This window comes from Hyperolius riggenbachi, chromosome 3, assembly GCF_040937935.1.
Source record: "Hyperolius riggenbachi isolate aHypRig1 chromosome 3, aHypRig1.pri, whole genome shotgun sequence".
NCBI classification, from domain to species: domain Eukaryota; kingdom Metazoa; phylum Chordata; class Amphibia; order Anura; family Hyperoliidae; genus Hyperolius; species Hyperolius riggenbachi.
In genome coordinates this window covers 21,242,150-21,386,328 of record NC_090648.1, presented here as the reverse complement: position 1 = coordinate 21,386,328, position 144,179 = coordinate 21,242,150, and the positions used below count along the sequence as shown (strand labels likewise).

The following is a 144,179-nucleotide window of genomic DNA, read 5'->3' as shown; positions in this document are numbered from 1 at the left end:
AAACCTTGCAGTTAACAGTTTTTGGTTACTTACTAGCTGGTGTTTTTTTCTGAAAGAAGAACAATCAACACAGCAACATCATGCTGACTCCAAGATATAGTATGGATCAAACAAATAGCAATGCACAGAGACAGAGCACTGATGTCTTTCACTTCCTTAGCAGCTCTCTGAGTCACCAAAAATGTGCTGTGCTTTTCTTCTGTTGGATACATTGCTCAGGGCATACGGCCCTTGATGTACGTACCCATATGTGCCATATGTGTGCTGTTTCAGGGAGAGAGGGAGCTGCAATTTTAGTTGCATGGTAGTCTCTTCTTCCATTGTCTTTCTTCTATAGTAACACAATATTTACACTCTCATCATAAAGCTGGTCCATGATTATTTTATAAAATAAAGTTCTATTTAAGGGGGCAATGGGAAGCCTCCTCGTGGTGCCCCTGGATAGTGCTATATAGCATGAACTAATTCCCGCAGGGCAATTGTTTTGCGGTTTTTGGTTTTTGACCCTGCATATTTAGGCATGCAAAAGCAAATGCTTATTTGCATGAGCAATGTCTCGTGATTAGCCAATAGGCCAAATTAGCAAAGCCAGATTTGTCAGGTTCACTTGGTTGATGCACACATGTTCTTTCTCTGTTGTAATTAAAGTTCTATTTAATGTACCAGTGGCACTATTTACCTTATTTTATTGTTTAGAAAAGAGCCACTCTCCTTCTTCCCTCTCTCATCTGCCTCATTACCCATCTGGCATTTTTATGTTGGTTTCCCTGTACACAGGGCTGTTTGTTCCTAAAAGCTAAATAGATGACTCATTTTGATATTTTCCTAAAAAAACAAATCACCATAGAAGTTGGAAAAAAAGGGCAATTATGGGGGCCAGAGATGTAAATGACCAGCAAATTAGGTTCTGTTTACCTAACATGATGGCAGGTGTGAAGCATGCCTGTGTGCTCATGTGCACAAGTGTGTGCATATAGTATGTGTGTCTGTAAGGCCTGGTGCACACCGAGCGGTTTTTGAAGCGTTCTGCAAACCGTTCCGCCTGTGAAAACGCTTGGCTAATGTATCTCAATGGGATGGTGCACACCAGAGGGTTGAGGTTTTTAGCAAACCATAAACGTGGGTCCTGCAGCATTTTTGCGGTTTGCAGAAGCGTTTCTGCCTCAATGTAAAGTATAGGAAAAGCTCAAACCACTCTGGAAAACGCTAAATCAGAGCGGTTTTCCGGGAGTTTTTGTTACAGAAGCTGTTCAGTAACAGCTTTTACTGTAACAATATTTGTAATCTGCTACACAAAAACACTCCAAAAAATGCTAGGCATGTTTAGAAAACGTCTCTAAACATGCCTAGAATCGCTCTGAAATCTGCTCCAAAAACCTCCAGCATTTTGCAGATCTGCTAGCGGTTTTGGTGTGCACTGGGCCTGAGTGTGTGTAAAAAGAATCATTTTGCCCAGTGGTGCTCATCCGGATTCCGGATATCCTGGTAACCCGGATATCTGACCATCTTTACGCTACACGGATCGGATTCCGGATCCTGGATTTCTTTACGAATCCGGTTAGCTATCTGCGGATATTTGGCCACATGACCCGGATATCCGCGGATATCCGGGATATCCGGATCCGAAATACTGTAACTAAGGAGATGACGTCCTGGAGCCAATCAGAGGGCTCCCAGCAAAAGCCCTAGCAACCAATTACAGAAGGGAACCCTGGCCAGCCCCACCTGACCTCATTGAGCCAATCAGAGGCCTCCCAGCCTAAGCCCTGGCACCCAATCACAGAAAGGAACACTGGCCAGCCCCCCTGTATAATAAAAAAGGCTGCCATGATGAGACATATCGTCCTGCCTTGCTGAAGGCACACTGAGAGACATGCTCCAGTGCTGCTGCAACTGCAAGGGCTGTACACAGTATAAACCTAAAGCTGTTCAGTGATTAACCCCTTCACTATCACTACACTATTGTAAATCGTTAATTAGCTTGATTGATTTCATTGTCTGACAGTCAGAGTGTGTGCTGTGCTCCTGCTGGGCTGGCCTACCAAGGGCTGTGTACACAGTAATAAGCTGTTCAGTGATTAACGCCTTCACTATCACTACACTATTGTTAAAACATTAATTAGCTTGATGTCATTGTCTGACAGTCTGCTGCAGGCAGCTGCTATGTGTCTGTGTGTGTGCCAGGCCAGCTGCTGCCTGCTGGCCAGCTATTAGCCTTAGGTATAGGTTAGGTTAGGGATTAGGCAATAGGATTACTGTGTTATTGTCAGTGCTAGTAGTTGTTAGAGTACTAGTAGTACTGTGTTAGCTTTCTACAGAAGTGCTGTGCCAGTGTGCACTAGTGTCATCTCTTCTCCTGTCTGACTGTCATGTGGCACTTGGCATGTGTCACGTGGCACTAGGTACGTGTCACGTGGCACTTGCTACGTGTCACATGGCACTTGCTACGTGTCACGTGGTAAGTGCCACGTGGCACGTGCCAAGTGCCACGTGACAAGTGCCAAGTGCCAAGGTCAAAGTGCCAAGTGCAAAGTGCCACGTGCCACTGCCAAATGCAACCTCTGGCATGCTCCTAGCACACGTTACACCTGCTGCTGCATTGCCCTGCTCCGCTGCCTCTGCAGCTCCCACCGCCAGGGTGCCACAGGCCTCTGATACCACCTGTATTTAACCCAAAACACAATTGCTGCGTAATTTTTGGGATGTGTCTGGGCTGAAAACTGCCATGACCTAGTTGTGCGGTTGGACTTTGGACACAATGTGGGCTGCACTACCGCTGTCTGGAACCTAGGCCTGATGTTGACAGCCATTTTTTTTTGGGGGGGGGGGGGATTTTAAGATCCCACATCATCAATTAGTGTTCCCCTTTGAAAATGAATGATGCTACATACCTCATATACCCTAAAAACGTTTTTAAAGCAATTTAAAGGGCACTTCCGGTTTTCTATCGGGATGTCTGAATCCGGCCAGATAGCCCAGATAATGCGTTCGGATATCCGCATGAACATGGATACTTAAGCGTTCGGATGCAGATAGCGGATCCGGATGCGGATATCTGGGTATCCGGATCCGGATCAATTCGAATTTTAAAAAGGGGTACCCGAGCACCCCTGTTTGTGCCTAATGTGAATAAACTAAAAAAAAAAGCAGTCAAGCATTTTTAAATTTGAACGGAATCCATTGAAAGTACAGTATCACTGAACAAGTCCTTAAAATCAAAGAAATAGGAACATATATACAGTATATATATATATATATATATATATATATATATATATATATATATATATATATATATATATATGTATATGTGTATATATATATATATATATATATATATATATATATATATATATATACACCGTATATACTCGCATATAAGCCGACCCACATATAAGCCGACCCCCAACTTTTCCATGAAAAGCCAGGGAAAAATGATTGACCCCCATATAAGCTGGGGGTAGGAAATGCTGGCCGCGTGATCCCCCCAGTGTGTCCCAGTATAGCTAGTATAGTGCCCAGTTTAGCCAGTATAGTGCCCAGTATAGGTAGGTAGTGCCCCAGTATAGCTAGTATAGTGCCCAGTATAGCTAGTATAGTGCCCCAGTATAGCTAGTATAGTGCCCAGTTTAGCTAGTAAAGTGCCCAGTTTAGCTAGTATAGTTCCCAGTATAGCTAGTATAGTGCCCCAGTATAGGTAGGTAGTGCCCCAGTATAGGTAGGTAGTGCCCCAGTATAGCTAGTAAAGTGCCCAGTTTAGCTAGTATAGTGCCCAGTTTATCTAGTATAGTGCCCAGTTTAGGTAGGTAGTGCCCCAGTATAGCTAGTATAGTACCCAGTGTAGGTAGGTAGTGGCCAGTATAGTGCCCTGCTCGCCCCCCTCCCACCGCCGCTGCTGCTGCTATTACCTGCAGCGGCTTCCTCTTCCCCGGCGCTTCCTCTTCCCCGCTCTGCGCTCTCATGCCCGTATGAAGAGATCACAGCAGCGCGCCAGGCGCTGCTGCTGTGACGATGCAGGGGCAGGAAAGAGCACGGCTCCCTGTAGCGGCGATCTGTATCACCGTTACCAGGGGAACTGCTCTTTCCTGCCCCTGCATCGTCACAGCAGCAGCGCCGGGCGCGCTGCTGTGATCTCTTCATACGGGCATGAGAGCGCAGAGCGGGGAAGAGGAAGCGCCGGGGAAGAGGAAGCCGCTGCAGGTAATAGCAGCGGCGGCGGGAGGGGGTAGCGGGGGCCGCGGACCACGGACCACCAGGGAAGACTCGCATACAAGCCGACCCCCCAACTTTTGACCCCCTTTTTGGGGGTCAAAAATTCGGCTTGTATGCGAGTGTATACGGTATGTATATATATATATTCCTGCACATTACTTATTTTCTTTAAATTAATTCAAACTAAATATATACTGAAACTTTTTATTAGTATATGATACTTTTATCAAAAACAAAACTAAAAAAAAAAAAAAAAAGGAAGAGAAAAAAAAACACCTTTGCTAATTTTGTAACTTTGATTTTTTTTTCTTTTTAGGTTTTGGTGAGTTGTCAAGGTTGATAAGTTATCAAAATGACCTACAAAACAGAGAGGTGGAATTAAAACATATTTTAAACATTTTTAAGTTAAAATAAATATTTGGATAATTATCTAGCCAGTGTTTTCTTAGAACAACCACAATCACATGCAGACACACTTATACAAAAAAAACCAACATATTTCAGCATATACCACTATCGTTTAACAACCCATTTGTAAATAAGTGAATCTTCAATATACAAAGGTGAATAAGCACAAAGGTGGTATTCAATTTCTTACTTTTGCAAACATGATTTTGGTATCAAACCTGTACTGTCAGGCTGTGAGCTAATTCGTATGGACACTGTTAGACTCATGTTTCTTTAAAATGTGTTTACATATGTGTAAAAAAAATATTGATACATATTTTTTATTTTTAAAATACATTACCAAGAACAAAATGTCACATTTGATATGCTTTATTTTAATCTGAAATACAATTTTGTTGTAGAATAGGAAAACACCATTTATTTTATTGCTGGAAAAAAAAATAAGATACTTACACTACATATTACTGATCCAGGCTGAATGTCGATTTGTGGTTAAAATTGCACTGAATATATGTTAGGCTTTCTTGTCAATAAACTAAAAGTAAACTGTCATAAAATAAATGTAAATACATTGTTTAAAAAAAACATATAAATATTGATATATTGTTAGGGATTTTTTAGTAACACTATACTTATAATAATGAAAACAAGTAGACAGTGGACACACCATAGTATAAGTTACAAAGACAGAGAATGCATCAAGCATGTGATAAAACATTATAGTCACAGTGCTGACATAGAGCAATGCTTTGGCATCAGCTGAGCTTTATACGCTAGTGCTTTTTTTTAATATGATTTTAAAGTGGATCAATAATTCTGTAGAGAATAAAGGAAATCCCTTTGTGTGTCTAAAGAACATTATGAATTAAAAATAATGAATGTCATCTTGTGATATATTTGGTGATATCATAAGTTAAAGGGATACTGTAGGGAGGTCGGGGGAAAATGAGTTGAACTTACCCGGAGCTTCTAATGGTCCCCCGCAGACATCCTGTGCCTGCGCAGCCAGCCGCTCACCGATGCTCCGGCCCGCCTCCGGTTCACTTCTGGAATTTCAGACTTTAACCACTTTACCCCCGCGCGTACGTATTTCTCCGCCCCTTTTTCCATCCTTTAACAACCAGGGACGGAGAAATACGTACTTTCCGCGTTCCCGACGCTGCCCGCGCTCCCGCTCGTAAACACGCCGCCCGCCGCTAGTAAACACGCCGCCGCCCGCTCGCCCAGAGATCAATGAACGGGAAAATCCATTCCCGTTCGTTGATCTAAGCCCCGCAATGATCCGCTGCTCTCCTATGGGCAGCACGATCATTGTGAGAAAAAACTCACGTGTCCAGCCTCCTTATTCTTCCTCCAAGCTTCCGGAAGGAAGCTTGGAGGTCGCATTAAAACAAAAAGTTACTGTGGCTATCTTGTGGCCAAATAGTAAACTACACCCTACACATTTTTCACATACAAATAAATGACTTTTACACATAAAATTAACTCATTACCTCCCACACTCCCCAATATTTTTTTTTTTGTAATTAAAAAAAAATTAAAAAATTTACAATTAAAAAAAATACATAAATAGTTACCTTAGGGACTGAACTTTTTAAATATTTATGTCAAGAGGGTATAACACTGTTACTTTATAAACTATGGGCTTGTAATTAGGGATGGACGCAAACATGAAAAAAATGCACCTTTATTTCCAAATAAAATATTGGCGCCAAACATTGTGATAGGGACATAATTTAAATGGTTTTATAACCAGGACAAAAGGGCAAATACATTTCATGGGTTTTAATTACAGTAGCATGCATTATTTAAAAACTATAATGGCCGAAAACTGAAAAATAATTATTTTTTTCCCCACATTTTTCCTATTTTCCCATTAAAACACATTTAGAAAAAAATAATTCTTGGCATAATGTCCCACCTAAAGAAAGCCTAATTGGTGGCGGAAAAAACAAGATATAGTTCATTTCATTGCGATAAGTAATGATTAAGTTATAGGGGAATGAATGGAAGGAGCGCTGAAAGGTGAAAATTGCTCTGGTGCTCAGGGGGTAAAACCCCTCAGTGGTGAAGTGGTTAAAGTCTGAAAACCACTGCGCCTGCATTGCCGTGTCCTTGCTTCCCCTGATGTCACCAGGAGCGCACGGCGCAGGCACAGACCATACGCTCCTGGTGCCATCAGCAGGATCGAGGACACGGCAACGAAGGCGCAGTGGTTTTCAGACTTTAAAGTCTGAAATTCCAGAAGTGAACCGGAGGCGGGGCCGGAGCATAGGTGAGTGGCTGCGCGGGCACAGGGTGTCTGCGGGGGACCATTAGAAGCCCCGGGTAACTTTAACTCATTTTCCCCCAACCCCCCTACAGTATCCCTTTAACCAGCCCACTGAACTATTAAGATAGGCTGTTATTTGATTCATTACTCTCACATGGATCGTATCAGATCAATTTGTGAGGGTTGCTATGAGGTCTTTGTATTAGTTATTGCATGAACACTGTTGCAAGCAGAATCCATAACATTAGTTATAATAATAATAATAATAATAATAATAATAATAATAATAATAATAATAATAATGATAATAATAATAATTATTATTATTATTATTATTATTATTATTATTATTATTATTATTTGTAAGGAAGCGGGGAAGAGACGCCGCCATGAGCCAGCGGTCGGCGGCTCTTCCCGCATACAGTGGCCGCACACACGGGGAGGCAGCCGCCTCCTCCCAGCGTGAGGCGGCTGTCCCCGTGGAGAGGCAAGCGGAACGCGGAGAAGCCGCCGCGTTAGACGCGGCGGCTGGTGCACGCTTCCCCGCTGCGGAGATGCCGCAGAGCTGGGCTGGGACTCGTAGTCCCTCAGTATTCAGAGTGACGCGCGCGCGCGCACTCAAGGGAGATTTATGACAGGTTGAGGGGAGTCAGCTGACCAGGCTGGTCAGCTGACCCGGATTCTGCACCTCATTGGCCCATCACTGAGGGAGGTGCTGGGGGAACATTTGAGTATATATACTGCCGGCTGTTCACTTCTCTGGTGTCTGGCGTTGCGTTCACATACGTGGGAGCACCCAGATCCGTTAGTCAGATCCGTTAGTGTGCCGGGACCAGCTGGAGCTGTAATCCTACACTAAGCTAGATTCTGTTGATAGCTTAAAGTACTAGTTTGATTGTGATTATCTGTTATGACCTTTGCCTGCCTCGACTATCCTTCTGAACTCTGACCTTGTACCTCGTTATATCTGATACTCCGTTGCTGAACCCTGCCTGTACCTAGACTCCGCCTCTGCCTCCTGATTTTGTACCCCGATATTTCTGATACCTGTTGCCGAACCCTGCCTGTACCTAGACTCCGCCTCTGCCTACTGTATCTGTACTTTATCTGTCCGTGTGTTTACGACCTGGCTTGTCCGACCTTGAGAACCGACCTCACGATTGGAGGCGATTCCTCGTCCAGTTAGTGACACTTACGTCTGAGTGTCACTTTTGGACTTTCCTTCCCACAGTCAGCCTGACTCCTCCCGTCTTGGAGAGCCCAGGCCTGTGGAAGGAATCTGTGCAGTTCTCCTTGCTGCACTGAGGCTTGTCCTCTGTATTACTGTTGCACCAATCACATCACTCTACTCAGGTGACCAGAGGTTAGCTACTATATTGGATTATCGGTGATACTGCAGATCACATATAATCCGGTATACGTCTGCATTTCCTGTGATACTGCAGATCACCGGTAATCAGACCTCTCTGTGCTTCACCGAGCGTTACAGAACGCCAGACCACAAAACAGATGGAATCACGCGCTGATCCTCTGACTGTGCTTGCCACTTCGGTGGATAACATTCATCAAGCACTGGGCCAGCACAAAGCCTTAATCGATGCCTTATCAGGCTCTGTGAAAACCCTTCAGACGTCAGTGGATTCAGTACGTTCCCCTCCTAGTGATGACATACGCATGCCTGTGCCTGATAAGTTTTCCGGCCACAAGTCTGACTTCCGGAATTTCAGGAGTAGAGTGTTGTCGTATTTTGAATTGAGACCCCGATCCTCGGGGACTGAGACCCAACGGGTCATCTTTATTAAAACCTTGTTGACTGGGGACTCCCAGTCCTGGGCATATAACCTGCGTCCTACCGATACCGCTCTGACCTCGGTAGACGAGTTCTTTAAGGCCATGGCCATAATCTACGATGACCCTGACCTTGCTGCGACCTCAGAGCGGAAGCTCAAACTTTTGCGGCAAGGCAGAGGTTCGGTCGAGGATTATGCGGCGGAGTTCCGCAGGTGGTCAGTCACTTCTAGGTTTGACAACTTTGCCTTAATGGATTACTTCTTGTCTGGGTTGTCGGAGGAGGTCTCTGACTTAATGTTAACCGTGCCTGAGCCCAAGACGGTTGATGAGGCCATATCATCGGCCATTCGAGTGGATCGCAGGTTGCGCCACCAGAGGCAGGCTAGGGGCAGTCACCGTGTCAGGGTGACATCGTACGCGGCACCATCCGCTACACCCCTAGTGACACCGTCTATCACACCCTCCCCGGCCTTGCCGCCGCCCGAACCAATGCAGATTGGGCGGTCAAGGCTGACCCAGGTGGAACGAAGGCGGCGAATGACAGAACAGCTGTGCCTGTATTGTGCAGCAGCAGGGCATAGAGTGTGAAACTGCCCTAACAAGTCGGGAAACGAGTTTGCCTAGGAGTAGTGGGGGGTGACACCCTGGGCACGCAAATTGCACCCCTTAAAGAGAAGAAATTACTTCTCCCTTGTACGGTTACATGGGAGAATAAATCTGTATCCACTGAAGCCTTTATTGACTCTGGCTCAGCGGCCAATTTTATGAACTTCGAATTTGCTCAGGAGTTGGGCCTCCCACTCACTCCTGTGAGACCCCCCATTCAGGTTACGGCAGTGGACGATTCCCATCTGCAACGGAATCGTCCCCTGTCACAGACTCCGATGGTGAGACTTACCATAGGGGTTCTGCATGGGGAAGAATTACAATTTTTTGTGCTGCACATGTCAACCTCCACTGTTATCTTAGGCATACCGTGGTTGCAAGTCCATTCACCACACATCGACTGGGCCACGGGTCAGTTAACCTCCTGGTCTCCCCATTGTTTTCATCAGTGTTTGGGGAAGCTAACATTGGGGCAAACCAGAATTCAGGTGGAGGGGGTACCAGACCAGTATGCTGAATATTCGGATGTTTTCTGCCCTAAAGCTGCCGATAAATTGCCTCCACATCGCCCTTTCGACTGTCCCATTGATCTCCGTTCTGGTTGTGTACCCCCCCGGGGTCGTTTGTACAATTTGTCGGGGCCCGAAAAATTGGCGATGCAGGAGTACATTAGGGAGAATCTGGCCAAAGGCCTTATTCGGCCGACCCTGCTGGGGCAGGCTTCTTCTTTGTAAAAAAGAAAGACGGAGGTCTGCGGCCTTGCATTGACTACCGCGGTCTCAACAAGATTACGGTAAAGAATCGCTATCCGCTACCCTTGATAGACGATCTTTTTACACAAATCACTGGCGCCCAGATCTTTTCTAAACTGGATTTGCGGGGTGCGTACAACCTGGTACGCATAAGAAAGGGCGATGAATGGAAGACGGCCTTTAATACACCAGACGGGCATTACGAGTACCTGGTAATGCCCTTCGGGTTATGTAATGCCCCGGCCGTCTTCCAGGAACTCATCAACGAGGTCTTCAGAGAGGTGTTGGGAAGATTTGTTCTAGTTTATCTAGACGATATCCTTATCTTCTCCAACAGTCTCTCTGAACATAGAACCCATGTGAGGTTCGTTTTGAACAGACTAAGGCAGAATCTATTGTATGCAAAATTAGAAAAATGTATCTTCGAGGTAACGTCTGTCGCTTTCCTGGGATACATAATCTCTACTACAGGCCTGTCCATGGATCCGGCCAAGGTCTCCGCTGTGTTAGAATGGCCTCAGCCGGTAGGCTTGAAATCGCTTCAGCGGTTTCTTGGCTTTGCCAACTATTATAGGAGGTTCATAAAGGGGTACTCTTCGGTGGTGTCTCCACTTACCAGCCTCACTAAGAAGGGTGCAGATACTACTCACTGGTCTCCCGAGGCGTTACAGGCTTTTGCCACCCTGAAGGGCTTATTTTGTTCTGCACCCATCCTCAGACATGTGGATTCGTCTTTGCCTTTTATTGTTGAGGTGGATGCCTCAGAAGTTGGGGTGGGGGCTGTGCTGTCTCAACAATCTGGCTTGCAGGGTAGAATGCACCCGTGTGCCTACTTCTCCTGTAGATTCTCCCCTGCGTAAAAAAACTACGATATTGGCAACAGAGAGCTCTTAGCCATTAAGTTAGCCTTCGAGGAATGGCGACACTGGTTAGAGGGAGCGGAGCATACGGTCACGGTTTACACTGACCATAAAAATCTAGAATACATCGTGGGAGCTAAGAGGTTGAGCCCTCGCCAGGCTCGTTGGTCATTATTTTTTTCTCGATTCTCTTTCATTATTACGTATACACTGGGTAGCAAGAACACTAAGGCGGATGCCTTGTCCAGGTGCTTTGAGTCAGAGACAGCACAGTCCTCCATTCCAGAGACTATTATTCCCCAGAGGTTGGTACTGGCCGCAACAGAGACTTGGGAGGATTGGAAGGGAACTTTAATTCCCTTCCAACAAGACATTCCAGAAGGAAAGCCCGCAGGGGTGCTGTTCATTCCACTACCGTTCCGTCTCCAGGTTCTAGAGATGTTCCATACGCATAAAAATGCTGGGCATCCTGGAGCATCTAGAACTCAGGATCTGGTAGCTAGATGTGCTTGGTGGCCTTCCTTGGCAGCTGATTGCAAGGAATTCGTGAGGGAATGTGCGGTTTGTGCCAAGAGTAAACCCTCCCGGCTGGCACCTGTGGGTACCTTGCAGCCTTTACCCACCCCGAGTGAGCCATGGACTCATTTGTCCATGGATTTTGTAGGTGAACTTCCCAAGTCAGAAGGCATGTCGGTCATTTGGGTGGTAGTCGACCGCTTCAGTAAAATGGCCCATTTCGTGCCCTTGAAAGGACTCCCCTCGGCCCAGGAATTGGCTGACCTGTTTATCACACATGTGTTCCGGCTGCATGGTATTCCGGAAAACATAGTGTCGGATCGGAAAGTCCAGTTCATTTCTAAATTCTGGAGGGCATTCTGCCAACAGATGGGCATGAAGCTGTCATTTTCATCGGGCTACCACCCACAGACCAATGGGCAAACGGAGAGAATCAATCAGTCTTTGGAGCAATTCTTGAGGTGCTATGTTGCGGAGACACAGAACGACTGGGTCAAATTTCTGCCTTTCGCGGAGTTCGCACAAAACAATTTAAAAAGCTCCTCCACCGGATTCTCTCCGTTCCAGGTGGTGTCTGGAAGATTGCCCAAGTTCTCACCATTGCCTGTGGTCTCCTCTCCGTTTCCAGCTTTGGAAGCCTGGCAGAGATCTTTCAAAGATATTTGGCGCACAGTGGGAGATAATTTACGAAAAGCTTTTGTTAATCAAAAGGGTCAAGCTGATAAGAGACGTTCAGTAGAGTGGCACTTCAAACCTGGAGACTTGGTTTGGGTGTCTACACGTCATTTGGCTCTGAAACAACCCTCTGACAAACTTGGTCCCAGGTTCGTGGGCCCATTCCCTGTGACTAGAAAGATCAACGATGTCACATATACCATTGATCTTCCCACCAGCATGCGGGGAGTGAGGTCTTTCCATGTATCACTTCTCAAACCCGCAGTCCAGCTGGGTCCCACTCCTCCTCCTCCTGTCTTAATCAATGCCCAACCCGAGTATGAGATCGAGAAAATCATAGATTCACGTACTGTACAGAACTCAGTGCAGTATCTCGTACATTGGAAGGGGTACGGCATTGAGGAGAGGCAATGGGTACCGGGGAACCGCATGCATGCAGATGAGTTAGTAAGGGAATTTCATTCGGCACATCCAGAAAAGCCTGGAGGGAGTTGTCCGGAGTCCACTCCTCGGGGGGGGGGGGGGGGGGGTACTGTAAGGAAGCGGGGAAGAGCCGCCGCCATGAGCCAGCGGTCGGCGGCTCTTCCCGCATACAGTGGCCGCACACACGGGGAGGCAGCCGCCTCCTCCCAGCGTGAGGCGGCTGTCCCCGTGGAGAGGCAAGCGGAACGCGGAGAAGCCGCCGCGTTAGACGCGGCGGCTGGTGCACGCTTCCCCGCTGCGGAGATGCCGCAGAGCGGGGCTGGGACTCGTAGTCCCTCAGTATTCAGAGTGACGCGCGCGCGCGCACTCAAGGGAGATTTATGACAGGTTGAGGGGAGTCAGCTGACCAGGCTGGTCAGCTGACCCGGATTCTGCACCTCATTTGCCCATCACTGAGGGAGGTGCTGGGGGAACATTTGAGTATATATACTGCCGGCTGTTCACTTCTCTGGTGTCTGGCGTTGCGTTCACATACGTGGGAGCACCCAGATCCGTTAGTCAGATCCGTTAGTGTGCCGGGACCAGCTGGAGCTGTAATCCTACACTAAGCTAGATTCTGTTGATAGCTTAAAGTACTAGTTTGATTGTGATTATCTGTTATGACCTTTGCCTGCCTCGACTATCCTTCTGAACTCTGACCTTGTACCTCGTTATATCTGATACTCCGTTGCTGAACCCTGCCTGTACCTAGACTCCGCCTCTGCCTCCTGATTTTGTACCCCGATATTTCTGATACCTGTTGCCGAACCCTGCCTGTACCTAGACTCTGCCTCTGCCTACTGTATCTGTACTTTATCTGTCCGTGTGTTTACGACCTGGCTTGTCCGACCTTGAGAACCGACCTCACGATTGGAGGCGATTCCTCGTCCAGTTAGTGACACTTACGTCTGAGTGTCACTTTTGGACTTTCCTTCCCACAGTCAGCCTGACTCCTCCCGTCTTGGAGAGCCCAGGCCTGTGGAAGGAATCTGTGCAGTTCTCCTTGCTGCACTGAGGCTTGTCCTCTGTATTACTGTTGCACCAATCACATCACTCTACTCAGGTGACCAGAGGTTAGCTACTATATTGGATTATCGGTGATACTGCAGATCACATATAATCCGGTATACGTCTGCATTTCCTGTGATACTGCAGATCACCGGTAATCAGACCTCTCTGTGCTTCACCGAGCGTTACATTATTATTATTTGCATCCAAGACACTTTGACTTCATACAAAACCAGTGTCACTGTGGAGCTTATATGTTGCTACTGTACTAACTTTTCAGCAACCTCTGCAATTTTTATGATGAAGTAGCGGACAATTTTAAAATATTCAGTTCAAGTTTTTGGCATCCTTGGAGATCTGCTGGGTCCTTTTATAAATCAGGCCCTATTTCTTGATTCTGTTAGGTATAGTGCAAGACTTTTTTAGGGTTTTCACTATATAGGCTGACTGTAATCATTGAGTGGAATTCCTTCCTTTCTACCTCAATAGCTAGGGAATGGTCATATTTTTTCCTTTATTGAGATATCATTATCCACTGGCGCCATTTCGTTATCCAGCAGTGCCCTTTTTTTTCCTGGTGTCCTTTTTTTTCATGCACACCATACTTAATTATGATTTGGACCTTAATTTGTTTTTTTGCAATCCATTTGTAATTTTGTTTAGAAGAAGAAGTCAAAAAATATAATTTTTCAAAAAGACTAATTTTTGAGATAATCAATTTTAAAAATGCAAAGTAAAAACGGTTTTTGAATTGTCATTTTTCTTTGCATTTTTAAAATTGATTTTCTCAAAAACTATTAGGTGTTTTTGAAAAATAGCATGTGTGAGGGCGGTGCTATTAGCCACTAAAGTCAGCACAAAAAGTTACATGAAAATTATGCAAAATTGTAATTGCAAATTGCTGTAATGGCTGTAATTTGAGAAATTTTGTGTGCTGCAAAAGTAACCACTTAGCAGCAAGCCGCCACATTAAAATGTCCTGCTGGAACCTGTTAATGATGTTTTAACATGTCTATTGCCCCTGCGGCCACCGTGCATGTGCTTCTGCCTGCCACTCGTACCCTCCAGGACATGGAGATCCACAATTGGGGATCCACAATTGTAAAGCCTTGAATAAATGAACATGACCCCGATCAGGGGCCATGTCCATCCATAATGGCAGGACAAAGTAGGAGCATAAGTTAGTGAAAAAAAAAGTGAACATTTCCTGGAATTTAGGATAGTGTTTCTAGCACTATCTAGTGGTGAAAATTTCAATTATACACACACACATTAAAAACAGGATTACGCTGTTGTTCCAACCAGGAAGATGGCAAGCCAGGGGTGGACGCACTACCTTGAGTTTCACGGCCAGGGTTCATTCCTCTCTGATACTCTGAGGTATAATAAAGATTGATTTTATCTGGATCACGGTGCCTGCCTGAAGTTCTGTACAGATTGGTATCTGTGATCCGCACGCAGTGTGCAAGTGGTTATCCGGTGAGTGGACTCACGAGGGGGGACTGTTGCCCTGTGTCTGTCCGGTGGTGGCACGTCCCTGTGGAGTGCAACACGCGGTGCTTTTTGTGTTTTGAACATACAATATTGTGCACTATGTGCACCACTTTATTTATCTTTTAGGGTGCTATCCATATTACTGGGAGTGAGTTGGACTACTGAAAGCACAGTTACTCTGTTTGATTTATGCACATGTGAAGAGTAAGGTGACTCTTTTTTCTAACCTGATTTATAATTTGCTAGTGTCTGTGGAGCGCAGTATTTTTTCCTCTTCTGGCGTATTAATAAATATATGATAAAAATTAATACAATTAATCCCTTTCAAAGCCCCCCTCCCCAAAACACTTGTTAAAAAAGGTAAACAAAAATACATAAATAGTTGCCTTGGGGAATCAGCTTTTTGATATTTATTTTTTGAGGGTATATTACTGTTATTTTATGACATAAGGGCTTGTAATTATGGACCATACTAAAAAAAATTAAAAAAAATAAACTATATCTCCAAATAATATATTGTCACCATACATTGTGATAGGGACATCATTAAAATGGTTTAATAACCAGGACAAATGGGCAAATAAATACAATGTGTGGGTTTATCCACAGAAGAACAATTTATTTTAAAACTCTAATGGTCGAAAACTGAGAATGAATGATTTGTTTCCATTTTGTTCTTACTTTTCCCGTTAAATTAGATTTAGAATAAAATACTTCTTAGCAAAATGTACTACCCACAGAAAGCCTAATTGGTGGCAAAAAGACAAGGTATCGATCATTGGGCTGTGATAAGTAGTAATAAAGTTATAAAAGGGAGGAGCGCTGATAGGGGGAAACTGCTCTGCTCCATTAGGGTAAAAACCCCATGTGTGTGTCCTGCATCTGACCACTGTGAATCCAGACTCGCAAACCTTCATGTGTTTCTTCTATTTTTTTGTGTGCTTGTTTGTATCATGATTACATAATTGTGTCCAGCCAGTCATAGACTTCCAGGTTAATCACATGATCAAAGTGATAAAATGCTTCTCCAGGTTTCTTCAAGACAATACCTTATGTAGGAAAAACAAATCTCAATTAAATGACTTAAAGTGGCTTTGAACCCACATTTATTTTTGTAACAAAGTCATTCAGTCTACAACTGTGTTAGCATTAGAGATGTCCCGAACGGTTCGCCGGTTAACGGTTCCAGGTCATCTTGGGGTGGTTCACCTTCGCCGGCGAAGACGAACTTTCCCGGAAGTTTGATTCGCCCCATAATGCTCTATGAGGGTCAACTTTGACCCTCTGCATCACAGTCAGCAGGCACATTATAGCCATTAAGGCTACACTAAGCCCTGGAGCCCCAACCCCCCTTATATAAGGCAGCCTCGCTGGCCATTACACTCACTCATGTGCCTGCAAATAGACAGACTAGGGCGAGCTGCTGCAGACTTTTTCTCCTAGGTACAGATTAGTCAGGCTCTTGGCTTGCTAGCTTGCTCCTGGCTGAATCTTATTGCTTTTATAGCACCCCTCATTCAACAGATTTTTTTTTCTGTGTGTCAAACTGACACTTGTGTTGCATAGACAGCATTGCTAATTCATACTGTGTGTGTGCCACTGCCAGCAGCCCAGCAGCAGCACATTCAGTGACTACCTGTGTGTGTGACAGGGAGCTGCACATTGTACTACCCAGTACTGCATATACCTACTACTACATGTTGTGTTTAGTTAACCCACCTCATCACTGCATATGTGTTATAGTAGAGAACAGAGGCGCCAAAAGGATAAAAACAATATTTAAAAGTTTTTAAAACATTGCTTAGGAGGCAGTGGTGGACTTACCTCCCACAGGCAGACACAACAAACTGTGTATTCACAAAAGGGATATTTATTGGTATACTCCAAAAAAGATCGCAACGCGTTTCGCAGGTCAAGCCCGCTTCATCAGGCAATTACAGGAAGGAGCACACAACTGGGGGTAAGAGGCAACACATTTGTACAAATCCTAAACATACCGCATATAACTAAACAAATTTTTATGTAAGGGAATTCAATAGTGTGATTTAAGTGTCATAACATTACCAGGAAGGAGTGGCTAATTGTTGTATTTTGGAGGTGGAAGAGAAAGAAAAAAAGGAGGAAGGAAAGAAAGTAAAAAGGAAGAAAGGGGAAATGAGGGGGGGGGGGGGGCCTCGAAGGCCGGGGGGGGGGGGGGTTTAAAACAGGGGGGGGGGGCAAAGGGGGAGGGGAAAAAGGGGAAAGTTTTTGGGAGGATGGGTGGGGGGGGGGGGGGGGGGGGTTTGGGGAAGAAAACCCCTGACAGAAAAGTGATGATAATTTTACGTATTAAGTATAAATATGAAATCGTAATTTTAATATTAATAACAATAATAATAAGTATAATGATAATAATAACTATAGTGATAATGATAAACCGTTGATCTCAAGCTTGCGGCGAGATATTTTCTTAGCAAGCTTGCGATCAACGGTTTATCATTATCACTATATTTATTATTATCATTATACTTATTATTATTTTTATGGTTTGTGAGTATTCAATTCATACTCTTTCTAATTATCCAATTACCTTGACATACCACACCATATTGGGCTCTCGGTTCTTCTCTTTTTCATCACTGCATATACCTACCTTTGTGTTGAGTGAACCCACCACACTGCATCTACCTAGTTGTTGTCTTGAGTGAACCCACCTCACTGCATCTAACTACCTTTAGTGTTCAGTGAACCCACCTCACTGCAACTAACTACCTTTTGTGCTGAGTGAACCCACCTCACTGCATCTAACTACCTTTTGTGTTGCGTGAACCCACCTCACTGCATCTAACTACCTTTAGTAATCAGTGAACCCACCTCACTGCATCTACCTTTTGTGTTCAGTGAACCCACCTCACTGCATCTAACTAACTTTTATGTTGAGTGAACCCACCTCACTGCATCTAACTACCTTTAGTGTTCAGTGAACCCACCTCACTGCATTTAGCTACCTTTAGTGTTCAGTGAACCCACCTCACTGCATCTAACTACCTTTGTGTTCAATGAACTCACCTCACTGCATATACCTAGCTGTTGTGTTGAATGAACCCACCTCACTGCATCTAACTACCTTTGTGTTGAGTGAACCCACCCCACTGCATCTAACTACCTTTAGTGTTCAGTGAACCCACCTCACTGCGTATACCTAGCTGTTGTGTTGAGTGCACCCACCTCACTGCATCTAACTTCCTTTGTGTTCAGTGAACCCACCTCACTGCATCTAACTACCTTTAGTGTTCAGTGTACCCACCTCACTTCATCTAACTACCTTTAGTGTTCAGTGAACCCACCTCACTGCATCTAACTACCTTTAGTGTTCAGTGAACCCACCTCACTGCATCTAACTACCTTTAGTGTTCAGTGAACCCACCTCACTGCATCTAACTACCTTTAGTGTTCAGTGAACCCACCTTACTGCATATACCTAGCTGTTGTGTTAAGTGAACCCACCTCACTGCATCTAACTACCTTTGTGTTGAGTGAACCCACCTTACTGCATATAACTACCTATTGTGTTGAGTGAACCCACCTAACTGCATCTAACTACCTTTAGTGTTCAGTGAACCCACCTCACTGCATATAACTACCTTTAATGTTCAGTGAACCCACCTCACTGCATCTAACTACCTTTAGTGTTCAGTGAACCCACCTCACTGCATATACCTAGCTGTTGTGTTGAGTGAACCCACCTTACTGCATCTAACTACCTTTGTGTTGAGTGAACCCACCTCACTGCATCTAACTATCTTTAGTGTTCAGTGAACCTACCTCATGGCATATACCTAGCTGTTGTGTTGGGTGAACCCACCTCACTGCTAGAGTTGGGCCGAACCTCCGATTTTAGGTTCGCGAACCTGGTTCGCGAACTTCCGCGGAAGGTTCGGTTCGCGTTAAAGTTCGCGAACCGCAATAGACTTCAATGGGGATGCGAACTTTGAAAAAAAATATAATTATGCTGGCCACAAAAGTGATGGAAAAGATGTTTCAAGGGGTCTAACACCTGGAGGGGGGCATGGCGGAGTGGGATACATGCCAAAAGTCCCGGGGAAAAATCTGGATTTGACGCAAAGCAGCGTTTTAAGGGCAGAAATCACATTGAATGCTAAATGACAGGCCTAAAGTGCTTTCAAACATCTTGCATGTGTATACATCAATCAGGTAGTGTAATTAAGGTACTGCTTCACACTGACACACCAAACTCACCGTGTAACGCACCGCAAACAGCTGTTTGTGTAGTGACGGCCGTGCTGGACTGGTGCGCACCATGGCGAGAGTGCAGGTTTTGGTGGCTTTACAGCCCATATGGTCGCCTGGCTGATGTAGCTGAATGACAGAACAGTGACTGTCCAGCTGATCAAATTTGGTCTGACCACAATGAGGCAACGACCTTATTATCGTGGGTGTGCCCCCCGAGACACTCATCTAGGCGCCGGTCATTGCTTCATTGTGATACGCAAGCCCCTTCACCACGGCAAGGTAATGATCACGAAGGGGAATGGGCGCATGTACATGCCTTTTCTTTTGTTGTTGCAGCTGCCCGCAGTGCAGCCAGAAAAATTAGGCAGTCATGTTCACGCACCAGAAAAATTATTACAGCGGCCGCTGCTAGCAGCGGCCTAAAAAATTCAGCAATCCGCCTGGAGTCCCAGACCCTGTTGGTGGTGGCGGAGAAGGTAGTCAAGCTTCCTGCAGGCAGACATGCTGTGTGGAGGGACTGGGAGCGACTTAGTCTTCTTGGGGCAGGCCAGGCAGCCAGTCACACGGCGTGCAGGCAGAGATGCTGTGAGTGCGGGGACTGACTTAGTCTTGGGGCGGGCAGCAGCCCTCCGGGATCCATGCCTCATTCATTTTGATAAAGGTGAGGTACTTAACACTTTTGTGACTTAGGCGACTTCTCTTCTCTGTGACAATGCCTCCAGCTGCGCTGAAGGTCCTTTCTGACAGGACGCTTGCGGCAGGACAGGAGAGAAGTTGGATGGCAAATTGGGACAGCTCTGGCCACAGGTCAAGCCTGCGCACCCAGTAGTTCAAGGGTTCCTCATCGCTGTTCACAGCAGTGTCTAGATCCACACTTAAGGCCAGGTAGTCAGCTACCTGCCGTTCCAGGCATTAGTGGAGGGTGGATCCGGAAGGGCTACGGCGAGGCGTTGGACTAAAGAACGTCCGCATGTCCGACATCACCATGAGATCGCTGGAGCGTCCTGTCTTTGACTGCGTGGACACGGGAGGAGGATTAGTGGCAGTGGTACCTTGCTGGCATTGTGCCGTCACATCACCCTTAAAGGCATTGTAAAGCATAGTTGACAGCTGGTTCTGCATGTGCTGCATCATTTCCACCTTCCGGTGAGTTGGTAACAGGTCCGCCACTTTGTGCCTGTACCGAGGGTCTAGTAGTGTGGCCACCCAGTACAGCTCATTCCCCTTGAGGTTTTTTATACGGGGGTCCCTCAACAGGCAGGACAGCATAAAAGACGACATCTGCACAAAGTCGGATCCAGTACCCTCCATCTCCTCTTGCTCTTCCTCAGTGACGTCAGGTAAGTCAACCTCCTCCCCCCAGCCGCGAACAATACCACGGGAAGGTTGAGCAGCACAAGCCCCTTGCGATGCCTGTTGAGGTTGTTCTCCTGCCGCTGTCCCCTCCTCCTCCTCCTCCTCCCCCAAAGAAACACCTTGCTCATCATCCTCTGAGTCTGACTCGTCTTCTGCACACGACTTCTCTTCTTCCTCCTCCTCCCCCCTCTGTGCTGCCGCAGGTGTTGAGGAAACAGCTGGGTCTGATGAAAATTGGTCCCATGCCTGTTCCTGCCGTAACGGTTCCTGGTCACGCTCATTCACAGCTTCATCCGCCACTCTACGCACAGCACGCTCCAAGAAGTAAGCGTAGGGAATTAAGTCGCTGATGGTGCCCTCACTGCGGCTCACCAGGTTGGTCACCTCCTCAAACGGCCGCATGAGCCTGCATGCATTTTCCATCAGTGTCCAGTTGTCGGGCCAGAACATCCCCATCTTCCCAGACTGTTTCATTCTACTGTAGTTGTAGAGGTAGTGGGTCACGGCTTTCTTCTGTTCTAGCAGGCGGGAGAACATGAGCAGGGTCGAGTTCCAGCGAGTCGGGCTATCGCAAATGAGGCGTCTCACCGGCATGTTGTTTTTGCGCTGAATTTCCGCAAAGCGTGCCATGGCTGTGTAAGACCGCCTCAAATGCCCACAGAACTTCCTGGCCTGCTTCAGGACATTCGCTAAGCCAGGGTACTTTGCCACAAATCTTTGAACCACTAGATTCATGACATGTGCCATGCAGGGTATGTGTGTCAGCTTCCCCATATGCAAAGCGGCAAGCAGATTACTGCCGTTGTCGCACACCACGTTGCCTATCTCCAGGTGGTGCGGGGTCAGCCACTCATCCACCTGTTTCTTAAGAGCAGCCAGGAGAGCTGCTCCAGTGTGACTCTCCGCTTTGAGACAAGCCATGTCTAAGATGGCGTGACACCGTCGTACCTGGCATGCAGCATAGGCCCTGCGGAGCTGGGGCTGTGTAGCTGGAGAGGAGAACTGCCACTCAGCCAAGAAGGAGGAGGACAGCGAAGAGCATGTAGCAGGAGGAGAGGAGGTGGCAGGAGGCCTGCCTGCAAGCCGTGGAGGTGTCACAATTTGGTCCGCCGCTTTCTGCTTGCCATCGTTCACCACCAGGTTCACCCAATGGGCTGTGTAGGTAATGTAGCGGCCCTGCCCGTGCTTGGCAGACCAGGCATCCGTGGTCAGGTGTACCCTTGACCCAACGCTCTTCGCAAGAGATGACACCACTTGCCTCTCAACTTCACGGTGCAGTTGGGGCATGGCCTTTCTCGAAAAATAAGTGCGGCCTGGCATCCTCCACTGCGGTGTTCCGATGGCCACAAATTTACGGAAGGCCTCAGAGTCCACCAGCCGGTATGGTAACAGCTGCCGAGCTAACAGTTCCGCCACGCCAGCTGTCAGACGCCGGGCACGGGGGTGACTGGCCGAAATTGGCTTCTTCCGCTCAAACATTTCCTTCACGGACACCTGACTGCTGCTGTGGGCAGAGGAGCAGGAACCGCTCAAGGGCAGAGGCGGAGTGGAGGAGGGTGCCTGTGAAGGTGGAAGGGAGAAAGCGGCAGAAGCAGATAATGCACCTGATGGAGGAGGAAGAGGAGAAGGAGGGTGGCTTTGCTTTTGTGTGCTGCTGCTGCTTTTACTCAGGTGGCCATCCCATTGCTGTTTGTGCCTTTTCTCCAGGTGCCTTCGTAAGGCACTTGTCCCTACGTGAGTGTTGGCCTTTCCACGGCTCAATTTTTGTTGGCAGAGCGAACAGATGGCTTTGGTCCGATCTGAGGCACACACATTAAAAAATTTCTACACCGCTGAGCCACCCTGGGATGTGGGCACTATGGGGACCTCAGCAGCTGATGCTGAAGGGCAAGTTGGCTGGCTGTACATAGGTGGCGATACATGGTGCCGGACTCTGCCACCAGCTGTCTCTGACGAAGAGCTACCCCAGCTTCTTTCAGCAACTTCTCTCCTCCTACTACTCTCTGACTCCCCCTCTGAACTGTCCCCCTCTTCATCTCCTCTATTGGGAACATACAGAGGATCCCTATTACCGTCATCATCGTAGTCATCCTGCCCAGCTTCGCTTGCCTCAGACAAATCCAAACTTGCACCATCAGTAGGTCCTTCATCCTCCTGACACGTTACATCCATAGTGTTGCCGCGTAACTCAGACATATGAGCTGGTGAAAATTCATCTGGCTGTAACAACAATGGCTGTGCATCAGTGATTTCACCACTAAATAATTCTTGCGAAGTGTCAAATGCAGCGGAAGTGGTGCTAGTAGTAGCGCTGGTGGCTGAGCAAGATGAGGTGTTCTGTGTCGCTAAATACTCAACCACGTCCTGCCAATCTTGGGAGGTGATGGGACGTGCCTTCTTCCGAGCACTGTACTGTGGGCCAGGTCCACACGAAATTACATTTACACGACCTCGCGCAGACCTGCTGGGTGGCCTTCCTCTGGCTCTGGCACTACCTCTTCCTCTACCTGTTTTGTCCATATCGGGTATGCACGGAGTGGTATATCACACTGCATGCACTCACGTAGGTAGGTGGGTTCACTTAACTGCACAGGTATGCGCACTGATGCGGTGGGTTCACTGAACAGAACAGGTATACAGTGGCGGGTTCACAGAACAGGTATGCAGTGGCAGGTTCACTGAACACAACAGGTATGCAGTGGCGGGTTCACTAAACAGAACAGGTATACAGTGGCGGGTCCACTGAACAGAACAGGTATGCAGTGGCGGGTTCACTAAACAGAACAGGTATACAGTGGCGGGTTCACTAAACAGAACAGGTATACAGTGGCGGGTTCACAGAACAGGTATGCAGTGGCAGGTTCACTGAACACAACAGGTATGCAGTGGCGGGTTCACTGAACACAACAGGTATGCAGTAGCGGGTTCACTGAACAGGTATACAGTGGCGGGTCCACTGAACAGAACAGGTATGCAGTGGCGGGTTCACTGAACAGGTATACAGTGGCGGGTCCACTGAACAGAACAGGTATGCAGTGGCGGGTTCACTGAACAGGTATACAGTGGCGGGTCCACTGAACAGAACAGGTATGCAGTGGCGGGTTCACTGAACAGGTATACAGTGGCGGGTCCACTGAACAGAACAGGTATGCAGTGGCGGGTTTACTGAACAGGTATGCAGTGGTGGGTTCACAGAACAGGTATGCAGTGGTGGGTTCACAGCACAGGTATGCAGTGGTGGGTTCAATGAACAGGTATACAGTGGCGGGTCCACTGAACAGAACAGGATTGCAGTGGCAGGTTCACTGAACAGGTATGCAGTGGTGGGTTCACAGCACAGGTATGCAGTGGTGGGTTCACAGAACAGGTATGCAGTGGTGGGTTCACAGCACAGGTATGCAGTGGTGGGTTCAATGAACAGGTATACAGTGGCGGGTCCACTGAACAGAACAGGTATGCAGTGGCAGGTTCACTGAACAGGTATGCAGTGGTGGGTTCACAGAACAGGTATGCAGTGGTGGGTTCACAGCACAGGTATGCAGTGGTGGGTTCAATGAACAGGTATACAGTGGCGGGTCCACTAAACAGAACAGGTATGCAGTGGCAGGTTCACTGAACAGGTATGCAGTGGTGGGTTCACAGCACAGGTATGCAGTGGTGGGTTCACAGAACAGGTATGCAGTGGTGGGTTCACAGCACAGGTATGCAGTGGTGGGTTCAATGAACAGGTATACAGTGGCGGGTCCACTGAACAGAACAGGTATGCAGTGGCAGGTTCACTGAACAGGTATGCAGTGGTGGGTTCACAGAACAGGTATGCAGTGGTGGGTTCACAGAACAGGTATGCAGTGGTGGGTTCACAGCACAGGTATGCAGTGGTGGGTTCAATGAACAGGTATACAGTGGCGGGTCCACTGAACAGAACAGGTATGCAGTGGCAGGTTCACTGAACAGGTATGCAGTGGTGGGTTCACAGCACAGGTATGCAGTGGTGGGTTCACAGAACAGGTATGCAGTGGTGGGTTCACAGCACAGGTATGCAGTGGTGGGTTCAATGAACAGGTATACAGTGGCGGGTCCACTGAACAGAACAGGTATGCAGTGGCAGGTTCACTGAACAGGTATGCAGTGGTGGGTTCACAGCACAGGTATGCAGTGGTGGGTTCATTGAACAGGTATGCAGTGGTGGGTTCACAGCACAGGTATGCAGTGGTAGGTTCACAGCACAGGTATGCAGTGGTGGGTTCACAGCACAGGTATGCAGTGGTGGGTTCACAGCACAGGTATGCAGTGGTGGGTTCACAGAACAGGTATGCAGCCAGACAGGAACAAGTTAAGCCTAACTAATCTTTCCCTGAGAGACAGTCTGCAGCAGCTCGCCCTACTCTCACTAACGCAGGCAGCACACGGGTGACCGTAATGGCCGCCGCTGCCTGCCTTATATAAGGGGGGGTGGGGCTCCAGGGGCTAGTGTAGCCTAATTGGCTACACTGGGCCTGCTGACTGTGATGTAGAGGGTCAAAGTTGATCCTCCATGTGCATTATGGGGCGAACCGAACTTCCGCAAAGGTTCGCCTGCGGGACGCGAACGCGAACCACCGAAGTTCGCGTGGAACCGTTCGCAGGCGAACCGTTCGGCCCATCTCTACTCACTGCATCTAATTACCTTTGTGTTCAGTGAACTCACCTCACTGCATATACCTAGCTGTTGTGTTGAGTGAACCCACCTCACTGCATCTAACTATCTTTAGTGTTCAGTGAACCTACCTCATGGCATATACCTAGCTGTTGTGTTGGGTGAACCCACCTCACTGCATCTAACTACCTTTGTGTTGAGTGAACCCACCTCACTGCATATAACTACCTATTGTGTTGAGTGAACCCACCTAAATGCATCTAACTACCTTTAATGTTCAGTGAACCCACCTCACTGCATCTAACTACCTTTAGTGTTCAGTGAACCCACCTCACTGCATATACCTAGCTGTTGTGTTGAGTGAACCCACCTCACTGCATCTAACTACCTTTGTGTTGAGTGAACCCACCTCACTGCATCTAACTATCTTTAGTGTTCAGTGAACCTACCTCATGGCATATACCTAGCTGTTGTGTTGGGTGAACCCACCTCACTGCATCTAACTACCTTTGTGTTCAGTGAACTCACCTCACTGCATATACCTAGCTGTTGTGTTGAGTGAACCCACCTCACTGCAACTACCTTTGTGTTGAGTGAACCCACCTCCCTGCATCTAACTACCTTTGTGTTCAGTGAACTTACCTCACTGCGTATACCTTGCTGTTGTGTTCAGTGAACTCACCTCACTGCATCTAACTACCTTTAGTGTTCAGTGAACCCACCTCACTGCATATACCTAGCTGTTGTGTTGAGTGAACTCACCTCACTGCATCTAACTACCTTTGTGTTCAGTGAACTCACCTCACTGCATCTAACTACCTTTGTGTTCAGTGAACCCACCTCACTGCATATACCTAGCATCCCCCCGAGATGGACAAACCAGGTAGAGGAAAAGGTAGAGGCAGACCCAGAGGAAGGCCACCTGGCACCGACAGGTCTGTGCTAGTGTTGGGCGAACATCTAGATGTTCGGGTTCGGGCCGAACAGGCCGAACATGGCCGCGATGTTCGGGTGTTCGACCCGAACTCCGAACATAATGGAAGTCAATGGGGACCCGAACTTTTGTGCTTTGTAAAGCCTCCTTACATGCTACATACCCCAAATTTACAGGGTATGTGCACCTTGGGAGTGGGTACAAGAGGAAAAAAATTTAGCAAAAAGAGCTTATAGTTTTTGAGAAAATTGATTTTAAAGTTTCAAAGGGAAAACTGTATTTTAAATGCGGGAAATGTCTGTTTTCTTTGCACAGGTAACATGCTTTTTGTCGGCATGCAGTCATAAATGTAATACATATAAGAGGTTCCAGGAAAAGGGACCGGTAACGCTAACCCAGCAGCAGCACACGTGATGGAACAGGAGGAGGGCGGCGCAGGAGGAGAAGGCCACGCTTTGAGACACAACAACCCAGGCCTTGCATGAGGACAAGAAGCGTGCGGATAGCATGCTTTGTACCGCCATGCAGTCATAAATGTAATAAAGATAAGTGGTTCAATAAACAGGGACCACACGGCAACGCTAACCCAGCAGCAGCAGGCATGATGGAACAGGAGGAGGCGCAGGAGGAGAAGGCCACGCTTTGTGAGACACAACAACCCAGGCCTTGCATGAGGACAAGAAGCATGCGGATAGCATGCTTTGTACCGCCATGCAGTCATAAATGTAATAAAGATAAGTGGTTCAGTAAACAGGGACCACGTGGCAACGCTAACCCAGCAGCAGCAGACGTGATGGAACAGGAGGAGGCGCAGGAGGAGAAGGCCACGCTTTGTGAGACACAACAACCCAGGCCTTGCATGAGGACAAGAAGCGTGCGGATAGCATGCTTTGTACCGCCATGCAGTCATAAATGTAATAAAGATAAGAGGTTCCATAAACAGGGACCGGCAACGCTAACCCAGCAGCAGCAGCAGCAGCACACATGATGGAACAGGAGGAGGCGCAGGAGGAGAAGGCCACGCTTTGTGAGACACAACAACCCAGGCCTTGCATGAGGACAAAAAGCGTGTGGATAGCATGCTTTTTACCGCCATGCATGCAGTCATAAATGTAATAAAGATAAGAGGTTCCATAAACAGGGACCGGCAACGCTAACCCAGCAGCAGCAGCAGCAGCAGCACACGTGATGGAACAGGAGGAGGCGCAGGAGGAGAAGGCCACGCTTTGTGAGACACAACAACCCAGGCCTTGCATGAGGACAAGAAGCGTGCGGATAGCATGCTTTGTACCGCCATGCAGTCATAAATGTAATAAAGATAAGAGGTTCCATAAACAGGGACCGGCAACGCTAACCCAGCAGCAGCAGCAGCAGCACACGTGATGGAACAGGAGGAGGCGCAGGAGGAGTAGGCCACGCTTTGTGAGACACAACAACCCAGGCCTTGCATGAGGACAAAAAGCGTGCGGATAGCATGCTTTTTACCGCCATGCATGCAGTCATAAATGTAATAAAGATAAGAGGTTCCATAAACAGGGACCGGCAACGCTAACCCAGCAGCAGCAGCAGCACACGTGATGGAACAGGAGGAGGCGCAGGAGGAGAAGGCCACGCTTTGTGAGACACAACAACCCAGGCCTTGCATGAGGACAAGAAGCGTGCGGATAGCATGCTTTGTACCGCCATGCAGTCATAAATGTAATAAAGATAAGAGGTTCCATAAACAGGGACCGGCAACGCAAACCCAGCAGCAGCAGCAGCAGCACACGTGATGGAACAGGAGGAGGCGCAGGAGGAGTAGGCCACGCTTTGTGAGACACAACAACCCAGGCCTTGCATGAGGACAAAAAGCGTGCGGATAGCATGCTTTTTACCACCAAGCATGCAGTCATAAATGTAATAAAGATAAGAGGTTCCATAAACAGGGACCGGCAACGCTAACCCAGCAGCAGCACAGCACACGTGATGGAACAGGAGGAGGCGCAGGAGGAGAAGGCCACGCTTTGTGAGACACAACAACCCAGGCCTTGCATGAGGACAAGAAGCGTGCGGATAGCATGCTTTGTACCGCCATGCAGTCATAAATGTAATAAAGATAAGAGGTTCCATAAACAGGGACCGGCAACGCTAACCCAGCAGCAGCAGCACACGTGATGGAACAGGAGGAGGCGCAGGAGGAGAAGGCCACGCTTTGTGAGACACAACAACCCAGGCCTTGCATGAGGACAAAAAGCGTGCGGATAGCATGCTTTTTACCGCCATGCATGCAGTCATAAATGTAATAAAGATAAGAGGTTCAATAAACAGGGACCGGGCGGCAACGCTAACCCAGCAGCAGCAGCACACGTGATGGAACAGGAGCAGGCACAGGAGGAAAAGAAGGCCATGCTTTTTGAGACACAACAACCCAGGCCTTGCATGAGGACAAAAAGCGTGCGGATATAGCAGCAATGCTTTTTGCCGCCATGCAGTCATAAATGTAATACAGATGAGAGGTTCAATAAACAGGGACCGGAAACGCTAAACCATCCCAGATGTTCATTGGTCATGTTACTTGGTTGGGGTCCTGGAGTGTTGCGTAGTCGTTTCCAATCCAGGATTGATTCATTTTAATTTGAGTCAGACGGTCTGCATTTTCTGTGGAGAGGCGGATACGCCGATCTGTGACGATGCCTCCAGCAGCACTGAAACAGCGTTCCGACATAACGCTGGCTGCCGGGCAAGCCAGCACCTCTTTTCAGGTCCAGCAGTGCCAGCCACAAATCCGTCTGTTCCTTTATTCCCCTCCAAATTTCCTCCCCTGTGTGCTGCTTATCCCCAAGGCAGATCAGCTTCAGCAACGCTTGCTGACGCATGCCAACAGCTGTGCTGCACTGCTTCCACGATCCTACTGCTGCTGGTGCTGGGTTAGCGTTTCCGGATGAGGTACAGCTTTGAGATGCGTTGGAGGAGAAGGAGTCAGAGAGGTAGGTGCTGCTGTTGTTATCCAGTGGGAGGGACGGCGGTGCAGCTGTTTGCGGCGTGGGCAACACCCGCGCCGTAGCAGGTGAGGAATCGCTGCCAGGCTCCACAAGGTTCACCCAGTGCGCGGTAAGGGAGATGTATCGACCCTGGCCGAACGCACTCGTCCAGGTGTCAGTGGTGAGGTGAACCTTGCAGGCAACGGCATTCTTCAAGCTTCAGGTTATTTAGCTGACCACGTGCTCATGCAACTCAGGCACTGCAGAGCGCGCAAAGTGGTAGCGGCTGGGAACCACGTAACGTGGGATGGCCACTGACATCATGCCCTTGAAGCTGTTTGTCTCCACCACTCGATATGGCAGCATTTCGCAGGCCAGAACCTTGGCTATGCTGGCTGGCTGTTACTGCCACGGCCCGGGGGTCATTTGCTGGCAATTTCCTCTTGCGCTCAAACATCTCAGAGACAGACAACTCAACCGTAGGGCTGCACACCGAAGGGCTGTTGGTTGTTGTGTTTGATGAACACTGGGAGACCTCAAGAGCACTAGTCGGGAAAGTGACAGTGTCAGCATCGTCTGATGTTTGTGAATGTTGTGAACCACGCAATGGCTGGGCTACTGCTGCTGCTGAGGCGGGTCTGGTGGTGAGTCTGGTGAACCCAAGGGAGGCAGTGTTGCTGGTGGTACCCTGTCCTGCCGCGTTTGCCCACAGAGTGGGATGTTTGGATAGAATGTGGCGGCTCATGCTGGTGGTGGAGAGGTTGTTAATACTTTTCCCCCTGCTCAGGCGGGTCTCGCACACCTTGCAAATCGCCATGGTAACATCCTCAGTGCAGTCTTCAAAGAAAGCCCAGACTTTGGAGCACCTGCCTTGCTGGCGATTTCTGTTTGCGCCTCTTTTGCCTCTCACTTGAACTTCCATGCTTGCGGTGCCTGAAATTGCGCGCCGCCTACCTTGTGGCACAAGGCGAACTCGTGCAGCAGTGGGTTCCTCAACAGACTCATCTGTGCTGCTGCTACGACGGCGATGTTCTCGTTCACAAACAAAATCTGGGTCTATGTCCACATTGTCCATACCCTCCTCTTCCATCTCCTCAAACTCGTCATATGTCATTGTGGGGGGCCGCCGCCGTGGAGTAGAGCTCCCCAGAACAACCTCTGCACAGCTCACTCCAACGTTGTCTGGTTATCTGGCAGTTGTGTGCGTGGTGTCGCTGCCGGTTGTGTCAGCTTTGTGCCCACTGGCTCCTTGTAACTGGCTGAGGACTCGGACCTCGTGCGTGATGTGCTGGTGCTGCTTAACCCACTGCTGGACGCTTGAGAGGTCATCCAAGTAATTATCTGGTCCTGTTCTTTTGGATCTGTGAGGGTTGTTGTCCTGGACAACATGGGCGGTATTGAGTGGGTTTTCTTGGGTGCTCCCTGTGGCCTGTACGTGAACCGTCAGGGGAAACACCTCTTCCCTTGCCCCTCCCTCTTTCACTGGATTTCTTCCTCATTTCACTTATCCTTAAAGTACACGCTGACTGGCAGCAGTACAGTGGCATTACAGAAATGCTATACAGTGGTGGGTGAGCGGTGTACCACTATTGTCAGCAGCGACACAGAGCACAATGCTATACAGTGGCGGGTGAGCGGTGTACTACTGTTCCCAGCAGACACAGAGTGGAAGTAAACACAATGCTATATAGTGTGGCTGAGCCGTGTACACAGAGTGGCATTAAACACAATGCTATATAGTCTGCTATATAGTCACCCCGAACAGGGTGATGTTCTGCAGAACCCGAACAGTGGCAAACACTGTTCGCCCAACACTACTGGGAGGGAACGCAGATTTTAGTACCTAAACACACGATACAACATGTTTTCCGGGGTCAGACTCTGAGGCACATACAGATGGTCCCGATCATCATCCTCATCATACAACTCTTCTCCTGAGTCTGACCCACCCACCACCTCTGCCACCCCAACATCCCCAGACACAGACCCCTTATCGTCCTCAACATTAACTTGGGATGCTGGCCTGAGCCAGACCTCCTCCTCCACATCAGGCCCCATCATCTCCTCAATGGCAGCCCTCATTAATCGCTCTGGCGACGGACCGATGGACACAACGTTCTCCTCCGGGGAGGGCTGCTGCTGACCACTGGCTGCTGGGGTGGATGTTATAGCTTGCGTGGGGCGTTGGCTGTTGCTGTTGTTGGGAGTGCTGCTCACAGCGGAGGTCTCTGGGGAACTCATGTTGAGCTCATATAGTGGTTGACGGTGAGTGGAGTATTACTGATCCCAGCAATATACACACTGACTGGCAGAGTACGCAATGCTATATAGTGTGGCTGAGCGGTGTACACAGAGTGGCTGTAAACACAATGCTATATAGTCTGGCTGAGCGAGCGGTGTACTACTGTTCCCAGCAGAATCAGAGTGGCAGTAAACAATGGTATATAGTCTGGCTGAGCAGTGTACACAGAGTGTCAGTAAACAATGGTATATAGTCTGGCTGAGCGGTGTACACAGAGTGTCAGTAAACAATGGTATATAGTCTGGCTGAGCGGTGTACACAGAGTGTCAGTAAACAATGGTATATATTCTGGCTGAGCGGTGTACACAGAGTGTCAGTAAACAATGCAATATAGTCTGGCTGAGCGGTGTACACAGAGTGTCAGTAAACAATGGTATATAGTCTGGCTGAGCGGTGTACACAGAGTGTCAGTAAACAATGGTATATAGTCTGGCTGAGCGGTGTACACAGAGTGTCAGTAAACAATGGTATATAGTCTGGCTGAGCGGTGTACACAGAGTGTCAGTAAACAATGGTATATAGTCTGGCTGAGCGGTGTACACAGAGTGTCAGTAAACAATGGTATATAGTCTGGCTGAGCGGTGTACACAGAATGTCAGTAAACAATGGTATATAGTCTGGCTGAGCGGTGTACACAGAATGTCAGTAAACAATGGTATATAGTCTGGCTGAGCGGTGTACACAGAGTGTCAGTAAACAATGGTATATAGTCTGGCTGAGCGGTGTACACAGAGTGTCAGTAAACAATGGTATATAGTCTGGCTGAGCGGTGTACACAGAGTGTCAGTAAACAATGGTATATAGTCTGGCTGAGCGGTGTACACAGAGTGTCAGTAAACAATGGTATATAGTCTGGCTGAGCGGTGTACACAGAGTGTCAGTAATCAATGGTATATAGTCTGGCTGAGCGGTGTACACAGAGTGGCAGTAAACACAATGCTATATATAGCGTGGCTGAGCGAGGTGCACAGTGGCAGTACACACAATGCTATATAGTCAGGCTAAGCCGTGTACACAGAGTGTCAGAAAACACAATGCTATATATAGCGTGGCTGAGCGAGGTGCACAGTGGCAGTACACACAATGCTATATAGTCAGGCTAAGCCGTGTACACAGAGTGTCAGAAAACACAATGCTATATATAGCGTGGCTGAGCGAGGTGCACAGTGCGGCAGTACACACAATGCTATATAGCCAGGCTAAGCCGTGTACACAGAGTGTCAGAAAACACAATGCTATATATAGCGTGGCTGAGCGAGGTACACAGTGGCAGTAAACAATGCTATATATATAGTGTGGCTGAGCGAGCGGTGTACTACTGTTCCCAGCAGCGACACACAATGACTGGGGGGGACCCTGGCTAGCGTGGCTGGAGAGCGAACTACCCTGCCTGCCTACCCAAAGCTAAACCCACAGAGAAATGGCGGAGATATGACGTGGTTCGGGTATTTATTTACCCGAACCACGTGACCGTTCGGCCAATCAGAGCGCTAGCCGAACGTTCAGGGAACGTTCGGCCATGCGCTCTTAGTTCGGCCATGTGGCCGAACGGTTTGGCCGAGCACCGTCAGGTGTTCGGCCGAACTCGAACATCACCCGAACAGGGTGATGTTCTGCAGAACCCGAACAGTGGCGAACACTGTTCGCCCAACACTAGTCTGTGCGAGGTGGTGTTGCTGTGATTTTGTGCGGACCTGGCCCAAAGTACAGTGCTCAGAAGAAGACACGTGCCATCACTTCCCAAAATTGTGAGGACATGCTTGAGTATTTAACACAGAACACCTCATCTCCCGCAGCCACCAGCGCTACTACAAGCACCACATCCGCTGCATTTGACACTTCGCAGGAGTTATTTGGTGTGGAAATCACTGATTCACAGCCAATAATGCTACAACAAGATAAAGGAGCTAAGCAAGTTACAACACCTCATACGTCTGAGTTAGATGGTGATAGTATGGACATAACGTGTTAGGAGGGGGATGATGAAGCACCTGATGTTGGTGCAGTTGTGGAGGTGTCTGAGGAAAGCAAAGCTGGGCAGGAGGATTATGATGACGATTATACAGGTGCCACGTATGTTCCCAATAGAGCATATGACCAGGGGGACAGTTCAGAGGGGGAGCCAGAGAGGAGTAGGAGGAGACGAGTCCATGAAAGAAGCAGAGGGAGCTCGTCCTCAGAAACAGCTGGGGGCAGTGTCCGGTGCCATGTATCGCCAGCTATGGACAGCCAGCCAACATGCCCTTCAAGGTCAGCTGCTGATGCCACCATAGTGCCATCACCCCAGGGGGGCTCAGCGGTTTGGAAGTTTTTTAACGTGTGTACCTCAGATCGGAGCAAAGCCATATGTTCTCTCTGCCTCCAAAAATTGAGCAGTGGAAAGGCCAACACTCAAGTAGGGACAAGTGCCTTAAGAAGGCACCTGGAGAAAAGGCACAAACAGCAATGGGAAGAACACCTGAGGAAAAGCAGCACCCAAAAGACAAGCCACCCTCCTTATCCTCTTCCTCCTTCAGGTGCAGAATCTTCAGCCGCTTTCTCCCTTGCACCTTCACAGCCACCCTCCTCCACACCGCCTCTGCCCTTGAGCGGTTCCTTCTCCTCTGCCCACAGCAGTAGCCAGGTGTCAGTGAAGGAAGTCTTTGAGAGTAAGAAGCCAATTTCTGCCAGTCACCATCTTGCCCGGCATCTGACAACTGGCGTAGCGGAACTATTAGCTCACCAGCTATTACCATACAAGCTGGTGGAGTCAGAGGCTTTCCGTAAATTTGTGGCCATTGGGACACCGCAGTGGAAGATACCAGGCCACAATTATTTTTCACGAAAGGCCATACCCAAACTGTACCATGCAGTTAAGAGGCAAGTGGTGTCATCTCTTGCAAAGAGCGTTGGGTCAAGGGTCCACCTGACCATTGATGCCTGGTCTGCCAAGCACGGGCAGGGCCGCTACATTATGTACACAGCCCATTGGGTCAGCCTGGTGACCGATGGCATACAGGGAGTACGTGGCTGCGCAGCATACCAACTTGTGACACCTCCACGGCTTGCAGGCAGGCCTCCTGCCACCTCCTCTCCTTCTCCTCCTGCTACATCCTCTTCGTTGTCATCCTCCTCCTCCTCATTGGCTGAGTGACAGTTCAACTCTAGTGGTGCTGCCATCTCCTCCTCTCCAGCTACACAGCCCCATCTTCCCAGAGCCTACGCTGCATGCCAGGTACGACGGTGTCACGCCATTTTAGACGTCTTGCCTCAAAGCGGAGAGTCACACTGGACCAGCTCTCCTGGCTGTTCTTAACAAAGAGGTGGAGCAATGGCTGACCCCACACCAGCTGGAGATCAGCAACGTGGTGTGTGACAATGGCGGCAATCTCCTGACACATGTACCCTGCATGGCACATGTGCTGAATCTGGTCATGCAAAGATTTGTGTCCAAGTACCCAGGCTTAGAGGACATCCTGAAGCAGGCCAGGAAGTTGTGTGGGCATTTCAGGCGGTCTCACACGGCCATGGCACGCTTTGCGGACATTCAGCGGAGAAACAACTTGTCTGTGAGACGCCTTATTTGCAATAGTCTGACTCGCTGGAATTCCACCCTGCTCATGTTCTCTCGCCTGCTAGACCAGGAGAAAGCCGTCACCCAGTACCTGTACAATTACAGTAGAAGGACACACATGGGGATGTTCTGGCCACTGAACTGGACACTGATGCGAAATGCATGCAGGATCATGCAGTCGTTTGAGGAGGTGACCAACCTGGTGAGTCGCGCTGAAGGCACCATCAGCGACTTGATCCCCTACGCTTACTTCCTGGAGCGTGCCATGCGTAGAGTGGTGGATGAAGCTGTGGAGGAGCATGAACAGGAACAGTTATGGCCGGAGAAGTCATGGGAGCGATTTTCATCCGAACCAGATGTTTACTCGACACCTGCATCAGCACAGAGGGGGGAGGAGGAGGAAGAAGAGGAGTCGTGTTGGGAAGAAGAGGAGTCAGACTCAGATGAGGATGAGGAATGTGTTTCTGTGGAGGAGGAAGAGGCGGCGGCAGAAGAACAACCGCAGGAGCCATCAGAGGGGGCTTGTGCTGCTCCATGTTCCTGTGGTATTGTTCGTGGCAGGGGGAGGAAGAGGCGTTGTGTGACGTCATTTAGGAAAAGCAAGAGGAGATGGAGAGTACGTCTGGATCCAAATTTGTGCAGATGGCCTCTTTCATGTTATCCAGCCTGTTGAGGGACCCCCGTATCAAAAAACTCAAGGGGGATGACCTGTACTGGGTGGCCACGCTACTAGACCCTCGGTACAGGCACAAAGTGGCAGACCTATTACCAGCTCAACAGAAGGCGGAAAGGATGCAGCACTTGCAGAACAAGCTGGCAATGATGCTTTACAATGCGTTTAAGGGTGATGTGACAGTACAACACAATAAAGGTACCACTGGCAGTAATCCTCCTCCTCCCAAGTCCACGCAGGCAAGGACAGGACGCTCCAGCAATCTCGGGGTGATGTCGGACATGCGGACATCCTTTAGTCCAACGCCTCACCGTAGCCCTTCCGGATCCACCCTCCACCAACGCCTGGAATGGCAGGTACCCGACTACCTGGCCTTAACTGTGGATGTAGACACTGCGAGCAGCGACGATGAACCCTTGGTCTACTGGGTGCGCAGGCTTGACCTGTGGGACCTGTGGCCAGAGCTGTCCCAATTTGCCATCCAACTTCTCAAGCGTCCTGTCAGAAAGGACCTTCAGTGCAGCTGGAGGCATTGTCGCTGAGAAGAGAAGTCGCTTAAGTCACAAAAGTGTTCAGTACCTCATCTGTATCAAAATGAATGAGGCATGGATCCCTGAGGGCTACTGCCTGACTGAAGACTAAGTCAGTCCCCACACACAGCATCTCTGCCTGCAGCCCACTTCACTGCCTTCTTCGCCACCACCAACAGGGTCCAGGACTCTAGGCGGATTCCTGAATTTTTTTTTTTTTTTTTTTAAGGCCGCTGCTAGCAGCTATACTAATTTTTCTGGTGTGTGTACTTGCCTGCCTAATTTTTCTGGCTGCACTGCAGGCGGCTGCAACAAAAAAACAAAAGGCATGTACATGTGCCCTCCCCCCTTCGTGATCATTACCTTGCCGCGGTGAAGGAGCTTGCGTATCACAATGAAGCAATGACTGTCGGCTATATGAGTGTCTCGGGTGGGGGTGGCACACCAAAGATAATAAGGTTGCTGCTTCATTGTGGTCAGACCAAATTTGATCAGCTGGACAGTCACTGTTCTGTCATTCAGCTACATCAGCCAGGCGACCATATGGGCTGTAAAGCCACCATCATCTCGCCATGGTGTGCACCAGTCCAGCACGGCCATCACTACACAAATGGCTGTTTGCAGTCACTGCATACCTTTCACTGCATTCTCGTTAAAGGATTTAAAGTTGATTCATTACATTAGGGCCTCAAAAGTCCTCCTGAGTCCTGTATTGTTATTTTTGGTCACTACCTCGGGGCGGGCATGCCTGCTGCCCTCCTTGTCTGGATGTGTGGTGGTAGCCGTTTGTTAGGCTACAACTCCGGACCGGAATCACACCAGGAACGATTCCCCGGCCATTACCCTTGGTCACAATGGCAGACTTCCATAATAGACTCTCGTTGCAGGTACTGAACAGCAAGTAAAAAATGTAATGTAAAAAAAATAGATGTAAGCTTTAACAATGGTAAAGAAAGAACCATCGAAAGTTGATAAGGCAGACAGACATTACCTAACCAGACATCACTGAGTGAGGAAGAGCAATCCTTGCCATGGTGTGCACCAGTCCACCACGGCCGTCACTACACAAACAGCTGTTTGCGGTGCGTTACACAGTGAGTTTGGTCTGTCAGTGTGAAGCAGTACACTAATTACACTCCCTGATTGATGTATACACATGCAAGATGTTTTAAAGCACTTTAGTCCTCTAATTTAGCATGCAATGTGATTTCTGCCCTTAAAACGCTGCTTGCGTCAAATCCAGATTTTTTCCCCGGGACTTTGGGCATGTATCCCACTCCTCCAAGGCCCCCTCCAGGTGTTAGACCCCTTGAAACATCTTTTCCATCACATTTCTGGCCAGCATAAGTGTTTCTAGTTTTTCACGTTCACCTCCCCATTGAAGTCTATTGCGGTTCGCAAACTTTTGCGCAAACCGAACCTTCCTCGGAAGTTCGCGAATGGGGTTCGCGAACCAAAAATCGGAGGTTCGCGACATCTCTACTTTCCGTGCCACCGTAAGTGTTATATGTACTAGGTTTGTTGGTTTTGTGTTCTTGGTACCCCCCTTATCTGGGTCCACAGCCCACTTGCACATCCTTTTAATTAATTTACATACCTTGTTCCAAAACAATACTATCCTTGGACATTCCCGAATACAATGATATATATTAGCATATGGATATTTACATTTAGGACATTGAGGTACATACTTCGGGTTGGGAGGTGGATTTCTCTATCTAATGTCGAATGCATATTTTGCCTTATGTAATAACAATAAATGAGACTCCCTCTATACCTCATATGTTATTAATTGTCTTAGTTTCATTACCCTCCAATATTTTTTGGGACGTATCTTTGTCTTGCAAAATTCGCTCTCAACTCAACATATTGTTTTATACAACATAGAAAACGATACTTCCTTATTGCCTGGTTTTATTAATTTATCAAACGGGGTAATTTCTAAAATGGAGGTAAGATCTTTTAGCACAGAGGAGCAGAAAAAGAGTATTTGAGCATGATACAGAAAATGAGTGGTGGGTATACCAAATTTTTGCCTAATCCCCGCAAAGGTAGGTAAGTAGCCTATTTTCTTTTAAATTACATATATGTCCTAGCATAGGTATCCCATGCGCTTCCCACAACAGAAACCCTTTATGTTGAATGGCGGGTGGAAATTCAGGGTTGCCCCATAAGGACATATATTTTGATAATTGAAACAGTAGTTTTAACATTTTCCTAACCTCCCTCCAGGCCAAGATTGTGTCTCGAAGCACCGCATTGTGCTTAATCCGCTTTGGAAGGTTTCTATATTTAGTATGCAGTAGTGTTGGGCGAACATCTAGATGTTCGGGTTCGGGCCGAACAGGCCGAACATGGCCGCGATGTTCGGGTGTTCGACCCGAACTCCGAACATAATGGAAGTCAATGGGGACCCGAACTTTTGTGCTTTGTAAAGCCTCCTTACATGCTACATACCCCAAATTTACAGGGTATGTGCACCTTGGGAGTGGGTACAAGAAGAAAATTTTTTTTTGCAAAAAGAGGTTATAGTTTTTGAGAAAATCGATTTTAAAGTTTCAAAGGGAAAACTGTCTTTTAAATGCGGGAAATGTCTGTTTTCTTTGCACAGGTAACATGCTTTTTGTCGGCATGCAGTCATAAATGTAATACATATAAGAGGTTCCAGGAAAAAGGACCGGTAACGCTAACCCAGCAGCAGCACACGTGATGGAACAGGAGGAGGGTGGCGCAGGAGGAGAAGGCCACGCTTTGTGAGACACAACAACCCAGGCCTTGCATGAGGACAAGAAGCGTGCGGATAGCATGCTTTGTACCGCCATGCAGTCATAAATTTAATAAAGATAAGTGGTTCAATAAACAGGGACCACGCGGCAACGCTAACCCAGCAGCAGCAGACGTGATGGAACAGGAGGAGGCGCAGGAGGAGAAGGCCACGCTTTGTGAGACACAACAAACCAGGCCTTGCATGAGGACAAGAAGCGTGCGGATAGCATGCTTTGTACCGCCATGCAGTCATAAATGTAATAAAGATAAGAGGTTCCATAAACAGGGACCGGCAACGCTAACCCAGCAGCAGCAGCAGCACACGTGATGGAACAGGAGCAGGCGCAGGAGGAGAAGGCCACGCTTTGTGAGACACCACAACCCAGGCCTTGCATGAGGTACCGCCATGCAGTCATAAATGTAATAAAGATAAGTGGTTCAATAAACAGGGACCACGCGGCAACGCTAACCCAGCAGCAGCAGACGTGATGGAACAGGAGGAGGCGCAGGAGGAGAAGGCCACGCTTTGTGAGACACAACAACCCAGGCCTTGCATGAGGACAAGAAGCGTGCGGATAGCATGCTTTGTACCGCCATGCAGTCATAAATTTAATAAAGATAAGTGGTTCAATAAACAGGGACCACGCGGCAACGCTAACCCAGCAGCAGCAGACGTGATGGAACAGGAGGAGGCGCAGGAGGAGAAGGCCACGCTTTGTGAGACACAACAACCCAGGCCTTGCATGAGGACAAGAAGCGTGCGGATAGCATGCTTTGTACCGCCATGCAGTCATAAATTTAATAAAGATAAGTGGTTCAATAAACAGGGACCACGCGGCAACGCTAACCCAGCAGCAGCAGACGTGATGGAACAGGAGGAGGCGCAGGAGGAGAAGGCCACGCTTTGTGAGACACAACAACCCAGGCCTTGCATGAGGACAAGAAGCGTGCGGATAGCATGCTTTGTACCGCCATGCAGTCATAAATTTAATAAAGATAAGTGGTTCAATAAACAGGGACCACGCGGCAACGCTAACCCAGCAGCAGCAGACGTGATGGAACAGGAGGAGGCGCAGGAGGAGAAGGCCACGCTTTGTGAGACACAACAACCCAGGCCTTGCATGAGGTACCGCCATGCAGTCATAAATGTAATAAAGATAAGTGGTTCAATAAACAGGGACCGGCAACGCTAACCCAGCAGCAGCAGCAGCAGCACACGTGATGGAACAGGAGCAGGCGCAGGAGGAGAAGGCCACGCTTTGTGAGACACAACAACCCAGGCCTTGCATGAGGACAAAAAGCGTGCGGATATAGCAGCAATGCTTTTTGCCGCCATGCAGTCATAAATGTAATACAGATGAGAGGTTCAATAAACAGGGACCGGTAACGCTACACCATCCCAGATGTTCATTGGTCATGTTACTTGGTTGGGGTCCTGGAGTGTTGCGTAGTCATTTCCAATCCAGGATTGATTCATTTTAATTTGAGTCAGACGGTCTGCATTTTCTGTGGAGAGGCGGATACGCCGATCTGTGACGATGCCTCCGGCAGCACTGAAACAGCGTTCCGACATAACGCTGGCTGCCGGGCAAGCCAGCACCTCTATTGCGTACATTGCCAGTTCATGCCAGGTGTCTAGCTTCGATACCCAATAGTTGAAGGGTGCAGATGGATTGTTCGACACAGCTACGTCATCTGACATGTAGTCCTTGACCATCTTCTCCAGGCGATCGGTGTTGGAGGTGGATCTGCACGCTTCCTGTTCAGTGGGCTGCTGCTGCATGGGTGTCAGAAAATTTTCCCACTCCAAGGACACTGCCGATACCGTTCCCTTTTGGGCACTAGCTGCGGCTTGCGTTGTTTGCTGCCCTCCTGGTCGTCCTGGGTTTGCGGAAGTCAGTCTGTCGGCGTACAACTGGCTAGAGGAGGGGGAGGATGTCAATCTCCTCTCTAAAGTCTCCACAAGAGCCTGCTGGTATTCTTCCATTTTGACCTGTCTGACTCTTTCTTCAAGCAGTTTTGGAACATTGTGTTTGTACCGTGGATCCAGAAGGGTATAAACCCAGTAATTGGTGTTGTCCAGAATGCGCACAATGCGTGGGTCGCGTTCAATGCAGTCTAGCATGAATTGAGCCATGTGTGCAAGAGTCCTACCAGAATCCTCATCATCCTCTTGTGAGCGTTGTGATAGTTGTTGTGATGCATCATAGTCGTCACCTTCCTCCTGGTCTGCTTCTGCTGACCATTCGCGCTGAATTGTGGAAGTCCAACGTGCACCGCTCTGGCCCTCGTCAGTGGTGGCAGGAAATTCCTGCTCCAACTCCAGCTGTTCCTCCTCCTCTTCTTCGTCATAGCTGCTGGGGCCAGCGTTCCCTGAGGCGGATGGCCTGATGTTGGTACCATCACGCTGATCGTTTTCTCCTTCAGATTCCCCCAGTTGCATCATGACAGCTGTTTCCTTGATTTTCAACATTGACCTCTTCAGTAAACACAGCAGTGGTATGGTAATGCTGACTGAAGAGTTGTCACTGCTCACAAGCAATGTGGATTGCTCAAAATTTTGGAGGACTTGGCAGAGGTCCAACATGTTGGCCCAATCGGATCCACAGAAGCTTGGCAGCTGGCCGGATGCGCCTCGGTACTGCGCCGTCATGTACTGGACCACTGCACTCTTCTGCTCACAAAAGCGTGCTAGCATGTGCAGCGTAGAATTCCAGCGCGTAGGGACATCACACAGCAAGCGATGGTGGGGGAGATTGAAGCGCTCCTGCATCTTGGCGAGTGCCCCCGAAGCAGTACTGGAATTTCTACAATGTTTGGCCACTCGACGCACCTTCAACAGAAGATCGGCCACGCCTGGGTATGTCCTCAGGAACCGCTGAACTACTAGGTTCATCACGTGCGCCAGGCAAGGGATGTGTGTCAGCTTAGCCAACCTTAAAGCGCGAATGAGATTACTCCCATTATCACACACAACCATGCCCGGTTTCAAGTCCAGCGGTGCCAGCCACAAATCCGTCTGTTCCTTTATTCCCTTCCAAATTTCCTCCCCTGTGTGCTGCTTATCCCCAAGGCAGATCAGCTTCAGCAACGCTTGCTGACGCATGCCAACAGCTGTGCTGCACTGCTTCCACGATCCTACTGCTGCTGGGTTAGCGTTTCCGGATGAGGTACAGCTTTGAGATGCGTTGGAGGAGAAGGAGTCAGAGAGGTAGGTGCTGCTGTTGTTATCCAGTGGGAGGGACGGCGGTGCAGCTGTTTGCGGCGTGGGCAACACCCGCGCCGTAGCAGGTGAGGAATCGCTGCCAGGCTCCACAAGGTTCACCCAGTGCGCGGTAAGGGAGATGTATCGACCCTGGCCGAACGCACTCGTCCAAGTGTCAGTGGTGAGGTGAACCTTGCAGGCAACGGCATTCTTCAAGCTTCGGGTTATTTTGCTGACCACGTGCTCATGCAACTCAGGCACTGCAGAGCGCGCAAAGTGGTAGCGGCTGGGAACCACGTAACGTGGGATGGCCACTGACATCATGCCCTTGAAGCTGTTTGTCTCCACCACTCGATATGGCAGCATTTCGCAGGCCAGAAGCTTGGCTATGCTGGCTGTTACTGCCACGGCCCGGGGGTCATTTGCTGGCAATTTCCTCTTGCGCTCAAACATCTCCGACACAGACAACTGAACCGTAGCGCTGCACACGGAAGGGCTGTTGGTTGTTGTGTTTGATGAACACTGGGAGACCTCAAGAGCACTACTCCGGAAAGTGACAGTGTCAGCGTCGTCTGATGTTTGTGAATGTTGTGAACCACGCAATGGCTGGGCTACTGCTGCTGCTGAGGCGGGTCTGGTGGTGAGTCTGGTGAACCCAAGGGAGGCAGTGTTGCTGGTACCCTGTCCTGCCGCGTTTGCCCACAGAGTGGGATGTTTGGATAGCATGTGGCGGCTCATGCTGGTGGTGGAGAGGTTGTTAATACTTTTCCCCCTGCTCAGGCGAGTCTTGCACACCTTGCAAATCGCCATGGTAACATCCTCAGTGCAGTCTTCAAAGAAAGCCCAGACTTTGGAGCACCTGCCTCCTTGCTGGCGATTTCTGTTTCCTCCTCTTTTGCCTCTCACTCTAACTTCCACGCTTGTGGTGCCTGAAATTGCGCGCCGCCTACCTTGTGGCACAAGGCGAACTCGTGCAGCAGTGGGTTCTTCAACAGACTCATCTGTGCTGCTGCTACGACGGCGATGTTCTCGTTCACAAATAAAATCTGGGTCTCTGTCCACATTGTCCATACCCTCCTCTTCCATCTCCTCAAACTCGTCATATGTCATTGTGGGGGGCCGCCGCCGTGGAGTAGAGCTCCCCAGAACAACCTCTGCGCAGCTCACTCCAACCTCGTCTTCCAGATCTTGTCGGCCGACCTCCTGCAATTGCAACCCCTCCTGCCCAACTTGCTCTGGGATTTGGGTTTCCGAGTCCTCCTCGGACTCGCCTTGTATTTCAGTGCGCGGTGCATTTCCCACAGTTAATGGTTGTGAATCCGGGCACAACATTTCTGGCTGTTCCTCCATTGACCTTTCATAGGTGGAAGTTTGTTGGGCTGGGAATAGCTCCTGCGAATACCCCATTGTGTCCTGAGGTAATTCATAGGACTGGTTATCTGGCAGTTGTGTGCGTGGTGTCGCTGCCGGTTGTGTCAGCTTTGTGCCCACTGGCTCCTTGTAACTGGCTGAGGACTCGGACCTCGTGCGTGATGTGCTGGTGCTGCTTAACCCACTGCTGGATGCTTGAGAGGTCATCCAAGTAATTATCTGGTCCTGTTCTTTTGGATTTGTGAGGGTTGTTGTCCTGGACAACATGGGCGGTATTGAGTGGGTTTTCTTGGGTGCTCCCCTGTGGCCTGTACGTGAACCGTCAGGGGAAACACCTCTTCCCTTGCCCCTTCCTCTTTCACCGGATTTCTTCCTCATTTCACTTATCCTTACAGTACACGCTGACTGGCAGCAGTACAGTGGCAGTACAGAAATGCTATACAGTACCACTATTCCCAGCAGCGACACAGAGCACAATGCTATACAGTGGCGGGTGAGCGGTGTACTACTGTTCCCAGGCCCAGCAGACACAGAGTGGAAGTAAACACAATGCTATATAGTCTGGCTGAGCGGTGTACACAGAGTGGCAGTACACACAATGCTATATAGTCTGGCTAAGCCGTGTACACAGAGTGTCATTAAACACAATGTTATATATAGCGTGGCTGAGCGAGATGCACAGTGGCAGTACACACAATGCTTTATAGTCAGGCTGAGCCGTGTACACAGAGTGTCAGTAAACAATGGTATATAGTCTGGCTGAGCGGTGTACACAGAGTGGCAGTAAACACAATGCTATATATAGCGTGGCTGAGCGAGGTGCACAGTAGCAGTACACACAATGCTATAGAGCCAGGCTAAGCCGTGTACACAGAGTCTCAGAAAACACAATGCTATATATAGCGTGGCTGAGCGAGGTGCACAGTGGCAGTACACACAATGCTTTATAGTCAGGCTGAGCCGTGTACACAGAGTGTCAGTAAACAATGGTATATAGTCTGGCTGAGCCGTGTACACAGAGTGTCAGTAAACAACGGTATATAGTCTGGCTGAGCGGTGTACACAGAGTGGCAGTAAACACAATGCTATATATAGCGTGGCTGAGCGAGGTGCACAGTGGCAGTACACACAATGCTATATATAGCGTGGCTGAGCGAGGTGCACAGTGGCAGTACACACAATGCTATATATAGCGTGGCTGAGCGAGGTGCACAGTGGCAGTACACACAATGCTATATATAGCGTGGCTGAGCGAGGTGCACAGTGGCAGTACACACAATGCAATATTAGTCAGGCTAGCCTAAGCCGTGTACACAGAGTGTCAGAAAACACAATGCTATATATATAGCGTGGCTGAGCGAGGTGCACAGTGGCAGTACACACAATGCTATATATAGCGTGGCTGAGCGAGGTGCACAGTGGCAGTACACACAATGCTATATATAGCGTGGCTGAGCGAGGTGCACAGTGGCAGTACACACAATGCTATATTAGTCAGGCTAAGCCGTGTACACAGAGTGTCAGAAAACACAATGCTATATATATAGCGTGGCTGAGCGAGGTGCACAGTGGCAGTACACACAATGCTTTATAGTCAGGCTGAGCCGTGTACACAGAGTGTCAGTAAACAATGGTATATAGTCTGGCTGAGCGGTGTACACAGAGTGTCAGTAAACAACGGTATATAGTCTGGCTGAGCGGTGTACACAGAGTGGCAGTAAACACAATGCTATATATAGCGTGGCTGAGCGAGGTGCACAGTGGCAGTACACACAATGCTATATATAGCGTGGCTGAGCGAGGTGCACAGTGGCAGTACACACAATGCTATATATAGCGTGGCTGAGCGAGGTGCACAGTGGCAGTACACACAATGCTATATTAGTCAGGCTAGCCTAAGCCGTGTACACAGAGTGTCAGAAAACACAATGCTATATATATAGCGTGGCTGAGCGAGGTGCACAGTGGCAGTACACACAATGCTATATATAGCGTGGCTGAGCGAGGTGCACAGTGGCAGTACTCACAATGCTATATATAGCGTGGCTGAGCGAGGTGCACAGTGGCAGTACACACAATGCTATATTAGTCAGGCTAGCCTAAGCCGTGTACACAGAGTGTCAGAAAACACAATGCTGTATATATAGCGTGGCTGAGCGAGGTGCACAGTGGCAGTACACACAATGCTATATATAGCGTGGCTGAGCGAGGTGCACAGTGGCAGTACACACAATGCTATATATAGCGTGGCTGAGCGAGGTGCACAGTGGCAGTACACACAATGCTATATTAGTCAGGCTAGCCTAAGCCGTGTACACAGAGTGTCAGAAAACACAATGCTATATATATAGCGTGGCTGAGCGAGGTACACAGTGGCAGTAAACAATGCTATATATAGTGTGGCTGAGCGAGCGGTGTACTACTGTTCCCAGCAGCGACACACAATGACTGGGGGGGACCCTGGCTAGCGTGGCTGGAGAGCGAACTACCCTGCCTGCCTACCCAAAGCTAAACCCACAGACAAATGGCGGAGATATGACGTGGTTCGGGTATTTATTTACCCGAACCACGTGACCGTTCGGCCAATCAGAGCGCGTTCGGGCCCGAACCACGTGACCCGTTCGGCCAATCACAGCGCTAGCCGAACGTTCGGGGAACGTTCGGCCATGCGCTCTTAGTTCGGCCATGTGGCCGAACGGTTTGGCCGAGCACCGTCAGGTGTTCGGCCGAACTCGAACATCACCCGAACAGGGTGATGTTCTGCAGAACCCGAACAGTGGCGAACACTGTTCGCCCAACACTAGTATGCAGTATACCCTTTAGTGCCCAAGGTTCCACCATTTCCATCTCTATATCGATGTTCGAAAATGTGTCGGTTTCATCTATCCAGTCTTTTACATGTCGGATAAGGCAGGCCAAATTATATGTTCTGACATTTGGGACATTTAACCCCCCCAATGTTTTGGGTAAATATAATTTATGCAATGCAATCCTATGTCATTTCCCTCTCCACATAAATTCCGTAAAGGCCTCCCGTAACCTCTGTATGTCTCTATGCTTAATTAGCATGGGGATATTTTGCATGGGATATAAAATTTTACCAAAAGATACCATTTTAAGTAGGCTATCCCTTCCTGTTAAATTCAAAGGAAGTTCTTTCCAAGTCTGAATTTGTTTAATTATCTTGTCAATTATGCTTGAAAAATAAAGTCATACATTTCCTGGGGACTTCTAGCCAAAAATATCCCTAAATATTTAGATTAATCTTTGTTTACCTTAAACCCAGTGAATTCCTCTATATCATCGAAAAATTCCATTATTGTTCCCATGTGCTCTTGTGGTTTGTCCAAAAATAGGAGGAGGTCATCTGCAAACGATGCTTGTTTTATTTCTGATTGTTCTAGTTTTATCCCTCTAATTAATATATCCAGCCCTCTTGATATAGGTTCCATTGCCAAATTAAAAAGCAAGGGCGACAATGGGCAACCCTGTCTGGTACCCGAGGCTAACTTAAACCTTTGAGATAGAAAACCCGGTAATTGGATTTTAGCACTTATTATACACTAGCTGGTCGCCCGGCGTTGCCCGGGTATGTAATTGGCTAGTGTTACCTCTGCCCACTTTTTCTAATCCTAACACACAATTACTCAAGGATGACCTAGTTTGTGAGCTTTGCAGTCTTTGGCATCAATAATTGGCATTGAAATGAAATAAATCTAATTGGCTGTGGCTCCACTCCTTTGAAAATCAATAGGTGAATTTTGATTAGCTTTTGTAGGCTCCACCCACTTTTCTGAATATTAATCCCAGTCACCCAGTGACCAACTGTGCAAAGTTTAAGAACCCTACCATTGACCATGTAAGAAAAACAAAAGTTTGCTTTCTTAAAATAGAAAGAATTTGCGATAATTCAGGTTGGAGTGAGCTTAAAATGTCACCCAGTGCATCTCTGTTGAACATATGCAAATTAACCATTGTTACCCTTAAAAGCTAAACAGACCTCAAGAACTGCGGGAGTGCAATGATGTGTCATGTTGCTAATTTGTACAGAGCCATAATAATCCAGCATGCATACAGACTGTTTTGGATTGTTTGATCCTCATCAGTGCATGGCAAGGATTCATTTGGCTCTATGCAGTAGGGCTTGTAACACCGAGAGGTACAGACTAACCAGCAAGCTCATGGTGACCCAGAACTCATTGTATTGTGAAAGGGACTACAATGGTCCTAAAATCACCCTTACTAAGATGTTAAGAAAAACAAACGTTTGCTTTCTTAAAACAGAAAGAATTTGCGATAATTCAGGTTGGAGTGAGCTTGAAATGTCTCCCAGGGCATCACTGCTGAATATATGCAAATTAACCATTGTGCCCTTAGAAGCTAAACACACCTCCAGTGTAACAGTGTAAGAATGTCTGCAGTTTACATTTTCCAGTGAAATTTGTATTTGTCTCCGCCCCCTTTTTGGTTATGGGAATAAAAAGTATCCTATACTTTATTCCAGGTAATGTACTATGTGTGTGCCAAATTTCAGTTTACATTCTAGTAGTGAAATTTGTATTTTTCTCCACCCACTGATGTCCTAATGTTTCCCGGGTATGTATTTGGCTGCTGTTGGCTGTGGCCACTTTTTCTAACCCTAACACACAATTGTCAATAGTCAATGACCAAGTTTGTGAGATTTGTGGTCTTTGGCATGAATAATTTTCATTGAAATGAAACACATCTGATTCGCTGTTTGTGGCCCCACCCCTTTTCTAAATATTTAACCCCAGTCACCCCATGATCAACTGTACCAGGTTTGAGGCTTGTACCATTAACAGTGCAAAAATGGCAGCAATTAAATATTTGCCTTTAAAATCAATAGGTGAATTGTGATTGGTTTTGTAGGCTCCACCCACTTTTCTGAATATTAATCCCAGTCACCCAGTGACCAACTGTGCAAAGTTTTAGAACCCTACAATTAATAGTGTAAGAATGGCTGCAGTTTACATTTTCCCAGTGAAATTTGTGTTTGTCTCCGCCCACTGATGACTTGGCATTGCTTAGGTATGTATTTGGCTGGTGTTGGCTCCGCCCACTTTTTATAACCCTAACACAAAATTACTTAATGACCAAGTTTGTGAGCTTTGCGGTCTTTGGCATCAATAATTTGCATTGAAATAAAATAAATCTGGCTGTGGCTCCACCCCTTTTCTGAATTTAAACCCCAATCACCCAATGGCCAACTGTACCAGGTACAGGTGATTAACAGTGCAAGAATGGCATCAATTAAATATTCCCCTGAAAGATTAATAGGTATATTTTGATTGGCTTTTGTAGGCTCCACCCACTTTTCTGAATATTAATCTCAGTCACCCAGTGACCAACTGTGCAAAGTTTGAGAACCCTACCATTAATAGTGTAAGAATTGCTGCAGTTTACATTTTCTCAGTGAAATTTGTATTTGTCTCCACCTACTGATGACCCGGCATTGCCCGATTATGTATTTGGCTGGTGTTGGCAGCGCCCACTTTTCCTAACCCTAACCCACAATTACTCAATTACTCAATGACCAAGTTTGTGAGCTTTGCAGTCTTTGGCATCAATAACCTGCATTAAAATGAAACAAATCAAATTGGCTGTTTGGGGCTCCACCCCCTTATATAAATTTAAACCCCAGTCACGCAATGATCAACTGTACCAGGTTTGAGTCTTGTGCCATTAACAGTGCAAGAATGGCAGCAATGAAATATTCCCCTGAAAAATCAATAGATAATTTTTGATTGTTTTTGTAGGCTCCACCCACTTTTATGAATATTAATCCCAGTCACCCAGTAACCAACAGTGCAAAGTTTGAGAAACCAACCATTAACAGTGTAAGAATGGCTGCTGTTTACATTTTCCCAGTAAAATTTGTGTTTGTCTCTGCCCACTTATGACCCTGCATTGCCGGCTTATGTATTTGGCTGGTGTTGGCTGTGCCAACTTTCCTAACCCTAACACACAATTAATCAATTACTCAATTACCAAGTTTGTGAGCTTTGCTGTGTTTGGCAACAATAATTTGCATTGGAATGAAACAAATCTGATTGTCTATTTGTGGCTCCACCCCCTTTCTGAAATTGAACCCCAGTCACCCAATGATCAACTATACCAGGTTTGAGGCTTGTGCCATTAACAGTGCAAGAAGGGCAGGTTTGAGGCTTGTGCCATTAACAGTGCAAGAATGGCAGAAATATTCCCCTTGAAATCCGACCAACTGTGCAAAGTTTGAGAACCCTACCATTAACAGTGTAAGAAAAACAAAAGTTTGCTTTCTTAACACAGAAAGAATTTGCGATAATTCAGGTTGGAGTGAGCTTGAGATGTCTCCCAGTGCAGCACTGCAGAATATATGCAAATTAACCATTGTTATCCTTAGAAGTTAAGCTCACTTCCAGAACCGCTGGATGCAATGATGTGTCAACTTATTAATTTGTACAGAGGCATAATAACCCAACATGCATACAGACTGTTTTGGATTGTTTGATCCTCATCAGTGCATGGCATGGATTAATTTGGCTCTATGCAGTAGGGCTTGTAACACCGAGAGGTTCAGACTAACCAGCAAGTTCATGGTGATCCAGAACTCATTGGAGTGTGTAAGGGACTACAGTAGTCCCAAAAGCCCCCTTACTAAGATGTTAAGAAAAACAAAAGTTTGCTTTCTTAAAACAGAAAGAATTTGTGATAATTCAGGTTGGAGTGAGCTTGAGATGTCTCAAAGTGCATCACTGCTGAATATATGCAAATTAACCATTCTACCCTTAGAAGCTGCAGTTTACATTTTCCAGTGAAATTTGTATTTGTCTCTTTTTGGTTATGGGAATAAAAAGTATCCTATACTTTATTCCAGGTAATGTACTATGTGTGTGCCAAATTTCATTCAAATCCGTTCAGCCGTTTTTGCGTGATCGAGTAACAAACATCTAAGCATCCAAACATCCAAACATCCAAACATCCGAACTTTCCCATTGATTATATTAGTAGGATTGTCTTTATATATTGCAAAAAAGGTTCCCATAAATCTCATTGTTTCCATTGTTTCATACAGCCACCTTCTATTTAAGTTATCTAAAGCTTTTTCCATGTCCACACTAAGTATTGCACTGTCCTTATATGTTCTAGGAAATGCCCTTGCTTGTTCTAGCACCAAAAGAACCTTGTGAATATTTGCAACAGATGACCTTCCCTTTATGAACCCCACCTGATTAGAAGATATTAATTTAGGCATAATAGTAGATAGGTGGTCTGCCATTATTTTAGATAGTATTTTGATATCTTGATTTATTAACGATATGGGTCTATAAGACTCAGTGTGGGTCAGGTCTCTACCCTGCTTTGGGAGCACTTTAATATATGCCAGATTAGCAGAATCAAGATACGGTTTTCCCTCAGGGATTGTATAGTTTTGTGAGTGTTCCTGAAATATCCTTTTTTAATAATTTGAAAAATTCAGAGGAACACCCATCTGGGCCAGGAGCTTTTCCACACACTAAGTTTTTAATTGTGGTTTACACTTCAAGAGCTGCGACTGGTGCATTTAAGTATAACAGATCATCTTGATTGATTTTAGGTAATTTAATTTTTTTCTTCAAATTTTTGAGCTATCCCTTGATCATTTTCTGATTCTTGGTATAATTTAGTGTTATATGATTGAAATAAATTCAACACTGTTGTAGGATCAGATCATAATTCAGTGTTTCCTGCTCTTTTCTTTAAAATTGTTATAGATGTACCGCCATATGGAGGGCATGATAGCTTTGCCAATAATTTTTCAGATTTGTTGCCGTATTTATAAAATTTAGCAGCTATTCTGTCCCTTGTATATAATTCCCTCCTGTGCAACCAATAATCATAGTTACTTTTCTCCTCCATCCACATTCCTTTATCTTTTCTTGCTCCTGAATCTTTATATATATTATAAGCAGTCCTAACTCTTTCTACTGCCAAGTTATATTCCTGATGAATTGTCTTCTTCCTCTGTGCTAAACGATTTATTATATGTCCTCTAAGGACTGCCTTTGCCGTATCCCAAAACAATGCACTATCTTTTGTATGTTGTTTATTTAAATCTGCATATTCCATCCACCATCCCTTTAATTCCCCTGCAAAACTTTCATCCTCATATAGGTACCCTGGGAACCTCCATACAAAATCCTTTCCTCTTGGAATATTATCTGCTAAGGTTAGAGCCACCGGACTATAATCAGAGATAACCATATCTAAAATATCTGCATGCAGTATTTTGTTTACACAACTAACATCTACAAAAATGTAGTCAATCCTTGACATTGTGTGATGGACTGCAGAGAAATACGTATATTCCCTATCGATTGGATGCAATAGACGCCACACATCTACCAATAGATTAATTTCTATTAGTTGGCTAAGGGTTTTGTCTTGTTGGTTACATTTTTTGGGATTCTTTCCTTGTCTATCTTCCAGCACTTGTGCAACACAATTAAAATCTCCCCCCAGTATACAATTTGTGAGTGGTCTGGCTGCCAGTGTGTTGTTTACTTGCTGAAAAAAACCACATTATCTTGGTTTGGTCCATACACATTGACAATATCAAATGTTTCACCTCTTATCTTTAATTGTAGGATAGATATTCTTCCCTGATCATCCGTCTCATGTGATATACTGGTAGGTGAACAGAGGCACCAGTAGAATAAAAGTACATAACATTTTAAAAAAAATTGCTGGGAGGAAGTGGTGGACTTGCCTCCATTAAAGCAGACACCAAGGACTGAGATTAAATAAAAAAAATACCTTGGGGTATCTTCAATAAATGTGTATTTATTTATTTAATCACAGTCCTTGGTGTCTGCTTTAACGGAGGCAAGTCCACCACTTCCTCTCAGCAATTTTTTTAAAAATGTGTATGTACTTTTATTCTACTGGTGCCTCTGTTCGCCTACCAGTATATTCAAGTCTACCCCAGGTGGAGGGGTGATCTACCCTTTTTCTCCTATCTACAGTGAGCGACTTCTTAATCCTGAGTGCGGACAGGTCTAATCTCCTCACCTGCCTATTGAGTGGTTACCTGAGCGGTAACCCATGTTTGTGAGTATTACCATCTCACTGTCTCAATTATTCAATCTGTCTTGACATACTACACCATATTGGGCTCTTCATTTCTCTTCAATTGTGTGTCTCATGTGATATAACTTCACAATCCAGATATTTGTTAACAAGAGTCAAAACCCCTGCTTTCTTTCCCACAGCTGCTGAACCCACACATGTACCAACCCAAAGTTTCTGCATGTATTTACATTGATCTCCATGCAAGTGAGTCTCTTGCAGCAGAGCTACATCAGCCTTTATTCTTTTAATATGTTTTAGTATTTTTGCCCACTTGCATGGAGATTTAAGGCCCTTTACATTCCATTTAATTATCTTAACCATTCTCCTTCAGATGAATCTTAGTCAGGATAGCATTAGAATCTGTTAATTGAAGTAGTGAATACAAAGCATACATTTTAGCGCTTACTTGACCCCCAGATGATATACTCTGGCCAACTGGGCCCAAAATAACAAAGCAAACAAAACTCTTAAACATCTGAACATAAATACAGGTCACTTTACCCCTGCGCAGATCGTGAGTAATATCATCAGTCATTGACTTCTCTTCTTCCCCGAAAGGACCCACCCCCACTGCAGCTCCCCCCCCCCTCCCCGATCATTACTCAGATTGTCTTTCTCACAAAAAGAATTATAATAAAAAATAACCATAAAAAACGTTAAGACAGATAGAAGAACCTTCTAATCATGAGACCCCCTTGATACTCAAAGAAAAGATCTGATCCTGGTTAAGAATAATCTCTATCAAGTATGTTCGTCTGGTTCTTCTTCCTCCTTTTCCCGACGGAGTGGGCTGTCGCCATTGTGTTTTTGTGACGTATGTTTCTCTGCTCGTGGCGAAAGTTGAGGTGAGGAATTGTCCTCATAATTCAAACTCTGAAGAAAGTCTGATGCTTCTCCATGTGTTTTGAAGAACCACTTATTATCTTCCCTGTTAGCAACTGTCAGCAAGGCTGGAAAAAGTAATGCAAATCTAAGGTTCATCTTGTAAAGGGATGTGCATACTTTGCTAAATAACTTCCTCTTTTGCGATACTTCTGCAGAGAAATCCTGGAATACTAGTATAGTATTATTTTTAAACACCACTTTTTCCCTCCTGGCCTTATATGCCGTTAAAATGGCTGTCTTGTCTTCGTAATCAAGGTATCAAACCATGGCGATTCTAGGCCTGGCGAGGGGAGCTCCATCTTTAGTTTTAAGTGGACCCACCCTATGCGCCCTCTCAGCTTTGCACGTACGGTCTATGCCCAGTATCTGTGGGAGAGTTATCTCACAAAATTCTTTAAGCTGTGTCGCAGTTACTGATTCCGCCAAGCCCGCTATTCTCAAATTTTTTTTGCCTTGACCTGTTCTCAAGGTCATCTATTTTCTCTGCATACTGGCCATTCTGCCTTATCACCTCTCTAAGCTTGGTATTAACTTTCTCCAGTTCATCTTCGCAAAGTGAGAGTCTTTTCTCCGCATCAGTGACCCTGCCCACACATGCTGCTATGTCTGTTTTTAGGTCCCCCATAGTGTGCATGTTGGTGTCCTCAATTAGTTCTGAGAGGCAAGGGGGAGAGATGGCTAACCACCTCCTTAGCCAGGTGCACATAGTCAATAAGGGGTACCTGAGAGGCTTGGGAGCTTTCCGGCCAGTCTACGTCAGAGTCTCGGCTTCCCTCTTCTGCAGTATCAGACACCATCTTGGCCTGCCTTGTGGGTCTCGCTGAGTCCTGCTTTGATGTTGAGCGCATTAAATATTGCTCCATCGGCTCTTCTGTCACCTCACTCTGGACTTTTGGGGTTCTAATCTCTCTCGCTCGGGATTGCGGGGGTCCCGTGTAGCTGAGCTGGGGGAGAGAATCCCTTCTCTTAGCGGAGCGCTGCCGCAGACATCCTGCTACTCGGGCGCCGGAAACCGGAAGTCGGATCTTTCCTTTTTAAACAATACCAATTGCCTAGCAGTCCTGCTGATCTCTTTGGCTGCAGTAGTGGCTGAATTACACACCTGAAACAAGCATGCAGCTAATCCAGTCTGACTTCCGTTAGAGCACCTGATCTGCATGCTTGTTCAGGGGCTGTGGCTGAAAGTATTAGAGGCACAGGATCAGCAGGAGAGTCAGGCAGGCAGCTAGTATTATTTTAAAAGTAAATATCCAAATCCTTCTCAGTTTAGGTTCTCTTTAACCTCCTTAGCGGTAACCCGAGTAAGGCTTCTGGTGGAAATTCACAGCTCAGAGCGGTAACCCCGAGTTGGTTCCATGGGAGGTGAGTAATACGCTGAGCTGCCACAGATCTATCTAGCTGTATGATTTTTAGGGTCTAAAAGCTTGTGAAAAAATTGCACCACTTTTAGACAATAAAAACCAGAAGTAATCATACAGCCAGGGAGGTTAAGGATGAAGCAAAAAGAAGAAAAGACAGTCTGCAAGTGCTTGACAACAGTCATCAGCTGATGCAAGACAATAGAGTCACAATGGCTTATGGGTAATTTAAAGTGGAGATAAGTTCAAATTCTCTTGAAAATCATTTCTGTATTGAAATTCCACAAATACAAGAGTGTTCTTTTCAACATGTGTTAACTATTGTCCATTAGAGATGGCCCAAACCTCTATTTTCAGTTCGCGAACCGAGTTCGTGAACTACTGCAAAAGTTTGGTTCGCGCAAAGAAAATACCAGGTCGCAATTATTTCTCAAAAAAGGCGATGCCTAAAGTGTACCATGATGTTGAAAGGAAAGTGGTGACATCTCTGGCACACAGCCTTGGGTCAAGGGTCCATTTGACCACAGATGGCTGTTCTGCAAAGCACGCTCAGGCCTGCCTGAAGACTAAGTCAGTCGCCACACACACAGCATCTCTGCCTGCACACCGTGTGACTGCCTGACCCAAGACTAATTTGGTCCCCACACAGCACCTCTTCCTTCAGGCCGCTTGACTGCCTTCTCCGCCACCACCAACAGGGTCCACCAGGACTCCAGGCGGATTCCTTAACCACCCTGGCGTTCTGATTAAATCGCCAGGGTGGCTGCGAGAGGGTTTTTTTTAAATAAAAAAAAAACTATTTCATGCAGCCAACTGAAAGTTGGCTGCATGAAAGCCCACTAGAGGGCGCTCCGGAGGCGATCTTCCGATCGCCTCCGGCGGCAAGAGATAACACGGAAGGCCGCAATGAGCGGCCCTCCGTGTTTCGCTTCCCTCGTCGCCATGGCGACGAGCGGAGTGACGTCATGGACGTCAGCCGACGTCTTGACGTCAGCCGCCTCCGATCCAGCCCTTAGCGCTGGCCGGAACTGTTTGTTCCGGCTACGCTGGGCTCGGGCGGCTGGGGGGACCCTCTTTCGCCGCTGCACGCGGCGGATCGCCGCGCTGCAGCGGCGATCAGGCAGCACACGCGGCTGGCAAAGTGCCGGCTGCGTGTGCTGCTTTTTATTTGGTGCAAATCGGCCCAGCAGGGCCTGAGCGGCAGCCTCTGGCGGTGTTGGACGAGCTGAGCTCGTCCAGACCGCTCAGCAGGTTAATGTTTAAAGCCGCTGCTAGCAGCGGCCGCTATAATAATTTTTCTGGTGCGTGTACATGCCTGCCTAATTTTTCTAGCTGCATTGCGGCTGCAACAACAAAACAAAAGGCATGTACATGTGTCAATTAGAGATGTCGCGAACCTCCGATTTTCGGTTCGCGAACCCTGTTTGCGAACCTTTGCGGAAGGTTCGGTTCGCGGAAAAGTTCGCGAACCGCAATAGACTTCAATGGGGATGCGAACTTTGAAAAATAGAAAAATTTATACTGGCTACAAAACTGATGGAAAACATGTTTCAAGGGGTCTAACACCTGGAGGGGGGCATGGCAGAGTGGGATACATGCCCAAAGTCCCGGGGAAAAATCTGGATGTGACGCAAAGCAGCGTTTTAAGGGCAGAAATGACATTGAATGCTAAATTGCAGGCCTAAAGTGCTGTTTCAGCTGTGTGCATAGTGACGGCCGTGCTGGACTGGTGCGAACCGTGGAGAGAGTGTAGGCCGTGGCGGTTTTCAAGCCCATATGGTCGCCTGGCTGTGGTAGCTCAATGATAGAACAACAGTGACTGTCCAGCTGATCAAATTTGGTCTGTCCACAATGAAGCAACAACCTTATTATCTTCTTGTATGTAGGTAGGCATAGGTAGGTGTTTCAGTAGTTAGCTAGGCATAGGTAGGAGTCCCAGTATAGGTAGGTATCCTAGTAGTTAGCTAGGCATAGGTAGGAGACCCAGTATAGGTAGGTAGGCATAGGTAGGAGTCCCAGTATAGGTAGGTAGGCATAGGTAGGTGCCTCAGTAGTTAGCTAGACATAGGTAGGAGACCCAGTATAGGTAGGTAGGCATAGGTAGGTCCCCTAGTATAGGTAGGTAGGTAGGTGTCCCCGTATAGGTAAGTAGGTGCACCAGTAGTTAGGTAGGCATAGGTAGGTGTCCCAGCCAGGAGCAAGCCAAGACTAAGAGCCTAACTAATCTTTCCCTAGGAGAACAAGTCTGCAGCAGCTGTCCCTAGTCTGTCTCTAGCTCTAGATCAAACAATCCGAAACAGTCTGTATGCATGTTGGATTATTATGGCTCTGTACATATTAACAAGCTGACACATCATTGCATTCCAGCGGTTCTGGAGGTGTGTTTAGCTTCTAAGGGTACAATGGTTAATTTGCATATATTCAGCAGTGATGCACTGGGAGACATCTCAAGCTCACTCCAACCTGAATTATCGCAAATTCTTTCTGTTTTAGGAAAGCAAACTTTTGTTTTTCTTAACATCTTAGTAAGGGGGCTTTTAGGACCATTGTAGTCCCTTACACACCCCAATGAGTTCTGGGTCACCATGAGCTTGCTGGTTAGTCTGTGCCTCTCGGATTTACAAGCCCTACTCCATAGAGCCAAATTAATCCATGCCATGCACTGATGAGAATCAAACAATCCGAAACAGTCTGTATGCATGTTGGATTATTATGGCTCTGTACATATTAACAAGCTGACACATCATTGCATTCCAGCGGTTCTGGAGGTGTGTTTAGCTTCTAAGGGTACAATTGTTAATTTGCATATATTCAGCAGTGGTGCCTGGGAGACATCTCGAGCTCACTCCAACCTGAATTATCGCAAATTCTTTCTGTTTTAGGAAAGCAAACTTTTGTTTTTCTTAACATCTTAGTAAGGGGGCTTTTAGGACCATTGTAGTCCCTTACACACCCCAATGAGTTCTGGGTCACCATGAGCTTGCTGGTTAGTCTGTGCCTCTCGGATTTACAAGCCCTACTCCATAGAGCCAAATTAATCCATGCCATGCACTGATGAGGATCAAACAATCCGAAACAGTCTGTATGCATGTTGGATTATTATGGCTCTGTACATATTAACAAGCTGACACATCATTGCATTCCAGCGGTTCTGGAGGTGTGTTTAGCTTCTAAGGGTACAATGGTTAATTTGCATATATTCAGCAGTGGTGCCTGGGAGGCATCTCGAGCTCACTCCAACCTGAATTATCGCAAATTCTTTCTGTTTTAGGAAAGCAAACTTTTGTTTTTCTAGCAGGCACACGAGAGAGTGTAATGGCCGGCAAACCTGCCTTATATAAGGGGGGGTGGGGCTCCAGGGCTTAGTGTAGCCAGAATGGCTACAATGTGCCTGCTGACTGTGATGCAGAGGGTCAAAGTTGACCCTCATAGTGCATTATGGGGCGAATCGAACTTCCGCAAAAGTTTGCTTGGTCCAGGCGAACGCGAACCCCCAAAGTTTGCCTGGAACCGTTCGCCGGCGAACCGTTCGCTACATCTCTAGTGTCAATTCCCCTACGTGATCATTTTTTTGCCCGGTGAAGGGGCTTGCGTATCACAATGAAGCAATGACCACCGGCTATATGATTGTCTTGGGGGGGGGGGACTGCCAAGATAATTAGGTCATCACTTCATTGTGGACAGATCAAATTCGATCAGCTGGACAGTCACTGTTGTTCTGTCATTGAGCTACCTCAGCTCGATGACCATATGGGCTGTAAAGCCACCAAAACCTGCACTCTCACCATGGTGCGCACCAGTCCAGCATTCCTGTCACTACACAAACAGCTGTTTGCGGTGCGTTACACGGTGAGTTTGGTGTGTCAATGTGAAGCAGTACTCTAATTTCACTCCCTGATTGATGTATACACATGCAGATGTTTTAAAGCACTTTAGGCCTCCAATTTAGCATGCAATGTCATTTCTGCTCATAAAATGCTGCTTTGCGTCAAATCCAGATTTTTCCCCCTGGGACTTTTGGCATGTATCCCACTGCTCCATGCAAAAACTCAGATGTTAGACCCCTTGAAACATCTTCTCCATCACTTTTGTGGGCAGCATAAATGTTTCTAGTTTTCAAAGTTCGCCTCCCCATTGAAGTCTATTGCAGTCCGCAGAAGTTTGCGCAAACCGAACTTTTTGCGAAGGTTCGCGTTCGGGGTTCGCGAACCGAAAATCGGAGGTTCGAGCCATCTCTTCTCCTTTGTATATATTTTTTAGATTGTTTGTATTTTTGTACTTTTGATATGTATATGTCCTTGTAATTTTTGGCTATGCTCTGAAGTATGTTACTTTGCCTTTAAAAACATCTTCCAGATTGTCATATGCATTTATATGTCTTATGCTGGATACACACCATGAGTTTCCGCGTCGAATGCGTCCGTCGATACGCGTCAATTTGATTATTTCCGAGCATTTCCGAACGAATTTCGATGATTTTTATGTCGATTGCCATGTAAAGTATGGCAAATCGACCTAACAATCCATCGAAGCTTGAATCGGACATGTATGAAATAATCGAATCGACGCGTATCGACGGACGCATCGAACGCGGAAACGCATGGTGTGTATCCAGCATAAAGGGGACCATACACATAACGATTTTACTGCTGATATACAGCAGATTCGATTACTGTGATCGAATCTGCTGTGAAATCATTGCGCAAATGCTGACAGAACGAGCTTCACAGATGGTGAACCGATTTCTGTTTGCAGTAAAGGCAGCAATACGATCCCTCTCTGATCAGATTAGATCAGAGAGGGATCTATCTGTTGGTCGATCTGATGGCAAATAGACCAGTGTATGGCCACCTTTATGTTTTTAGAGTGCACTCTATTTACCTCGCAGCACGGAACCACCCCTCCCCCTTTTTTGGGTGTTTCCAGTACAGGGAGGTTTGCTTTTAGGTATTTAGGTGTCACTTTCACAGTGTGGATTTAGGAAGCGGGAAAAAAGGGCGCAGGCCGCTAGTGGACAAAAAGGGCGCCGCCATTCACTCTCATAATAAATAACGTTTAATGGGCGCCGCACAGAAAAAAAGGGCGCAGGACATAAATAACGTTTACAAACGACGCCAGGAGATTTTTAATGATTTATAAGTGTGCTTGTGGTGATTTACGTTTATAAAATGCACCCGTGCCAAATAACGTTTATAAAAATACTAATATTTATCTTATTTAACTAATTAAAACATTATTTAAAGTTTTATCCCTTACTGTTTGTAAAACATTATTATTCACAAAATAAAGCGATCAGTACGTAACGTAAATTGCAAAATATTTCTTGCATCCACAATTAGTAGAACATTATTATCCACATAATAAAGGGGGGTCTTAGGTTTAGGCACCACCAGGGGGGTCTTAGGTTTAGGCACCAACAGGGGGTCTTAGGTTTAGGCACCAACAGGGGGTCTTAGGTTTAGGCACCAACAGGGGGGTCTTAGGTTTAGGCACCAACAGGGGGGTCTAGGGGTTAGGGGTAGGTACAGGATGGGTTACTTAGGCACCAACAGGGGGGGGGGGGGGTCTTAGGTTTAGGCACCAACAGGGGGGTCTTAGGTTTAGGCACCAACAGGGGGGTCTTAGGTTTAGGCACCAACAGGGGGGTCTAGGGGTTAGGGGTAGGTACAGAGAGGGTTACTTAGGCACCAACAGGGGGGGTCTTAGGTTTAGGCACCAACTGGGGGGTCTTAGGTTTAGGCACCAACAGGGGGGTCTTAGGTTTAGGCACCACCACTGGGGTCTTAGGTTTAGGCACCAACAGGGGGGTCTAGGGGCTAGGGATAGGTACAGGGAGGGTTCTGTGTAAGAGTAGGCTTAGGTATAGTTTTAGTAAAATTTTAGTAATAATTACTAATGTTTTACAACACTTATTACGAACGTAGTTATATTTATATCATCGTTATAAAGAATATTTTCAGATTTTATTATAAGAACAAACCGTAAATGAAGGTTATTTACAATAATATAGAATTATAACAATTAAACATATATTATTGTTTTTTTAATAAACGTAATTATAAGTTTAACTTTAGAAACAGGGAAGATTAACGTTTTCACAATTTCCGATTTCATAAACATTATTTAATGATTTATAATTTTGTTAAACATTATTTGTAAACGAAATATAGCACACTATTTTTATAAACCCTATTAATGATTAATTATTATTTAGAGTTTACACCCCGCGCCCTTTTTGTCCGGGCGCCATTTTTGTACGTACGCGTGGATTTATGCTATGATTAAGGACCATTGTGTGTTCGAAACATGTTAGCAGACATGTTGTGCCGTGTTTAACTGCTTCAATAAAGATTGTTATTTGCTGGATCATCAAGCGGAACATCACTTTCTTGAAAATTTTTCAGTTTAAGGTCGAGTTGTCTCGCTCCTGCTCTGATCCTGCTGGTTGGCTGGTTGAGCGGACGTCACTTCACATGTCTTACGGCTTATTCTGTTGTACTGATCCAAGCCCTATCCCATAGAGCCATATCACTTTTTGCCATGCACCGATGAAGACCAAGAGTCTAAAACAGGCTGTCTGCATGTTGGGTTGATGTGGCTCTGTAAATGTTATAAAATGTAGGCTTGCTATACACCAGCGGTTCTGGGTGTAAGCCTGGCTTCAGATGCATAAAGAGATCATTTTAGTAGAGATGGCCCGAACCTCCAATTTTCGGTTCGTGAACTTCCACAAAGTTCGGTTCACGTGAACTTTTGCGAACCGCAATAGACTTCAATGGGGAGGCGAACTTTGAAAACTAGAAACACTTATGCTGGCCACAACAGTGATGGAAAAGGATGATCCTGGACCCTGTTGGTGGTGGCGGAGAAGGCAGTCAAGCGGCCTGCGGGCAGAGATGTTGTGTGGAGAGCAACTTAGTCTTGGGGCAGGCAGTCACACGGCGTGCAGGCAAAGATGCTGTGTGTGGGGACTGACTTAGTCTTCGGGCAGGCCTGAGCATGCTTTGCAGACCAGGCATCCATGGTCAGATGGACCCTTGACCCAACGCTGTGTGCCAGAGATGACACTACTTGCCTTTCAACATCACGGTACAGTTTAGGTATCGCCTTTTTTAAAGAAAAAATTGCAGCCTGGTATCTTCCACTGTGGTGTGTGGCTTTGCTTTTGTGTGCTGCTTTTCCTCAGGTGGTTATCCCATTGCAGTTTGTGCTTTGTAATCATGTGCCTTCGTAAGGTAGTTGCCCCTACGCGGGTCTTGGTCTTTCCACGGCTCAATTTTCGGTGGCAGAGAGTACAGATGGCATTGCTCTCATCTGAGGCAGACACACCAAAAAAATGTCCACACCGCTGAGCCCTGGGGTGATGGCACTTTGGTGGTGGCGGCCGACTGAGTGTTAAGTGGGGTGCCAGAATCAGAAAAGGAGGAGGAAGATATGTCATGCTTCCGTGCGGAATCTGAGAAAGATGAGGTGTTCTGTCTTAAATAGTGAACTACATCCTGACAATATTGGGGATTGATGGCATGTGCCTTCTTCTGACCGGACCGGCACAGTGACACTGCTAGGTGGGTGGGTGCACAGTAAACAGGTAGGTACATGCAGTGATGGGTATTACAATGTGCACCTGTCACACACAGACAGGTACCGGACAGTCACAGTGACACTGCGTGCGCTCATGTAGGTGGGTGGGTGCACAGTAAACAACAGGTAGATATATGCAGTGATGGGTATTGTGCACCTGTCACACACACAGGTAGTCACTGAATATGCTGGGCCTGACAGTTGCACACACAGTAGGAATTACCAAGGCTGTCTATACAACACAAGTGTCAGTGGGACACACACACAAAAAACAAAAATATCACAAGAACAATATTAGCTCTCAAAAGAGCTGTTGTGGGGTGCTTTTTTAACAATAAGAATCAGCAAGGAGCAAGCTAAGAAGCCTACAAGAGCCTAACTAATCTTTTCCTATGAGAGTGTGCAGCAGCTTTCCCTTCTCTTATTAATGCAGGTACACGAGTGAGTCCAAAGCCTGACACTGCCTGCCTTTTATAAGGGGGGAGTGGCTCCAGGAGGGAGTGTAACCTGACCGCTACAATGTGCCTGCTGACTGTGATGTAGAGGGTCAAAGTTGACCTTCGTGATGCACTATGGGGGCAGACCAAACTTTTGGAAAAGTTTGCGGTTCTCCACGATCGCGAACCACGGAAGTTCGCCGGCAAACCATTCGGGCCATCTCTATTGTCCATTGACTTCAATGCATGTGACATTTTTTTCCTCATACCCACAGAATTTAAATGGATTAGGCAAAAATGAGTTTCCTATTGCTAATCGACTTCAGAGCATTTGGTGAAAATAAGTTTTTCAGGCCCATTGACTTCAATATGTTTGATGAGAAATGATATATCTCACTAATATTATAAATATTAATAAATGCAAAAGTTTGGATGTTTGGATGTTTGTTACTCGATCATGTAACAATAGTTGAATGAAATTTGGCACACACATAGTACATTACCTGGAATAACATATATGATACTTTTTATCCCCATAACCAAAAAGTGGGCAGAGACAAATACAAATTTCACTGGGAAGATGTAAACTGCAGCCATTCTTACACTGTTAATGATCCCATTTATTGGCTCACTTAGAGATGGATAAACAGTGAGCTTTCGACTTATAAAAAGCCTTCGTCGGACTGGTTCCTGACCAGAACTGAAAAACACAGCTTATATATGTTACGGCCAGAACCCGAAGTTTGGCCAGAACTAGAAGTGGCCGGCCACTTCGGGTTCTGGCCGGCCAATGCGCGAACTGGCCGCTGCGCTGCGGCCACTGTGAGAAATGAAACAATTCCTGTAAGGTTTAATGTGATGTTGTGGCCGCAGCGCAGCGGGGGCAAAAAATGTATCACACATCTTTACTTTATTCAATGGCATTAAGCCGCCCGGCTTTTTCCTCTGCCTCTCTCTCCTCCCCCCCCCGCCTCTCTCTCCCCCCTTCTCTTATGGGCACAGCCGGGCGGGGACACGCGTGTCCAGGAGAGTCGTTCCTCGCGGCAGGAGAGCAGAGCGGGGAGGCTGCAGACATTGCTTCTGCCAGCACCCGCTCTGCAAGAACGGCAGGATTCCCCTGCCGCGACGAACGACTCCGGAGGGACACGCGTGTCCCCGCCCGGCTGTGCCCATAAAGAGAAGGAGAGAGAGAGGCGGGGGGGGGGGGGGGGGGAGAGATCACATTAAACCTTACAGGAATTGTTTCATTTCTCACATTGGCCGCAGCGCAGCGGCCAGTTCGCGCATTGGCCGGCCAGAACCCGAAGTGGCCGGCCACTTCTAGTTCTGGCCAAACTTCGGGTTCTGGCCGTAACATATACACTGACATACAGAGGAGAAACATTCTTTAGCAAACATAAATGTAATTAGATGCCTTAACTGTTACTGAGGAGGCTTTCCCAGGCATCCTATCTAAATTGATAAGATCAATAGAATCCTCAACATGACATAAAGCAGACTCTGGTGATGAAGAGACATCGTAAATTCCGAATTCAATTTGAATTTAGTTGAATTCGGAATTTACGATGTCTCTTCATCACCAGAGTCTGCTTTATGTCATGTTGAGGATTCTATTGATCTTATCAATTTAGATAGGATGCCTGGGAAAGCCTCCTCAGTAACAGTTAAGGCATCTAATTACATTTATGTTTGCTAAAGAATGTTTCTCCTCTGTATGTCAGTGTATATAAGCTGTGTTTTTCAGTTTTGGTCAGGAACCAGTCCGACGAAGGCTTTTTATAGGTCGAAAGCTCACTGTTTATCCATCTCTAAGTTAGCCAATAAATGGTATCATCCTGATTCAAAACTTCTTGCTTTTACTCATGGCTAACACGGTACAACACTTTACTTACACTGTTAATGGTACGGTTATCAAACTTTGCACAGTTGGTAACTGGGTGACTGGGATTGATATTCAGAAAAGTGGATGGAGCCTACAAAAGCCAACCAAAATTCACCTATTGATTTTCAAGTGGGATATTTAATTGCTGCCATTCTTGCACTGTTAATGGCACAAGCCTCAAACCTGGTACAGTTGGTAAATGTGTGACTGGGGTTTAAATTCAGAAAAGGGTGTGGAGCCACAAACAGCCAATCAGATTTGTTTCATTTCAATGCAAATTATTAATGCCCAAGACCGCAAAGCTCACAAACTTGGTCATTGAGTAATTCAGTAATTGTGTGTTAGGGTTAAAAAAAGTGGGCACAGCCAACACCTGCCAAATGCATCTCTGGGCAACTCTTGGTCATCAGTGGGCGGAGAAAAATACACATTTCACTGGGAAAATGTAAACTGCAGCCTTTCCTACACTGTTAATGGTAGGGTTCTCAAACTTTGCAAAGTTGGTCACTGGGTGACTGGGATTAATATTCAGAAAAGTGGGTGAAGCCTATACAAGCTAATCAAAATTCACCTATTACTTTTCAAGGGGAATATTTAATTGCTGCAATTCTTGCACGGTTAATGGCACAATCATCAAACCTGGTGCAGTTGGTCAATAAGTGACTGGGGTTTAAATTTAGAAAAGGGGGTGGAGCCACAGCCAATCAGATTTGTTTCATTTCAATGCAACTTATTGTTGCCAAAGACCGCAAAGCTCACAAACTAGGTCATTGAGTAATTGAGTAATTGTGTGTTAGGGATAGAAAAAGTGGGTGGAGCCAACACCAGCCGAATACATACCTGGGCAACGTCGGGCCACTTTTTACTTTTAAACATTGAGGTGAAAAGAAAATAACCATATTTTCTCAGTACTTACTTGCCTCCTGACTATGGACAGCACAGTGCTCCATCGTTTGTTTGCTTGTTTGGTCAACCGAACATAGAAGCTCCCACTGTGGGAGTGAAGCCCTATTGAACAACAAGCCATAACTTGGTTTCTTTTGGCAGATCATTCAAAACTGTGCTGAGGTTAAAAAATGGAAGCCTTTACTTCACAACAAAAGAAGAGTATGCTCTTAGAGCAATACTAATAGTTTTGCTGAACCATAATGAATACTCCCATGTAGCAGATGCAATGGTGGAAGCAACTCTAACATTAAAACGTTCTCTACATCCCTCTGAAAGTAAAGATCAAGTGCAATGTGATTATCACCTCCTGAGAATACTTGAAGAGCCATATGATTACAGGTTCATGTCTAAGCAGTTAAGGTGGTTGCAGATTTGGTTTTGGGAATAGCTTAAAAATTTCACCTTGCAGGGGTAACTATGTTTACTGTAGAAGTGATATGTCCATGTGGTCATAGTTGCCACTATTAAAAACTATTTTGCCTTTCATTTTTATCCTCATATCCCAGAATTTTACTCCAAATCTAAAAATACTTTTTTAGCCACTTGTGTACCAGCAGTCTTTGGCCCCTTAAGCAAAAGAGACTGCTGGCACCAAAAAACGGGGCTTACCAACAAATCCCTGAACAGACCCGCCACTCTCGCTGGTCATGCCATTCACCCGCATGTCCCTCCCTCTGCCATCGCTATGATGGCAGAGTTCTGTGAGGCGGTCAGGAGCTGATTTCATTGACTCCTGACCATGTCATCAATGTGAGCCAATTGGATTGGCTTACAGTGATCACAGGGTCAGAAACCAATGAAGTTGGCCCCTGGCAAAAACAGAACTTTGAATTCAAAACACTGTGGTACAGATCCCCCCAAATATGACACAAATTTAACCCAGATATGCCAAAGATATGTTGGAGATGTTGAGGTAATGATGAACCGCTCCTAAATCTTTCTTGGACATGCCCCACCCATAAGCCTTGTTGGTCCAGGGTGCATGCCACAACCCAGAAGATCCTAGGCCACACAATTCCCCTAGAACCTGACTTATTCCTACTTCACAATGCTTTAGTATTGCCTAAAGAATACAACTGTTCAATCTTGCCTTACTTAATAAATGCAGCAAGGGTGACGATACCCGCCCTCTGGAAAAAAAAAAAAAAAAAAGTTCCCACTCTTACAATGACTTACAAAGAATAGCAAAATTCAGAAAATGGAGGAACTAATGCACAGTAAACTAAATACACGATCTTATTTTCGAAACACATTGAAGAGATGGGATGACTAAACTCAAACCTCTGACTACCAGCTGAAAATGTCTACATGAAAATGTTTTGTTGTGGATGAGATATTTTTTTTTTTTTAACAATAGAGTTTTTATTGAAGCGATTGTGCAGAGGTTTTACAGCAATTTACAACATTTTACATCATTATTCAACATTTTAACAGCTTGAGGCGGTAATTAAACGGTTGAACAGTACTGTACAGTAACGTCTTGCCCGTATTAGGGGCCTTGTTATTACAGATGCCCATAAGAGGTTTTATTTACCAGTTATTCTACCATTCTAGGCGTAGGTGAATGTAGGCGTGTATGTTTGCAGGCACACTCCCTCTTGTAGTTGTTTAGGAATGGGAAAGATTCTTGGACAAAGTACCAGAGTAATTACGGGTGAAAAATATCGTACAATTGTTGTGGTGTACCTTCCGACAACATGATTTATGCTAGTAATATCCTAGATGGGAGGGTTGTCTAGGCCTCCAGCGAGGCTAGAGTTGACGGAAGTTTTTGAAGGGGGGACTAGGGGATTATAATGTTGATCTCGTAGGATTGAGACAATTCTGCAGGGGCCTTGGCCAACTACCTGCAGATTGTCGTGTATGGTATAATCTGAGATGTTCCGGTAGTCCCTGGGTGTTTGACGAAAGTTTAGATAAACTTACAAGGTTACAGGAATCTATTCCTGATGATCTTTCCATACTCTTGGGGCTTTCTGGGGAGTGTGTCTGCTTGATCTGGGTCACCTGATGGTCAAAACAACCAAAGTTCTGTTGAGATTATCTATGAAGCCTAGTTAATCTCAGTGACGTCTGTTGGGAAACCTATAACACTATATGACCCATATGTTTCGCAGTGGCTGCTAGTTATGCAAGTATGAGCATTTGCCGTAGAAATAAAGAAAGAAAGAAAGAAAATAAAGGAAACAAATAACATAATCTTGGTGGAGGGCTGCTTCACTTCACTGCTGGGAATTGTGAGCACTAATTATATTACATTGCTGTTTGTATATTGTTTTTTGCTGCTGCAATATCTGGTGGATTGTCTGTTGTGGTTCATCTGATATTAAGCAGCAAGTGTCAGTTTTTAAAAGTACAATTTTTTTTTCTTTTCCCTCTAGTTTGTTTTGCAGCAGGCAATTAGCTAGGGGGAGGGACTAGCTGCAACAGGAGGTATTTGGTCAGCTTCAGGACTCAGTACTGAGCTTGCTCAGTCTGTGGCTTGCTCACTAAGTGGCTGCGACACAAGTGGCATAGGCGTTAAAAACAGGCGTTACAACACAGGCACAAAGAGAGAGGTGAGAGGAAGTAGGTAAGGACTAAAAAAAACAAAAAAAAAACAAAAAAAAACCCCTTCAATCAATATTGCGTTTTTTTGCATTGGTTAGAATGTGCTAGGCACGCTGTGGTGTAGTCTTTACATTTTGAGGACTCCACCCCAACTTCACTCACTCCACCTCCACCCCTCCCGCCCCTCCTCCTCCCCTCCTCCCCCCTCCCGCCCCCTCCCCTCCTCCCCCCTCCCGCCCCCTCCCCCCCCTTCTCCTCCCCTCACTCCCCACACTCCCCAACTTTACTTACTCTCCCTTTCCTCCTCCCCAGCTACACTCAATCTCCCGTTTCATCTTTTACCGCCACCGTTTACTTTAAATAATTTTTCCCCACACAAAAGTCATCATGTTGGACTATGCTGTACAGTGTACATCCTGCAACATGTATGCATGCCTTGATCAGCGGATTGAGGGTGTTTACTGTTGCCCTGGGTGTGTGCGTGTTGCTCAGTTAGAGGCGGAAGTCGCAGAGCTAAATAAGCATCTCGCAACACTGAGACGCATACACAACATGGAGAAGAGCTTGGATCTCACGATCCAGACGCTGGATGGAACCGTTGAAGATGAGGTGGGTGGAGTACAGTTGGAGCAAGAACCAGAGGTAGCCGCTAGTTGGGTCACAGTTAGAAGGGGTAGGGAAAAAAGTGGCAGGGAGGCTAGTCCCGAGTTGTCCCTCACTAATAAGTATGCTTGTTTGCGTAATATTGGGGAGGATGATTCTGGAGTAGCAATGCTGCAGCAGGATGTGCTCCTTAGCAACCAAGGGGCAGACTGCTGCAACGAGAAAGGGAATAGGAGTGCAGCTAAGGCTAGACAGGTACTGGTGGTAGGGGATTCAATTATTAGGCACACAGATAGGGTAATCTGTCGAAGAAACCGCGAATGCCGTACAGTCTGTTGCCTCCCGGGTGCTCGGGTTCGGCATGTAGCGGAAAGAATTGACAGATTACTGGGTGGGGCTGGGGAAGACCCGGCTATCATGGTACACATTGGCACCAATGACAAAGTTAGTGGGAGATGGAAGGTCCTCAAAAATGATTTTCAGGTACTTGGAAATAAACTTAAAGCAAGGACCTCCAAGGTGGTGTTTTCTGAAATACTGCCAGTGCCACGTGCTACATCTGAGAGACAGAGGGAGCTTAGGGAGTTAAATAAGTGGCTGAGAAATTGGTGTAGGAAGGAAGGGTTTGGGTTCCTGGAGAACTGGGCAGACTTTGCAGTCGGCTACAGGTTCTACAGCAGGGATGGGCTGCACCTTAATGGGGAGGGTGCAGCTGCATTGGGGGAGAAGATGGCTAAACGGTTGGAGGAGATTTTAAACTAGGATCTGGAGGGAGGCGGGAGGATAAAGTCTCAATACGTAGACAAGATGAGGTAAAAAGACAGTGGGAACCTATCATTATGGAGGGTGGAGAGGGGGGTGGGGACAGTGTAAAGATTAAGGAGGTTGGTAAAAATTCAAGTAGCCCATTTCATGTGAACAAAATTGGTAAATGTGGTGGTAAAAATATAAAGTGCATGGTAACCAATGCTCGGAGCCTTGCAAATAAAATAGACGAACTAGAGTTCATTCTGAATGACAAAGGCTATGACATTGTGGGAATAACCGAGACATGGATGGATGAAAGCCATGACTGGATAGCTAATTTAAAAGGATACAATGTGTTTAGGAGGGATAGAACAGGGAAAAAAGGTGGAGGGGTTTGTCTCTTTGTTAAGAATTCTCTTACAGCTGTCCTTAACGATGAGATGGAGGAAGATTGCGAAGATGTGGAGTCCGTTTGGGTAAATATTCATGGTGGAAATAAAAGTTGCCAATTGCTTATTGGGGTATGCTACAGGCCACCTCTTATTAATAAAGCTGCAGAACTGCGATTACTACAGCAGATTGAAAAAGTTGCAGGTAAAAATGAGGTCATAATTATGGGCGACTTCAACTTTCCAGACATTGACTGGAGTATTGAGGCTACCCATTCTGGTAAAAGCAGCAGATTTCTGGCAGCACTACAGGACAATTACTTGACTCAAATGGTAACTGAACCAACTAGGGGGAATGCGTTACTGGATCTGATCATTTCTAATAGACTAGATAATGTATCAAATGTGCAGGTTCAAGAACATTTGGGAAATAGTGATCACAACATGATAACGTTTGATCTGGTGACTGATAGGCCACGGGGCAGCGGGACCACTAAAACTATGAATTTTAGAAAAGCAAAGTTCACTCAAATTAGGCAGGCACTAAGTTTGGTGAACTGGGATAATGTACTACAAGGGGAAGACACTGAAGGGAAATGGCAAGCTTTTAAACTTATACTCAATCAATACTGTAGTATGTATATCCCATATGGAAACAAAATGTCTAGGAATAAAAAAAGGCCTCTATGGATGAATAGAAAGGTTAAAGATAAAATGAAGAGGAAAAAGAATGCCTATAAGGTCTTAAAACAGGAGGGGACCGAGGCTGCACTAAGCAATTATAAGGAGTGCAATAAAAATTGTAAAAAAGAAATTAGGCAGGCAAAGATTGAAACTGAAAAACAAATCGCTAAGGATATCAAATCTAACCCAAATAAGTTTTACAAGTACATTAACTCTAAAAAAAGAAAGGTTGACTGTATAGGACTCCTAAAGGATGAGGATGGGAACTCAATGGTGGATGACCAAGGTAAGGCAGAGTTATTAAATGCTTTCTTTGCTTCTGTCTTCACAAAAGAAACAGCACTGTTGCAAACTACAGAGGCGGAAGAGTCTCAATCTTCTAACTGTAATAATAAATACTTAACGCAGGAAGAAGTGAAGGCAAGACTAAATAAATTAAAAATAGACAAGGCACCTGGCCCGGATGGCATGCATCCTCGGGTCCTAAGGGAATTAAGTTCAGTTATAGATAAACCCCTTTATCTTATCTTTTGTGACTCTCTTGCAACTGGCAGAGTCCCAGTGGATTGGCGTACAGCCCACATTTTCCCATTATTTAAGAAGGGCAAAAAATCTGATCCAGGAAATTATAGACCTGTAAGTTTAACATCAGTTGTATGCAAACTATTTGAGGGGTTACTAAGAGATACTATACATGACTTCATTGTAGAAAATAATCTTATTTCTCAGCATCAACATGGGTTTACTAAAGACAGGTCCTGTTTGACTAACATGCTCAGCTTTTTTGAGGTAGTGAATGCTAATATGGATATTGGGAATGCTGTAGATGTGATATACTTGGACTTTGCAAAGGCCTTCGACACTGTTCCCCACAAAAGTCTGGTGCAAAAGTTGAGGATGCAAGGACTGGGGAAGAGTCTGTGTTCATGGATAGGGAACTGGCTAATGGACAGAAAACAAAGAGTTGTGGTCAATGGATCGTACTCAAAATGGGAGACTGTTAGCAGTGGGGTCCCACAGGGGTCTGTTCTGGGTCCAGTGCTCTTCAATTTATTTATTAATGACCTAGTAGATGCAGTAGTGAGCAATGTTGCTATTTTTGCAGATGATACAAAATTGTGCAGAATCATCAACTCTCAGGAAGATAGTGTCATATTGCAACAGGATCTGGATAGGATGGCTATATGGGCACATACATGGCAGATGAAATTCAATGTTGACAAATGTAAGGTCATGCATTTTGGACATACTAATGGTCTAGCACCATACAAAATAAATGGGATACATTTGGGGACATCAAACTTGGAGAAGGACTTAGGAGTACTCATTGACAACAAGTTAAATAATCGTACTCAATGCCAAGCAGCTGCAGCTAAAGCTAACAAAATTTTGGGATGCATTAAAAGGGAAATAAAAACTCGAGATGCTAGCATAATATTGCCCCTGTTTAACTCTCTAGTAAGGCCACATCTGGAATATGGAATTCAGTTCTGGGCACCACATTACAAAAAAGATATTGCAGTTTTAGAGCAGGTGCAGAGACGAGCAACAAAATTGATGCGTGGGATGGAAGGTCTCACTTATCGAGAAAGGTTAGATAAACTGGGTTTATTTAGTCTAGAGAAAAGACGCCTTAGAGGGGATCTAATTAACATGTATAAATACATCAGAGGGCAATATAATACCTTGGCGGATGAGCTTTTTGTCCCTAGGCCTTCTTAAAGGACTAGAGGACATGATCTGCGCATGGAGGAAAAACGTTTTAGCCATTTATTTAGGAAAGGGTTCTTTACAGTTAGAGTGATTAAGATGTGGAATGCATTGCCACAGGAAGTCGTTATGGCAAACTCTATACCTGCATTTAAAGGGGGCTTAGATGCTTTCCTTGCGTTGAAAGACATCCATGGCTACAATTACTAGGTAATGCCTAATGATGTTGATCCAGGGATTTTATCTGATTGCCATCTGGAGTCGGGAAGGAATTTTTCCCTTTAGGGGCTAATTGGACCATGCCTTGTAAGGGTTTTTTCGCCTTCCTCTGGATCAACAGGGATATGTGAGGGAGCAGGCTGGTGTTGTACTTTATACTGGTTGAACTCGATGGACGTATGTCTTTTTTCAACCAAAATAACTATGTAACTATATAACAGGAACTAATAGAGTAATACAATTATGAGTGAATAGTACACTTATGAACTAATAGCAATAAACCTACCCTAGTTGGGGAAGGGGAACTAAGATGGCATTCTAGGCAACCTTAAGAACCAAAAAGTTTGCTGAGCCTGTATGTAGGAATTGAAGGTGGGCGGGATAGCGGCAAGTTGTATTAAGTAGGTGGGGTTATTATTACCATGTGGGAGTTCTATGCGTGAAGGAATTGTAGTTGAGATGATCTTTCCTAGGTGCTATTAAGTGATTAGGATGAGCCCATGCTGAATTTGTGCAAGGGATGCCAGTAGTTGGAGTGAGTGGCCGCTGCTTTCTGAGTTTTGCATGTGTTTTTCCAACTTCAAATTATTACACGCAGTAGTTAGTATCTGTGGAAAGGGGGGGAGTAAAGTATGATTCCAGTTTTGGAGTATGGATTGTCTCAAGGTGCAGATGAGGTGTGTGATTCATTTCCTATGTGATGGAGGGAATGAGTTTATGCCTATGTGTAGTAAGGCCAATTCAGGGGTAATGTTATAGTTAGTCTGCATAATTGATGAGATGGATACTGAGAGGGTGTTCCAAAGATCATGGGCCAGTTTGCATTCCCAAAATATGTGTAATAATGTACCTTTGGCTACTTTGCAGCGCCAGCATGTGGCACTATTTTGTGGAGAGAAAAAGGATAGTTTTTGGGGGGTTAGGTACCATCTCAACATGAGTTTCTGGTGGGTTTCCCAGTGTGTTGAGCAGGCTGATAATTTATTTATAGAGTTTGAGGCTAGTAGAAGTTGGGGGAGGGTGATTTCCGTCCCTAGGTCTTTGGACCATTTGTGTATATAGTGGTCGAGATTAGAGGTTTTATTTGTGGAGAGGAAGTCATACCACACAGATATGCCTTTTTTCATATTGAACGTAGAGTTTAGGTTGTGGATGAGATATAACTTGTGCAATGACATTGGAGATATTTTCAAATTATTGCAGGAGATCCAACACATGTATCCTTACCTTAAACTAAAAAGAAACAAGTTTATTTGTTATTTCCCTTTTCACTGAATTAGTTTATACCAGTTTATTTGTTTAGGCTTTCACACTCGACAAGCGATCAACAATTTCACTATGTTATATAAGTAGCTAACTTTATGCCTTTAATATATTGTTACTCAAAAATCTGGTTGAAAAACTTATACAAGATGTTCTGATGATTTGAATGAGCAACATTATTGTTCACTGGTGTACAACTGTCAAAATTCCTATTCAATAAAATATGTTTGAAACAGAAGTTGGCTCCTGACCAGCTTACAGAGCTCTGCCATCATATCGATGGCAGAGTTAGGGGCCTGCGGCGACGGAGAGATTGTCAAGATCAGCGAGAGCGTTGAGTCCATGCAGCACAGTAATTGAAATCTACACCTAGGCAGGAATAAGCAGCAACAAAAGAAACATAGATTTCTATTACAGAGGTCCAGAAGTGGGTAAGAGATATACATTTCTAAAAGCATCTTTGATGTCTTTATTCCTCAAACTATAGATAAATGGATTTAAAAAGGGAGTAAGCACAGTATACAACATAGCCAACGTCTTACTGATCATTTTTGACTGTCCTCCCTTTGGAAGCATGTACATGGCCATTAGCGTCCCGTAAAATATAAAAACAACTGTGAGGTGAGAGCTGCATGTGGAAAAAGATTTAATTCGGCCTGAAAAAGATGCTATTTTGAGTATGGTTAAGGCAATGTACACATATGACACCACGATCACAAGGAATGGTAAGACTATCACAGGAACACAAAATAAGGTGGCTTCCATTTGAACCGTAGAAACATCAGAACAAGAAAGTTCTAACAGAGGGTAAAAATCACAAAAAAAGTGGTCAATGGTATTTGGCCCACAGAATTGTAACCGGCTTACACTACATGTTACAATTAACTCTATACAGCAACTCAACATCCAGGACATAAGAATGAATTTAATGCAAAGCACGTAGTTCATAATGGAGGCATAATGCAGTGGGGAACAGATGGCCAGATAGCGGTCATAGGACATGACTGTGAGAAGAAGGCATTCAGAGGCTTCTGCGAAACTGAAAAAGTAAAGCTGATTGATGCAGAAGGCAAAGGGTATGGATGCCCTCTCATGGAATAAGATGTTTAACATATTAGGGGCAATATCTGTGGTCAAAATGACGTCAGCTAGAGAGAGCTGAGAAAGGAGGAAGTACATGGGGGTGTGGAGGATCTTGCTGAAGTAGACCAGCTTGATAATCAAGAGGTTGCCACAAACTGTTGCACAATATATCAGAAGCACGAGGATGAAGAGCGGTAGATTCAATCTATCCAAGTTGGAGAATCCCAAGAAAATAATTGTAGTAATGTTGCTTTTATAAGTAGCCTGTGTAGCATGATTGAAAACAGCACATCACATAAACTAATACATAACATAATGACATAGCCTAATCCTAAAACATGTAAAACAAAAATTGCCCATATATAACCACTCTTTCTCAGATCATATTAAATATATACTCCAGTTAAATTATTAGATCATTTTAGACAGAACAGTTCTATCAGCACCAGAAAAAAAAGACATTGCACCATTTTACGCGATTCAACTCACACACCTTACAATTAAACCCTCCAACGAGGGGGGCAATATTTTTGTCATCATGACAAACAAGCACTATGAAATTATGTGTCTAAAAATGCCTAGTGACAGGTCAAACTACAGTATAGAGTTCCCAGATTTGGATTCACAAATGTCTGAGCCATTTCATAATATTGATAGAGAAGTAGAGAGGGGATCAATGCACACAAAAAGTTTGATTTTGTCAGGGTCATCCCTACCTTTTACTGCCTCCCAACCAGTTCCTTATACATTTCCTTAAGAGACCCATAGTCTCTGGCAATGGTTCTCTAACGGAGTAGGTGTCATTCCCACATGTTGAGAGTCCTCTGTCCTAAATTTGTGACACTGCACAGTTCTTGACTAGAGATGGCCCAAACGGTTCGCCGGTGAACGGTTCCCGGTGAACTTCTGGGGTTAGCGATCGCGGAGAACCACAAACTTTACTGGAAGTTCGATTGGCCCCCATAGTGCATCATGAGGGTCAACTTTGACCCTCTGCATCACAGTCAGCAGGCACATTGTAGCCAATCGGGCTACACTCCCTCCTGGAGCCACTCCCCCCTTATAAAAGGCAGGCAGCGTCAGGCTTTGGACTCACTCGTGTGCCTGCAGTAATTAGAGAAGGGAAAGATGCTGCAGACTCTCATAGGGAAAGCTTAGTTAGGCTCTTGTAGGCTTCTTAGTTTGCTCCTTGCTGATTTTTATTGCTAAAACAGCACCCCTCAACAGCTCTTTTGAGAGCTAATCTTGTTCTTGTGATCTATTTTTTTTGTGTGTGTGTGTGTGTGTGTGTGTGTGTGTGTGTGTGTGTGTGTGTGTGTGTGTGTCCCACTGACACTTGTGTTGCATAGACAGCCTTGGTAATTCCTACTGTGTGTGCCACTGCCAGCCAGGCCCAGCACATTGACTATCTGTGTGTGTGACAGGTGCACATTGTAATACACATTACTGTATATACCTACCTGTTGTTCACAGTGCACCCACCCACCTACGTGAGCTGAGTGCACGCAGTGTCACTGTGCCTGTCCGGTACCTGTCTGTGTGTGACAGGTGCACATTGTAATATCAATCACTGCATATATCTACCTGCTGTTGTTCAGTTCAGTGCACCCACCTACCTACGTGAGCTGAGCGCACGCAGTGTCGCTGTGCCTGTCCAGTACCTGTCTGTAAATTTAAAGTTGATTCATCTCATATACAGCAGGGCCTCGAAAGTCCTCCTGTATTGTTATCTTTGGTCACTGCCTCAGGATGTGCATGCCATGCCTGCTGCCTTCCTTGGATGTGTGGTAGCCGTTCCTGCTCCTTTGCCCACAGCGTGCCTGCTGCCTTCCTTATATGTGTGGTGGTGGTTGCCATTTCTTAGGCTCCCACTCCGGATTGGAATCAAACCAGGATTCCCCGGCCATTAGCCGTGGCCACCATGCTACTGAGAAAGTACCATCTAAATTTCATACAGTTGAATGAATGGCAGACTTGCCCTCCATAACACATTCTCGTTAAAGGCAAGTGGTGTCATCTCTGGCACACAGCGCTGGGTCAAGGGTCCATCTGACCACAGATGCCTGGTCTGCAAAGCGTGGTCAGGGCAGGTACAGGACTTATACAGCAAATGGGTCCTTACTTGGATGTGCGGTGGTGGTAGCCAGTTCTCAGGCTCCCACTCCGGATCGGAATCAAACCCTGATTCCCCGGCTATTACCCGTGGTCACTCACACAATGGCAGACTTGCCCTCCATAACAGATTCTCGTTGCAGGTACTGAACAGCCAGCAGAAAATGTAATTTAAAAAAAATAGATGTAAACTTTAACAATGGTAGAGAAAGAACCATTGAAAGTTGATAAGACAGTCAGACATTACCTGATATCACTGAGGAAGAGCAATCTTGCCATGGTGTGCACCAGTCCAGCACGGCCGTCACAACACAAACAGCTGTTTGCGGTGCGTTTCACAGTGAGTTTGGTATTTCAGTGTGAAGCAGTACACTAATTACACTCCCTGATTGACGTATACACACGCAAGGGGCTTGATTCACAAAAGAGTGCTACCCGATAGCACGGGCGTTTTCGTGCGAATTTTCTCGCAAAACGATAACGTTTTTCACATGCAAACGATATCGATTGCGCATGAAAATTTGCGTTTGTATGCGAAACAATTATCGTTTCACGCGAAAATTTGCGATCGCACGCAGCGCAAAAGTTTGTGCAAAAACGGCCGTGCTATCAGTCAGCACTCTTTTGTGAATCAAGCCCAAGATGTTTTAAAGCACTTTAGGCCTGCAATTTAGCATTCAATGTGATTTCGGCCCTTAAAACGCTGCTTTGCATCAAATCCAGATTTTTCCCCGGGACTTTTGGCGTCTATCCCACTCCGCCATGCCCCCCTCCAGGTGTTAGACCCCTTGAAACATCTTTTCCATCACTTTTGTGGCCAGCATAAGTGCTTCTAGTTTTCAAAGTTCGCCTCCCTATTGAAGTCTATTGCGGTTCGCAAAAGTTTGCGCAGAACAAAAGTTTGGCGAAGGTTTGTGAACCCGGTTCGCAAACCGAAAATCGGAGGTTTGGGCCATCTCTATTCTTGACTAAATTGGATGGCCCATTATGTTGAAGCCTTGTACAGATCTCTCCCCCTGAGAGGGTAGTGGGCACTCCCTACAGGAAATTAACATTAATCAATTTGAGTTCAATGTGTTAGCATCTTACGCTAACTTGTACTTGGATCAGAACATCGCCTCTTTGTTTGGAAGGATGCACCGGATCTGGACCACATGACAGCATGGTTCAGATACATTGACAATATTCTTTCTTTGATAGTCAGAAACCACTGAGACACTGCAGGTGTTTTGTTGGTTTCCTTCATGATAATGCTTGGAATTTAAAATTCACTTATACCTTTAATTCAGAATATATAACTTTTTGTGGATGTTCCTGTCACGGGACAGACTGACAATTTCCTTGGAATTAATTTATCCAGAAAACTAACCACCACAATTTCAATCCTTCTGGCCAGCAGCATTCGTCCACCTAGTGTGGTTAAAAAAATATTCCCTATGACCAATATCTGCACCTCACATATAACTGTTTGGACATTGGGGATTTCTATAATTAAACTAAGGCATTCAGAAACAGACTTCTCAGAAGGGGGTATTCCAGGAAGTGCCTCAAGAAGGCTTATCACAGGGCACTTAATGTGGACAGGGTCCATCTTCTCTACATCCACATTATGAGAATAGAAACAGGTGACACTGAACAGCCACAAGTTTTCTCCCCTTGATCATTGACTTTTCTTCTGAAGCAGATACAGTATGTTATAGAATCAATAAACTCTAGTATTTACTCAAAGAAGTATCCAGTTTTGGGAATTTTATTCCAATTTTTTTTTGCTGATCTAAGACAATTGGCAACTTTGTGACCATGAACCATTACACGGGGTATTCCTAGAGTGAACCATGCAAACCCACTGGCACATATAGGGGTGGTGGCTCTCCATATTGCCAACATATTCATAGAGGAAAAATGAGGACTGACATGTTTTTTTTTCTTTTAAGCAATGCACATTGCCTGGCTGTCCTGCGGATCATCTGCCTATAATACATTAGCCTAGATGATGTGGCTGGGATTACCCTTATGGGTTACAAGTGACTTTACAGATGGCAACCCTCCAAGATTAATTCCTGTGACGGTGGCCTCGAGTGTCAGACGTTTGAACTACAGTGTCGGTGGATATCGGACAGATGAAGGCACACCAAGTGTGCCAATAACACCGGAGACTACTGACACAGGAATCCATCTTAAAGGATTGCCAGCTGCAGCTTGCCATGAGCCACGTTCCTTCCTGGCCTGAGTGGGACACAAGCACAGAAGCTGGTAACCCATACGGGTAATCCAGCCACAATATCCAGGTGAGACTTTACTCACAGGGCATTAGCCCACAAACTAAAGCTACACTATTTATAGTGTCCTTTTTTTCTTGTGTCTTTTTCATATGTAAATGTGCACAGCTTGAAAACAGATCAATCAAATGCAACTTTAGCAGCATTTGATTGGTCCATATTCAAGCTGCACAAATTTGCATACAAAATAGAGAGTCTCGTAGTAACTTAGAACAATTTACATACCATTGGCCATCCCTATTATTGAGACTCTAATCATCGTTGTGCTGTAATTAAGGAGTCATTCTTTACCAGGAAAATGTGAGCTGTTATTGTCTGGGTTACTTATTTATGGATATTTTTGAATTTATACTCCTGTGCCAGGTGGGGATTATTTTTCCTCTATTGGTGAACTGACACTTATATCACACATGCCCTTTTTAATAGCAAAGTAAGTCATTGGGCTCAATTCTGGAAGCCAGTCTGTAAAACAAAAAAAAAAACAAAAAAAGCAAAAAAAGACAAGCAGAGAAATACTGCATTCGGTATTTCTGATTTTTTTTTTCTATTCTCAAAACTTTTGCCTAATGCGGCTCTAATGCGGTAAAATACTGAACAAATAAGTATGGAAAGAGATGGAAGGGTGGGAGATGGTTGCCGTCCACACATCACTGATCCTCGCTGATAAGGCTGTGCTTGGGGTTGCTGCTATGGGCTGCACTGTCTCATCCACATACCAGCAGCTCTGTAAGTGCAGTAGCCGGCCTCCCCCCATTCCCTTCTGTGCTACACACAGCGGGCAGGTAATGAGACACGGCAGCGCCCAGCAGAAGACTGCTTTATACTCACCTGAGATTACTTTCAGCAGCCATGCCTTCATATTGCAGATATCCACAGCCATCAGACAGGATCAGAAAACTGTGACAAGGAAAATCTCTCCCCCTCCTTCCTCCCACTAGCCACACACCTTACCCCATTTTTACTTGTGTTACTGAATGCTCTAATCTTTCAGAATTGACATTTACTGACTTTTAAGGAGGATTTTACCGCACAAGGCTGTAATTTACTTCACTGCTCGGTCGGTAACTTCCCTTTTCCATGTGGTAACAGGCTGTCAGAATTAGATGTTTGGTAAAATCAGCAGGGTTTTGTTTTTTTGTTTTTTTTTGCATTACCGAATGCAATAATGCTTTTAGAATTGAGCCCATTGTGTATTTATTACTTCTCCCCATATTTCAACATCCTCAATGCACCTGCATGTTTCCAGTTATTTCAAAGACATGTACGTCTAATGAAATAGCTGACAAATCAAACTATTTTATTTGACATTTGAGTAAATTAAATGTGTAAAATGAGAATCCCCTTCGCTTTATTTTTGAAAATTAATAAATTGGCATACACATTTTTTTTTAAAAAACATGATTTATGTAATTGGTATATATGTGTGCGTATACATGTATTATGTATACACACACATGTATACCAATTACATAAATCTTCATAGAATTGGTAACTAGCGTGAAATTATATTCAAAGGGATACTGTAGGGGGTCAGGAGAAAATGAGTTGAACTTACCCGGGGCTTCTAATGGTCCCCCGCAGACATCCTGTGCCCACGCAGCCGCTCACCGAGGCTCCGGCCCCGCCTCCGGTTCACTTCTGGAATTTCAGACTTTAAAGTCTGAAAACCACTGCGCCTGCGTTGCCGTGTCCTCGCTCCCGCTGATGTCACCAGGAGCGTAATGCGCAGGCACAGACCATGCTGGAGTTGTGCTATGCACTTCTGGTGACATCAGCGGGAGCGAGGACACGGCAACACAGGCGCAGTGGTTTTCAGACTTTAAAGTCTGAAATTCCAGAAGTGAACTGGAGGCGGGGTCGGAGCATCGGAGAGTGGCTGCGTGGGCACAGGAGGTCTGCGGGGGATCATTAGAAGCCCCGGGTAAGTTCAACTCATTTTCCCCCGACCCCCCCACAGTATTCCTTTAATTCAGTAATAGAATATTTTTCACAGCCAAAACAAAAAAAAAAAAAAGTATGTACTTACTCCATTGCTTATTGCTAGCTGATGAAAAGACATGAATGGTTAAAAGTGAATAATTAAACTTAGCAAATCAGATTAATTACAAAAAAAACTCAATCATATAAATCTTCTTTAAAAAAACATGTTAGCATAATTTAACAAAAAATTACATGAAGACATATACTAAGAGAAAAAAAAATTAGTAACATTCCATAGTTGCAGCTTATGTGAAAAGACATTGGCTTTAATAATAATGACGAGATATACGGCAACGTTTCTGTCACAACTGTATCAGATAAATGGGTGCACTGTCTTTTATTACACTGTTTTATATATATAGCAAACATGTGAATGTCTATAGAGAATAGATCGCACCCCTCTGTGTTGATGGTTGTGTTTTATTTATTATGATTATTATTTTTTTCCCTTCTGTATAATTAGATTGCTGTTGGGATTATTCCCTTAAACACTTATTATATTTTTATTCTTGACAATTGTATTTACAAAAAAATGTTGTTAAAATAATGGGATTCTTTCAAAAGAGTCTGGAGCTTACAAATAAATTAAAACGTTTGGTATAGATCAGGTAATATTCTACACCTCACTGATATTGATTTACCTGCTTTATTTGCTTAATTGAACTTTAGTAGAACATTTCATGAAAAGTCAGGTTTGAAACTCATCTTTGGTGCACACCTCAACTTGAAAGGATACCACAGCACACAGGCTGTGGTAAAATACATGCTGCTATGCATGGGGAGAAAAAAGGACATACTCACCGCTTCCCTCGCTCCCTGCCGTTGGTCCCCGCTTGGTTCCCACAGCTGCCGGTACCGGCCGACTCTCCTGACCCCTGATCCGGACATACTGCGCTACGTATGCGATTTGGAGAGAGAGAGCAGGGGAAGCGGGCACTATCAATAACAAAGTGCCTGCTTCCCCCGTCCATCCCAACTTACTCCCCCTCCACTCTCTCTCTCCAAATCGCCACACCCAGCGCAACTCCAGCTAGCATGTCATGCTAACTTTATTAGTAGAGAGCACACGCTGGGAAGGGAGGAGGTGGGGGAGTGTCCGTTCTTCTGCTGTCATGATGCGAAGGCGGAAGGGAAGATTATAGGACATACTGCGCATGCGCAGCACAGTATGTCCGGATCAGGGGTCAGATGAGTCGGCCGGCACCGGCGTCTGTGGGAACCGAGCGGGGCCGACGGCAGGTAGCAAGGGAAGCGGTGAGTAGATCTTTTATTCTCCCTACGGATAGCAGCCTTTATTTTACCACAGCCTGTGGGCTGTGGTATCCTTTAAGCATTGACTGAAGATAATCTTCTTATGGTCAAACACAGGACACGTTGCACAGTAGAGAACTATAATAAATATCATGATGTATTTGCCGTCTCCATCCATCCATCAGCTGCTGCTGCTTCACCACAGCAGAGACAACTCTGGTTCAGCCCCTCCATGATGCTAGCCACTAAACTGGAAGTAATTGCTTACCTCCAGCGTTACTAGCAAGCTAATTTGACTTGTGCAGTCCAGAACCAACTTTAGGAAAAGCTAGTTAGCTGACAAGCAGGTTAATAGGTATAAATGGAAAATAACTAAAGAGCTATAAAAACACCAACATGAACAAGGAACAAAGTCCATACTTAGAGTCAGATATGGATCTTCCTCAAGGCAATCTTGGTAGACACATAGGGCCTGGTCAGTGTCCAAGAGCCAGGCTGCCACCTCTTCTGGCCTTCCGCCTGCATTTCTGTGTTAGACAAATTGGTCAGGTGGCTAGCATGGGGAACATAAGCTGTTACTTACTCTGCCTAGCTAGCTTTAGCTTTAGCTAATCAATTCCACAAGTGTTTTTGTGAAAGTGATGTATATTGGCCCTGCCTGCACCAATATATCCTCTCTAACTGCCCATTTTTTATCAAACCTATAAAGATGCTAAAAAGGGTGTGGTCAGAATGAAATACTGTATTACACACAAGGCAGGGAAGAATTGGACAGGGAGACGAGTTATAGCTGCAGTGCTGACCATAAAGTGATAATCTTTCAGCAGCAGAGAAAAAATGGGGGGAGGGCGAGGGGTCATCAGCTCTGTGCTCACTTACTGGGAAGGACTGCCAAGTGCCCCCTCTGACTCAAGATCATTCTTTTAGCTTAAAATAATCCATCTTTGACATTGTTTGGGAAACCTAGCAAACTAGCTACTAAAAATGCAAATTGAACAATTCACAACACTTTGTGCACTGTAAATTATGGTATATTCTGCACAACATGCATCAAAACACAAATGCTTGAGCTGGGGCTCTAAAAGATTTCAGCTTTCTTTTTTTTTTTCATTTTACCATTGAAAAGTCAAATGGTTATCATCATACCAATGTACTAATTTCCCTTAAAGGGATACTTAAGTCACCTGTTAGGGCTGGTGCACACCAAAACTCGCTAGCAGATCCGCAAAACGCTAGCAGATTTTTAAACGCTTTTTTTTATTTTTATGAGGCGTTTTGCTAGCGTTTTGCGGATTGCTGCTGCGGTTTTCAGTATAGTAGATTTCATATATTGTTACAGTAAAGCTGTTACTGAACAGCTTCTGTAACAAAAACGCCTGCAAAATCGCTCTGAAGTGCCGTTTTTCAGAGCGGTTTGCGTTTTTCCTATACTTAACATTGAGGCAGAAACGCATCCGCAATCCAAAAAATGCCTCACCCAGGCATTTTTCGTTTCTGCAAAACGCCTGCCGCTCTGGTGTGCACCACCCCATTGAGATACATTGACCAAGCAGATCCGCAGCCGCAAGCGGATCTGAAAACGCCCAAAAAGCCGCTCGGTGTGCACCAGCCCTTAAAAAGGGTTTCACTTACATGGGGCTTCTACCAGCCCCCTGAAGCCATCCTGTGCCCCTGTGGGTACCCGACCCAATGCAGGCCTCTAACTGAAGTCACCTTCAAAAAAAAAAAGAGTTTCACTTACCTGAGGCATCCAACAGCCCCCTGCAGCTGTCCTGTGCCCCCGCAGGTCCTCAACGATCCTCCATACCCCCGCTGCCAGCTATGTTTGTTTTAGCCGACTTAAAGTCGGCGGGCCACTCCGCCTGTGCAGCCCTGGCATCACATATCCTTGCTTGCATTCTTGTTCACAATAGCATCCTGCACCTGCACTATTGGGGAAGAATACGCATAGCCAGGGCTGTGCAGGCGCAGTAGCCCGCCAACTCCAAGTCAGCAAAAACAAAACTAGCTGGCAGCGGAGAATGGAGGATCGTTGAGGATCTGCGGGGGCACAGGACAGCTGCAGGGGGCACTCTTTGTTTTTTAAAGGTGACTTAAGTTAGAGGTCTGCATCGAGTCAGGTACCCGCACGTTACCTGAAAGGTGGGTCGGGTCCTTGGGGTCCAATCCCATCCACTGCCCTTTCCCCCATGCAGAGATAAGCAGCCAAAAGTGATACCAGGGTAAGTATAATCTCGCCTCTCATGCTTCCTGCTGCTGATCTCTGCATGTGGAAGGGAAAGGGAGACTTCTAGACTATGAAACAAGCCTATAAGGAAAGGGGGGAGACCACTTTACCACCAGGGAAACCACCAGACAACCAGAAAAGTCTCAAGGGAAAGAGACAGACAACTAGACTACTAGCACAACATATTTATGGGAAAGGGGACACTAAACCACCAAGGAGATCTATATAAGGGAAGGGGACCCCTTGACTACCCTTGAAGTCTAGTAGGTAAGAAAAAGAACCACTAGACCAACCTCTAGAAAGATCTATAAAGCCTCTCTAGACCACCAGGAATGTGTATACCAGTCTCTCTAGATTGTCAGCCTTTGACAGGGCCCTGACTCCTTGTGTATAATACCTGCTTGTACACTCTACCTACCTAATAATGTCAACTTGGGACTACTGATTGTTGGGACTACTACTCCAGTGTATGATCTGGTATTGTGTATCTTATTGCTAATTACCTGTATTGTATTGTCTGTCACTACCCTGTTATCATTATTTGTAACCTTATTTATTGTCCAGGGCTGCGTAAATTAATATGTTGGTGCTATATAAATCCAAATAATAAGTATGTGTATTTAAAGGGAATCCGAGCTTTGAATATAAACAAAATTAGTACTTACCTGGGGCTTTCTGCAGCCCACCGTAGGTCAGGAGGTCCCCCAGCATGGTCCTGGCTCCTCTCCTGGTCCCTCCGCCGCATACCGTACTGCTGACACTTGAGCCGCATGTCGGTCTCCCACTTTCTGAACTGGGAAGCTCTTCGTCATTACGCCGGCCACTGCGCGTCATTACGGCAGCCGGTGTGACAGTACTGATGCTGCAGCGGTCGGCGTAATGACGAAGTGCATCCCGGTTCAGGAAGTGGGAGCCCGACTCCCGGCGTGGGTGTCCCCGGTGCGGTACACGGTGGAGGGACTAGGAGAAGGACGCCGAGGGACCTCCCGACCTACGGTGGGCTGCAGAAAGCCCCAGGTGAGTACTAAATTAGTTGATTTGTTGAGGTCAGGGTTCCTTTAAGGGGCATGATTAGACCACCAGGGAGACTTATATAAGGGAGAAGCTCACTAGACTACTGGAGAGATCTATAGAAGAGAGTAGGGTTGAGCAATAGAATTCCATTGAATTTACAATTTTAAGGTTTTGCATTATAATTTGGCATTCCAAATTGGATCTCAGTTTTTGGATTTTACAGAAATCTTCTGAATTCTATGAAATTCCATCATGATTCATATACGTTTAAATCAATACAACCGCCTTTAGTGGTTGATTGAAAAGCCTCCCTACAGTACATGTTATTGTCACCAAATTTACAAGGTACTTTAGAGTGAATTGTGAGAATAAGTAAAAAAAAAATCATAACGTTCTTGTAGTTTTTAAGAAAAAGCTACACTTTAATATTTACTAGTTCCGTGCTCTGTATACACATTTTATGCATTTTAAGAAAATGGACAGTTCCCTCCTCTCCCAAGTACTGTATCTTTAACCCATTTTCACCCAAGCAGTAAGGGCCCATTTCCACTACTGCGGCGCGATTTTGAAAATCACGGCAACAAATCTGCATGCGGTTGCGGTTTCGTTTTCATTCCCATGGAGATTTTGACATGAAATCGCTCGCGGTTTGCACAATGCGATTTTAACCATGTCAATGCAGGCAAGCATTAACATGGGTTTTCAAGCGGAAACGCCGGGAAAACAACAAGACTAAAGTGTTTGCGGTTTTCCTATCTAGTTACATTACCAAGAAATCGTGTGCGGCGCGCAAATTGCGTGCAGCAGCAACAACTTGGAACTAAACGCTCTCAAAACCATGGAGATGATAAAAGACTTTAGGAGATTTCCCCCCCAGCACCTCCCCTTAACCATAAATGGATCCACAATAACCCAGGTAGTCATTCAAGTTTCTTGGGTCCACGATCTCACATAACCTAAAATGGGATAACAATACGGCCACTATTGTCAAGAAAGCACAACAGAGGATGTACCATCTACGGCAGCTGAAAAAGTTTGGCCTACCTCAAAATGTAATGGTGCAGTTCTACACTGCAATCATCGAATCCACCATAACATCATCTATGACTGTATGGTTCGGCTCCTGCTCAGCATTAGAAAAGGGGAGGCTGCAGCGCATCATCCGATCAGCGGAAAGGATAATTGGCTGTAGCTTAATTCCCTGCAGGATCTTTACACTAGCAGGTGCAGAAAAAGAGCATCCAAAATTGCCTCTGACCCCTCCCACCCAGCTCACTCCATCTTCCAGCGCATGCCTTCAGGAGTAAGATTCCGGTCAATCGCTACCAAAACCTCCAGACACAGGAACAGCTTTTTTCCTCAAGCGGTAGCCATACTTAATGCTGAACCACGTTAGAGCTGCTAGGACTGAAAGTAATCAGCACAGAACTGTAAATGAACAATTCTCACATTGCTTACTGCCACTATACTTGCATAATGTCCTTGACTTGTAATATACACTGTCTGTCCTTGTATTGTTTTTGTTTGTGTTTGTTAGGCAACTGCCAAGACAAATTCCTTGTAGGTGCAAACTTACTTGGCGAAATAAAATTGATTCTGATTGATTCTGATTCTGATTCTGAATTCTGATAGGTCGGCCGTGCAGATTTTTTCTGCACGACAAACCGCATAGAATCCTGCACAAGTGGAAACAGTCCCATCCACTTGTATTGTCTATGCGAATCTGCAGGCAGGAAACGCATGCAAATTCGCTCTAGTGGAAACGGGACCTGAGAGATTCCCAGATGCTTGTGCCCCAGGTGAAACTGTTTCCCAAAGAGTTAAAAAATAAATAAAAAAACAACCATGATAAAACAAATGTATTGTTTTAAATTAACCATAAACCTTTAATTAATGTTCCCATTCCAAAATCCTCTTGTTATGTTGATGGACAAATTCTGCACACCCGCCTGCACATGTTGCTTCTGCCACTCGCTATCTAAAGTATAATATATACTTTGTGGATATTTGTAAAGGGTACTTCAGTACTCCTATACCAATTTTGGGAGGCAGGCATCATGGAGACCACTTATTAATGGTGACCAGCAAATGCAACCCTGAACCCCTCAGGATTTACACCCCACCTCCTCCTGGGTACTGGTACCTCAGCAGCTTGCTAACGTGCAACAACAGTCAAAATCCAGGACCTTTTCTTCCAAATCCATGCCAGAACTCAGGTGAGGTCTGTTCTGTACCTCACAGTCAATTTATTGTATATGCATTAAAATGTATGTTACTTTTTGAAAATAAAACAAGTATAACAAAAAAATGTATGTTACTTTTGAAAATGTATCCTAAGAGGCGTCTTTGAATCTTAAAAGGCAACTGAAGTGAGAGAGATATGGAAGCTGCCATATTTATTTCCTTTTAAACAATGACAGTTGTCTGGCTATCCTGCTGATCCTCTGTTTGTCTAATACTTTTAGCCATAGATCCTGAACAAGCATATGCAGATCAGGTGTTTCTGACATTATTGTCAGAGATCTGACAAGATTCGCCACATGCTTGTTTCTGGTGTGATTCAGACACTACTGCAGCCAAAGAGATCAGCACGGCTGCCAGGTAACTTTTATTGTTTAAAAGGAAATAAATATGGTAGCCTCCTAATTCTTCTCACTACAGTTGTCCTTTAAAGAAATGTCTGTAATTTACTTTGGTACAACAAAAACTGATTAACCATTTTCAAAATGTTGTATTTATTTATTTTTCTGAACTTTTTTTTTGCAATATTGTTTGTTGCCTGGTGTTGTTAAACCCAAACTAAAAACTAATGTTACTTTTGGCAAACGGCATGTTTAAAGAATACCCGAAGTGACATGTGACATGTGAAGATAGACAGTACATTGCCTAGCACACAAATAACAATGCAGTGTACCTTTTTTTTCTTTCTCTGCCTGAAAGAGTTAAATATCAGGTACGTAAGTGTCTGACTCAGGCCTGACTCAGACAGGAAGTGACTACAGTGTGACCCTCACTGATAAGAATTTCCAACTATAAAACACTTTCCTAGCAGCTTCTGAGAGCAGGAAAGAGATAAAAAGGTTCAACAGTTCATACATTTTAGCTCTGGCATACTTCAATGAATGTGACATTGAGCAAAAACAATAAAACAGTTAAAACTTAAAAAGAAGATTTAAAAATAAAATAAAACTGTGGAATATCTTAAAAAGTCATTTTTAGGAGACGGACAATAGATACAATTGTTTATTTCATTAGTTTATTTTCACTTCGGGTGTCCTTTAACAAATGCAAAACTGATGAAAATAGACATGATGTGAATGTCCGTTTTGTAAAACTACATGCAGAACGGGCCTATACTACTTATTAAACATAATGACATATTATTGTTGGATTTTTTTCCATGACGTTAAATAGTGAGCTCCTCTTTCTCGCACTTTCCTAAAAGCTTCCATGATGCCTTTATTTGTCAAACTGTAAATAAAAGGATTCAAGAAGGGTGTAAATACAGTGTATAGCATCGCCAATGCCTTACTCATCGCTTGTGACTTGCCTTCACTCGGAACAAGGTACATGCCGAAAAGAGTTCCGTAAAAAATAGACACAACTGTCACATGAGAGCTGCAGGTAGAGAAGGCTTTTTGTTTTCCCGAAAGGGATGGTATCTTTATTATGGTTAAAATAATGTTTGTATATGAGACTAATATCACAAGAAATGGCAACACTACCACCGGAATTCCCAACAAGGTAACTTCCAATTCAAAAACGGATACATCTGAACAAGAAAGTTTCACCAGAGGATTCAAATCACAAAAGAAGTGGTCGACAGTGTTAGGCCCACAGAACTCTAACTGACATAAGGTGCATGTTACAAAACATTCTATAGCACAACTCAACATCCAGGAGAAAAAGATTAGCTTAAAACAAAGCTCTTGGCTCATGACTGAGGCATAGTGCAGTGGAGAACAAATGGCTAGATAGCGGTCATAGGACATTACCGTCAGAATGAAGCACTCAAAAGCTTCTGAGACACTAAAGAAGTAGAGTTGGGTGATGCAGCCAGAAAAAGACATGGAGGTCTTCTCATGAAGAACAACGTTTAGCATGTTAGGAGAAATGTCTGTAGTTATTATGATCTCAGCTATGGAGAGTTGGGTGAGGAAAATGTACATGGGTGACTGAAGGGTCTTGACCAATGCCACCAGCGAGACAATCAACAAGTTTGCACATATTGTTGCAGAATACATGATAAGAATGAGGATAAAGAGCAGTAGATTGAAGGTTCCAATGTTGTGGAATCCCAAAATGACGACTGTAGTGACATTGCCCTGATATAAGGCCTGCATTGTATAACAAAATAAAACCGATAAACATATAATACAAATGATACATTAAGGGCACTTTCACACTAAGACATTGCGTTTGATGAGACGTTAAGGTCGCACAACGTGCCCCTAACGCAGCACATGTAGGTTATAAAATTGACGTTATTTTGTACTACGTTGTGTATCTTGGTGCGCCGTTTTCGTTGCACAGTGGTGGAACGAAAACGGCGCATGCGTTACATTTAAAAAAAAAACATTACTGAGCATGTGCAACACACATAACACAGCAAACGTATTGCTAAACGCACAGCATGCAGCACTTTCTAAATATTGCTACACGTTACACACAACGCAACGTGTGCACTGTGAATGTCGCACAGACTTTGTATTGCTGTGCGTTAGTCTGTGTTGGAACATTTTCTAACGTGCGACTTTAACTGTGAAAGAGGCCTTAGAGCTGTCACCTGAAAGCCATGCATTTCAATCAGTTTACTCTTTACACTTAGGTACACTTTACTTTTTACTCTCGCCTTCTTTCTTTAGGCTGCATATTGTTATCATATGATACCTGTATTTGCAGTTTCTAAATAATTCCACTCAGGGCCGGATTTACCATAAGGCATTGTAGGCATGTGCCTACAGGCGCCTGATGATGGAAAGGCGGCCCTAGAATATGGCCTAGGTGACCTTGTCCTAAATCCGGCTCAGTATATCTGTGCCTATAGGCTCCTGTGATGTAAATCAGGGCCTGATTCCACTGGTATGTCAGGATTCAATTAAAATAAAATGTTTATATTTATAACAGTCAATGTGAAATAGGATTTCCTAAGAATTTGTAAATATTATTTTATTTTTGGTGAACTCTTCATGTATAGATTTTCTGTCTGGCAGTGGAAGGGCATGCACAGTATGTTTTCCCTTTATGTAGTAAAAGCAAAAAACAAAAACAAAAAACAAACAAAAATAATAATTTTGAGATCACAGTGAATAAATAGAAATTCATATTTTTTTTATTTTTTCATGTGAATTGTGTATCTATTACAATTGCTTCCATTTTCTGAAAACCTATTGGCTCATTTGTGTGTGACTACACATTACTTCCCAGTGTGAGAATTTAGGATTAATATTTAGTGGAACAAAGCAAGAGTACCCTCGCTACTTACACGATCCATTTCTGATTCCTGTTGAAAACTCAAAGTCGGTTCAAACCTGTTTACTATGTAATATGGAGGGAAAAATAAATAAATAAATAATGTAAGCTAAATAAGAAATACATAGTCAATGTACAATAAGCAATGTACAATAAGCATTTGCATCTTAATAGGAAGACTCTCTCTTTTTTCTCATTATAAATAAAAAGTGGAACAATGTAATACAGTAATGTAATAAAATAAAAATATACTTAAAGAGTTTAAGCATAGCAAATACATAACTGATCAGCTAGCAAATACAGAGGCAGCAGGTAATGTTGCAATGTGCAAGTATATGTATGCTTATATAGCTCGCTGAAGCATCTCTATAGAGAATAGGCAAATTCCCTCTGGTCCTTTGCCTGTAATTTTGAAGTGAAATAAAATAACCTGCTCACATTTTTTTTTGTTAGCAACACCTTTTTATTTACAGTAATGGCCTTGCAAATCATATAGCACATTTAATTCATCATTTTGTACTTAAAGTGGATCCGAGGTGAACTTTTACTCATTGCATAATTATGTTCCTTTCCTATTGTTTATAGGGCATTCCTCAAGCCAAATACTTTTTCGTTTTTGTTTTAATACTATAATTCCCTATAAACTAAATAAACCACGCCCACAGGTTTTCAGAGAGCCTTCGCAGTAGCAAGGGCTCATGGGAGCTCAGTCTGGGCAGGGGGAGGAGGAGGTGTTACTAGCCATTGATTTCAGAGGCAGAAGGGAGGAGGGAGGAGGAGGGGGGTTAGGCTGAGTGTTCAAGATACAGATAAGCCTGCCCCTGTGTAATATTTACAAACAACATGGCTGCTGTCATTGTATCACAGGAAGAAATAATCATATTCTATTGAAGCTGTTTGCAGCTAGATTTGCTGTGTAAACTATCTAAACTTTAGGTAACATATATAGACAAGTTACTTGTTATAGTTAGTTTTTCATCTCGGATCAGCTTTAAGTGGATAACCAAGTTGAACAACCTTACTTAGATACTGATATGAATCCATTTTGATCTGTGGCCTTGAAAAAGCTTTTGATAATGATACCTTTATTTCCTCTCATAATTTCTAGATCCAACAATGTATATTATTTGCACTAAGTTCTTCAGTGAGGGATATAACCGTGTTGTTATCATTGAGATAATTAATCAATGCGTCCAAAGTCTCCCCCCCCCCCCTCCCCAATGCCTAATGGGAAATCTGGCCCTGCTTATCACATCTGGAAGTAATTTTGTACAGATGCAAAGGATCATGTAACACTGTATGATCTTGTATGCCTAAACAGACAAATCAAGCCATGACATGTCTGGCACATACATAGCAGGATGCCAACGAGGATGGTGGGGAGTATGACAACATTAGAAATTGAGATAATGATGATGTTTTCTATATTTACTTTAATTTAAAATAGAAGAACATCATGTGGAAAGAAGATGTAAAGGCTCCAATCTCTTGGACTGACGCTCTGGGTGTCCTAGCTTTTGTGTTGACAAATAAACCTTTATCCAAATGATCTCCTTCCTCTCAAATAGATGGTTTCAAAAAGATAAAACAGGTTAGAGACTACCGTGGTAGATATACTGCACTTTACATTTTACTGAGAAGGACAATTTCAAAGAAGACCACAATTTAAGGAGATGTTCCATCTCAGGCAAGAAGGTTAGGTAATTTGCAGAGTTTAGCGAATCATATTTCACTTGATTTTAACACTTAAGGATTAAGGAAATAAGGCAATATGGATTTTAAAACTTGTTAGACCTCTAGTGCCATATTTGGTCGGAAGAGTTTTAGTGTTCGCAGTATTGAGTTTGCAGCCTGGTTGATCCCCATATTCACAGAGAACCTCATGCAGATTTGAATGTAAAGTATGTAATGCTGGGAATACACCACAACATTTTTTTGGGCAGATAGATGGTTTGATAATTTATGACATGTTCGATCTGATCTTCAATAGTTTTTCTGACCGATTTCTCATAGAAGTGACTGGAAATCGATCAGAAAAATGATCTACTATTGGACATTAAATCTGCTGAAAAATCTCAGTGTGTATTCCCAGCATAAGTTAGTTAGTTAAGTAAAGAGAATGTCTTCAGGCAGTATAAATTTAAGTGTTTATTTCCAACTTAGACACCGTTCATTTATGGTTTTTCTGTAATAGTGAAAACTGGGGGTTTATGCATTGGACAAAGAAAATATGAGAGCAAGGGCGTAGGGATGCTCGGAAAATTCCGCGGAATTATGAATTCCGTGATTCCGGCCGGAATTAGGTTAATTCCGATTCCGGTAGTCAAATCGGAATTCCTATACCTCTCAAACGGAATTCCGCGGAAATTTTATAATTCCGACGGAATTTTCCGGGTAAGCACAAAAAATCTCTCTCTCTTTCTCTCTTTCTCTCTCCTCCTCCTACTTTTTGAAAAGCATGCTTATATACCATAGCTGGGATTTGAACCCAGGACCTAGTGTGTAGCAGGTATCTGTCTTAACCTCTAGACCATGACCCACACTACATGCTAAAGCTGGCGGTAGCATAAACCATACTTCCATTATGATCAATTTGATAGAAAAAGTAGCATGATTAAGGATTTGTACTTTTTGAAAAGCATGCTTATATACCATAGCTGGGATTTGAACCCAGGACACAGTGTGTAGTAGGTATCTGTCTTACCCTCTAGACCATGAACCACACTGCATGGTAGTAGGTATCTGTCTTACCCTCTAGACCAGGGGTCCCCAAACGTTTTGGGTTGAGGGCCGGGTCAACATACTTCAGACCGCTGGGGGGCCGGAGTAAACATAAAATGATGTAGAAGTCTTTGCGGACCAGACAGTGAAGCATACCCAGGTGACAATCTGCAAGCCAATTGGACAGCAGTGTCACCTGATGTGGAATTTGATTGGAAACCAGCAAAATTTCTGCTTTCTGGCTTCCATGTGGATGGGGGGTGCTGCACTGCTATTCCATATGTGGACCACCAATATTTAAAGATGTAGCTGACTGCATTTATAAGCAATACATTTTCTGTGTGGGGGGCCGGTAAGAAAGTCTTAGGGGGCCACATTCGGCCCGCGGGCCTTAGTTTGAGGACCACTGCTCTAGACCATCAACCACACTCAGGGCCAGGCTTTAGCATGTAGTGTGGTCAGAGGTGGGACAAGGTCCTTCAGCACCCAAGGCTGAGACAGCAAAGTGCGCCCCCCCCATCCCTCCCACCCCAGCTGTCACACACTGATTGCTATTACACTAAGAGGTGCCCCAGGGCCCCCACCCCCAACACCTTAATCTCTACTTATCTGGCTTGCAGTCGCTGCTATGTATCCTATTTTCTTATTTCTTTCTGCTTCAAACACAATTGGGAATGACAGCTGAATGAATTGTGCACCCCCTCCTACACTGCGCCCTGAGGCTGCAGCCTCTCCAGCCTCAGCCTTACTAGTGGGTAAGACAGATACCTACTACCATGCAGTGTGGTTCATGGTCTAGAGGGTAAGACAGATACCTACTACACACTGTGTCCTGGGTTCAAATCCCAGCTATGGTATATAAGCATGCTTTTCAAAAAGTACAAATCCTTAATCATGCTACTTTTTCTATCGAATTGATCATAATGGAAGTATGGTTTATGCTACCGCCAGCTTTAGCATGTAGTGTGGGTCATGGTCTAGAGGTTAAGACAGATACCTGCTACACACTAGGTCCTGGGTTCAAATCCCAGCTATAGTATATAAGCTGTTTTGAAAATCTGCAATTCCCTACTGCATAGGATGGATAGATGGATGGAGAGGAGGAGGAGGAAGAGAGGAAGAGAGTGAGAGAGTTTAAAATTTTTCCGACGGAATTCCGTATAAGTCGGAATTCTGCGGAACTGACCCGGTATACCGTCGGAATGGAACGGTAACGGAATTTCTATATGGCGGAATGCGGAATTGTGTCGGAAACGGAAATGGGCTATTCAGACCATGCCTGCAAGGGCGTAGTAATAGGGGTTGCAGAGGTTGTGACCGCATCCAGGCCCTTGGGCCAGAGGGGCCCCAAAGGGCCCTCCCTCAACTACAGTATTAGCTTTCTATTTTTCCCGTGCTTGGAATGATCACTTTTATAGATACTTTGAATAATAGTAATCATTAACAAACTGTTCCCCATCCCCTTCTTGCACCTCTGACACTGTGGTTGCCATTGGCAGGTTTTGGTGCATCGTATCAATTGTTATGTATAGAGTGCTTGGGGGGCCCCATTGTAAAACTTGCATCGGGGCCCACAGCTCCTTAGCTATGCCACTGGATGAGAGAGACTGAGACAACAACTTTGTCTGCTACCATTTTGTACAATAGTCCAAGGTTCCATTGAGAATACTTAAACTACACTGAGGAAGTTAATTATAAAAGAGATAGGTGTTAGTGAAAACAGAATGTTATAACAAGCTGAACATACAGGGCCAACTTAGCCTGTCAAAGGCTTTTCCTGCATCTAAACTTAATGGCATAGCTGGGTTATCAGTGGAATGGAGAGAATCATTAAGATTAATAGTTATAATACAAGAATCATTAGCTGTGTACACCCCAAAGGTAAAGGACATTTTCCTGTTGGGTGGAGTTCAGCTTCCAAAACTGAGAATGCAACTTCATTCCAGTTGTGGTGAATGCACATGCAGACCTGGGAGAGAGAAAGTGAATTAGGCCCAAGGTCATCAGGATACTTGAAGGACAGTTTAGGTGAGCATGTCGGGTTCCGATCTATAGGCTTCAGGAAATATATTTTTGGCATTAAACCCAAGGAATTTTGGGGCATATCTGCCCACCCCTTCTACAGTAGAGTTAGGTTCTTTTGTGAAGAAGGCAATTTAGAAATGACGTCAGCATAACATCTTCCAGAGGCCATTCATATCTCCATGTACCCATCATAACAGTAACTCATAACTTTCCCTAAGTAATCTTGCCTCCATATATGCCTACAGCATATCACTATGGGGGGGGGGGGGGGGGGAGAAGTCAGTTGGACTAAAACGGAGAGGCAGATATCTGCCTCCAGGTGTCCCACACTGATCCTCACCAGTCAGGCTTGTGCTGTGGGTAGATTGTGGGACGAACTGCTGAAGCTGTGCAGCCTCCACCTCCATACAACTGGGTTGCAATGCATGTGTCAGCCCTGAGTAAGATAACAAAGTCAATATGAAGCCATCTTTGCAGACTTGGAGCTAGAAGGGTATCCGCTGCATTTGGGTATTTTTTTGCTTCTGTGGCCACTGGCTCAACATTTCAGGAGAATGGTGTTGAGATTTCTCTGTAGGATAAATTGTGTTTTATGACACAGTACTTTATAGTGGCCTGAGATAAAGCTTCCTTGCTCTCATAGTGTGGAAATGTATTCACACTTTCTATTGACTTAGCACCAGATTTTGGTCTTGGGACAAGGGATATGGGCTTTATCAAATCTCCAGGCTATGGGGTGTATGCAGCAAACTGTGCTAATCATAATTACATTTGTAGGCCCATGCAATTTGCATTTTCTCCTGATTTTTCTCCTAGGTGACAAAGAGATGCAAATGCTTTTGAGTTGATACTCATGTATGCACATTTTTATGCAAATATATGCAGTTTGAAAATGGACCAATCAGTTAAAACCTGAGTATAAATTGATTGGTCCATTTTCAAACTGAATATATTTGCAATAACTGTAGAATGTACTCTAGCTTATGTTACTTATTTCACTATTAATGACCCGACACCTGAGGTGTTTTCAAAGGGTTAAATACAAGGTGTTTATTTACATATATACAAGTTACAGTATATAAAATATATGATTACATAATTGTGGGCTCAGTGTATAGTACTACTAGGAGCATTATTAGTCTAACCTTACAATCCATACACACCACATTTGCTAGCTGTGCCCATTATCATCTCATGTCTATCAGTGCAGCAAGAGAGAGAGCGAGAGTTCCCCAAAAACAAGTCCTTTATCTGGACACCACAGGTTTGTAGACCCCTCCTCTGTGTTATACATCAATAGTTCCTTCCCTTAGCAGCTGGGGGAGGAGAGGAACCTGTTGGGGTTGTTGTAGCCAGTCCACTTGCAGTTAGCACAGCCCTTCACCATTCCAGATTAACAAGCTCCTCAAACCTGGTTGTAAAAATTATTTGGTTTCAGTTGAAAGAGGACATGTCCTTCCCAGAAACTCTTGTGTTGACAAACCAGATAACTCAGTTCCTCTCAGCTTGGGTAGCCATTTCCTCAGCGGCCATTCGCGGGGGCTGGGGTCAGTGTCTGAGGACTTAGCCATTGTCTTTGCTGTTTGTTATTTACTCATATGCAGATGTGTGTGGTTGTAAAAAGTCATTTATGAAATGCAGGCTTTGCTCAAGGCCCCGGCTGATCAACTAGCTTCACTGCAAATCTCTCATAGCAACATAAATGTCCAGACATACTTTTCCATTAAGGCACACATGGAAATACACTGTTTATACTGATAAAATACAACAAACATTTACATAATTTTGGAAGTGTTTGCATATCATTGATCATCCCTAGTGACAATTTTACTCCTCAAAAACTTTTTTAGTCTCCAGCAAGCAAGCAAATAGTAAGAATAATTTTGGAAGTATTTTTTCCATCTGTGAAAAGTGGCCCAGAGGCACAGAGGTGCTAAGCGTTATCTAGAGACTGCACTGTTCTATACTCCTACCTGTTATTGCATGAGGAAGCAGGAATATACCTGCGAAACATGTTGCTTTGTATTTTTGGTGTATTAAAATAAATGTATGTGTTTAAAAATCAACAGTTTCATGTCTATTTCGGGGGGGTAAGTCCACCACTTCCTCCCTTGAGAATTTTAAAGTTTTTAGCTTATTTTATCCTGTTGGCGACTCTGTTTTCCTTCTACAATACTTGTGTCCAGGGGTGCTCGGATACCCCTTTTCAAAATTGATCCGGATCCGGATACCCAGATATCTGGATCCAGATCGGATATCTGGATCCAACCTTTTTTTGGTATCCGAATAGAATCGGATATTCGACCTTAGTATCCGGGGTATCCGGGCAGATTCGGATATCTGGATAGAAAAACCGGAAGTGGTCTTTAAATTGCTTAAAAAAGGTTTTTTTAGGGTAAATGAGGCATGTAGCATCATTATTTTTTAAAGGGAAACACTAATTGATGATGTGGGAACTTAAAATCCCCCCAACCCCTCCCCCCCCCAAAAAAAAAAAATGGCTGTCAACATCAGGACTAGGTTCCAGACAGCGGTCGTGCAGCCCACATTGTGTCCAAAGTCCAACCGCACAACTGGGACATGGCAGTTTTCAGCCTGGACACCTCCAAAAAATTATGCAGCAATCAGCACAGCAGCAGTGGCCTGTGTCACCCTGGAGATGGGAGCAGCAAAGGCAGCAAGAGCAGGGCAATGCAGCAGCAGCAGGTGTAACGTCTGCCAAGAGCATGCCGGACGTGGCACTTGGCAGTGGCACATGGCACGTGGCACTTCACATGTGGCATGAGGCACTTTGCACTTGGCACTTGGCACGTGGCACTTTGCACTTGGCAATACTAACAAATACTAGCACTGACTGCAGTACTACAGTATTAACTACACCATAACACAGTGATCCTATCCCCCTAATCCCTAACCTAACCTATACCTAATGCTAATAGCTGGCCAGCAGGCAGCAGCTGGCCTGGTCTGTGTACAGCACACACACAGACACATAGCAGCTGCCTTCATCACACACTCTGACTGTCACACAAATTACTTCAAGCTAATTAATGATTTAACAGTAGTGTAGTGATAGTGAAGGGGTTAATTATTGAACAGCTTTTGGTTTATCACTGTGTACAGACCTTGCTAGGCCAGCAGCACTGGAGCACACACTCTGACTGTCATACAATAACATCAATCAAGCTAACAGCACCTATTCAGTAGGAGACCTTAGGCAAGTCTTCCTAATACTGCTACTGCCTATAGAGCATGCCCTAGTGGCTGCAGCTCTGGTGCTTTGAGTCCGCCAGGAGAAAAGCGTGATATAAATGTTATTTGTCTTGTCTAATTTTTCTCTTGGATTGAGCAGAAATGGTAAATGCTAGGCCAGCTTCAGTTTGTACTGTTGTGGTACAGCGGTTAAGGTGCTTGCCTACCACACAGTGAGACCTGGGTTCAATTCCCAGCCAATGTGAGTTGGCTTTTATGCTACAAATCCTTAAAGGGAACCTAAACTGAGAAGGATATGGATTTTTCCTTTTAAAATAATACCAGTTGCCTGAATCGCCTGCTGATCCTGTGTCTCTAATACTTTTAGCCACAGCCCCTGAACAAGCATGCAGATCAGGTGCTCTGACTGAAGTCAGACTGGATTAGCTGCATGCTTGTTTCAGGGTGTGATTCAGCCACTATTGCAGTCACAGAGATCAGCTGGACTGCCAGGCAACTGGTATTGTTTAACAGGAAACATCCATATCACTCTCAGTTAAGGTTCCCTTTAAGCAACCTAATGTTTCTCTTGGATTGAGCATAAATGGTAAATGCTAGGCCAACTTCAGTTAGTACTGTTGTGGTACAGTGGTTAAGGTACTTGCCCACCACACTTGCCCACTTTTGAAATAATAAAATTCTCTGGCAGATGAGACCCTCCTCCCTCCGGGAGGAGGGAGGGAGGGAGGGAGGAAGGAAGGCCTGAGGCCTAAAATTGAACCTAAAATAGGGGTTTATGTGAAATGTAGATTTTTGCCTGGGACTTTTGATGTGTATTTCAAAGTTTGCCTCCCCATTAAAGTCTATTGCGGTTCGCGAAAAAGTTCGCGAACCGAAAATCGGAGGTTCGCGACATCTCTAGCTATGACTGCTATAATTTTTTTGTTTTCATGAATAACATTGTATTGTTTTGTGTAGCACTTTTTTATATGTCCCCCTGACAAATCCCCTATTTGTATGGGGTAAACATGTTGGGTTGTGGTGGGGTGATGTGTTTATATGGATAGGCATTATTCTAGTCTGGGCTGAAGGGAATACCCTGTTGTGTTAGAATAGCAAGCACTTTTTTTCCACAGGGTTTAAAACTGCTACAAAAACAGCTAACTGTTTTTTATCGAACAATAAAAGTTATGTTTTAATAGCCTCTTCTGTGAATTTAAAATAAATGTGTTGTAAATCAGGCGTTTTTAGTTGTGTTTGGAATTACAATGATTTGGCTAAATAATTGTAATGCTTTTTTAATAACACTAACATATTGTTTAATAAAAATGCAAATATTTAAGTTGTTGGAATGTTGATTCTCAACTAGTATATACAACATTATTATTTCATCTACATTAAAAGTTTTCTATAATTGTATATTAGTATATTGTAAATCCTAAATCTTCACAGCTAATATTTTTTTTTCAGGTTTGTTTAACCTTGGATAACCCTCTGTGTTTCTTAAAAATGACACTTAAGAGAATATTATTTGAAATCCATTATTGCATTTTTTTCTATTTGTTTCACGTTGAATAACCCAGTTTGTTTCCGTGCAATGACACTCAAGAGAAAACTCGCTGGTAATGAGTCCTTCAGGATAGATGTAATGAACGAGAGTGCAATTATTTTGATACAAATTAGGCATCATGAGATCTATTAAAATTTATAGGAATCTGACTGTGTTCTGTGTTAATATAACAATTAGGTTTTTTTCAAATGTCTTAATTAAATGCATATTCTTAGTAAGTCATTCAATCTCTTCTTTTCATTTTGTGAAAAATAAACCAATGTAAAACAATATTACTCATATAGGTAGTTTGATGGACATATCAATAACGATAATAATAAAATAGTATTTCACATGAAAGTAAATAATAATAATAATAATAATAACAATGATGATAATAACAATCATAATTGTATTACTGTTTTCTGGGTTGAAGATGGCACTATTCATATTTGTTAATGTATTGATCTTATTATTATTATTATTATTATTATTATTATTATTATTATTATTACTATTAACAGCAACAACAAATAAAAACTACTATTATTGTATTTTCATCAGAACATAAATTCTGCCATATTTACATATTTATTTTAGCAAGGTTTTTATTTTTTTTTATTTTCACCCCGATCAGTTTTATGGTAATAAAGTCTACCACCAATGTCCACCCTCCATTATTTACTGCACTTAGCTAAAATCTCCAGGATTTTTTTTTTCACATACCCTCTCTTAGTGACCTAATCCTGCAAACTCCACCTTCTAAAATAAACTTGTACTCACCTTTGCTTCATTTATAGCATTGAGTGACCTTACCATCTGATCATACAAACCACATCTAAATGCCTTGGGTTGGATAGCAGATCTGTCCTTACTCTATTCTCCCTGATAACCTCACATTTGAGCCTTATTTCCAGCAAATCCTTATCTCCTATGACTGTATATTAAAACTCCACTACTGTCAGCAGTAAAAAGAGTGCTATTAAGAAAAATAAAATGGGATTTAAAAATATATAATATTTTTTAAGGTGCTATTCAAACTTATCTTAATTTGGATATGTTGCGCTGATTTGCATTTTTGCTTTCATTAAACATTTAGCGTATTTAAATTTGATCCCATTTTCCTTATTTATAATACGTTTTGCTATTTTTCTATTTTCTATTCTTTTTAAGTCATGGTGCTTTTTTGTGCAATTCACATGCAATTTAAGTTAATGGAAACATAGAAAAAATCATGTTTATTACGTTAATTAGATATATTTTTATGTAGATTGACTTAATTAAAAAATAAAAATAAATAAATGATAGGGTAAGTAAGTGGAGAAGTACAAGTCCAGAACACTACAAATGAACTAAGTTTAAAATATCATATATATATTTTTATTCAATCAATACAAAAAAATGACAAACTATAACATGCAATTATAAAAACAGAATGGCTACTTTGGCATACATCAAATAAGGGCACCAGGAAATAGGGTGTGGGGTATAGCCAAAATTTTGAGATATTGTCTATAATAACATTTTTATTGTTTCTTCATCTTTAGCTGAGGTAGCATAATAAATATATTAAATATGAATGCAAAATATGTTTACAGTAGTAAAAAGCATAGTTAAACATTGATAAATATTACCAGTATTTTACTACAACTAAACCAAACCCTTTTCTCAAACAAAACCTTCCTTCTACTGATGCCTAACCCTTAGACCCCCTGGTGTTGCCTAACCCTTAGACCCCCTGATGGTGCCTAACCCTTAGACCCCCCTGGTGGTGCTTAACCCTTAGACTCCCCCCCCCCCCTCTGGTAGTGCCTAACCCTAATACACCCCTGGTGGTGCCTAACCATAAGATGCCCCTGGTGGTGTCCCTTCCTGATGCCTAACCTTACAACTAGAGATGCCGCAAACCTCCGATTTTCGGTTTGCGAACCCCGCTTGCGACCTTTCACGGAAGGTTCGGTTTGCGCGAACTTTCGCAAACCGCAATACACTTCAATGGGGAGGCGAACTTACAAATTTTAAAAAGTTTCTACTGACTAGAAAAATGATAGAGATGATGTTTCAAGGGGTCTAATACCTGGAGGAAGACATGGTTGGGTGAAATATACATCAAAAGTCCCAGAAAAAAATCTGGATTTAATACAAAGCACTGCTTTAAAGTGACCCTAAAGCCTACAAAAAAAATGAGATAAACTCACCTGGGGCTTCCCTCAGCCCCCTGCAGCCGATCGGTGCCCTCGCAGCTCCGCTCCGATGCCTCTGCACCCGCCGGCGACGACTTCCGGTTTCGCCGTCACCGGCCGACAGGCATGGGAACGCGAGTGATTGTTCGCGTTCCCAGCCTGTATATCGCCCCCTATGCTGCTATTGCGGCCAGGATTACTACAATACTACAATTCCCTTGTCTTCCAGGGAATTGTAGTATTTCAAAAGCCAGTTTACATACCTTGGCCAGGAATTGAACCCAGGTCTGAGTGCATGGTAGGTATCACTCTTCACCACTATACCACAACTAACGCTACATGCTGAAGCCAGCCTAGCATGTACCATTATGATATATCCAAGAGAAAAATGAACTTGCTTAAGGATTTGTAGTATGTCAAAAGCCAACTTACATTGGCTGGGAATCAAACCCAGGTCTAGTGCTTTGTAGGCTGCTATCCTAACCATTATACCACCAACACAACACAACACACTACAATGCTACATGCTGAAGCCAGCCTAGCATGTACCATTATGATATATCCAAGAGAAAAATAAGCTTGCTTAGGGAATTGTAGGATTTCAAAAGCCAACTCACATTGGCCAGGAATCAAACACAGGCCTAGCATGTGGTAGGCTGCTATCCTAACCATTATACCACTAACACAACACACTACAATGCTACATGCTGAAGCCAGCCTAGCATGTACTATTGTGATATAACCAAGAGAAAAATGAGCGCTCTCTCTCTCCCTCTAGGACTTGATGCCATTGAAGTGAATTTTCAGCTTAAAACCATCAACGGATACCAGCAGAATTTCACAGGCAATTTAGGAATTCCGCCGGATTGAAAAAGCAATTCCGTTCTGATCAAAAACCTGTGACCATCAGAGAGAGAGAGAGAGAGAGAGAGAGAGAGAGAGAGAGAGAGAGAGAGAGAGAGAGAGAGAGAGAGAGAGAGAGAGAGAGAGAGGTTATCTGGGGTTCTCTTCGGACAACTGTTGTACACAAAAGGCAAGGCCATGCCTGGGTGGACTTGAATCACCATCCTTTCAGATAACAGCCAAACACGCTAACCAATTGTGCCACCGGGAATGTGTACCACAAAGACTGTGCACGCAGTTGCTGTTGAATGATTTTATGGGGATGTATGTGTGTCTTTTGGAGGGAGGAAGTAAGTCTGCTCCAAGAAGTTTCAGCATGTAGTGTTGGTGGTATAATGGTTAGGATAGCAGCCTACAGAGCGGTAGGCCTGGGTTCTATTCCTGGCCAATGTGAGTTAGCTTTTGACATACTACAAATCCTTAAGCAATTTTCTCTTGGATATATCATAATGGTACATGCTAGGCTGGCTTCAGTATGTAGTGTTGGTGGTGGTATAGTGGTGAAGTGAGCTACCTATCACGCACTCAAAACTGGGTTCAATTCCCAGCCAAGGTATGTAAGCTGGGTTTTGAAATACTACAATTCCCTGGAAGACAAGACCCTCCTCCCTCGGGGAGGAGGGAGTGATATAAGGAATAGAAATCAGCTGGGAACAAGCCTACAAGAGCCTAACTAAACTCTCCATAGCAGAGTCTGTCAGCTGCTGTCCCTTAACTAATTACTGTAGGCAGACGAGTGAGTAAAATTACAGGAGAACCTTGCCTTTTATAAGGGGGGGTGGGGCTCCAGGAGTGAGTGTAGTCTGATTGGTGACAATGTGCCTGCTGACTTTGATGTAGAGGGTCAAACTTCTGCTCAATGAAGAAAATTATTATGGGGGCGAATCGAACTTTCGTAAAAGTTTGCCTTCGCCGGCGAACGCGAACCACGAACGCGAACCACCTAAAGTTCACCTGGAACCGTTTGCGGGTGAACCATTCGGGTCATCTCTACTTACATCCCCTTTTATCCGCTGAAAATAATGTTAATACAAAAAGCAATACATTTCTAAGATAACAAAGTTCAAAGCGATAATTTACGATATTAAAATTCTCAAAACAAAATGATATTTATCAAAGCATTAATTCTCAAAAGGAAAAATTTTGGTTGAACGGGCCTGTTACAGCTATTTATTGGGCACAAAGTACTTTGTGCTCAGTGTATTATTTAACAACATATAGACTTTATCAGATTGGGCAGGAAGGGACAGATGGTTTATAAAGTGTCTGAATTTTTGCAAAATTAAGGCTCACTTTCACCATGTGGCAGCTTCAGGGACAATAAAAAAAGTGCTCTTCTCCCAAAGGACTCAAAGAGCATAAGCATGGCTCAGACCAGTAATTGGTTGATTGGTAAATTGTGGTACAGAGTAGAGATGGTCCGAACGGTTCACCGGTGAACGGATCCCGGCAAACTTCTGTGGTGTGCATTCGCGGAGAACCGCAAACTTTTCCGGAAGTTTAATTCTCCCCCATAGTGCATCATTAGGGTCAACTTTGACCCTCTACATCACAGTCAGCAGGCACATTGGGCTTGATTCACAAAGCGGTGCTAACCTACTTAGCACGTCTAAAGTCTTTAGACGCGCTAAGCAGGGTGCTAAGTAGGTTAGCACTGGATTTCTCAATGAGATCGCGCGCTAACTTTGCGCGCGCAAAGTTTTACGCGCGCAAAGTCCCATAGGCTTTAATGGGCACTTCGCACGGAGCGCCCTGCGCTCTGTGCAGTACGTGCGTAAAGTTTTACGCGCATAACGTTTTGCGCGCGTAAAGTTTTATGCGCAAAAAGCTTGTTTAGACATGCTAAGGGGGTTTTCACAGGCGTGCTAACAGTTAGCACCGCTTTGTGAATCAAGCCCATTGTAGCCCATCAGGCTACACTCCCTCCCGGAGCCCCCCCCCCTTATAAAAGGCAGGCAGCATCAGGCATTGGACTCACTCGTGTGCCTGCAGTAATTAGAGCAGGGAGAGCTGCTGTGCAGAGACGTATAGGGAAAACTTAGTTAGGCTCTTGTAGGTTTGTTAGCTTGCTCCTTGCTGATTCTTATTGCTAAAAAAGCACCCCTCAACAGCTCTTTCAAGAGCTAATCTTGTTCTTGTGATCTATTTAGTTTTTTTGTTTGTGTGGCCCACTTGCATTATATACAGCCCTGTCAGTCAGTCGCAGTTGGCCTTTGGTGTAATTGCTACTGTGCCACTGCTAGGTCCAGCACATTCAGTTCATTGACTACCTGTGTGTGTGACAGGCAGCTGCAGATTTGTAATCCCATCCCAATCACTGCACCTGTTCACTGTTCAGTGCACCTACCTACCTACCTACCTACCTACGTGAGCGCATGCATTGTTAATACCACCAGTCATTGCACTTGTTCACGGCAGTACCTGTGTGTGTGTGACAGGTGCACATTTGTAATACCCATCACTGTATATACCTACCTGTTGTTCACAGTGCACCCACCTACCCACATGAGCACACGCAGTGTCACTGTGCCTGTCTGCTACCTGTCTGTGTATGACAGGTGCACATTGCAATACCAGTTATTGCATAATTGTTCACAGTACCTGTGTGACCGTGCGCTGTGTAATATACCACTCTGAGCATACCTGTTAACTGCACCTGTGTGACAGCTGCACATTGTATTGTTATACCAGTCACTGCATACCTTTCACTGCATCTGTGACTGCACATTGTATTATACCTGGCAGTCAGTACCTTTCACTTGAATCGATGGCAGACTTGCCCTCCACAACAGATTCTCATTAAAGGTAGTAAAGTCGGTTAGTGTCATATACAGCAGGGCCTTGAAAGTCCTCCTGTATTGTTATTTTTTGTCACTACCTCAGGGCTTGCATGCCATGCCTGCTGCCTTCCTTGGATGTGTGGTGGTAGCCGTTTCTCAGGCTCCAACTCCAGACCAGAATTGAACCCTGACTCCCCAGCCGTACACTTTCTTTAACAATGGTAGAGAAAGAACCATCGACAGTATGAGCAGCGATGGATGACTCGGTGCGCAGACTTGACCTGTGGCAAGAGCTGTCCCAATTTGCCATACAAATTCTGTCTTGCCCTGCCTCAAGCATCCTGTCAGAAAGGACCTTCAGCGCAGCTGGAGGCATTGTCACTGAGAAGAGAAGTCGCCTAAGTCACAAAAGTGTTCAGTACCTCACCTTTATCAAAATGAATGAGGCTTGGATCCCGGAGGGCTACTGCCCACCCGAAGACTAAGTCAGTCCCCACACACAGCATTTCTGCCTGCACGCCATGTGACTGCCTGCCCCAAGACTAAGGCGGTCCCCACACAGCATCTCTGCCTTCAGGCCGCTTGACTGCCTTCTCCGCCACCACCAACAGGGTCCAGGACTCCAGGCGGAGTTCTGAATTTTTAAGGCTGCTGCTAGCAGCGGCCGCTATAATAATTTTTCTGGCTGCACTGCAGCTGCAACAACAAAACAAAAGGCATGTACATGTGTCAATTCCCCTTCGTGATCATTACCTTCGTGAAGGGGCTTGCGTATCACAATGAAGCAATGACCGCCAGGCGCCGGCTATATGAGTGTCTTGAGTGTCTCGGGGGGGGGGGGCACACCCTGTTCATTGTGGACAGACCAAATTTGATCAGCTGAACAGTCACTGTTGTTCTATCATTGAGCTACCACAGCCCGCCGCCCATATGGGCTTGAAAACCGCCACGCCCTGCACTCTCGTCATGGTGCACACCGGTCCAACATGGCCTTCACAACACAAACAGCTGTTTGCGGTGCGTTACACAGTGAGTTTGGTGTGTCAGTGTGAAGCAGTACTCTAATTACACTACCTGATTGATGTATACACATGCCAAATGTTTTAAAGCACTTTAGGCCTCCATGTAGCGTAAGCTATGTGTAGCGGTACTTTGCTGCGTGTACATTTGTAAGCATAGTTTTGAAACTTCACCTATGAACTACGATGTGTAGATGCAAACTATGATGCGTAAATTTGCACTGTGTTGTTTCTGCTCATCCCTGGTGTGAACTAGGGTTGGAAGATTCTCAAGTGCTAGCATGTAAATTGCAAACAGCAGAGGGGATAGGACTGAACCTTGTGGCACTCCAAATTTTAGAGGTGCAGGGTTTGAAATGAAAGGTCCTAGGGGTACTCTCTGTGTTCTGTCAGTCAAAAAATGAGCTGAACCACTGGAGGTAAGCCACTGATGCCACAGGATGCCTGTGACCTGGATACTGGCCCAACACAGGTTATGTTGAAATGCCCCTACCAGTTTATACCAGTATTCCTCAAAATGTTAAACTTTTCCTTACAATCGGGGATATTCCTTGCTTTACTGCAGGAAGCAATCATCAGGCCTCTCCTCAAAAAACCGTCCCTGGGCTCAGATGCAATGACCAGCTACAGACCTGTCTCTAACCTTCCCTTCCCTGCATTTCAGACATCCAAGCAGTGACATAGCTAGAGATTATGGGGCCCCATAGCAAAACTTTCATGGGCTCCTAAGATGTAGGCACACTTTAGCTATGCCACCCACCTGCCCCTACCCTATGGATATGAGTTAATTGGAAATCTACTTTCTTGTGAAATCCACACCACATATAGTCTTTGGGTACTGATAGAGGGGGGAGGAAGACAAGCAAGTTTATAGTTAACACATCATGTACAAATTAGGCCTGGTATAGGCTGCTATGGCTATTGCTATGCCCTTGCAACCAAGTCCTTTCTGAAGCTATCACAATCACCGGCACTGTGCACATACTGTGTGTTAATAACTTAGCAGCACAGACGTAGCCCCGGAGACATACATTGCACTAATAGGGTGACACCTGCTGCCACCTGTACCAGTAAAGATGGTGTGCACATGATAATTTACTTTTGCTTTGTGTATCAGGCCTTATGAGTTTTACAGCAGAAATACAACCCCCGCACCATATAGCAGTATTGTGGTGTTTTTAATCATTTTGATAAGCACGGCCTGTGATACTTACTTCTGGGCTAAGAGTGGTGCTACTTAGAAGCCTTTTTTGACTTGAGATGCCTATACTTTACTCAACTTAGCTGTTTGATTGACCATTCAGTTTGATCAGTTTATCGACAGAGTGTCAATTTAGTTCCATTCTTTCTGATCACTGGAAATTGGCAGACATCTGCCCATTTTGACAAATGTATTTGATGAAGCAGGATGAAAAAGTATGGTTTGTTGTAAAGGAATCTGTTCACATGATTTTGATAGACACAGAATCAATGTTTGGTTTCAGAGCATTAAGGCACAACATCCTTCAGATCAATAAGTGAAGGAGAATTGCCAGGATTTTACTTGCAGATTGTGGGTCACTAGTCAATTTACTTTTAATTAACCACAATGTTTTTGATCACCCATTAAAGTTGATTGCTCAATCTCTCAATGGAAAATCAAGTAATGTATGGGTACCTTTCATTTGAGGCTCTCAACAGAATGCATTATCACTGTACAAATACTGGGGGGCACCCGCATGGATGAAGGAAGCACACACCGAGGTGCCTCACTCTGAAAAGTATCACTCGGGTGAGTTAAAGAACTATGCAGTTATGCTGTGCATCACTCTGCACATGCTGGGTGAGGGCACTCTGGAGTCTTTGTGTAGGGAAGATATTCTAATTGTCACCAATGCACTATACAAGTGGTAGGGGCACTCTTGGGGGGGGGGGGGGATTGCGATTCGAGTATAAGCCTACACCCATACCTTTGGGACACTTTTTTGGTCCCAAAAAGTCAGCTTATACTTGAATACATACAGTAGACATGGCAGCCTCCATATGTCTCTTACCGTTGGTCCCTTTTAAATAGAATTCTGATTGACTTTCATTCCTATTCATTTTCCTATTGCTGTTGGTACTACAGAAGGTCCTATTTCAAGTATGTCCATATCTCAACTAGTCAGAAGGCATACAAAAATAAATAAAATAAAATAAAGGAACACAGAGAACACATGCTTCTTAAATATTCTTAAACATTTGAGCATAATACTATTGGACCAATTGGCTTTAATTGGGGTATGCATGATGAAGTTCTGTCCTTGATGAATCACTGAAGATTTTGAGGGAACTTGTGACAATTAGCTTCAGAAGAGCTGCATTAGTCTGAAAAGAAATAAGAAAGAAAAGAAAACAATAGTAGAAAGAAATAATAGCTATGATTCCAATAACTCAAGATGAATCAACTTCTTGTTGACAATTTTGTAAGTCACATGAAACCTCCTCATTTCACTATTAGATACAGGATATGTATCAGATTTTCTTCAAGATGATAAATAAACAGTTACTTTGTTCTGTAATTTTCTTAAAACATCCATGATGCCTTTATTCCTGAAGCTGTAAATAAATGGGTTCAAGAGGGGAATAAAAATAGTGTAGAACATGGCCAGTATCTTACTGGCCATCTGCGACTTCCCTTCATTCGGGACTAGGTACATGCCAAAAAGACTGCCATAGAAGATAGATACAGCTGTCAGGTGGGAGCTGCAGGTGGAAAAGGATTTCTGTCTTCCTGAAAATGATGGTATCCTTATTATGGCTAAAACAATACATGTATATGACGCTGTTATCACAAAGAATGGTAACACCACCACAACACTGCCCAACAAGGCAGCTTCCATCTCAGTTAGAGAAGTGTCTGAACAAGAAAGATTCACTAAAGGGTTGAAATCACAGAAGAAATGATCAATAGTGTTCGGCCCACAGAACTGTAACTGACGTATGCTGAATATTTCAAACAATTCCATACAAAAACTCAACGTCCATGAAAAAAATACTAACTTACAACAAAGCACTGGGGTCATAACTGAGGCATAGTGCAGTGGAGAACAGATGGCCAGATATCGGTCGTAGGACATCGCCGTCAGAAGAAAACACTCCGATGCTTCTGACATGTTGAAGAAGAAATTTTGAGTGATGCAGCCAGATAAAGATATGGAGGCATTCCCATAAAGAACAATGTTTAGCATGTTAGGGGAAATATCTGTAGTTACCATGATCTCAGCTATGGAAAGCTGGGAGAGAAAGAAGTACATGGGGGAGTGGAGGCTGTTGTTCAGCGTCACCAGCAAAATGATTAAAAGGTTTCCACATACTGTCACAAAATATATTAAAAGGAGTAAGAAGAAATACAGTAGATTGAATCTGCTCATATTGTGAAATCCCAAAAAGATCACTGTAGTAACATTGCTTTGATATGACTCCTAAGTTTCATAGCAGGGAAAATTTTTTTTTTTAACAAAACATAATAATATAGATGAAAAATAAACATAAATATAACTTTTACATATCAACTGACACGAGCATATTATTTATTATTGTAAACCTTTTTGAATAGTCGTACTTTTGTATGTTTTTTTATTTTTCTTTCTTTATTTTTATTACATTGGTTTTGAACTGATGATCTGATGTGCATACCAGTATCGTATTTTACAATTGGAGGCTTTTTGCCAGGAAGAATAGGCAGCTTTAACATCTGAGATATTAGGTATTGAGATTAGGTGGCCGGCGCTTGATAAATAGCAGAGATGAGGGAGTATTTAGCAATACAAATTTTGGGGATATCAGCTGGACAGCTGGGTATTTTGCAGTGGGGAGGTCAGATAGGGTTAGGTATCAGTTGAGGGAGTAGTTGTGGGAGAATAGTGGTGGGGGTCTCGTGTTAGAATAGGGTTTGGTTTAGCAAAAGTAAAATATTGATAAAATGTACTGATAATTTACTTTAGGAACTACTACTGTACAATAGTAGAATACCGGTTGTTCTAGTGGAGTTTGTACAAAAATGTATGACAATAAAGAGGTATTGCAAGAAAATTAATAAATTATTGTGAGCCATTCAATATTGTAGACAGTAATGGTAATCATATGAGCAGAGCAAGCAGGGCCAGTTATAGAAACAACAGAGCCCCAGGGCAAAATTAACCCGGGTTCCCCCCAGTAGACAGTCCCTGGCCAAAAATTGGCATTAGGGGCCATTTTTTTGCAGCCAAATTTCCCTCCTGTGCCCTTAAAGTGGCAGATTACCCTCCCTACCAATCATCTTCCTTCTTAACTGTGCTCCCTGAGGACCCTGCCGAGTCTTAGGAAGTGTAGCACCTCACCTGCCCGCCAGCAAAGGTAAGATGCTACTCTGCCAAAGACTTTGCTTAGGCCTCGGTGAGCACCAGTTAACATAGGGGAGACAACTTGGGAGCCCCTAAAGGCTCTGGGGCCCTAGGGCAATTGCTCCCTTTGCCTCTTTGGTAGCACCGGCCCTGAGGGCAAGGGCACTTACCGTCGTCATATGATTATAATTACAGTGTGCGCTTTTTCTTCTTTTTGCCTTTCTCAGAGCTACTGTGGTCTGTTGTCCTACACACTCACAGATCGCTGTCTAGAGGTACCAAACCTAGAGTACCGCCCACCTCCATACAATATCGTAGACATGTAAATCTTTCTTGTGCCATTAAACTTCTTCATAGCAATGCCCATACTGTTGCTTTAACCCAATCTTCATAAGGCAGATTTGGACGGGAGGTTGTCGATTATCTACCATACAGGTTGTACTTTACACTGGGTGGTTTTCATTTTCATTTTCAATTGCTTAAAACAATTCTGTGGAAAAATTATTTGTATTCCTTCCCGACCACCTAACGCCCATAGGCATCAGGAAGTTGGCAGCCCCAGGACCACGTATTATTATTTTTATTATTTATTGTATTTATAAAGCGCCAACATATTACGCAGCGCTGAACATTAATTTAGGTTACAGACAATATTTAGGGTGACATACAGCAAAATGACAAAACAGGAATACAAGAAAACCAGATCATGCAGCACAGTATGAGTACAAGGTAATGCTTAGTCAGTCACTGGATGGAGCATGGAGATTAGGCAAGTTAGGTTCACTCAAATGCATAGCATGGGTGCACAGTAATGGAGGTGCATGATCAGGTAGGACACAAAAGGAGGAGGACCCTGCCCAAAGGCTTACAATCTACACCTAAAGGCATCAAGAGCAGTAAGTGGAGATTAGCGGGGATAGCGCGCACTGATGCCAATTCCCGCTTGAGTGGCGTCAACAGTCTGCCAGCAGCTAGCACCGCTAGCAGACTGAAAAAAAGAGAAAAGAAATTTCTTTTGTTTGTACAGCGTTGCGATCTAATGCAGCGCTGTACTGGGGACAGCCGTGTCACTCGGCTGTCACTTGTGGTCCTTAATTGGTTAAAGGAGAAAATTAATTACAGATTGCAGTCAACAACTAGTTATTGTTAAATGAACTCTCCTCTCTGGACTACTGAAAGAACATCTATAAAAATAAATTTTTCTTCTGTAAACCTCACATACCTATAGAGCGTTTAGTCAGCAACACTAGAAAGCTTTTCAGAGGTCTCTAATCACAGTCTGTTTGGAAATCTTATTTATCAGCAGTTTGTAACAATTTGTGTCTGTGTCGAGGCTACAGGCTAGAGCTATACCATCTAGCTAGGCTACACTTCTCTGTCACTATTCACAGGGGAATGATGTACTGTTTGGTTCTGCCCTGCCTGCTTCCTGAAAATTCATATGAGAACAGCTGAGAGATTTTTAGATACTGAGAAGGATCTGAAAAAAAGTTTCTGTATTTGTACTTACTTGCCCCCCCCCCCCCCATTCAGAATGAGATCTTCCTAGCTGTAAACTGTCTACTTTACACTGCCAGGCACAGAGAGAGAGAGAGACAGGATCAGGCACACAGAGCTGCAGCTGATGATTACTTACACACATTTGAAGCTATATTTCTGCTTCCTATCATTCTGAACTCATTTTTTTTCGCAGTATTACAGCCAGTGAAGATTGTTTCTGTATGCTGGATGTCCTCCATAATAATTCCCACAGTGAAAACTGTTCTCTGTATATGTCATGTTTTCTTCACATAAACCACAAAAAGATGAAAAACATCTTTGTATTTCTATTTGCTAGTAATTACTGGAAATATATGTGACATTTAGAATTGTAGTTAACTTTGATAGTTGTCCTTTAAACATAGACATTGAGAACCTTGTAGAAAATATATGGTCAATGCTTAAATAAAGGACACAATTAAGGGGAGAGTTAGTAAAAAAAAAAAATGAATGTGTCCTTAACTTTAATTAACCATTTAAGCCTTCTGGACATAGAGGCTACGTCCAGAAAGCCATGTGCGCTCCCGTGCGCTCCCACGTCCTCCCACGACGCTCCCACGGAAAAAACACACACACAAAGAATTTACTTACACTACCCATTAATGATACCAGTTTAAAGTATGATGGTGGATTCCAAATTTTTCAATTAAAATATGAAAAAGTATTAACACGCATCATCGTATGTTTTTTGGTCAAAATAACTGTCAAAGAATCATACACTGCCATTTTGCATTTTCATACCTCACTTTTTTTTCTTTTGCAGTACTTTACAGAGCATATAGTAATGTCACAGAAAGTAATGTCACAGAGGAACGTTCAATTTAATACCTACCATGATTATGATGAAATACTCCCACCTAAGTCTGAAACCTATTTTTGGGGCGACCAATTAATTTATCAGTATGTATTTTACATGTGTGAGTAATATTGGAGTCTCTGAAAGAAACCCACTGAAACACAGAGTGAACATACAAATAGCACGTAACAGTCATATTTAAATCCTGGGATGCTGGTGCTGCAAGGTAAGAGTGACATTGGCAACCTTATACCTGGTTAGTAGTAATAAGTAAATAAAAACATATTTTCAAGACAATCGTTTGTGATTAAGCAAACAACATTAACACATACATAAAATATGCAAACTGGAAATGTGGTCACTGTGTTTGGGCTCTGACTCTACAAGTAAAAGGAAAAAATGAAAATGTTTCATATATATAGCTTTTTACGGCATTTGCTTCGAGACTTCTCAAATTCCCTCTGTGATTTATTAATGATTTGTTTTCTTTGCTGTTAGAAATTATAATAATACCTTCATAATAGAAAACAGATCTGTTTACAACCCTCTCTTGAATACCGGTGCTAAAATAGGATGTTTAGATTAACTTCTATGTTTGCTAGGCTGCTTTTCTAGCTTTGGAATCATGTGGCAAATACCTCTTTAGGCAAGTATATTATTTGACAATGGACATGCCACCCACCCAATACCAGTCTCAAACTCACATAGCACGGGGGTGAGATGACATGGCACCTTCAAAAATAAACACAGAGACACAGGGTGCAGTGCAAATGGGTATCTTGACAAGTACAAAAAAAAAAAAAAAAAAGAAGAAGCTATTTACAAGATTGCTAATAAAGGCAACCAAACGGATAGGAAGGTGGAGATTATGATCTTGCCTCCACTCTATTACTAGGCAGAGAAACCCAGAGACTAGAAAGGACAATGACACCTAGTGGCTGCAGTGGGTGAGCCAGGGAGACCCAACGGTGGAAGCGATAAAGGGGCACTATGGCAAAAAATTGTAAAATTTTAAATATGTGCACACATAAACAAATTAGAAGTACGTTTTTTCCAGAGTATAATATGCCAGATGGACTAGTCCATAACCTGTCACTTCTGTCAGATTTCTACTGCCTACTGTAAGTGACAGCAACATAGGAGAAAAGTTATTTATGGCTCATTTTATTCTGGAAAAAAACTTACTTCTTATTTGTCTATGTTTGCACATATTTAAATGTTTAAAATGTTTTGCCATAGTGTCCCTTTAAGCCCTGTCTGTCACTGCTACCACAACTGCCACAACTGTGTTCCCATTCACTGATCAGTGTACTGCTACACTGCCATGGGGGAGGTCGCAGGTGGGGGCATCAGCCCGCCAAGCATTAGAACTAGAGGATGAATAGCTATGCCCCTGTGCCAGAACTTATGTCCTGTGGGGCGTAGATATACCACCACATGCAGAATAAGTGGTTAATGGTTAATTTTATCTATATGAACGCTATCACAGGATAAGTGGTTAACCATTTCCGTACCTGCAGTCTCTGCCCCCTTAAGGACCAGAGACTGCTGGTATGTTGCTGTCACTTACAGTAGGTAGTAGAAATCTGACATTACCGACAGGTTTTGGACTAGCCCGTCTTATCATAGGGGGGTTCTCAGGGTTTTCTTGATTTTTAAAAGCACTTAGTGAATGGCAGTCCAACTGCCAAAATAGTGTGCAGCGAGCAGGGAGGCTGGCCATCATCTTTATGTAATTTTTTTCAGAGAATGTCTTTTTAAAGAATAAAGGCCATGCTGAGACTCCTTTATGGAGAGATGGACTAGCCCAAAACCTGTCGGTAATGTCACATTTTTTAAGTGACAGCAAAATAGGAGAACAGTAATTTATGGTTCATTTTACTCTGGGAGAAATGTACTTATTATTTCGTATGTGTTTAAAATTTTAAGATTTTTGCAACATTTCCTCTTTAAATCACTGAGTGCTCCCCATCATTTTCAGAGTGATATACAGCGGTGTGTGCTTCCTGCCTTCATACGAGTGCTCCCTGGCATTTGTACAGTGATCTGCAGTGGTACACGCCTTGAGGTCCTGGGGGGCACCCACATGAATGAAGGAAGCACACACCAATGTGCCTCACTCTGACAATGGCGGGGATCACTCGGGTGAGTTAAGGAACTATGCGGTTATGTTGTGCATCATTCTGCACATGCCGGGGGCACTTGGGGAGTGTTTGTGCAGGGGGTATTTTTTTATTGTCACCAATGCGCTATGCATGTGGTAGGGGCATTCATGGGTCCTTTAAATGGACCCATACGGCACTTAAATATCTAGGGATACAATTACCTGCCCCTCTATCACACCTTTACAAACTAAACTTTCCACCCCTTAACCACTTGAAGACTGCAGTGCTAAACCCCCCTAAAGACCAGGCCATTTTTTACAATTCAGACCACTGCAGTTATAACTGTTTATTGCTCGGTTATACAACTTACCACCCAAACAAATTTTACCTCCTTTTCTTGTCACTAATACAGCTTTCTTTTGGTGCTATTTAATTGCTGCTGCGATTTGTACTTTTTATTATATTCATCAAAAAAGACATGAATTTTGTCAAAAAAATGATTTTTTTAACTTTCTGTGCTGACATTTTTCAAATAAAGTAAAATTTCTGTATACATGCAGCACGAAAAATGTGGACAAACATGTTTTTGATTAAAAAAAACCCATTCAGCCTATATTTATTGGTTTGGGTAAAAGTTATAGCGTTTACAAACTATGGTGCAAAAAGTGAATTTTCCCATTTTCCAGCATCTCTGATTTTTCTGACCCCCTGTCATGTTTCATGAGGGGCTAGAATTCCAGGATAGTATAAATACCCCCCAAATGACCCCATTTTGGAAAGAAGACATCCCAAAGTATTCACTAAGAGGCATGGTGAGTTCATAGAAGATTTTATTTTTTGTCACAAGTTAGCGGAAAATGACACTTTGTGACAAAAAAAATAATAATAAAAAGTTTCCATTTCTGCTAACTTGTGACAAAAAAAAATGAAACCTGCCACAGACTCACCATGCCCCTCTCTGAATACTTTGGGATGTCTACTTTCCAAAATGGGGTCATTTGTGGGGTGTGTTTACTGTCCTGGCATTTTGGGGGTGCTAAATTGTAAGCACCCCTGTAAAGCCTAAAGGTGCTCATAGGACTTTGGGCCCCTTAGCGCACCTAGGCTGCAAAAAAGTGTCACACATGTGGTATCGCCGTACTCAGGAGAAATAGTATAATGTGTTTTGGGGTGTATTTTTACACATACCCATGCTGGGTGGGAGAAATATCTCTGTAAATGAGATTTTTTAGATTTTTTTTACACACAACTGTCCATTTACAAAGATATTTCTCCCACCCAGCATAGGTATGTGTAAAAATACACCCCAAAACACATTATACTACTTCTCCCAAGTACAGCGATACCACATGTGTGGCACTTTTTTGCACCCTAACTGCGCTAAGGGGCCCAAAGTCCAAGTCCAATGAGTACCTTTAGGATTTCACAGGTCATTTTGAGACATTTGGTTTCAAGACTACTCCTCACGGTTTAGGACCCCTAAAATGCCAGGGCAGTATAGGAACACCACAAATGACCCCATTATAGAAAGAAGACACCCCAAGGTATTCCGTTAGGAGTATGGTGAGTTCATAGAAGATTTCACTTTTTGTCACAAGTTAGCGGAAAATGACACTTTGTGAAAAAAACAATAAAAATCAATTTCCGCTAACTTGTGACAAAAAAATAAAAGCTTCTATGAACTCACCATACTCCTAACGGAATACCTTGGGGTGTCTTCTTTCTACAATGGGGTCATTTGTGGTGTTCCTATACTGCCCTGGCATTTTAGGCGCCCTAAACCGTGAGGAGTAGTCTTGAAACCAAATGTCTCAAAATGACCTGTGAAATCCTAAAGGTACTCATTGGACTTTGGGCCCCTTAGCGCAGTTAGGGTGCAAAAAAGTGCCACACATGTGGTATCGCTGTACTCGGGAGAAGTAGTATAATGTGTTTTGGGGTGTATTTTTACACATACCTATGCTGGGTGGGAGAAATATCTCTGTAAATGACAATATTTTGATTTTTTTACACACAATTGTCCATTTACAGAGATATTTCTCCCACCCAGCATGGGTATATGTAAAAATACACCGCAAAACACATTATACTACTTCTCCTGAGTATGGCGATACCACATGTGTGGCACTTTTTTGCACCCTAACTGCGCTAAGGGGCCCAAAGTCCAATGAGTACCTTTAGGATTTCACAGGTCATTTTGAGACATTTGGTTTCAAGACTACTCCTCACGGTTTAGGGCCCCTAAAATGCCAGGACAGTATAGGAATCCCACAAATGACCACATTTTAGAAAGAAGACACCCCAAGGTATTCAGTTAGGAGTATGGTGAGTTCATAGAAGATTTTATTTTTTGTCACTAGTTAGAGGAAAATGACACTTTGTGAAAAAAACAATAAAAATCAATTTCCGCTAACTTGTGACAAAAAAATAAAATCTTCTATGAACTCACCATACTCCTAACTGAATACCTTGGGGTGTCTTCTGCCTAAAATGAGGTAATTTGTGGGGTTCCTATACTGTCCTGGCATTCTAGGGGCCCTAAACCGTGAGGAGTAGTCTTGAAACCAAATTTCTCAAAATGACCTGTGAAATCCTAAAGGTACTCATTGGACTTTGGGCCCCTTAGCGCAGTTAGGGTGCAAAAAAGTGCCACACATGTGGTATCCCCATACTCAGGAGAAGTAGTATAATGTGTTTTGCGGTGTATTTTTACACATACCCATGCTGGGTGGGAGAAATATCTCTGTAAATGGACAATTGTGTGTAAAAAAATGGAAAAAGTTGTCATTTACAGAGATATTTCTCCCACCCAGCATGGGTATGTGTGAAAAGACACCCCAAAACACATTATACTACTTCTCCTGAGTACGGGGATACCACATGTGTGACACCTTCTTGCAGCCTAGCTGTGCAAAGGGGCCCACAGTCTAATGAGTACCTTTAGGATTTCACAGGTCAATTTTACTCATTTGTTTTCCAGACTACACCTCACGGTTTTGGGCCCCTAAAATGCCAGAGAAGTATAGGAACCCCACAAGTGATCCCATTTTGGAAAGAAGACACCCCAAGGTATTCCATGAGGGGTATGATGAGTTCATAGAATATTTTATTTTTTGACACAAGTTAGTGGAAATGGATTTTTTAGGTTTTTTTCTCACAAAGTGTCATTTTCCACTAACGTGTGACAAAAAATAAAATCTTCTATGAACTCACCATACCCCTCATGGAATACCTTGGGGTGTCTTCTTTCCAAAATGGGGTCACTTGTGGGGTTCCTATACTGCCTTGGCATTTTAGGGGCCCTAAACTGTGAGGAGTAGTCTGGAAACCAAATAATTAAAATTGACCTGTGAAATTCTAAAGGTACTCATTGGACTTTGGGCCCCTTTGCACAGCTAGGCTGCAAAAAAGTGTCACACGTGTGGTATCGCTGTACTCAGGAATAGTAGTATAATGTGTTTTGGGGTGTATTTCACACATAACCAATCCTGTGTGTGAGAAATATCTCTGTAAATGACAATTTTTTCCATTTTTTTACACTAAATTGTCATTTACAGAGATATTTCTCCCACCCAGCATGGGTATGTGTGGAAAGACACCCCAAAACACATTATACTACTACTCCTGAAAATGGCAATACCACATATGTGACACTTTTTTTGCAGGCTAGCTGCGCAAACTTGCCCAAAGTCCAATGAGCACCTTTAGGCTTTACAAGGGTGCTCACAATTTAGGCCCCCACCAAACAATTCCAGGACAGTAAAACACCCCAGAAATGACCCCATTTTGGAAAGAAGAGACCCCAAGGTATTCCACGAGGGGCATACTGAGTTCATATAAAATTTTATTTTTTGTCATAAGTTAGCGGAAAATGACACTTTGTGGGAAAAAAAATAAAAAAATCCATTTCTGCTAACTTATGACAAAAAATAAAATCTTCTATGAACTCACCATGCCCCTCAGCAAATACCTTGGGGTGTCTTCTTTCTAAAATGGGGTCACTTGTGGGGGTCTGTCCTGGCATTTTAGCGTCTCCACAATCATTACATGTATGGCCAGTATTAGGAGTTTCTGCTATACTCCTTATATTGGGCATACGGGTGATGCATTTTTTTCTCCATAAAAGGAAAAATGAACGGCAAAGATTCTCACATTCGCATTGATCAATGTGGATGAAAAAATATCTGCCGAAATATGTGAAAAAAGAGGGGGGCATGGCGTTTGCCAGGACATAGGAGCACCGCCCACAAAATTTTCCAAACCCACTTTGCTCCTATGCCCTGGCAAACCAGATTAATCCATTCACATCGATCGATGTGGATGAAAAAAACCTTTGCCAGTTTTGATACAAAGTGCTTGCCAAAGCATAGGAGCTCCAACACCACCCCTCAGCTCATATGCCTTGACAAACGTATCTTACTGCGGAGGAGAAATCTCGTCCTGCAGCGCTGCATGCACCGACTTGTGTGTAATCTGACAGACGCGCAATGCTTCTGTCAGGATGCACCATCAGTGCTGCAGCTGGTTGGTCGATCAGTCGTTTGCTCGGTCCACCTGGAAGGGTAAAGGATGGAAAAAGAGAGAGAAAAAACATACAAAAAAACAACAAGCAAGCAGCAATGCAAGAAATTCATTAACATTAACATTCGTAAACTTTATTAAACCTTTTTAACCAAACAATAACATTTGGAACTTTTGCTTACCTGTTTTTTTTTTTTTTGTTTGTTTTTAACTTACCTTCCGAGGACAAACTTCTCCTTCCCCATGGGACAGTGTGCAAAGCGCAAATCGCACAGAGATGTAGCAAAGTACACTATGCACTTTGTCCCAAGTGAAAGGAGAGGTTTCTGGCAGCCCTGTGTATTTGGGTCTCTCAAAAGCAGATGTCTGGTTTCACACACAGGAGTCGCGCAGTAGCGTAGGTATGCACTAGCTTTAAGTCAACCACTTCCGGCGTAAGGGGGGACCGCAAAGTGGGACTTTCGCTAGGCAATATGCTGCAACACATCGCTCCAGTGTGAAAGAGCCTTGAGAGACTACTACTGTGTCTCACGTTCCCTACTCCAATAGCGAATGTGTTCGTGGAACTTTTCAAAACACTCCCCTATGCATAGGGCAGGCTGGTCAGGACAGTAGGGACAATAAAAAGTGGTGTCACGCCTCATTCCATCCCTCTTACAGACACGACAATGTTTTCTTGGGGTGCGTTGACCTGGGGTACTCGGAAAGACATAAGCATAGTGTCTTTCATGTAGCCGGCTAACTACATTAGGGGGATTGGCCACGGCCCCTCCTGGATACAGGAGTTCCGAAATGATCTCTTCCTGAAATTTAAGGAAGGATCCTGTTCTCCCAGCCTTACTGTAGAGAACAAAGCTGTTGTACATTGCCAATTGAATCAAGTAAATAGCCACTTTCTTATACCAGCGGCTGGTCCTTCGGGAAACTAAATAGGGAGCCAACATCTGGTCATTGAAGTCCACCCCTCCCATGTTTAAATTATAGTCGTGGACGGCGAGGGGTTTCTCAACAACCTCAGTTGCTCGCTGAATTTGGACTGTCGTGTCTCCGTGAATGGTCGACAGAAGGTAAACGTCCCTCTTGTCCTTCCATTTCACTGCAAGAAGGTCGTCATTACACAAGGCAGCCCTCTCCCCCCGTGCAAGTCGGGTAGCAGTGAGATATTGGGGGAAGCCCCGGCGACTAGGCCGCACGGTGCCACAGCAGGGAATTCCGAGTATCTTCAAATGCTGATAGAGGGCCACACTTGTGTAGTAGTTATCCACGTAGAGATGGTACCCCTTGTGGAATAAGGGTGACACCAAGTCCCACACAATCTTGCCACTGCACCCCAGGTAGTCAGGGCATCCGACCGGCTCCAATTTTGTGTCTTTGCCCTCATAGACCCTAAAGCGATATGTATAGCCTGTGGCCCTTTCACAGAGCTTATACAGCTTGACCCCATACCGGGCGCGCTTGGTTGGGATGTACTGCTTAATGCCAAGGCGCCCGGTAAAATGTACGAGGGACTCGTCTATACAGATGTTCTGTTCAGGGGTGTAAGCATCTGCAAATTTGGATGACAGGTGGTCTATGAGGGGCCGAAATTTGTGGAGCCGGTCATAGTCAGCGTGGCCTCTTTCATGACAGGTTGTATCATCATTAAAGTGCAGGAAGTGCAGGATGTCCTCAAAACGTGACCTGGACATGGCAGCAGAGTACATGGGCATGTGATGTATTGGGTGCGTAGACCAATAGGACCGCAATACATTTTTTTTAGTTAGACCCATGTTAAGGAGAAGGCCCAAAAATATTTTAAATTCGAAAACTGTGACCTGTTTCCACCGAAAAGGCTGGGCATGGGAGCTGTTCGGATTGGCGGTGATAAATTGTGTGGCCTTACGGTTGGTCTCTGCCACGACTAAGTCGTAGAGATCCTCGGTGAAGATCAGATGAAAAGCGTCTAGGGCCGATCCTAGATGATCTGTCTCCACCTGGACTCCAGACTGGGCGGTGAAAGGGGGCACTACGGGTGCGGCGGAATTAGGGAACTTCCAATGAGGGTTTGCCAGCACCTCTGGGAGCCTAGGGGTACTACGGGCCCGTGTTTCTGGTGGCTGCGACTGGGGTCTTACTGCACGTACCACCGAACCAGTTTCAACTGCCATGCTGGTGCTCGCCACTTCACCAGGGTCTACGGAAGTACTGGCTTCAAGTCCAGGATGTGCTGCGCTGTTGGTGCATGCCTCACCCATCAAAATCTGGATCAGCGCTAGCACCACTCTGCTGGCCTTGAGGTTGATCCTGCGCAACCTGTGGTCCACTGACATGGGGTCGGGAACGCCTGGCGCTAGCAGGGACCACAACCTCGTCATCAGAACTATCGGTCAGAGAGTCACTGTCCTCTACAGGTTCATATTCTGAGCCGGATTCATCGGATGAGAAGTCCCAATCACTCTCACCCGACTCGGCCATAATACTGTAGGCCTCTTGCAGGGAATACATCTTTTTTGCCATTTTGGGCTGCTAAATTTAGGGGGTATTCCTCTGAGACCACCCAGGAAAAAATGCACCTGTCTAGCAAATGGGAGTATTTGTTAAGTAAAGAGCTGCGATCGCTCAGTTTTGATTTAAAAAAAAAAAATCAAAACTGATCTTTATAGCGTCGCAGCTATTGTGTTTTTTTGCAGTGATCAGAAAACAAAAATTTCTTTCACTTGGTGGGGAGGGCTGAACGCAAGTGCGGCAGAACGATCAGACCTGATCGGGCAAACACTGCGTTTTTAGTGGAGCCTACTCTAAGGTGACCCTAACGTACTTATATAGATCTGACTGTGATCAGTACTGATCACTTACAGATACTATATAGTACCAATGCAGATTAGCGACAGTGATGACGCTAATCAGCGACTTATAGTGATTGCGGTGTAGTGGGCTGGGCGCTAACTACCTAACAAAAGGGGCCTAGCTAACTCACTGGCCAAAAAAACAGTGCACAGGCAATAGATGTCACTCAGACCTCGATCAGAGCTGTGACAGGCGACCAGATATCAATCACAATGCCGCTGTCAGATTACAACAAATGTAAACAGCAATTGGAATCACAGGGAAATCACAGATGATCAAAAACCAATCACTAATCAATCAATCAGATGTCAAAAATCAGTACACAGACAATAGATGTCACTCAGATCTCACTCAGACCTCGATCAGAGCTGTGACAGGCGACCAGATATCAATCACAGTGCCACTGTCAGATGCCAACCAATGTAAACGGCAATTGAAATCTCAGGCAATCAGATGATCAAATACCAATCACTAATCAATCAATCAATCGTCAAAAATCAGTGCACAGACAATAGATGTCACTCAGACCTCGATCAGAGCTGTGACAGGCGACCAGATATCAATCACAGCGCCGCTGTCAGATGCCAACCAATGTAAACAACAATTGAAATCTCAGGCAATCACAGATGATCAAATACCAATCACTAATCAATCAATCAATCAGATGTCAAATCAGTGCACAGACAATAGATCTCACTCAGACCTCGATCAGAGCTGTGACAGGCGACCAGATATCAATCACAGTGCCGCTGTCAGATGCCAACCAATGTATACAGCAATTGAAAACACAGGGCAATCACAGATGATCAATAATCACAACGCAATCAATCAGAAGTCAAAAAACTGTGCACAGGCAACGATGTCACTCACATGCCACTCACATGTCACACAGACCTCGATCAGAGCTGTGACAGGCGACCAGATGACACTCAGACCTCAGTCAGACGCCTTGGCAGGGCCAGTGAGGGGGGTAGTGGGGGTGATCAGCGGCGATCGGGTGGGGGATCGAGCAGGGAAACGTGCGGGTCTAATTGAGCAGGGCTGCCGTCCTCTCTCCTGGTGGTCCGGGCGCGCTGTGACCAGGAGAGGAGGAGGCAGCCAGTATAATACACGTTGTTTACATAACAACGTGTATTATACGCAAAGGATTGGGCTGTTTGAATGATCGCAGCCCGCCGGCGCTGCTAATTGGCCGGCGGGCTGAAGACACAGGGGGGCCGCAAGTCATGCCGGGCGATGTGCGCGCGCATGCGCGCGCGATCGCCCGCATTTCTGTTAAACAGGACCTTCCGCCAATCGGCGTTAGGCGGTCCTGGGGCTGCCGCCGTGGCCACGCCTACTGGCGTGACGCGGTCGGCAGCTGGTTAAAGAGAGTCTGAAGCGAGAATAGATCTCGCTTAAGACCTCATAGCTAGCAGGGGCATGCGTGCCCCTGCTAAAACGCCGCTATCCCGTGGCTTAACGGGGGTCCCTGTCCCCCAAAATCCCCTCCGTAATGCGGGGGAGCGCTTCCGCATTGGGGCAGGGCTAACCGCCGCAGCCCTGCCCCACGCGCGTCTGTCAGACGCGTATCTCTGCCTCTCCCCCACCCCTCTCAGTCTTCCTTCACTGAGAGGGGCGGGGGAGAGGCGGCGATGCGCGTCTGATAGACGCGCAGTGAGGCAGGGCTGCAGCCGTTAGCCCTGCCTCTAGGAAGGGCTAATCTACGACCAACTTGCGACCAAGATTTGCGGGGGGTGGGTTGGGGGGTCAGGGACCCTCGTGCAGCCGCGGGATAGCGGCGTTTTAGCAGGGGCACACATGCCCCTGCTATGTATGAGAGCTGAAGCGAGATTTAGTCTCGCTTCAGTGTCTCTTTAATAATAAACAAGACTTAGCATGTTGGGATAGGCCACAATTCTCTTGATTAGGCCATGTTAATATATTAAAAATGAATATTTTACCCCAAACTCTCTACTTATATCAGGCCCTCCCAATTTTGTCCCTACTAGAACACTTTAGAGATATTAAAACACATTTCACAAAATGTGTATGGCATGCTAAACCCCCCTAGAATCACATTTTCAGCCTTGGGGCCTGATTCACAAAGCGGTGCTAACAGTTAGCACCGTGGTGAAAAGCCCTTTATCACGCCTAAACTCTGTTTAGGCATGATAAGTTTAGGCGTGATAAGTTTAGGTGTGATAAGTTTTTAGGTGTGATAAGTTTAAGCACCAACTGGGCTAGCACCGCAGTGCACAGCTGATCAAAAGTTTTGCGCTAGCAAAGTCTGGTGCACTTTGCATAGAGTTTAATGGCGCTGCTTTGCGTGCGGGACTTTGCGCGCAATCTAAACTTATCTAAACTTATCATGCCTAAACTTATCATGCCTAAACTTATCATGCCTAAACTGAGTTTAGGCATGATAAAAGTGGTTATCACGCCTAAAGTCTTTAACTGGGTTATCACTGCTTTGTGAATCGAGCCCTTGGTGTTGCCTAGAACTCATGGAGGACTTGCAAACACTGACATTTGTAAATACCATGCAGCGACCACCTTAGTACGAATTGTTGACTGGCACAAACATAGCGATCAGAAATTATGGGTACAACTTGAACGTGGGCTAGCAGGCACAAATCTATCCCTACTGACTTGGTTAACTGCTAAACCTACAAGCCTTTAAACTTTGATCCATTCCTCCCTTTTATCAATGACTAAATTTAGACATCTCTCAGAGGTCTCTCCTTGGCCTTCTCCTCTTATTACAGTGTTGAACAACTTACAATTCCCATATGGCTGCCACTCTCAGAGATATGTACCTTGGCGAATGTGTGAGGCCCTCCATGCACAAGATTTTATTAACCTCCTGGGCGATAATCCCGAGCTGAGCTCGGGGTATGTCGCGCAGGAGGATTTCACAGGCCCTGGTGGGCCGATTTGCATAATTTTTTTTGTTACACACAGCTAGCACTTTGTTAGCTGCATGTAACTTCCGATCGCCGCCGCTACCCACCGTGCCGCGCAACCCCCCTCCCCCCCCAGACCCCTTGCACAGCCTGGCCAATCAGTGCCAGGCAGCGCTGTGGGGTGGATCGGGACTCCCTCTGACGTCACAACGCCGATGACATCGGTGACGTCATCGTGAGCGTCACCATGGCGACGGGGGAAGCCTAGCAGGAGATCCCGTTCTGAACGGAATCTCCTGCTTGCGCTGATCGCCGGAGGTGATCGGAGGGGGTGGGGGGATGCCGCTGCACATCGGCTATCATGTATCTAGCGCTAGGCTAGCTACATGATTTTAAAAAATTTTTTAAAAAGTGCTGCGCCCCCTCCTGGGCGATGTAATTGTATCGCCCAGACGGTTAAGCAGGCCTCATGGATCCCCTTATAGCACCTTAAAGAGAATCTGTATTGTTAAAATTGCACAAAAGTAAACATACCAGTGCGTTAGGGGACATCTCCTATTACCCTCTGTCACAATTTCGCCGCTCCCCGCCGCATTAAAAGTGGTTAAAAACAGTTTTAAAAAGTTTGTTTATAAACAAACAAAATGGCCACCAAAACAGGAAGTAGGTTGATGTACAGTATGTCCACACATAGAAAATACATCCATACATAAGCAGGCTGTATACAGCATTCCTTTTGAATCTCAAGAGATCATTTGTGTGTTTCTTTCCCCCCTGAGGGGGGAGTGCATAGCAGAACCACAACACTGAAGAACTTGGCAGCCTTCCAGACACAGGCTGACAAGTCTGACAAGGGAAAGATACATTGATTTATTACAGAGACTGTGATAGTACAAAGTGCTGCAGTAAGCCAGAACACATTAGAATAGCTTTTGGAACTTGTAGGATGATAAAAAACAGGATGCAATTTTTGTTACGGAGTCTCTTTAAAGAGAGATTTGATAATCCATTCCTAGATACATTGGGCTTAATTCACAAAAGGGTACTAAGTGTTAGCACGCCAGTGAAGATCCCCTTAGCACGTGCAAAGTGGCATTGCACACACTAAGTTTGCGCAATGTTGCACCATCTGCATGGAAAAATAGCTTAATAAGCATACTTTGTACACGGACGGTGCGACGTTTCCCATGCACCGTGCGACGTTTCGGTGCACCAACTTACCGCGCGATCAGTAACAGCTTTGGATGTGCAAACTATTTAGCAACCTAGTTTGCATGTCCAAAGCTTTTAGGCGTGTTAACTATGTTAGCACCCTTTTGTAAATCAAGCCCATGGAGTCTCATGCAATTTCGCCCCTTTTTACAATCTACAGGTTCCAGAACCACACTCTCATGACCCTAACCCCCTTTAAAACAGCTATGCATGGGTACTACTACAGGCCCTGTAAAAAAAAATGGTCTCTATTATTTACCAGATCTTGATATCTGATCTGCAACATGAGTTTTCTAATGATCAATGGACAAAAATCTTGTTTTTAAATCACAAATCCTCTATATCCTCTACAGTCCAAGATCATAACTATAAGCTATTAACCAAATGGTACTATTCACCCAGTAGATTAAAGAAAATCTATCCTGATGTGTGTGTGTGTGTGTGTGTGGGGGGGGGGGGGGTTAGAGGGATCGATTCTTCATATCTTTTAGGAGTGCCCTGAGATTAAACCATTCTGGAAGATGGTGCAGTACTATATCAAACAACTAACAGACGGAGAGCCAGTTGATGAACTATCATACTATTAATTACACAATACCACTAAACTGATTAAGAAATGTAAAAAGTCTTTAACCAAACGTTTAATTCCAGTAGCCCATATACTCGTACCGAGACACTGGAAATCTGAAGTGGTGCCTCTGTAACAGAATGATTTGAGGAAATTAAAGGATACCCGAGGTGACATGTGACATGATGAGATAGACATGTGTATGTACAGTGCCTAGCACACAAATAACTATGCTGTGTTCCTTTTTGTCTTTCTCTGCCTGAAAGAGTTAAATATCAGGTATGTAAGTGGCTGACTCAGTCCTGACTCAGACAGGAAGTGACTACAGTGTGACCCTTACTGATAAGAAATTCGGACCAGAACATATAGAAAAGAGTGTGCGGGCAACTCGTTGCTTTTAGCCATGAGCTTCCACCCTAAGCATACATTGAAGTCCATTCCATATGGAGAAATGATCAGAGCGGCTAGGAACTGCTCTGATCCAGCCAAATTACAGATAGAACTTAACTTGGTACAATCTAGACTTCTCTGCCGTGGGTATCGGGAAAACCAAATAACAGAAGTAAAAAACCGAGTGTTGCAAAAACCAGAACAGCTTTACTTACTCTGAGGCCAGGAAGTAGGGACAGTCAACCCAATAGAGGCATTAACTTTGTCACCTCATATAGCCTGGAGAATAACCAAATTGTTAGCATTATCAAAGAATACCTGCCTGTTCTTCACTCTGACCCTAAGCTGTATGCAGTTTCAGCTGGAGGCTGTGGCTTTTCATCACGTCGGGCCCCCACTTTGGGCACTAGCTTGTCCCCCAGTTTGTTTCAGAGCGTGGACAAGCCTAAACCGACTTGGCTAACACACAAAGGCTCATATAGGTGCGGCAATAACACCTGCCGCTATTGTAGTGTTCACAACCAAACGCGTTAAATTGTCTCCCTTTCCAGACACAGCAACTATGACATTAAACAGTATATTAATTGCCAGACTCAAAATGTTGTCTATTTGGTTGCTTGCATGGAATGTGGGATACAGTACGTGGGGTGTACTACCCGTCCCCTCCGTCAGAGGATTTCAGAACACTATAATGGCACTGGAAGGTGTCTCAGGAATGCTGCTTATATCAGTCATGCCTCTAGCGTTTCCTAGCACTTTTTCTATGTTCATTCAGGTAATATGTCTGGATTTAAATTCCAGGGCATAGAAAGACTATTATACCCACTTAGGGGAGGAGATATCTATATAACAGATTATTAAGACAAGGAGCCTTTTGGATATGGAAATTATGGACCCGTGCCCCTTTGGGGCTCAATTCGAGATTGGATCTCAATACTCTTTATGACAAATAATTTTGTATCCAATTGTGTTTTTTTCCTTCCCTTGCTCCTTCCCCCTCTCCTTTCTCTCCCCTTTGGTTCTACAAGCATTTGCTAGTTATTTGACTTGTGGGTCTCTTTAGGATTTATGTCGTCTGTTTCCACATGTGTAATGATCTATGGGTAGTTTGCAATCTGATGCTATGTCTATGTGTTTTTAATTAACTAATTATTTAGTGCTTCTATGTATTTGTATTATAGTGGTTTACACCATTTTTAGAATACTATGTATGTACCTTTAACCTTCCTGGCGGTAAGTCCGAGCTGAGCTCGGGCTATGCCGCCGGAAGGCACCGCTCAAGCCCCGCTGGGCCGATTTGCATAACTTTTTTTTTGCTACACGCAGCTAGCACTTTGCTAACTGCATGTGCAATCCGATCACCGCCGATCCCCGCCGATCTGCCACTATCCGTCACGCAGCAGCCGGGGCCAATCAGTGCCAGGCAGCGCTGAGGGGTGGATCGGAGTCCCCTTTGATGTCACGACGTCAAGGACGTCGGTGACGTCATCCTGCCCGTCGCCATGGCGATGGGGGAAGCCCTCCAGGAGATCCCGTTCTTTGAATGGGATCTCCTGATCTCCGATCACCGGAAGCGATCGGAGGGGCTGGGGGGATGCCGCTGAGCATATAAAAAAAATAAAAATTTAAAAAACGGCTGTACTGCCCCCTGGCGGATTTTAATAAACCGCCAGGAGGGTTAAGGTCCGTACACACGCCGGACTTTAGGCAACGACGGGTCCGTCGTTGCCTCCCGCTGGGTGGGCGTGCCAGCGACAGTCCGGCGTGTGTACGCTCTGTCTTCATACTGATACGGCTGTTTCTGAGCGATCCGCCCGGCGGATCGCTCAGAAACAGCCGTATCAGTATGACGACAGAGCGTACACACGCCGGGCTGTCGCTGGCACGCCCACCCAGCGGGAGGCAACGACGGACCCGTCGTTGCCTAAAGTCCGGCGTGTGTACGGACCTTTAAGGTCAATACACACACCCCTTTGGGTGTGGCCTCACACTATTTAATCTGTGTAACACATGCTTTTGTAAGCTAAGATTAAGGAGCCATTCCTTGCTCCGATACGCGTGAGCTTTTTATTGTAACAATGATGTTGGATCAAGAATAAAAGACTTTCTATTTCACCCTACTATCTGGTGTAGCGGGATTTCCTTGGTATTTATGGACGTCTGGCATTCTGACTCCCATGCTCCCAGTTAAGTACACATGTGTGTGTAGCAGTCTCTTTTCCTTTCTGCGTTTCAAACTAGATTCAGCACATGTGCCATGCAGGGTACATGTGTCAGCTTTCCCAAATTCAAGGCGGAAAGGAAATTGCTGCCGTTGTCACACACCACGTTGGTGCGGGGTCAGCCACTGATCCACCTGTTTGTTAAGAGCAGCTAGGAGAGCTGGTCCAGTGTGACTCTCCGCTTTGAAGCAAGACATGTCTAAGATGGCGTGACACCGTCGTACCTGGCATGCAGCATAGGCCCTGGGGAGCTGGGTCTGTGTAGCTGGAGAGGAGATGGCAGCACCAGTAGAGTTAAACTGCCACTCATCCAAGGAGGACGAGGACGATGACAGTTAAGAGGATGTAGCAGGAGGAGAGGAGGTGGCAGGGGGCCTGCCTGAAAGCCGTGGAGGTGTTACAAGTTGGACCGCTGTACAGCCACTTTCCCCCTGCTTGCCATTGGTCACCAGATTGACCCAATGGTCTGTGTAATAGTAGACGAGTAGTTACAGGCAGCACCCAACCATCTAGATGCGACGTGCTATTGGTCGTTGTCCCTCTGTCTCCACCAGATGGGAGGGCCTACTAGCAGGAACTTAACCTAATTAGTTGATGACAGGGCGTCCAGACCATTCTGATTGGCTCCCTAGAGGAGCAAGGACCATTTAAGGCTGATTGTGTTTCATGTATTCAGAGGGCTTGTCAGCTTGAGAAAGAGAGGAGTCGCCTCTCGAAACGTCGCACAGACTTGCCCTTTTTGTCTTTTTGATGCTTTAAATAAATAAAAGAGCTTATAATACACTTGAAGACGGTGCTGGGTCTCTTCTCTTGGAGCTAATGGTCTGTGTAAGTAATGTAGCGGCCCTGACCGTGCTTGGCCGACCAGGCATCCGTGGTCAGGTGGGCCCATGACCCAACGCTGTGTGCCAGAGATAACACCATTTGCCTCTCAACTTCATGGTACAGTTTGGGTATCGCCTTTTTAGAAAAATAATTGCGGCCTGGTATCTTCCACTGTGGTGTCCCAATGGCCACAAATTTACGGAAGGATGCAGAGTCCACCAGCTTGTATGGTAACAGCTGGCGAGCTAACAGTTCCGCCACGCCAGCTGTCAGACACCGGGCAAGGGGGTGACTGGCAGAAATGTGCTTCTTCAGCTTAAAGATTTCCTTCACAAACACCTGGCTGCTGTGGGCAGAGGAGCAGGAACCGCTCAAGGACAGAGGCGGAGTGGAGGAGGGTGGCTGTGAAGGTACAAGGGAGAAAGTGACTGAAGATGCTGCACCTGAAGGAGGAAAAGGAGAAGGAGGGTGGCTTTTCTTTTGTGTGCTGCTTTTCCTCAGTTCCCATTGCAGTTTGTGCCTTCTCTCCATGTGCCTTTGTAAGGCACTAGTCCCTACGTGAGTGTTGGCCTTTCCACGGCTCAATTTTTGGAGGCAGAGACAACAGATGGCTTTGCTCCGATCTGAGGCAGACGCATGAAAACATTTCCAAACCGCTGAGCCCCCCTGGGGTGATGACACTATGGTGGCATCAGCAGCTGACGTTGAAGGGCATGTTGGCTGGCTGCCCATAGGTGGCGATACATGGCGGCACACACTGCCACCAGCTGTTTCTGACGATGAGCTCCTCCTGCTTCTTTCAGCAACTCATCTGACTCCCCCTCTGAACTGTCCCCCTGTTCATCTCCTCTATTGGGAACATACGTGGGATCCATATCATAGTCATCATCATAATCATCCTGCCCAGCTTCACTTGCCTCAGACACCTCCAAAACTGCACCAACAGCAGGTACTTCATCATCTTCACATGTTACGTCCATAGTGTCACTGCCTAACTCAGACATATGAGGTGGTGTAACTTGCTTAGCGCCTTCATCTGGTTGTAACAATAATGGCTGTGAATCAGTTAATTCCCCACCCATTAACTCCTGTGAAGTGTCAAATGCAACGGATGTGGTGCTTGTAGTAGCGCTTGTGGCTGCGGAAGATGAGGCATTCTGTGTTAAATAGTCAATCACGTCCTGACAATCTTGGGAGTTGATGGGACATACGTGCCTTCTTCTGAGCACTGTACTTTGGTCAAGGGTCGTACAAAATCACATCAACACGACCTTGCACAGATCTGCCAGTTAGCCTTCCTCTGGGTCTGCCTCTACCTCTGCTTGTTTTGTCCATTGTGTCCATATCGAGGGGATGAAGTGAAAGGTATGCACTGACTTGACCAATACAATGTGCAGTCACACAGGTGCAGTTAACAGGTATGCACAGAGTGGTATATAACACTGCGTGCACTCACGTAGGTAGGTGGGTGCACTGAACACAACAGGTAGGTATATGCAGTGATGAGGTGGGTGCACTGAATACAACAGGTAGGTATATGCAGTGATGGGTATTACAATGTGCACCTGTCACACACAGACAGGTAACGGACAGGCACAGTGACACTGTGTGCGCTCACGTAGGTAGGTGGGTGCACTGTGAACAATAGGTAGGTAGATATATGCAGTACTGGGTATTACAATGTGCACCTGTTACACACAGACAGGTAGCGGACAGGCACAGTGACACTGCGTGCGCTCAACTCACGAAGGTAGGTGGGTGCACTGTAAACAACAGGTAGGTAGGTATATGCAGTACTGGGTATTACAATGTGCAGCTGTCTGTCACTGAATGTGCTGGGCCTGGCTGGCAGTGGCACACACACAGTATGAATTAGCAAGGCTGTCTATGCAACACAAGTGTCAGTGGGACACACACAGAAAAAAAAATAGATCACAAGAACAATATTAGCTCTCAAAAGAGCTGTTGTGGGGTGCTTTTTTAGCAATAAGAATCAGCAAGGAGCGAGCTAAGAAGCCTACAAGAGCCTAACTAATCTTTCCGTATGAGAGAGTCTGCAGCAGCTGTCCCTTCTCTATTTACTTTAGGCACACAAGTGAGTATAATGGCCGGCGGTGCCTGCCTTTTATAAGGGTGGGAGTGGCTCCGGGAGGGAATGTAGCCTGATTGGCTACAATGTGCCTGCTGCCTGTGATGTAGAGGGTCAAAGTTGACCCTCATGATGCACTATGGGGGCGAACCAAACTTCCGGAATAATTCCCGGTTTGCTGCGATCGCGAACCACGGAAGTTCGCCGGGAACCATTCGCTGGCGAACCTTTTGGGCCATCTCTATCTGTGGGCTGTATCTATGCAGTGTCACCCACAAAGAGAGCTATGCTTTAGTAAGATAAATCACACAAATACAGTGGAAAGATATGCCCTGGTGGTAATACAGTTTGCTGGCAGACAGCGATGGGACTACAAATGCCAGCAGGAAACTGTCTGTGGGCTGTATCTATGCAGTGTCACCCACAAAGAGAGCTATGCTTTAGTAAGATAAATCACACAAATACAGTGGAAAGATATGCACTGGTGATAATACAGTGTGCTGGGCCTGGCACAGTACAGCAAGGCTTAGCTGCAACAGGGCTGTGACAGGGCTGCATTTATGCATTTCAGCAACAAATTTCAGTGAGGAGCAAGCTAATAACAGCCTAACACTTTTTCCTAATCCCTATCTTGTCCAGCAATGTATCTCCCTTCTTCTCGCTAAAACAGCAGCTGCAAGCTGAGAAAATGGCCAACGCTGCTGCGCTTGGGGGGGGGGGGGGGGGGGGGGGCAGGAGGGAGTGCAGCCTGATTGGCTGCCATGTGTCTGCTGACAGTGATGTAGAGGGTCGAAGTTTAGCCCAATGATGAGGTATGGGGGCAGGTTGAACGCGTCATGTGTTCGTTAACCACATCGGGCGCTGACTACCGCCAGGCGGACCATTCAGGTCATCTCTAATAAAGAACTGGTAATAAGTCCCCTTCAGTTGATCATGATATCAAATAGTGGGGCATGGGTGAGAGTTTGATTGGCTTTTACTTTTCCTCTTTTCTTCTTTTTCTTCCTTTTTTCTTTTTGCTCTTACAATCTATTTGCCCTATTCTCTTTATTTTCTCTTATCCCTTAGGGATCTGTTATGTGAATAATTACAGGATGTATCTTATGTACTGAGATAGGTCAATTTAAAGTCCATGGAGAATCCAGATGAGTGTTCGCCTTGGACTTCCAGGGGGACCGGGTGTATAACCCCTTAGTGGCCTCGGGCTTCCCCACAGATCTAGGGTGACACAACCTATTATATAGGTTTTATGGGTAAAAAACGTACTCTTGGATGATTCCGCTATTCCTGATTTAAATCAAGAATTAACAATGATGCTTTCAAGGACTGTTAACCAAATTTTATGTTGGACTTCTCAGTGATCCTCCGTACAGCCCTCACTTGCTGTACTTTTTCTATTCTATTTCTCCTCACACATACAAGTTGCCATGGACACAGTTTATCCACCCTCTTGTATATGTTTTGTATACTGTATGTTTCTTATTAAGATTTATGCAGTTAATGTTCTTTACTAAAAATACTTCTTTAAAATAAAATAATCTTAAACAAAAAAACAAAAAATAATTCTGTTTGCAGCTTCTACTTGTACTCATTTTCCAATTACTGTTGGTACTACAGAAGGTCCTATTTCAAGTATGTCCATAGTAAATAAATAAACTAGTCAAAAGGAATAAAATAGGTATAAAACAAAACTGAAATAGAAACACAGAGAAAGAATGCTTCTTAAATGATTTAGGTGGTGTAGAAGCCTAATATTTGAGCATAATAATATTGGACCAGTTAGTTGTAATTGGGGTATGCATGATGAAGTTCAGTTTAAGAGAACTTGTGAGTTGTGAATATTAGCTTCAGAAGAACTTCAGATTAGGAAGAAAACAATAGTTATGATTACAATAACTCTAAAATAATCAACTCCTTGTTGAGAGTGTTGTAAATTATATGAAACTCCCCTTTTTTGTTATTAAAGAGCTTTATTGAACAGGTTATCAAATACAAAAGTTCTTGAAGTAGCAAGACAAATAACATATCCATTTCAATTGCAATTGGCAAATGTGAACACAAAAAGCTAATACAGATATGTTACTAACACATGCCAAAAAAGAAAGAAGAGAGAAGATGACCTGAGAGCATAGTCCAGAGAGCTGGACCGCTCAACCTGGGAAATGGGGCACAGGAGTACCTCCGGCTGAGATCCCAGGGAATGAAACTTACTTTTTTCACCATTAGATACAGGATATTTCTCAGATTTTCTTTAAAATGATAAATAAAAAGTTACTTTATTATGTAATTTTCTTAAAACATCCACAATGCCTTTATTCCTGAAGCTGTAAATAAATGGATTCAAAAGGGGAATAAAAATAGTGTAGAACATGGCCAGTATCTTACTGGCCATCTGGGACTTCCCTTCATTCGGGAGTAGGTACATGCCAAAAAGACTGCCATAGAAGATAGATACAGCCGTCAGGTGGGAGCTGCAGGTGGAAAAGGATTTCTGTCTTCCTGAAAATGAGGGTATCCGTATTATTGCTAAAACAATACATGTATATGACGCTGTTATCACAAAGAATGGTAACACCACCACAACACTGCCCAACAAGGCAGCTTCCATCTCAGTCAGATAAGTGTCTGAACAAGAAAGATTCACTAAAGGATTGAAATCACAGAAGAAATGATCAATAGTGTTCGGCCCACAAAACTTTAACTGGCATATGCTGAATATCTCAAACAATTCCATACAAAAACTCAACGTCCATGACAAAAATACTAACTTACAACAAAGCACTGGGGTCATAACTGAGGCATAGTGCAGTGGAGAACAGATGGCCAGATATCGGTCGTAGGACATCGCCGTCAGAAGGAAACACTCCGATGCTTCTGAAACGCTAAAGAAGAAATGCTGAGTGATGCAGCCAGATAAGGACATGGAGGCATTCCCATAAAGAACAATGTTCAGCATGTTAGGGGAGATATCTGTAGTTATTATAATCTCGGCTTTGGAAAGCTGGGAGAGAAAGAAGTACATGGGGGAGTGGAGGCTCTTGTTGAGCGTCACCAGCATAATGATTATAAGGTTTCCACATACTGTCACAAAATATATTAAAAGGAGTAAGAAGAAATACAGTAGATTGAATCTGCCCATATCATGGAATCCCAAAAAGATCACTGTAGTGACATTGTTTTTATAAGACACCTGAGTTTCGTAGCGAGAGAAAAAAAAGTTTAACAAAACATAACAATAGATATAAAACAATACATATTATTGTTTTACTTGTAAACCTTTTTGGAATATTAATACTTTTAGTTGTGGCCACTTTTTTTTTTCTTACATTGATTATGAACTCATGAATGTACATACCAGTATCATATTTTGCAAATCCTAAAATGATACAACGGCTTAAAGGAGTTATCAGTCTAAAATAAAAAAAAAGAGCTTTACTCACCTGGGGCTTTCTCCAGTCCTTTGCTGCCGACTGTCGAACGCCGACCTCTTCGCTCTCCGCTGCCATCCCGGGGCTCCCTTCACAGTGGAGAGGCCGACTGCGGGGTCAGCCTTACTGTGCCTGTGTGAACTGCCACTGTCAATCATTGCCATGTGGTCCCTGGCGCACTGCACAGAACTACTGTGCCTGCGCAGTGCGCCGTGGACCACGTGGCGAGGATTGACAGCGGTGGTTCATGCAGGCACAGTAAGGTCGACCCAGCGTTGGGCCTGGCTACCGAGCCCAGGACGGCGGTGGAGAGCGGAGAAATCGGCGTGGGACAGTCGGCAGCAAGGGGCTGGAGAAAGCCCCAGGTGAGTAAAGCTAATTTTTTTTTTATTTTAGGCTGATAACTCATTTAAAGAAAGTGAATAAAATGTTTCCTTAACTGATTACATGATATGGATTGTTCATGTCGCACTGTCTTTAAATCGAGTACAGCTGCACTTACTCAGTGAACCAGAGCCACATATGCTCGAGTGGCTCTGTGCTGGTGTGCTGGTCAGGGGCGTATCTTGGTAATATAGAGCCTGTGGCAAACACTGAAATTGTGCCCCCCTCTGGTCGGAGCCCTCTTCCCCTCTAAAAACAGCATCCTTTCTTGTGTACATGTGTAATGGTAGCCCATGTTTTTTGGGCTTGGAATGTTGCTGACGGTACTTTTAAGGTAATATGGCATCTTATTCCCCCTCTGTCCTCTTTGCTAACACTAAGCCAAGTGTGTGTCATACATACTGTAAGTTAAGTAACCATGTTACCCAGATAACATAGTTAATCTGATCTGAGGTCTAAGTGATGGGGATGCACAGGAGCAGGCATGGCACCCATGCACGAGCCATGCCTGAACCCCTCTAGATACCCCTCTGGTGCTGTTGTGGCTGGTGCTTGTGCAGCTGCAGTGCAGCCGCCCTTGTACCAGAATAGGAACCTGGCCTCAATCATCTGTGGGCGGTGTTGGAGGACTAGAGAACAGCATGGTAAGCCTATAGAGGATCCAGAGGTTTCCCTCTTCTTAGGTGAGTTTCTTTTTATTTTATCATTTTTGGCCTCAGGTTTTCCTTTAAAGGGAACCAGAGAAGCCGGAATCCCAAAAAGAAAAAAAGATTTTATACATACCTGGGGCTTCTTCCAGCCCCATAAGCCTGGATCGCTCCTACGCTGCCATCCTCCACTTCCTGGATCGCCGGTACCGGGTCCCGTCACTTCCGGCGGACGCGGCCAAATGTCCGCATGAGCAGGGGCTCCCTCCATACCCCTACGCGTACTGGTATGCTGGGAGCCCCTGTGATGCGGACAATTGTCCGCGTGCTGCCGCCGACAGGCCGAAACTACGGGACCCGGTACCGCCGGATACAGGAAGCGGAGGAGGGCGGCGTGGGAGCGATCCGTGCGTATAGGCTGGTGGAAGCCCCAGGTATGTATAAAATCTTCTTTCTGAGGCCTCAGGTTTTCCTTTAAGGGAAATACATGATGTACAAAGTAGTGCTTGCTTTTGCATTCTATTCAAATAATATAGGTGGTGTGTCTTGATAACAATGTAGCTTTATGTTTTCAAAAGTAATTAATGTGAAGAAAACAAAAAACAACAAACAAACAAACATTGAGGAGAGATATCACAATGCCGAGCCAAGTAGAGCTTAGCAAATTTCAAAAAGAGCCTAGACCAAGGATTTTGTTCTCATATGAGCATCCACATCAGTTTTGCTTCAATGTTGCTTGTACCAGTTCTTATAAATCTGCCCTAATCTATGGTTTAGTATTATGCTGTGAGTTACCTCTTGTTTCCTCCCCCATCCTCCCTACCTTTTTTTTTTTTTATTATTTTATGGACATTATATTTTCTTTTTTTTTTCTTTTTTCTTAACTAAACCATAGAAAAAAAGGAATTTTAAGATCTAAACTACCTATAAATCACAAATTCATATTTTTCTTTACAATATGATCGTGGAAGTAAAGGACAAAGGCATATGTCTTAAAATGGACAGTATGTTTATTACTAGCTTTATGCTACTGCACAACATGAACAATAAGATTATTGTTAAAAAAAAAAAGAATGTACATACACTACCCATTAATGATCCTTGATGAGAGTATGATGGTGTTTGATTTTTTTTTTATTAAAGCGGAATATAACCCTGCATTTCAACTTTGCTCTAAAACATTATTTACAGTATATTATATGCAACCAGCATTTTTTTTTTGACTAGACCAGCATTGGAAGGGTTACACAGGGCTTTAAAGTCCCTAGAGATTTCTGCAGACGCATCCGAACTTCAGTTAGATACTTTTTGTTTACAAATATGTATCTTTTAAGTGTTTATTGTGACTCATCTCTCTCACTGAGAAGGAGCTTGGAGGACAGCCAAAGAGTGTGTAACTGTTTATCAATAGATACATCTAACTAAATAGAATGTAACTTTCTGAACGTCTGCACGGAACTTAAAACCTCTGTGTTTAACCCTTCCAATGCTGGTCTAGTAAAAAAAAAATGCTTTTTGCATATAATATGCTGTAAATAATGTTTTAGAGCAAAGTTGAAATGCAGGGTTATATTCCGCTTTAAAATATGAAAAAGGTATTATCATGCATCATCTTCTCTGTTATGGTCAAAATTACTATCAAAGAATCATACATTATTATTTTGCATTTCCATATCTCACTCACATTTTTTTTCCAGTACTTTACAGAGCATATAGTCATGTCACAGAGGAACATTCAATCTAATACCTACCATGGCCATGATAAAATATTCCCACCAAAGTCTAAAAACTATTTTGGGGCCAACCAATTAAACCAAGCAAATGTGTTTTTGTCTGAGTGAGGAAATAGGAGTGTCTGGAAGAAACCCACTTAAACTCAGAGTGAACACACACATACCATGCTAAGGTCAGATTCCAAACCAGGGATTCTGTTACTGCAAGGTGTGATATTGGCTACCCCACCATTCCTTGTCAGCAGTAATCAATACATGCAAACATCTTTTTAAGACAATAATTTGTGATTTTAGCATTAAAAAAATACATAAAATATGCAAAAAGGAAATGTGATGATTAAGTGTGGTCTCTGGATCTGCAAGTTGGAAAAAAATGAAAATGTTTCATATATACATATATACGTTTACAGGACTTGTTTGGAGACTAAATAAATTCCCTTTGTGTTTTTACTAATGATTTGTTTTCTTTGTTAGAAATTTTTAATAACACCTTTATAATAGCAAACCGACATGTTTACAATTCTCTCTTGAATACCTGTGCTAAAATAAGATGTTTAGACTCATTTCCATGTTTTCTGTCTGAGGCCATGAGCACATGGTGGGTCGGCTGCCAAGCACAAGAAGCCGCTTGACCACCTTACTCAAAGCGGACCAATTGCCGCTGTTGCTTGGTCCGGTCCTCGGTCGCCTGCCTGCCTGCCACAGATTTGTAATCCAGCCACCCCGCACCAACAATGGAAGGGATGGAGGCCAGACCCCTGCCACCCACTAGAGCCTGTAGACAGGCTTCTCTAGTTCAATTTGCAGGTGAGAACCTCTGCAGAACAGCCCTCTCCAGCCATCAGGAACACTACAGCCTGATGCCAAACTGGATTCAGCACTTTCCACTCAGATCAGGCTGAAACTGCTTGCACCACAGCTCTGTAGCCCTGTAAGGCTTAGAGAACTACTTTGTGTCCTCCAGCAGACCAGACCACTTTTGCCTTCAGCATGGACAGTCACCGCGGACAAGTGCCACGGATCGGGACTCTGTCTCTCTTTTTCTAGGACAATCTGGGGGACCTGAATATTGCTGCAGAGCAGTTGAGCGCCACCAATAAAGGGGCAGCTCCGCTCACATAGTGCTCAATCTACCCCCGGTCCATCTCATCTCTGTTCTCTGATCTGTCTATGTGACTAATTATGTATATTCTACTGAACTGTACGCTTCTTCTTTCTACTTGTTTAAAACTGTACCATCGCTGACCCTGTATGTGCCAAAAATAATTCCAGGTACAACTCCTGTTGTACTTGCCGAAATACAGTAAATGTGATTATGATTCTGATTCTTAAGTCCGAGTGCGTGGCTGCAAATTTTGGTGGATTTTTGCAAAAAAAGACTCATCAGGATGTGGACAGTACTAAACGTTATGAAACTCTGTAATCTACACAGTGCTGAAGAAAATGTCAGTGCTATATGAATACACAATAATTATATGGTAGGACATTAGACTATAACTGTGGTACGATTAGATTGTGAGCTCCTCCTTTCCTAGTCAGAAAAGAGGGATATGTGAAAGAGGGGGATGCATAGGAGAAGGGGGATAAAGAGGTAGAGGCACAAGACTGGGAGCTTGGTGGGAGAAGAGAAATGGCAGGAATACCTCTCACCAGGACTGCAGACATCACTAGTGCTGTTTGGCAGGGGCATGTTGTTAAAAGAGAAACCACTATAATCTGAAAAGAGGAAAGGGTCATGGAGGAAAACAACAGGGTGGGAGGAGGATCTGGGAAAATAGATAAGATAACCTGAAATTAAGCAATCTAAATTGCCTGGAGCTTGCTTCTCTGCTCATTACAGAAATCATCTGTCAGCACCTGTATCACTGGCCTCTGCAACAGCAGACTACCCTGCATTATCGATTAATTATAATTACTCTGATCAGGATGCAGAGTCAATAATCTAGAGCATGCTGGTATTACAGCAGCCAGTGCACATGGCTACTAATGACAGGCAACCTCTGAAGCACTAAACACATCCTGCCACCTCTCCCTGCTAATGTCCCAGCTGCAGCACAGCAATCATTCTCTCTACTCACCTTGCTGCTCGGCACATTCACTCACTGCAGGCTGTGTGTAAAGAGCGAGGAGACACATTGCCCACGGGACAGTAAAGGGGAGGAGTGCTACATCTAGTGCAGGAAGTATTACAGTCCCCTGCACTAGAGATGGGCCGAACGGTTCGCCGGCGAACGGATCCAGGTGAACTTTGGTGGTTCGCGTTCGCCTGGACCAGGCAAACTTTTGCGGAAGTTCGATTCACCCCATAATGCACTATGAGGGTCAACTTTGACCCTCTGCATCACAGTCAGCAGGCACATTATAGCCATTCAGGCTACAGTAAGCCCTGGAGCCCCACCCCCCCTTATATAAGGCAGGCTCGCAGGCCATTACACTCACTGTGTGCCTGCTAGAGACAGACTAGGGACAGCTGCTGCAGACTTGTTCTCCTAGGGACAGATTAGTTAGGTTCTTGGCTGCTTAGCTTGCTCCTGGCTGATTATTATTGCTTTTATAGCACCCCTCAACATCTCTTTTCAGAACTAATCCTGTACTTTTTTTTCTGTGTGTCAAACTGACACTTTTGTTGCATGCACAGCCTTGCTAATTGATAGTGTGTGTGCCACTGCCAGCAGCCCAGCACATTCAGTGACTGCCTGTGTGTGTGACAGGGAGCTGCACATTGTACTACCCAGTACTGCATATACCCAGTACCTGTTGTGTTTACTTAACCCACCTCATCTCTGCATATACCTAGCTTTGAGTTGAGTGAACCCAGCTCACTGCATCTTACTACCTGTTGTGTTGAGTGAACCCATCTCACTGCATCTAACTACCTGTTGTGTTGAATGAACCCACCTCACTGCATCTAACTACCTGTTGTGTTCAGTGAACCCAGCTCACTGCATCTAACTACCTGTTGTGTTCAGTGAACCCACCTCACTGCATATACCTAGCTGTTGTGTTGAGTGAACCCAGCTCACTGCATATACCTAGCATCCCCCCGAGATGGACAAAATGGACAAACCAGGAAGAGGTAGAGGCAGACCCAGAGGAAGGCCACCAGGCATCGGTAGGTCTGTGCAAGGTGGTGTTGCTGTGATTTTGTGCGGACCTGGCCCAAAATACAGTGCTCAGAAGAAGGCATGTGCCATCAATTCCCAAAATTGTGAGGACGTGCTTGAGTATTCAACACAGAACACCTCATCTCCCGCAGCCACCAGCGCTACAACAGGCACCACATCCACTGCATTTGAAACTTCGCAGGAGTTATTTGGTGGTGGTGAAATCACTGATTCACAGCCACTACTGCAACAACAAGAAGAAGGCGCAGGTACACCACCTCATACGTCTGAGTTAGGTGGCGATAGTATGGACGTAACGTGTGAGGAGGGGGATGATGAACCACCTGAAGTTGGTGCAGTTGAGGAGGTGTCTGAGGAAAGTGAAGCTGGCCAGGAGGATTATGATGACGATTATACGGATGCCACGTATGTTCCCAGTAGAGGAGATGACCAGGGGGACAGTTCAGAGGGGGAGTCAGAGAGGAGTAGGAGGAGATGACTCCATGATAGAAGCAGAGGGAGCTCGTCCTCAGAAACAGCTGCGGGCAGTGTCCGGCACCATGTATCGCCAGCTATGGCCAACCAGCCAACATGCCCTTCAACGTCAGCTGCTGATGCCACTGTAGCGCCATCACCCCAGGGGGGCTCAGCGGTTTGGAAATGTTTTAACATGTGTGTCTCAGATTGGCGCAAAGCCATATGTTTTCTCTGCCAGCAAAAATTGAGCCGTGGAAAGGCCAACACTCACGTAGGGACAAGTGCCTTACGAAGGCACCTGGATAAAAGGCACAAACAGCTATGGCAAGAACACCTGAGGAAAAGCAGCACCC

General features: G+C 44.7%; 4 protein-coding genes across 4 annotated transcripts in view; all 4 read right to left on the bottom strand.

Annotated features, from left to right (window-relative positions):
• LOC137561911 (olfactory receptor 1468-like) overlaps window positions 1-54,368 on the bottom strand; it is a 118,390-nt gene extending 64,022 nt beyond the window's left edge. The window contains exon 1 of the mRNA XM_068273257.1: window positions 54,294-54,368. Within this exon, the coding sequence (XP_068129358.1) occupies window positions 54,294-54,368 (75 nt within the window). The remainder of the gene's footprint in view (window positions 1-54,293) is intronic.
• A 19,985-nt stretch (window positions 54,369-74,353) lies between these two features.
• Window positions 74,354-78,301, bottom strand: LOC137561910 (olfactory receptor 6N1-like). Its single transcript, XM_068273256.1, has 2 exons — window positions 78,227-78,301; window positions 74,354-75,289 (listed from the first exon to the last, which is right to left on the bottom strand). The coding sequence occupies exons 1-2, from the start codon at window positions 78,299-78,301 to the stop codon at window positions 74,354-74,356; spliced, it is 1,011 nt and encodes a 336-aa protein (XP_068129357.1).
• Window positions 78,302-79,860: 1,559 nt separating this feature from the next.
• LOC137561909 (olfactory receptor 6N1-like) lies at window positions 79,861-111,124 on the bottom strand. Its single transcript, XM_068273255.1, has 3 exons — window positions 110,261-111,124; window positions 89,884-90,225; window positions 79,861-79,878 (listed from the first exon to the last, which is right to left on the bottom strand). The coding sequence occupies exons 1-3, from the start codon at window positions 111,122-111,124 to the stop codon at window positions 79,861-79,863; spliced, it is 1,224 nt and encodes a 407-aa protein (XP_068129356.1).
• Window positions 111,125-129,187: 18,063 nt separating this feature from the next.
• On the bottom strand, window positions 129,188-137,559 carry LOC137561908 (olfactory receptor 1468-like). The gene is made up of 3 exons (XM_068273254.1): window positions 137,494-137,559; window positions 136,329-137,243; window positions 129,188-129,196 (listed from the first exon to the last, which is right to left on the bottom strand). The coding sequence occupies exons 1-3, from the start codon at window positions 137,557-137,559 to the stop codon at window positions 129,188-129,190; spliced, it is 990 nt and encodes a 329-aa protein (XP_068129355.1).
• Window positions 137,560-144,179: the final 6,620 nt, after the last annotated feature.

What these genes read in the sequence shown, in the direction of transcription:
- LOC137561910 (XM_068273256.1), bottom strand. Translation starts at nt 78,301, where the DNA reads ATGCTGTCATGTGGTCCAGATCCGGTGCATCCTTCCAAACAAAGAGGC. An exon ending in TGATCCAAGTACAAGTTAGC is followed by an intron (nt 75,290 to 78,226) that starts GTAAGATGCTAA and finishes CATGCTACACAG; the next exon opens with GCTACTTATAAAAGCAACAT.
- LOC137561908 (XM_068273254.1), bottom strand. Translation starts at nt 137,559, where the DNA reads ATGGCAGCGGAGAGCGAAGAGGTCGGCGTTCGACAGTCGGCAGCAAAG. An exon ending in AGGACTGGAGAAAGCCCCAG is followed by an intron (nt 137,244 to 137,493) that starts GTGAGTAAAGCT and finishes TACGAAACTCAG; the next exon opens with GTGTCTTATAAAAACAATGT.
- LOC137561909 (XM_068273255.1), bottom strand. Translation starts at nt 111,124, where the DNA reads ATGAGCAGATTCAATCTACTGTATTTCTTCTTACTCCTTTTAATATAT. An exon ending in TAAGAAAATTACAGAACAAA is followed by an intron (nt 90,226 to 110,260) that starts GTAACTGTTTAT and finishes TATACAATGCAG; the next exon opens with GCCTTATATCAGGGCAATGT.